Source organism: Podarcis vaucheri, assembly GCF_965113315.1.
Source record: "Podarcis vaucheri genome assembly, chromosome: 6".
NCBI classification, from domain to species: domain Eukaryota; kingdom Metazoa; phylum Chordata; class Lepidosauria; order Squamata; family Lacertidae; genus Podarcis; species Podarcis vaucheri.
Window position 1 is genome coordinate 87950296 of NC_138764.1, and position 123957 is coordinate 88074252.

General features: G+C 45.1%; 2 protein-coding genes across 4 annotated transcripts; both read right to left on the reverse strand.

The window, feature by feature from the left end:
• Positions 1–52149: 52149 nt before the first annotated feature.
• LOC309534323 (ubiquitin-conjugating enzyme E2 variant 1) lies at positions 52150–70414 on the reverse strand. 3 transcript variants are annotated; one of them, XM_082226585.1, is made up of 5 exons: positions 70267–70340; positions 65871–66135; positions 56439–56587; positions 53449–53574; positions 52150–52650 (listed from the first exon to the last, which is right to left on the reverse strand). In XM_082226585.1, exons 2-5 carry the CDS (start codon positions 65911–65913, stop codon positions 52504–52506), a joined length of 465 nt encoding a protein of 154 aa, XP_082082711.1. In that variant the 5' UTR covers positions 65914–66135; positions 70267–70340; the 3' UTR covers positions 52150–52503. The 3 variants fall into 3 exon arrangements, with proteins under 3 accessions (XP_082082711.1, XP_082082713.1, XP_082082712.1); XM_082226587.1 differs by lacking the exon at positions 65871–66135 and adding an exon at positions 63272–63386 and having other exon boundaries at positions 70267–70281; XM_082226586.1 differs by lacking the exon at positions 65871–66135 and having other exon boundaries at positions 70267–70414.
• Positions 70415–78853: 8439 nt separating this feature from the next.
• On the reverse strand, positions 78854–114527 carry LOC309534239 (plasmanylethanolamine desaturase 1-like). The gene is made up of 6 exons (XM_082226408.1): positions 114206–114527; positions 103374–103493; positions 86336–86427; positions 84419–84563; positions 82891–83103; positions 78854–79989 (listed from the first exon to the last, which is right to left on the reverse strand). Exons 1-6 carry the CDS (start codon positions 114510–114512, stop codon positions 79868–79870), a joined length of 999 nt encoding a protein of 332 aa, XP_082082534.1. The 5' UTR covers positions 114513–114527; the 3' UTR covers positions 78854–79867.
• Between the last annotated feature and the right edge of the window lie 9430 nt (positions 114528–123957).

Consider the following 123957-nt stretch of genomic DNA (forward strand, 5'->3'; position numbering starts at 1 on the left):
GTCTTTGAACCTCTTTGCACGTGTGAAAAGGGACATCCCTGCCACTTTTGCACGACTCAATTCACAACCCCATTCCATCCTAGTTCTCAGGCTGCAGTCTTAAGGCATGGGGTGGGAAGACCAAATACAGTTAAACTATCATATCCAAAGGCTGGTTGAGGTCAGGCCAGATGGGCAGACATGAGCTAGCCATGGACAGGGTGAGGCGATTGTTTCTCTTCCTCTTTCTGATAGCTTTTTTCTCTCTCCTTCTTCCTCTCCACCTGCAGGGTTGCTGGGAAAGGAACATACTGCTGTTGCCAAAAACCTGAATGATCCCTTTCGGAGGTTTTGGAGACTGAGGCCTTGTGAAATTAGACGGTAGCAGCCCATGTACTGTCTGGTCATGTTGTGCAGACGCCTGATTATCGTCTTCCAAAGCAACTACTCTGTTCCAAACTTAAAAATGGAAAGCGTAATGCTGGTGGTCAACAAAAGAGGTTCAAAGACTCTCTCAAGGCAAATCTTTAAAAATGTAGTATAAACACCGACAACTGGGAAGCACTGGCCTGCGAGCGCTCCAGTTGGAGAACAGCCTTTACCAAAGGTGTCATGGGCTTTGAAGATGCTCAAACTCAGGACAAAAGGTGCTAAGAGGAAGGCAAACCCTCACTGTGATCACTCATGTGTCCGATCTCACCTCTACCTTGTCCTGCTCAGACTTGTTCATGTCAACTGTGACTTTGGTGTTGGAGAGCTGCTCCACAGTGTCACCACACTGTACAGGCTGCTGCTGAAATTAGACTGAAGAAAACGGCAACAACACCTTTAGTGTCTGTCAGGGAACTGACATCAGAGGGAAAGGAGGTGATAGGGCTCCCAGAGACTGGGAGAGACTCAACAGCCAAAGCAGGGACCAGCAGGGGGAGCGCGGGGTCTCTGGAGGAGGATCTCAGGGATACTGAGAGAGATGCAGCAGCGCAGGCAGGAAGCAGGGGGGAGAAAGGGGTGAGAGACACGTCCAGTGAAAATAGTGGGGAGGTGTCAGAAGCAATTGCAGGGAGACCCATGCTTCGTCGGAAGCTGTCACGTCGTGAGTCCAGGAGACGTGTTTCCGTTAAGGAACTTCTTTGTTGGAGGCGTTTCCGCAAACAGCCACTGTCGGACTCTAACAGTGACTAGAGCAGACATGTCTGAGGAGCTCTGTCACACACAGAGGTTTGTGGGGCCGCACAAACTCTGAAGGGGCACCATTTTAAGCACAAGCAGCTAATCATCCCCTGATAGCAGTCCGACAGTCTCTGTACGCTGCCTGTGCAGGAGAAAGCATCATGAGCGACCCAGCCGGAGCCGGAGGAGCAGGGGGAGGAGCTGATCCAAGCTTGGAAGAAAGATGCCGAGCATTGGAGGTCCAACTGGCGCTGCAGACGGCGAGGCTCGAGGAGAGGAGGGCTCAAGATGCAGACAAGAAGGGGAGAACCACTCAGTTCCCCAGAAAGGTACCAGGATTGGTGCAGAAGTTTGGGGGGGACCCCAAGGATTACCATGCCTTTAGGACTGAAATGCAATATGCCCTGAATGTCCAGTTTGATGAGTTCCCTGATGAGGAATCTCGAGTTGCTTTTGTAATTGGGCATCTTGAGAAGGGCGCGCGAGACTGGGTTCGACCCCTGATGGCAACACACAACGATATCCTAAAGGACACTATGAAATTTTTTCGTGCAATGGATATCATGTTTTCCAGTGACATTGAGGAAGGGGTGGTGCGCAGACAGTTAATGGCTTGCAAGCAGGGAAGCAGATCTGTCCGTGAGTACTGGACTGAATTTACCATGCTGATTCACAGATTGGGGTGGGATTTATCGGCAGCACCCATTCAGATGCTATTTGAAGAAGGTCTTTCTTCAGCTGTGAAAGACGAGCTGGCCAGGAGCCCCAGGGCGGTGTCTATGGATCAGCTGACCAAATCTGCGCTGACCATTGGAGCGCGCCAGGAGGCAAGAGCCTTGGAGAGGCGGGAAGGGAGAGGGGAACGTTGGAAGGAGTTACGCATTCCAGACATTCCTGAGCCAGCTTTCCCGCCGGCAGAGCCGATGGAAATCGGAACAGCCCGCGCGCGCGCAGTTTCAAAGCCCAGTGAGGGGGCGAAGAAGGAGGGAAAGGGAGCCCGGAAATGCTATCTCTGCCAACAGCCAGGCCACTTTGCCAGAGTCTGCCCCCAGAGGAAGGAATGGCAAGGAATGGTGGGGGCTGTTGAGGGGGAAGAGCAGGGAGAAACGGAGCAGGTAAAAGCCAACGCCTGGTTGCCATCAGGGCACTGCAGCCAGGCCAAAGAGCAGTGAAAGTGCCCCTTCCCCAAGTGCCAGTGCCAGAAGCTCCTCGACCGGCTCTAGTGATTGAAGTGTCGCTAGAGCTGCAAAATGGACACCCCCTAAAAATAAAGGCACTGTTGGACTCAGGCAGCTCCTGCAATTTTATGAGCAAGGAGTTTGCTGCTGAACACCAGATACAGACTATCCCTTTAAGCAACCCCCTGCAGGTGACCACGATCGATGGCAGGGAACTGTTGGGAGGAGGAGTCAGCTTGCAGACCATCCCAATGATAATGAGGGTGGCAAGGCACACAGAACTGATAGCGTTTAATGTGGCCACCTTGGGAGGTGCTCCCATTATTTTGGGAATGAGCTGGCTAGCCCTACATGATCCGCTGGTGGGCTGGCATCAAAGAGTGGTTTCCTTCGGTTCCGCACATTGCTTAGAACACTGCAGGGGGGAAAAGGGGTCAGCAGGGGCCCAAGCCACCCTGGCAGGGACTGAAGTAGTGGAGAAGGGGAAGGTGCCACCACAGTATGCTGATCTCAGCGACGTGTTCAGCGAGAAGGAAGCTGACCAACTACCTCCGCATAGACCCTTTGATTGCCAGATCAATTTACTCCCTGGAGCACAGCTTCCTGTAGGCAAGTTGTATGCCATGTCAGACAGGGAAATGCAGGAGTTGCGAGCGTTCATTGACAAGAACCTGAAGAGGGGCTTCATCAGAGAGTCCAAGGCAGCGGGGGGTAGCCCAGTGTTTTTTGTGGACAAAAAAAACACGGACAAGCCGAGGCTGGTATGTGACTTTCGGGCCCTAAATGCAGTGACAGAGCCGGCGGCTTTTCCTATGCCCAGGATTGATGATATTTTGACCAGGGTGCGGAAGGGAAAGATTTTTACAAAGCTGGACCTAAGGGGGGCGTACAACCTGATACGTATAAGGAAAGGGGATGAATGGAAGACCACCATGTTCACCCCTTTGGGGGCATTTGAATACTTAGTTATGCCTTTTGGATTACAAACAGGCTCCGCGTGTTTTCAAGCTTTCATGAACCACGTACTGGGGCCTTTGCTCTACAAGAATTGCGTGGCCTTCTTAGATGACGTGTTGGTGTATTCGGAGAATGAGGAGCAACATGTGAGAGACGTCAGAGAAGTGTTGAGCAGGCTGCAAGCCAACAGACTGTGGGTGAAACTGGAGAAGTGTCAGTTTCATACCAAGGAGGTGGAATTCCTGGGGTACCGCTTGTCAGATAAGGGGTTGGCCATGGACCCCGGCAAGGTTCAAGCGGTGCTGGAATGGAAAACACCCAAGACCAAGAAGGATGTGCAGAGGTTCCTAGGGTTTGGAAACTTTTATCGTAAGTTCATCCGCAACTTCGCCCACCTGACGGCGCCCATCACGGACTGTCTCAGCAGCAAAAAGAAGTTTGTTTGGACGGGGGAGGCGGAGCGAGCGTTTGAGGAACTGAAAAGGGCCTTCGCCTCTGACGAACAACTTCTACATGTGGATTTACAAAAAAAGCTGAGGGTCGAAACAGACGCGTCGGACAGAGCCATAGGGGCGGTGCTTCTTCTGCAGCCGGGGAAGGAGGGGTCTGAGTGGCGACCGTGTGCCTTCTTTTCGCGGAAGCTGAACAAGTCTGAGAGGAACTACACGGTGTACGACCGGGAACTTCTTGCAATTTATGAGGCCTTCCGGAGATGGAGGCACCTACTAATTGGTGCACAACAGAAGGTGCAAGTGTGCACGGACCATAAGAATCTAGAGTATTGGAGAACTGCGCGAGTGCTCAACCAACGGCAGTTGAGATGGGCCCAGGAGTTCTCCAAATTTAACTTTGAGATTTGTTACGTACCAGGCCCGGAGAACGTTAGGGCGGACGCTCTCTCACGCAAACCTGAATATTTGGAGGGAGAGGGTGTACCCGAAGAGACCCATGTCATTCCCGAGGACCGCTGGGTGTGTGGGGCGGCATTGGTGGGGCAAAGGGAACTGGTAGAGGGAACGGGGCAGGATGAATACGCCCAGGACAAACTCAGGAGTCTTAGGAGGGAGGGAGACAAACCCGGGGGTTTTGAGGAGAGAAATGGGGCGTTGTACTACAAGGGAGCGTTATACATACCTGAAGGGGAATTGAGGGAAAAGGTACTCAAGCAACTGCACGATAACCCCACAGCAGGGCATTTTGGGCAACACAAAACCATGTGGCTGGTTACCAGGGAATTCTGGTGGCCCAAGGTCAGGGAAGATGTGCGTGAATATGTGAGAGGGTGTGACCGATGCCAACGAGCCAAGGGGGAGAGGCGGGCACCGGCAGGTTTATTAGAACCACTACCCACGCCGGAAAGACCGTGGGAGGCAGTGGCAATAGATTTTATGACTGATCTGCCCAGGTCCAAAGGGAAAACAGCCATTATGGTGGTGGTAGATCTGTTAACCAAGATGGCCCACTTTATAGCCTGCTCACATGCGGTCACAGCAGAAGAAACCGCCAAATTGTTTGTGGAAAATGTGTTTAGGTTGCATGGCGCCCCCTTGAGGGTGGTTTCGGACCGAGGGAAACAATTTACTTCCAGGTTCTGGAGGAAGCTCATGAGCTTACTGCATGTAGAGGTTAATTTCTCTACTGCCCGTCATCCAGAAACCAACGGGCAGGCGGAAAGAGCTAATGGTGTCCTCCAGCAATATTTGAGGTGTTATGTTAATGACAGAGAGAATGATTGGGTGGAGAAGCTGGCGTTGGCAGAATTTGCTTACAACAATGCAGAGAACGTGTCCACGGGGATGAGCCCTTTTTTGGCCAATCACGGGTGTCATCCCCGAGCCTTCCCAGGGGGGGAGGGGGAGAACTGGAGCGTTCCAGCAGCAGAACAGTTCGTTGAAGAAATGGAAGCGATCCATCGCCAACTCCAACTTAATTTAAACCGGGCGAAGGAGGAATATAAGAGGCAGGCAGACAAAACCAGAAGGGAAGGGGAAAGCATTAGGGTGGGAGACCAGGTGTGGCTGTCCACCCAAGGGTTACCATTTAAAGGAGGTTGTAAGAAGTTAAGACCCAAAAGACTGGGCCCATTTGAAGTCACGCAACAGGTCAACCCAGTGGCTTTCAGACTCCGGTTACCGAACCACATGAAGTTGCACCCAGTGTTCCACAGATCGTTGCTGTCACCGTATATAGGGGACAGAGAGGGGAGGGTCAATAGGGGACCAGCGATGGAGGAAAAAGAACACAGCTACCATGCAGCGGAGATCCTAGATTCCAGGTGGAAAGGAGAGCAAGTAGAGTATTTGGTAATGTGGGAAGGGGAACCGGAGTCGGAAAACACCTGGGTCAGGGCAGAGGATGTAGATGACGAGGTTCTAATTGAAACTTTTCATCAGAGATTCCCTCGAAAACCCCAGCCAGTGGCGAGGTTCCGGAGGGAATACTTCGCCACCACAGACGAAGAAGAGGAGTTGGAGGGGTTCTCTAATTCCGAGGTGGAGGAGGATTCAGCGAGTCGGAACAAAGACCGATGGAGGGAGATGTTCGAGACGTCGGAAGATGAAGAGGATTCGTTTCGGGGTTTCAGCTCCTCACCGCCCAGAGGAGAGGGAGGGGGCGGGGGGGAAGGGGGCCCTGGAGGGGAGGTGGATGTCAGGGAACTGACATCAGAGGGAAAGGAGGTGATAGGGCTCCCAGAGACTGGGAGAGACTCAACAGCCAAAGCAGGGACCAGCAGGGGGAGCGCGGGGTCTCTGGAGGAGGATCTCAGGGATACTGAGAGAGATGCAGCAGCGCAGGCAGGAAGCAGGGGGGAGAAAGGGGTGAGAGACACGTCCAGTGAAAATAGTGGGGAGGTGTCAGAAGCAATTGCAGGGAGACCCATGCTTCGTCGGAAGCTGTCACGTCGTGAGTCCAGGAGACGTGTTTCCGTTAAGGAATTTCTTTGTTGGAGGCGTTTCCGCAAACAGCCACTGTCGGACTCTAACAGTGACTAGAGCAGACATGTCTGAGGAGCTCTGTCACACACAGAGGTTTGTGGGGCCGCACAAACTCTGAAGGGGCACCATTTTAAGCACAAGCAGCTAATCATCCCCTGATAGTGTCCTGCACACAAACACCTGCACAGTGAAAGGAGCAGCCAAATGATCTTCGGATCTCTTGCTCCCCTGCCGTTTCGTCTTTTCAACAGAGGAAGGCTTTGTGGAAGGAACCTGAGGGGGCAATTTCACAATCGGCTGTGGCCGTGAACTAAGAGTCTGTGAGCAAGCATTAGCTGAATGTTAGAGGCATAGGAAGAAAGCAAAGCATTTTCAGAGATTAGATTCTTCCCATTCCACTGATCCAGAGGAATCCTTTTAAATGCTCGTTTATAAGGACCATACGCAACCGCATTCCTCCGCGCATAGATGCTTGCAGATGCTTGCCGAAATATGCTTGCCTTGAAGAAGGTTCCTGAGGAGAATTGGGCTTAGGAAATAGCATGCTTAGCTGAGTCAAGGGCAGTCTTGTGGTAGAGAGAAACAGTATGCTGAACTGGGATGTTTAAAGTTGCAGGTTTTTCCTTCAGACTTTAGAATCTTCTTCTTCTTCTTCTTCTTCTTCTTCTTCTTCTTCTTCTTCTTCTTCTTTTGCACACTGCCACAAAGAAATGAGAAAAAAGAAGGGAGACAACAGTCTGTGATGAGAGCTTAAAACTTTTTGCAATTTTTTTTAAAAAAACCCACCACCCAATATTTACAGTAGGTTGTCCTTGTTCTCCGATAAGAACATTTCAAAATTCTCAGGAATGAAACACAGGAAGTTATCTTAGGCCTAATTCTCTCTGAGGTGATAAACCTTTGCTAGGCTATGCAAGTTTAGACTGTAGGTGAAGCTCAAGTGATTGGAAGAGTTTTTGCATACAAAAACATGTCTAACCTTTGGTAAACTAGCAGAGATGGGGAAAGATTGTGCTAGAAACATCCTTTAAGGCATCTTCCCCTGTTTGGAAAGAAGACATACAAATTTCCTCCTCGGTGAGAACTGGGCCTTAGTTCAAGGACTGGAAAACCTATGGGCCTTTAGACTCCAACTCCCATCAGTCCCATCCAGTCAGAGGTTATGGGAGTTGTAAGAGACGCGGGTGGCGCTGTGGGTTAAACCACAGAGCCTAGGACTTGCCGATTAGAAGGTCGGCAGTTTGAATCTCTGCGACGGGGTGAGCTCCCGTGGCCCGGTCCCTGCTCCTGCCAACCTAGCAGTTCGAAAGCACGTCAAAGTGCAAGTAGATAAATAGGTACCACTCTGGCGGGAAGGTAAACGGCGTTTCTGTGCACTGCTCTGTTTTGCCAGAAGCGGCTTAGTCATGCTGGCCACATGACCCGAAAGCTGTACGCAAGCTCCCTTGGCCAATAAAGCCAGTGCTAGCTGCCGCATGTGGCGTCGGCTTGAGCCACCACACATGTGGGCAGGGGCAAGACCCAGCAATGTGCCTTTTTGCCACCTCCCTCAGGGATGGCACCCAGGTCAGACTGCCCCCACTTTCTACGCCCCTGCTTACAGGCATGCCAAGAGAATAAATTTTTAAGAGGTACTGTATTTTTTGTTCTATAAGACTCACTTTTTCCCTCCTAAAAAGTAAGGGGAAATGCGTGTGCGTCTTATGGAGCGAATGCAGGCTGCGCAGCTATCCCAGAAGCCAGAACAGCAAGAGGGATCGCTGCTTTCGCTGCGCAGCGATCCCTCTTGTTGTTCTGGCTTCTGATATTCAGAATATTTTTTTTCTTGTTTTCCTCATCCAAAAACTAGGTGTGTCTTGTGGTCTGGTGCGTCTTATAGAGCGAAAAATACGGCATATAGTCATAATAATGATAAATAAAGCAAACATAGATAACACCTTTATATACCAAACTGAGCTCTTTGGAGGAAAAGGTTACCAGTTTGAGATTGTCTAAGAGACAGTCTCAGATTGCAACATTCTTCTTCATGTTGTTGTGGGGAGTCCGGGCACCCCACGTTATGCCAGACCGCATGGGGAGCAGAGTGTGAAATCTACCTCCATTGTGTTGTTGTCATCATCACTGATTCCAGAAGGGTCTGAATTTAACCTCAGAAGCTGAAGATAAACATTGCACACAGGTCGGTGCATTTGAATCGCCACTTCATCCTTCACACCTGATTGCAGTGACCTTGTCTGAGTCCCAGATGAGAAGATGGAAAACTATGTTTTGTGGACAAGCCAATCAAATGGTTAAGTGCACTTTAAACAAAGCTCTCTCTGCTCACGACTTTAGGAAAGCTTCTCCAGTGAGTCAGGGGCACCAAAACTCTTTCTTCTAATGCAGCTTTATCTTATCTAGTGTGGGATAAAGTCGTTGGATGGGAAATCTTATTGGCCTGCCTAAGCGTATTGCAAAACTCAAGGGACCATTAAAAGGCATTGCGATCACGCAGCTGGGAGCAGGTCGACATGTCCTCACAAATGGGTTGTACAAAGGGATGGAAAGGGCTGTTTATATGTCAGCTGGCAAGGTTATTCCATTGTGGCTTGGTCCCTGTTCTGTAGGGACTCTCGAATATTCTACATCGAAATCGTATGCTTGTAAATCTCCGTAGGAACCCCATAGATACGTGTGTAAATAAGCCTGCTTACACAGGACATAAGAATAGTATTTCCTGGATCAGGCCAGCATCCTACTCTCACAGTGCCCAGCCCAATGCCTGTGGGAAACCAGCACGTAATAGTCTGCACCAAATGCATGTCTGAATTCAGGATCAGGACCCTGGAGGCTTAAAGCACGTAGTTCAAACAAAGTGATCAAACAAAGCACAATTGTATAAACTGGCTGATGTTGCACTTTCATTTTTATTGCAATATTTGGGGTATTGTAGAATTTAGAATATTTTGACTGAGTTAGGAAAGGGCAGAGAAAGAGGAAGGTTCCGTGTGTGTGTGTGTGTGTGTGTGTGTGTGTGTGTTTAGTAAGAGTGGCAATGTCTAATGAACTTCTGATAACTGAAGTATTTTCTTCTGAATTAAAGTCAGAGGCCAAAAATCTGACACATTAAAGTTTTTCTTCTCGATTATGAAAACCCGCTCTTTAAAGCAGAATTGGAGCAAATGGCAGTCTGTGGAAAACCTGAATAGCTGTTTGCTGTGATTCAGCTTTAAAGAGCAGGTTTTTGCGGGGGAAGCTCTGGAGCAAACTTGTGCTCAAATCATCTGAAGGCATATAGAACCAAAGTGCTGGAAGGGACCTTGTATGTCACAGTGCTTCATCACTGTATGATGCAGCAAATATTCTAAAAGCAAAATGGGTCTGGTGCCTAGGCCCAGTGCTTAGATGGTAGACTGCCCAGATGCCACTCCTTTGTACTCCACCTTTAATTCCTTGGAAGAATGGCAAGATATAAATGTCATTAGTACTTCCACAAACATCAGGGCTGACTAACCAAACCATTTTTTTAATACCTATCATGTGACTGGGTAGTTATGTGAAATGACTGACATAGCTTCCCTGTCACAAGAGGCCAGACACAGCTATCAGCTGATGAGCTGAATTGCCATATTAATGCCCTCTTGATTAATGTATATGAACTGGTTCTTAGATCAGTGGAAGGGTTCACTCAGCTGCCCTAGGCAAATCACACTATCTCAACCTTTGATCCCCCACCCGATCAATGGGAATGACTATTTATTTCGTGGAGTTATGAGGAGAATTCTTGAGATGTGGATTCTAACGCACTTTATCTACTCACCTTGCCCTGGACCTAGACGATTTCTCATCTACAGCCAATGAGGCCACCAGCAACATTTTATGTGGATATTCTTGTAGATTAACTACTGAAGCTGTCTGAGCGGGAGCTGATTCCTAAGGAGAAATTGGGGAATGTGAATGTGCCTTTTCCAGGTCATTTTGGATTTGGCTGAAATCCCTCCCTCGTCCTCATTGCAGGAGGATGACCACTGCCTCCCCCCACACATAGAATCATAGATATGTAGAGTTGGAAGGGACACTGAAGGTCATCTAGTCCAACCCCCTGCAGTGCTGCAACCTTTTGCCCAACCTGAGGCTCGAACCCACGACCCTTACAATTAAGTTCTGCCTGGACGCTGGGCGGTTCCCTCACTGCGAGAAGCCAAGTTACAGAGAACCAGGCAGAGGGCCTTCTCGGTAGTGGCACCCGCCCTGTGGAAAGCCTTCCCATCAGATGTCAAAGAGATAAACAACTACCTGACATTTAGAAGACATCTGAAGGCAGCCCTGTTCAGGGAAGTTTTTAGTGTGTGACATTTTAATGTATATTTAATTTTTGTTGGAAGCCGCCCAGGGTGGCTGGGGAAACCCAGCCAGATGGGCGGGGTACAAATAAATTCATCATCATCATCCTTTTATTCGACCGTCAGTCAGAAAAAGTACATTTGTCAATACACAGTTAAAACATCCAAGAAGATTTTAGAACTTAGCCAACACTAAAATGGGCTAAACAGATAGCCCCATATCAATACAGTCAGTCATAGTCTTGCGGCGCTTAAAGGCTAAAAAAAGAAATTTGGCCACCAGGGAAGGTATAGCTCTGGCGAAATTGTTCAGCAAGTGTAAAACCTGGTTTTCTCCAGGTAGGGAGCTAAATTGACATAAGAGTGGGTCTATAAAATTTTGTCTAAGCTCTGCATAAGAAGGGCAAGTCAAGAGAATGTGTTCAGTGGACTCAACCACACCCATGGCACAATGACAGGTTCTCTGGGCGTATGGTACTCCCCTGTACCTTCCCCACAATATCGCAGAGTCAAGGACATTTAATCTAGCCGCTGTAAGAAGTCTGCGGTATTCCACATAGTGGATTTCTGCAAGGTAGGGGGCTGGTATGGTCCGATAGATCTGGTCCCCTAGGAACATCCCTGGTTTTACCTGGGCTATGTCCTCTTGTCTGGCAATGTCACTCAGTCTCCGGGAGATCACAGCTCTAGCTTGATTGTACGTCATAGACTCAAAGTAAAGGTGAGACAATCCGCAGGATTGAACCTCGTTAGTGACCTCCCTTTCCCACGATGATTGGAAATCGTCCCTCAATATCATGGGGGCAATACCCACTGGTTTAAAACAAAGCTTGAGCCATAGCCAGAGCTTTGTCTTCAAGGCCACATACCGTAGAGCTTGCCAGCCGACCTCTAATCTCATAACCGCACCCGCTACCGAGGGGGGAATCCTAAGGATGGCTCTAAGGAATTGCGTTTGGATAGAATCCAGTTTCAAAAAGTCCCTACGGGAGCCTAAAGAGATGCCCACCAAAAGAAGGGGGAGGACTTTCATTTGAAAGAGTCTCAAAGCTATCTTCACTGACTGAGCCTGATTCTTAGCATATAGAGATCTAATCTGGATGGCTGCTTTAGATGCATTAGTTGTTATATAGTCTCTATGGGCCAGAAAAGACCTATTTGACCGTATTACTTGTCCCAGATATTTAAAGCAGTTAACCTGCTCTAAATAATACTAAATTATTAGTATTAGTATTAGTATTAGTATTAGTATTAGTATTAGTATTATTATTAGTATTAGTATTAGTATTAGTATTAGTATTATTGAGTCTCCTGCTCTACCGACTGAGCTATCCCACAGTTAAGGTGGAGAAGGAGGCAGGGAGGGAGAGATTAGCTGAGACCCACCACCTTCATGCATTTAACACTCTGCACAGAACTGCAGCTGAACAGGACGTTCCAACCTCAGTGATATTGGACGAGAGATGTTTAAACAGGAAACACGTGCGAGAAGGAGGGATGACACTTTAATGGAATAAAAGGGCTCTGCGGATTGCATCACCGGGGCAGATGGAAAGTTTCCCCAGCTGCAGAAAGGAGGGTCTTTTCCAAACTACTGCTCTTAAGGTGCGTCTCAGTCATTGGGGAGGGGGATGAGCCAGGTATCTGAGAAAGAGGCCACAGACCTTCTAGTTGAGACACACTCGAAAAGGTTCTGAAAGCTGGGGAACAGTGCTATGCTCAGACTGTATATGTGTGTAAATAAACCATCTATGGCAAAGCTATGGCACAATCCAACTGCCCTAACTCATTGCAGTAGATTGTGGGGCAAGATAATTGGGACTTTCCCCTCCACCAGCACCAGGCTGGCACAGAGAGTGGCCCAGGCACTCATAGGCCTATATTCTCCCCCAGCTTGCTGATACGTCTTTCTGGACAGCCTGTGCTAGTCAGCATATGATATCCAGCTAGATGGACCTGCTCAAACTGACTCAGTTTAAGATGTAGAGACCAGCTCAGGATCCAGTGACTCCTAGAATAGCTCAGCCTCGTCTAAGCTAGTGTGTGTGTGTGTGTGTGTGTGTGTGTGAGAGAGAGAGAGAGAGAGAGAGAGAGAGAGAGAGAGAGAGAGAGAGGTTTACATCAGCATCACAGTTGGGGACCACAGGATTAAACCCCCATCCCCTCCTTGCTGCGAGTCCCCCACATTTTTAGACATTATTATTATTATTATTATTATTATTATTATTACTACTACTACTACAGTGGTACCTCTGGTTGTGATTGGGATCCGTTCCAGAGGCCTGTTCACAACCTGAAAAGAACGCAGCCTGCGTCTGTGCACGCATGGATTGCGATTCGCCGCTTCTGCGCATGTGTGTGATGTCATTTTGCGCATCTGCGCATGCGCGAGAGGCAAAACCCGGAAGTAACCATTTCCAGTACTTCTGGGTCGCCGCGGGACGCAACCTGGAAACGCGCAACCTGAAGCAAACGTAACATGAGATGTGACTGTATTATTATTATTGATTAAGCTTATGCACAAACCATCACCTTACATCTTTATATCTCAGCACCTACAAATATATGTATAAACACAAATGTGCTGGTGAAGATAGGAACCTTAATGAACAATGAGACACATAATTAATCGGGAGGTTGGAAACACAGGGGCTATTGCAACAGGCGTAACAGGTGAACGACCATCAGTGTAGAAATAAATGTCACAGACTATCCTATAAAGATGGAATGAATCATTTGAAAAATTATTCCTGAATAGTTTTATCTCGGTGCTTACCTGCTTCCAAGTGATATGTTCAGCACAATGGTGGCTCTTGCCCACTAGGACTTAAAGGGCAGAAAGACATCTCACCACAGTGACGGAAACCGCCCAGGTGTCTGCTCAGTGTGCTGTCCAGCGGCCAAGACTTGATGGGCAACTCTGCTCTCCACCCTTAATTTCTCTTTATCTTTAAACCAGGCCTGGACCAGGCAGCCATTCAAATAGAGGACTGCTCCCTGTAATGTAGTACATAAGCCCTAGGGGGGTGTAAACCGTAGTCTCTACTGATTCCAAGGAAATTGACCCCTCTATAAGTGCTGGCCCCCTGCAGTCTCTCTCTCTGCTCAGACATAGGGGCTCATGCAACAGTATTTGGTCTATTAGCATGGGATCCTGCAGGCATGGCTTTTCTTCTAAAATATGTCAAGCTCACGAAATTTTAGGTGCTACTTTACACGAAGATGTCGATGAAACTTGTAGGTTCTTCGTAAGATCTTTTTGACTTTTTAATGGTTTTGTCATACGGCCTTATGTTCTTACCGCTTTGATGTATTCTTTTATGATAAAAAAGCAGTATACAAATAATTTTTTACAAATAAATAAGACGAGGAAAAAGAAGGACGTGACAATGTATTAGGTGCTCTGCTAAGATGAGGAGGGTGAGGATTTGCCACCCTGATAGCTGCAGTGTCTTGTGTGAGGAGCATGCAAAGTCACGCTTTCCTTGCCCAGATTTAGAAATGTGCTAAGCGGAAGAGGTTAAAACTGCTCAAGACCATGGCAAAAGAGCCAGAAAGTGCTGCCTTTTCCTTTGCACTCCATTCATTCAGTTTCTCCCTCCTTGTGTGTGCCTGTCTGCTTTCCCTTTCCCCAAAAGACACACTCTTGCAGACAGCCCAGAATTGCTTCCCCCACTTCTCCCCCCCACCTTTTGCTTTTGGAGGAATTCCTCTAAAACAATAATAGTGACATTGTTCCTCACTTTGCTGGCGGTTTTATGGGGCTTGCTTTGGAGAAAGGTGACTGTGGATGCCTCTTGGCCCACATGTGTTTACATAAGGAAATGCATGTGGGTTTTGGGGTGGCGCCTGGTGTCAGCAGCCGCTCTCTGTACTCCTGACCCTGACAGAGCTGCTTTCTTGCTTCTGGGTACGTTTACTGCACTCCAGATGTGCGCTGGCTCCAGCGTGGCTGCGGAGCGTCAGGGATCTGGCATCCCCCGGCTCATCGGTCTGTGGGGTAGAATGCCATGGTGGTTGTTTTAAAAGCTGTAATGTTTCTTGGTAACACATCATGATTTATTCAGCCCTTGTTTGACAGAGCTGCTTTATCAAAAGCTCATGTTGGGGGGGGGGGGGAGCCGCGAGTGGCCAAAGGAAAGGAGGGGAGAGCAGGCAAGTTCTCGATTGCACTCAATGCTTCTTATGTGCTGCTGAAATCCATTTCATCTGTGCACAGCAGAGGAGGAGAGTTGAAGCAGGTTCCTTTGCGTGGCACAGACCTGCACTTTGCTTCTGCCTTTTGAAATGTCTGGCTGGTGTATCTGGATGGGGGGCCCACCCTGTAATCAAGGCCTATCATAATAAGGATTTAATAATAATTTATTATTTATACCCCACCCATCTGGCTGGGTATCCCCAGTCACTCCAGGCAGCTCCCAACAGAATTATTATTATTATTATTATTATTATTATTATTATTATTATTAATCAATAAAAGATCAAACATTACAAACCTCTGTAAACAGGGCTGCCTTCAGATGTCTTCTAAAAGTCAGATACAGTCATACCGTATGCTTCAGGTTGCGCGTTTTCGAGTTGCGCACCGCACTAAACCCAGAAGTACCGGAACGGGTTACTTCTGGGTTTCGGCGGTCGTGCATGCGCAGAACAACTGAATTGTGCTTTGTGCATGCGCAGAAGCACCGAATCGTGACCCATGCGTGTGCAGATGCGGTGCTGCGGGTTGCAAATGCTGCAGCTTGCAAACGTGCCTCCTGCACGGATCATGTTCGCAACCCGACCGTCCACTGTAGTTCTTTGTTTCCTTGACATCTGGTGGGAGGGTGTTCCACAGGGCAGGCACCACTACCGAGAAGGCCCTCTGCCTGGTTCCCTGTAACCTCACTTCTTGCTGTAAGGGAATTGGATTGGCTCTTAATGATAATATAACAGGAAAGCAGCTTAGGGTGGGCAGTGATGCTGCTGGGAGAAGTGAAACAGAGCAGCTGACAAATCTGTGGGAGATGGTCTTCCATAGCCGCAATAGCTAAATGCAAGGGTGGCTCAAGCTGTGGTCCTCTAGAGATGTTTCTGGGCTCCAGTTCCCATCAATCCCTGCCAGCATGACCAATGGTCAAAGATGATGTGAGCTGGGAGTCCAACGACTTTTGGAAAGCCACAGATTCCCTATGCCTGTCACAGGGTGGATTGACCCCATACCTATAAAACACATTAAATGTACATGGGTTCCCCCCAAGAATCCTGGGAACTGTAGTTTAAGAGCTCTGGGAGCTGTAGCTCTGTGGTAGTGAAACTACAATTCCCAACATCCTTTGGAGAAAGTCATGTGCTTTAAATGTGCACTAATGTACTTTAAATGTTTGGTGTGGATCAGCCATTAATGGAGACTGGAGTCTTCAGATACCATAACAGACCCCTGAGTACAGCTGAAGTTTGCAACCATCATAGTCTGTTGGGGTGGGGTGGGGGGTCGTCCCAGGAAGTATTTGGATGTCCTCTATTGGAAGCAGGATGCTAAGCTAGGGAGGTCTGATCCAGCAAAACTCTTCATAGTATTCTTGTTTGTGAACAGCTAATATGAGAGTGGCAAATATAGAGTGGAAACTATGTCTTGACTAGGGTTGCTACCTTTTTGCTCATTGTGCACCTGTAGAGTTGCCATAATCAACGCTGGAGAAAAGTTGTTATTATTCTTGATGTTATTAGCGACAACAAGTTGACATCCGTCTTCTTGAGGTACTTGATTTCCACATGCAGTGAGCTGTTGGCATGGGGCAACATTCAAACATGCCTGCATTCTGAAATGTTGCCCTGCTTGGAGGACATAAAAGTCTGGATTGGCTCTTAGAGATAATATAACAGGAAAGCAACAGTATCTCATAGCACAGTTCTAGTTTCGGGTTTGAATGTGCCTTTTCAGCATATTCAGTGCCTGCAATCCAGGAGTGCAGGATGCTGTTGGCCAAGGATGTCCACTGGTCAAGCAGCTGATAGGAACCATCCCATGTTGTCGCTTGTGTTTCAGTCTGCCCGGCTATGAGCTGGTGCAGCTATCACCCGGATCGGCCCCTGGGGCCTGCTCCGAAATAGCAACTTGTAACTAAGGGACGATCTCCTGACTGATTCTCCTGACCGCATCCACATCAAAAGCATTTGTGCGAGTGACTCATCCGCACAACTCGCTCACATGAAGACAGGAGCGGCAGCTCTCCAAAACCCATCTGCAGCTCACAAGACGATCATATGGATAAGACATTCACATGACCTGGCCACGAGAAACAGCTCCAAGCGGCATTCTGCAGCTGCAAAAGCTTGAAAGCAATAATTAAATATTAGCAATAATCTCGTATTCCACAGGAAACCATTGCAGAGCCTGCTGGGGGGTTAGGCCTTTCTCTTCTTGCCCTGCGTGGGGCACCATGATGGCTAAGGCATAGTCCCATCTCCTGATGAACAGGCTTGCCAGTTTACAACCTGGAGTTTCTCTTGGATTCATGTCCATTGAGGAATTAGCATGCAAGACTGTGGCAGCCTGTAGCTGCTTCCTCTTGTGTTATTCCAGCTCCCTCCCCCTCCTGCTTTGTCCATTTCTCCACCTGCTGAGAGGCACACCTGCTCTCTACCTGCAGGCAGAGGAGCAGGTGGACTGCAAGGGTGGGAGGGGATTGACAACAAAGCTCTATTACCTGCCAATTCAGCAATGGTTGTAAAGGTAGAGAGAAAACCTGTCAGTCCTGCTGATTGAAGTAAAACCTGGCAGGCTTTTGGGGTATTGATTAAATAGCTTCAACCTATATAAATCTGCATGTTGTGAATGCATGGAGCAAACACCTTTTTGCTTCTTTCTCATCAGCTGAGGGCTAGGAAAGATCGACGTGGCCTCTCTTGCACTGGTGCTCTGCTCTTTGCAGCTTTCTCAGACTTCAGAGCAGTGGCGTAGCTAGCCGCTTGGGTGCCCGGTGCAGCATGCGCATCCTGCAGCTGGGGGCGGGGCAAGCTGCCCATGGGGGCAGGGCGAGCCAAGGCAGGGCGCGCTGCGTGGAGCCTCTCTGCAGCCTCCCCCTCAGCTGTAGACAGACGTTTGTGGCGCCGGCACATAGACCAGCTTAGGCGCGGGGTTGGGGACTTGGACACTACGGTGCTGCCCCCAACTGCGCTCGTGGCTCCGGAACAGACACTTACAGATGGCGAGGCTCCACCTACACCTCTCTCACAAACTGCAGGCGCGGAGCCGAACCAAGCCGCTTCAGAGGGTCTGCCGGACTTCCCACAGACTCGGACCACTGCCGTGCCTGACATTCCGCCAACTCCACTCGCGGAGGTTCCACCCACAGCAGGGGATCTAGGGGACTTGGTTTCAACGCCACCTAGGGTCGCACCACAGCCTCAGCAAGAATCGGGCGGTCCCCCGGACTTGGGTACCGGTCCCTGGCGGTCTGGCAGAGTTTCCAAGCGCCCAACTTATTTAAAGGACTATGTTGTTGGACATGTAACACTGTTTGTCTAATGGAAGTATGTGAAATGTAACCGATATGCTTTTGTGCCTAATTGAACCATTACGTGTAGTGCTGTATATAAGGAAACCATTCCGATTGTAACTAACGCCTTATCTCGGTGGGGAGGGGTGTTATGTACTGAAGTTCTCACCCTGGGTCAGCAGGGGGATACTGTAGATAGTTTTCACTCAGGTCCACATATGCAAATAAGGGATTGAAAGTGACATTCAGTGATTGGATAGTTACAGAAAGTTGTTACAGTTGCATTGTACTGGAGCTCTATATAAGCAGGCTGGCTGAACCCTTCAGTTCAGTTCTGTTCTGGCCTGTGAATAAACAAGAGCTGTTTGAAGAATCGCTGTGTCGTCTGAAATGTTCACCCACAACTTAACTATTATTATTATTGTTATTATTATTATTATTATTATTATTATTCCCTACCCATCTGACTGGGTTGCCCCAGCCACACTGCGTGGCTTCCAACATATATAACCACATAAAAAAACATTTTTTAAAACTTCCCAATACAGGGCTGCCTTCAGATGTCTTCTAAAGGTCGTATAGTTACTTATCTTCTTGGCTTGCGGGTCACATAACTCCATACCCTCCAACATTTCCCCTACTGAAAATAGGGACATCCTAAGGAAAAAGTGGGACATTCTGGAATCAAATCAGAAACTGGGATGGCTTTTGTAAATCTGGGACGTTCCCAGGAAAATAGGGACACTCGAGACAATTATACTTCTATAAAACCATAAATTGTGTAAGTTCATCCTTTAAAAATATATATTTCGTTCTTGGATTTCTTTCTTGGTGTAAAGGAAAAGGTGTTCCTTGCATGCTTAGAGGTTTCCCAGTTTCTAGAGTTGCCAGCTATTACACCAGACCTTGTTACTGTACCTTTAATAAATAGTACCTTAATCTGTGGTTATTGGCAGGTGATGATGGTGAGCTCCTGCTCTCAAAACAAAGCTTCCCTTGCTGGTTTTTGAACATCATACTGCTGGCGAATGGGACGCAGGTGGCGTTGTGGGTTAAACCACAGAGCCTAGGACTTGCCGATCAGAAGGTCGGTGGTTCGAATCCCCGCAACGGGGTGAGCTCCCATCGCTCGGTCCTTGCTCCTGCCCACCTAGCAGTTCGAAAGCACGTTAAAGTGCAAGCAGATAAATAGGTATCACTCCAGCGGGAAGGTAAACAGTGTTTCCATGAGCTGCTCTGGCTCGCCAGAAGCGGCTTAGTCATGCTGGCCACATGACCCGGAAGCTGTATGCCGGCTCCCTCGGCCAATAAAGCAAGATGAGTACCGCAACCCCAGAGTCGGCCACGACTGGACCTAATGGTCAGGGGTCCCTTTACCTTTACCTTTACCTTTACTACTGGCGAAAGGCACAAGAGCAGCCCAGGCTGTTATTTTCTCATCAGTTGGCAACTCTGCTCTGGCTTAAATGTATTTAGCCCAGAGCTGAAGAGCCCTGCACGGCATTCCCTGTGTACGTTTCTGATGTTATTTTCATTTCTAAGTTCAAGTGTTATTTCTCATGGGTGAGGGCAGATTCAGGAATCTTTAACCCTGGGATTAGAAACAAGCCTTCTGTAAGTTTTATCACAAGGGGTGAAAATGTTGAAACAGGAGATACAAAGGAAAAGGGGGTGGGGGCAGAAGAAATCCTATCTGTGTCAGGATCTCACACTAGCTAGTTCACTTCTCAGTTTAAGTAAATAATTCTCATCTCTTAAGTCTTCTGGGAGGGGGGTCACATAAATGTGGCTCTTTTTTCTTATTTGGAATGGGCTATTTGGATAGGAGCTGGGTGTCAGGAATCTGTAACTTTCCCAAACTATGGACGCTGAGAACTCTTACTTTAGTTTTCACAGGGAGATATAAAAGACTATCAATTAATCTAACTTTTATTGCACCTCTGGGGCATGAGGAAGATGTTATTTAAACAAATGGTTCCTATTACCTTCAATTATTTTGTAAAAAGCTTTTTTTGCACTGAATTATAGGCTTCTCTTAAATGGACAATATGCTTCTCTGCTCCTCGAGGGGGTGAAGAGTCAGCCAAAAGTTTGTACGGCATGGCTTTGCTTTGTTTTTTTGTTTGGTTGGCCGTTTCTTTCCCATGTGCGCAAGCGACATCGCTGGTTAATTAGGGTGAGAGGAAGGGCAGGGTGTTTGTGTGTGTGACTGAGTCAGAGAATGGTGGCCGCATACATTGGCTGCGATGATCCAGGTGGGCAGCTTGATTACATTAGAAGGAATCTTGCCACCAGCATGCTTATGATAAGGGACCCATAATACCCACCTGAGCTCTTGAATGGGTGAAGGGGTTCAACCATTTGCCAAGTGGCAATTGACCATTGGATGATTCCCACCTGCTTTCCGTTTAGGAGGAGTGAATACAGACAAACACTGGCAAATCAAGTGGATGGACTATGCTGAAAGGGCAAAACCAACTGGGAAGCTCAGGAATCAAGAAGACAAGAATTTTTTTAAAAAAGAAAAGAATGGGGAATTGAAATATATTTGGAGTCTAGAGTGGATTTCATGCTCTTTATTCAGCTCATAATGATGAGGAGGAATGGAAGTTCTGCTTTATATACATTATTTACACAATGGGCCCCACGTGATTGGCTAATTCCAGGATTCACCTGTAGGCCAATCAGGTTGCGGATTCACTTCCACCTGGAGCTGGATTGGGTGACTCCTGTGGACCAATCAGACTGCTGCATTCTGGACCCTATTGTTCTAGGACCAATCAGACTGCTGCCTTTTGGATACTATCCAGCTCAGTACATAACAGAAATGTTTATAACGTATATACAAAATCCTTGTAAGCAGGTCAAAACATTAGCAGGATTTTAAATACACTTGTAAGGTAACAGAATGTATAGATAACTTAGGAAGGTGAAAAAATGGAGAAGAATTGATATGCAGTTGAAAGCAGAATCAAAAGGACCCATGGAAGGGATGGGGGGGGGAGTCAGGAGATTCAGAGCAATCTCAGTATTTTGAATTGTTTTATGTCGTATGTTTATATTTTGGAAAATCAATAAAAAAGATTATAAAAAAAAGAATACAGACAAACACAGAAGCTCATGAAGTAGTTAACTAATAGGTCTATATTTTTTATTTTATGGTACCTAAATTCATCCCAACCACATATATTAATCACTATAAAAAAATATGAGTGTGAAGAGACAAAAGTATTTCTGACGCATCACAAGCCAATAAATGTGCTTCCGTCAAACAGTTAGCATTTTGTATTGCATAGCAGCAAATCCCTTTTAGCGGTTGTTTTATATCCTTGCTACTTCCTTTTCTCTTCCACTGTACCATGATAGATGGTAATTTCTGTCATATTCATGTAAATCCATGATGGCAACAGGACCGCCAAAAGAAACTAAGGTCACATCCACACGACACATTTAAAACTTTACCCAAAGTATCCTGGCAACTGAATCCTAACAGAGCTACAATTCTGAGCACCCTTAACAAACTACAATTCCCAGGCTGAAGCCATGTGCTTTAAATATGTCATGTGGATGTGACTGTGTGTTGTTGGCAGGTATGTGTTTCATCGTTCACCCCAACCCAACTTTTGTGTGCCCATCGATTGGGTTGTAGATAGTGGATGTGAGTTGAGAGCCCTTAGTCCCAGCATTGATGTGACAAGGTGCTGAGAGTGTGACCCTGTTGATTCTCCTTGACTTTTGATGCCATCAGCCATGTTTTTCCCCTGGACCAAGCTGTCTGAACAGTGACTGGGTGGCACAATGGCTGCAGTCTTATTTGGATGGCTGCTTTCAGAGAGTGGGCCTCTTTGCATCTGTGGTCCCTTCAACATAAGGTTCCACAGTGGTCAGTCATAACCCCCCCACCCTTGTTTAGCATCTATATGAAACCACTGAACGGGGTTACCTGGAGATTTGGGGGGCACTGTCATCAACATGCTGATGACACACAACTCTGCTTCTCCTTTACACCCCGGATGTGCTGGCTTGGTGTCTAGCTTCGGTAATGGACTGGATGAGAGCCAAGGAACTGAAACTCAACCCCGGTAAGAGTGAGGCACTTGTTACTTGAGGGGTTCTTTTAAGGTCAGATTTACATATAAGCTAAACAAGCTATAGCTTTGGGCCCCACTCTCTTGGGGGCCCCCGAAAAATTTAAAGGGAAAAATAACTGGATGTACATTTCCAAAATATAAGATAAAAAAACAAATAAATTGAAATCTACATACAGCAACAGTGTTTTGTGCTGTGTAGGCTCCTATGATGTAAGTAATGGGCCCTGCCTCCTAGCCTTCTTCCTAAAATATCACTGGTTTGCTCATTTCTATATATGTGGTGCCTACATTCTGCATGGACTGGTTGCATGGCAACATGTACAAATATCTATAGATACCTATTAGGTCCATAAATTACCATATAGCATATATTCAACACAAAAAACAGTGACAATTTGTTGTTGACAAAGGACAGCTGGACATATAAAGGGCCCCATTACCTTCAGTAGCTGAGGGCCTCATCTAGCCTAAATCTGGCCCTGGTTCCTTAGAATGGATGGGCAGGGTTCTACCTGTTGTGGAAGGTGTTTTGCTCCTCGTAAAGGAGCAGGTGTGCAGCTTGGTACTTCTGGACCGACTTCTGTTACTGAAGGCGCAAGAGGCTTTGTTGGTGTGGAGTGCCTTCCATCAGCTTTGGCTGGTGGTCCAGCTGCAGCCCTATCTGCGCACAGCCTAGCTACAGTTGCCTGTTATTGCCCCAAAACTTTTGCAGACACAGACAGTGTTAAAAGCAGGATTGCTTCATTGCAAATCAGTTGGTTTTTTTAAAGGTGGAATTTATACTTTTTAGCTCATTTTCATTTTTAATTATTTTGCTTCCTAATCTTTAGAGGGTGCTTTACTATGGATTTTCCTTGCATTTTTTGCAGCTGATTTTTATGTGGCAATATTTATTTTGATACTGACAAGGATGCTCTATTTAGTTAAGTTTTATAGAACGCAGAAATTCTCTCCTTTTTGTTTTGGTATTTGCTGTTTGTTTAAGATGTTTTATAACCACCCCCAAACCATAGTGAGCACAAATAATCATGAATGCACCATAAAATCTGGAGGGGCCACAAGTTTGAACTTCCTGGACCTACATATTTTTCCATTCTCTCTCTTAGTGGGAAAGCAATGAGATACAAGCTTATTTATTATTGTTTTTGTAAGTCTGATCCACCAACTATTACAGTACATAGAATCATAGAATCATCTTGGCTAATACACTGAAGTGCCCAGAAATTCAATTTCTTCTGGTGTTATTAATTTGTCTGGGATTCCCTGGGATATAGGGAATTTTCTTCCTGCATTTATATATATAGAGAGAGAAAGATACATTATTGTTTTTTGACTTGAATGGCTTTTTGCTTGACTCAATACACTTCTTGAGGACAAGAACTGCTTATTGAATTTGACATGGATGATCCATCTAAAGGCATGAAGGGTAAACCTCAGGATCTGGAAGGAGGAGGTAGACCTCATACTATCCAAATATTACATTGTGGGAAAGGGACCTGTTGCCTTTTCTCACTTCTCACAATCCTAGTAAGATCTACAGGCATCTCAGATATAGGGGTGAGACCAACTCAACCATTGAAAAAGGCAAGCAGGAATTATTAAAGAGGGGGGCTTGCATTTGCATCTGTACCGAAAGGTCTTTCATGGCTTTATGACCAAATATTTACCTTTCCTCTTCTGCAGAGGTTTGCCAGCTGACCGGAAACACATTGTCTTGGGTGGGCTTACTTAACAGTAAGCTCAGCCTCTGGAAGAAATCATTGGGTGGTAGTTAACTTGAGTTTCACTCAGAATAGACCTGTTGAAATGAATGGAACCAACTTGGTCGTGTTCATTAATTTCAGTGGGTCTACTCTGAATACTCCCCGCTGTGTTCGTGATCATCGTCGGATCAAGCAGCTCTTTAAGGGGACAATTTACAGGGCTGAATTTTAAAAGATGGCAGTTGGAACCACAGATAGATTTGCTTCGGCCAATAGAGGGAGGGAGGGAGAAAGAGAGACAGCATTGCGTTCTTCTTTCCCATCTAGCACAACTCCATAACCAGTCACCTGTCAAAGAGAATACAGTGGTACCTCGGGTTAAGAACTTAATTCGTTCTGGAGGTCTGTTCTTAACCTGAAACTGTTCTTAACCTGAGGTACCACTTTAGCTAATGGGGCCTCCTGCTGCTGCCGTGCCACCGCCGTGAGATTTTTGTTCTCATCCTGAAGCAAAGTACTTAACCCGAGGTACTATTTCTGGGTTAGCGGAGTATGTAACCTGAAGCGTCTGTAACCCGAGGTACCACTGTACCTGTTTCTAAACTGTTGTTTCAGCTATTTCATACCCTCCAAGTGTCCCTATTTTCCAGGGACAGCCCTGGAATTACGAAAGCCATCCTGGCTTCTGATTTGATCCCAGAATGTCCCTATTTCCTGTTACGATATAGAAGCAATGTGGCCGCGAGCTGCTGCTAGCTTGGGAGCAAAACATAATGGGAATGTTGGGATTGTTCCGTGGGAAACAAAGGGAAAGTCTTTTCACAGTGCGAAGCACCGGAATTAGCTCACAGTGTAATATGAGCTGTACAGGAAGTACAGGAGGAGTTTGTCTCTCTGCTGTTGGAGTTTGAAGAGAGCAGACATGTTTCTCTGTAATGCTGCAAAGACAGAAATAAAGGCATGTAAATACGTTTCTGTCTATCTCCTTCCCCTGCCCCTGGGGGGGGGGGCAGGGAAGAGTGGTGTGTTCTCCTCATGCTGGGGGGGATCGCCGATTGCGACCTTGCCTGGATCTTGCCGGGAATGCAGACAGGGAGGTCAACCAGGAGATCAAGCCGGGTGCCTGGAGAGTGGCCAGTTTCTCCTGATAATGGCTTGAATCCTGACATTTTCCCCATCAGTACCATTGCCGTTGAGCTTGGGGATGAACCGGTGCTTGCCCTGAGTGATGGTGGTGGCAGCAGTGGCAGCTGCGAGGGAGCATCCTGTTGCCTCTCCATGGCCACGGCTGCTGGCCTTGGGCAGCTCATAGCGGCTGCTGGAGAGCGGGCAAGGAGGAGGAGAAGCTGCTGATGGCAAGGCCCAGCTTGTTTGATACACTGGTTCTGAGGTGCAGGCAGAGAGCTGGGTGGTGGAAATGTTCTGCAGAGAGCAGGAGGGGTCAAAAAATGGAGGGGGGGGTTTCAAGGAGGGTCAGTTGGTTGGGAGTGAGAAACGTCCCTATTTCCATCTGAGGAATGTTGGATGGTATGCTATTCTAAAACAAGGCCAAGCAGATTCTTTGTCGTTGGTCGTTATATTGCACTGTATGTTGCAAGTTATTCCAAACTGAGGTTTAAACCACTCAGTAGATAAGGTTTAAAAAGAATGGGGTTGCTTCAAAAATTATCTGAATAAATACGGTTCCAATAACAACACTTGGTTGTGTTTAGATTAATTTCACAGAAAAGGGGGGGGGAATCCTATTGTTTGGACAAACAATCAAACACAGATTATTTAATTATAATAGTTGGGTCGAAACCACAAAGAGATAGTCGGAAGTCAGCAAATTTATAAGGGACTCAAACCAGTATGAAGGACTTGGTGTACAGAATATTTAAGTATGGGTTTGAACTTCCTAATTAATGCTTGACTTTGAAAAGCATGGGTTTTTTGTATTTTTTAGCTTTTTTCGTTTTGTTTTGGTTTTTTCTCTTTTCTCTTTCTTTTTTCAATGATATTCTGTTTATTTAGATCTTTCAACATTTCTATTATGTACTTTGTGACATTTATTGTTATCTGAGAATATGTAGTTGAGGATCAATTTATTCTTTTTATTCTTTCTTTGTAAAATTTGAAAATGTAATAAAGGTTTTTTTAAAAAACAACTGTGGTTTAAAAATGTTGTTTTGTAAAAAAAAAAAAAGTACTGTAATTTGCATTGGTTTTTCAAGAACAAGCGAATACAAGCAATACAATTGCATTACATCATCATACTTCCTCACTCAGCAAACAAACATACACGGAACCACTATAACAAATAAACAAACTGACATAAGAACTGACATCAAGTCAATGGCCCATATAGTTCAGCATCCTGTTCCCATAGGAGCCAACCTGATGTTAGTGGGAGGCCAGCAGGCAGGATTAAACCACAAGAATACTCTGCCCTCCTGTGGTTTCCATCAACGGTGTCAGGGAACTGCCATCAGAACAGGGGCGGGAAACAGAGGGGCAGTTGTGTTACAGGCAGTGGCGTAGCGTGGGTTGTCAGCACCCGGGGCAAGGCAAGTAATTTGCGCCCCCTAACCCATGGATTTGCGCCCCCTAACCCTAACCCCCAGATGTTGCGCCCGGTGCGGCCGGCCCCCCCTGCACCCCCCACACTACGCCACTGGTTACAGGGAGCCTCTGAAAATCTTGCAAAGCAGTTCCTCTTCGGATGATGAGGGAAACCCCACCTCCAGTGGTAAAGGTAAAGGGACCCCTGACCGTTAGGTCCAGTTGCGGACGACTCTGGGGTTGCGGCGCTCATCTCGCTTTATTGGCCGAGGGAGCTGGCGTACAGCTTCCGGGTCATGTGGCCAGCATGACTAAGTCACTTCTGGCGAACCAGAGCAGCGCACGGAAATGCCATTTACTTTCCCGCCGGAGCGGTACCTATTTATCTACTTGCACTTTGACGTGCTTTCGAACTGCTAGGTTGGCAGGAGCAGGGACCTGAGCAACGGGAGCTCACCCCGTCACGGGGATTCAAACCGCCGACCTTCTGATCTGCAAGTCCAAGCAGTTCGAAAGCACATCAAAGTGCAAGTAGATAAATAGGTACCACTCTGGCGGGAAGGTAAATGGCATTTCCGTGCACTGCTCTGGTTCGCCAGAATAAAGCGAGATGAGCACCGCAACCCCAAAGTCGGTCACGACTGGACCTAATGGTCAGGGGTCCCTTTACCCTCCCTTTATTTCCACGACATCTGCATGTGTTAATGTAAATGTCGGGGGGGGGATTTAGAAACAATTACTGTACTATAATACATTTTACCCTAGTGGGAAAAGCTGTTACTGGGTGATTTGTGTTCTAGCTCTGTCTGCTGATGGGCAGCTTCGAGGCTCCTGCTGTCCTTCCTTCAAGGAACTGCCCCTTCCTTGTTATGGCTCTTTCTCTTTAATGTGGTCATGGACCACCAGACAGCCCTTCAGACAAAGCAGGGCTTTTCAACTCTGGCTCCACAAACCTCCCACCATCTCTAGTCATCTGAAAACCCAGTTATCAGGAACTATGGGAGTTGAAGTCCAATAATATATGAGGGCTCAGGGTTGAAGAAAACCAAAACAGAACCTTCAACTAGAGAACTATCCTCTGTAATAGATAGGTAGCCGTGTTGGTCTGCCATAGTCAAAATAAAAAAATTCCTTCCAGTAGCACCTTAAAGACCAACTAAGTTAGTTATCTGAAGAAGTGTGCAACTAACTTAGTTGGTCTTTAAGGTGCTATTGGAAGGAATTTTTTTATTTATCCTCTGTAATGTAGGACTTGTGGCTAGGAAAGGTGCCATTGTGCCTGACAGACAGACTTGAGTTGCATCCAAATGCATAGTTTTTGCTAAATTGGTGCTAGGGGGGGGGGCGGACGTTTTCTTCTTCCCATGCAGAGCTGTAACCTTGCCAGATTATTTTGAAGGTGAGAGGATGAGATTGTATAGCAGGAAGGGGATCGCTTGAAAGAGACAGCGATGAGGACGGGCTGAGAACACTTATCTTGCCCCAAGGTCACATCGGGACTTGGCTGCTGGAGCAGTGACCTCGGACTGCTGTTCCATCCCGAAACCTCATTCATCTCCCATGCCAGCACGATTGCCTGTTAACCCTCAGTGCTAGCCATGATGACAGACAAGACAGCAATTAAGTGTTTGCCGCTCCAGCTCACTTGAGGCTGTCTACATTTCAAATGGCTTTGAAGAGTGGCGCCTGTTAAACAGGTTTCCTCGTTTTGGGAGAGAGCTTTGCTTTTATTGTAGCAACATGGGAGCTACATGTAATAAGTGGTGAGCTGCTTTAACACTGATGTTCAGCCTGGCCTTTGGAAAGTCTCCGTTTCCACTTTTCAAGGTTTCTAGTCCATATGTTTGCTGGCAAAGGCCTAGGGCTCCTGCAAACGACCTGCTTATTGGGCGTTCGCCCTGATTTGCCATCCTGATAAAGCTTACACTTCCCTGTTATGGTGAGCAGATCGTTCTTAATATTTCTAAAAGTGTTTGCACATTTTTATGCTAATCTGTGCTCTCCTTTTTTGGTAATGCAGCTGGAAAAGTAGATTGCCGTTCTCTCACCATTGGCTTTCTATCATGGAATTTGTTGGCATGAGATTAAGAAGGATCAAGTGATACGTAAGCAGACGCCTTTCTCAAAGCTCTGTGAACGTGCTCTGATATCACTTTTTCACACATTTGTGATTGTAGCAGGGCCGGCCCTATCATTAGGCAGGGTGAGGCAATGGCCTTGGGTGGCGGCCACTGGAAAGCAGCACAGACAGCCCCGCCTGCTGTTCCTATCAAACCTCTGCCATTCCCCTTGGTTGGAGATCAGACTTCTATGGGGCACACACCCTAGACTAGCCTGCTGTTCTGCTATGTTATAGCTACTTGGTTTTGCTGCTACTGCTGCCTCCTCTTCCTCTTGGGAAGTGAAGCACCCTGCAGCCACTCTCCTGAGTCAGGAAAGAACCCAGGAAATCCACATGGTTTGATGCTTTGGCCAGGAGACATTTTTTCCCCTCTGCAAGCCTATGCACTAGAAACTTTGCATTCTTCTAAAAGCAGAAACAAGAAGCTTTTGGAATGCCCAGTTGCTCTGTTCATATAAGCAGCCCTCAGCACATCAAATTTAGTTCCCAGATGATGGCAGTAAAGGGAAAGTCCCTTTCAAAAGTAGCAAACTGCAGAAGGCTCATAATTAAGCAGGCAACGTGCTTCAAGACGACTTGCAGTACCTTGAGCCTCTTTTGGAGATGCCTCCTTTTTGGCCCATTCCGTGATTACACCGAACGTCACCAGATTGTTTAAAATGGGAAAGCATCTGACGTGTGCACCAGAGGAAGGAAATAGTAGGAATGGGTATCTATAACGAAGTCATTGTGTTCATGGAATGACTTTAGCTCATGCAACCGAACTTCCCCTCCTCTTCCCATTGCATGACTCACACACACCCCACCAAAAACTCCTCTGGGTTTTCCTCCAGATCTGATTTGGGGGGCACAAGAGGAAGAGGAGGAGGAGGAGGAGGGAAAGTTCAGTTGCACAAGTGAAAGTTATGAGTGCAGTTATTTCCTTGGGTACAGCATTGTATCTCCATAAAGGTGGGATATACCTGAGACACTGCCATTATCAGCATTAAGAGAGATGGGCCTTCTCCAGAAGAGAGACCTCCATTCATGACGTTTTTCCTGATCCAAGCCTACTTATGCGTAGACCGCAAGCTTAACATGAGTCAACATGTGTGATGCAGAGATTTTTTTTTTTAAAGTGCTAGTGCTATCCTAGGCTGCATCAAAAGAAACATAGTGTCCAGATCAAGGAAAGTAATCACCGCAGCACCCTAAAATAGTATCCGAAAACCTTTGCAAAAAGCCACAAAGGATCATAGAATCATAGGATTGTAGAGTTAGAAAGGACCACTAAGGGAATAAAACTAGATGATCAGACTGTAGTGGGTAAAGATACCCTCTAATTAAAAAGGAAAAGTTACGAGGCCAAAATGGATCCCCTGAAATCATGTAATGCCTTTGTCTTAAACCCTCAAACCACATATCCCACCAAAATAAATAACCTAATCAAATTCGTTCACATCCATTCTTTTGTTATCTATGAGATTCGTTTCCTCCCCTGCCTTCTATTATCTTATCTTCTGTTAGTGATTGGGTTCTCCTTGGGGCAGAGACCTATCTCCCTCTCTCTCTCTCTCTCTCTTTGCTTACACTGTGGATGACTATGCGTCCTGTGCTCTGATAGCGTTACATAGATTAAACAATCATAGTAATTTGTGCCCCAAGGGAAAAGTGAGCAAAGACATAGACTTTCTGGTTCCTCACAAATATAGCCTAGCCAAGCTGCACTGATAATCTTCACTGCATCAGATAACGCGGACTCCAGTCCATGGAGCATCTTCTTGCTGCAATACATTTGGAAACCTTTGAGGTGCCATAAGCATGACTCTTCATTGCTGCAAAAACCACCACCCCAAAGTCTTGTTTGTCTGATGGTCCAAGACCCAAAGTGCATTTGCAGGTGCAGCAGATCAGCTGATGGGCCGTGCATGCAAACCCCTTTCTGGCCCAGCTGTTACCTGCCCCACACCTGACATCATATATGGCACCAGATGTTAGGCAGGTGGGCCTGGCTTGGCCAAAATGGGAAAGCATGGTCTGCAGACAGGCGGTTTGGATTAAAGCAACTGCAACCCCTCTGGAACTTATGCAATTGATGGTTCATGCTGCATCTGAAGCTGTGGGTCAGAACTGCTGCCTGGCGGCATCTATCTATGCAATTTCAAAATGAATACAAAGATTCTTTTAAACAGGCTCATGACACCCATTGATTCAAATGGAGCATTTCTGTTTTGGGTGGTTGTTGATGTCCAGGCTACGTTCACAAAGGGACTTAAAGAAAAAACATTCTTCCTAGTGCTTCTTTTTCTCCTCCTTCCAAGGAGCTGCTGCTAATCTTGGGATCTGGATGAAAGACACTTTGTCCTTTAATTTGCTGGAAGGTCTCTGACCCTTACACCCGCACAGTGGGAAGCCAGGAGACTGGCTCCTGCGGACCAGACCTTTCGCACTGTTTAAAACCTGCTTGCAAAATCGGTCCCACAGCAAGGAGCTAATTCATTCATGAGGGTGGGAGGTGGGGTCTTGCAATGCTTACCTTTCGGGAGGCTCAATGCTTTTTTGCAAAAATAATAATAATACACCCCTCCAGTTGGAGTTTAAAAAGTCAGCTCTGATACCAGCTCTCTGGAATGCCTATGTACCTAAAACAGTAGCAAATGTAAGGACAAAGGACAGTGGAAACAAGGCATCACAAGTCGTCACCCAAACATCACCTCCTGTCACAGACAGCTGAACTTTGGGGGTCTCTTTCAAGACCACGATGGTAGCCAGGACTATCAACATTGCAAAGAACCACATAATTGAAAGAGACTTTAAAGTCTGATTCAATCCTAGGCTGCATCAACAGAAGTATGATAAAGGGAAGCAATGATCCCACTCTATTTTGAATTACGGTGCTGGAGGAGACTCTTGAGAGTCCCATGGACTGCAAGATCAAACCTCTCCATTCTGAAGGAAATCAGCCCTGAGTGCTCACTGGAAGGACAGATCCTGAAGCTGAGGCTCCAATACTTTGGCCACCTCATAGGAAGAGAAGACTCCCTGGAAAAGACCCTGATGTTGGGAAAGATGGAGAGCACAAGGAGAAGGGGATGACAGAGGACGAGATGGTTGGATTGTGTTCTCGAAGCTACCAGCATGAGTTTGACCAAACTGCGGGAGGCAGTGGAAGACAGGAGTGGTTGGCGTGCTCTGGTCCATGGGGTCACAAAGAGTTGGACACGACTGAATGACTAAACAACAACAACAACAACAACAACAGCAAAATAATTATGCCTTGGTCAGGCCACACCTGGAGTACTGTGTCCAGTTCTGGGCACCACAATTTAAGAAGGGTGTTGACAAGCTGGAACGTGTACAGAGGAGGCCAACCAAGGTGATCAAGGAGGTTCTGGCTAAGCATAGAAGTTTCTGGCAGCAAATGCTGTTCAACAGTGGAATGAACTACCTTGGAAGGTGGTGGACTCATTGGAGGTTTTAAAAAAGAGGTTGGATGGCCAGGGATTCCTTAACTGTGATCCCTGAATTCCAGGGGGGTGGACTTGATGGCCCTTGGAGTGACTTCCTTGTCTACAGTTCGAATCATAGAATCATAGAATCATAGAGTTGGAAGAGACCACAAGGGCCATCGAGTCCAACCCCCTGCCAAGCAGGAAACACCATCAGAGCACTCCTGACATATGGTTGTCAAGCCTCTGCTTAAAGACCTCCAAAGTAGGAGACTCCACCACACTCCTTGGCAGCAAATTCCACTGTCGAACAGCTCTTACTGTCAGGAAGTTCTTCCCAATGTTTAGGTGGAATCTTCTTTCTTGTAGTTTGGATCCATTGCTCTGTGATTCTATAAAAAGGTCATCTTTTTTTCAAATTTTATTAATCTAGATTTTCAAGATAGCCTGCACAAAACAAATATAAAACAGATCAAAAACATCAGAAACAACTGTGGAGCTGAGAGGCAGCGTGTTCTGGCCTCTGCCATTGGCAAGGGGGGTGGAGGTCCGTTCTTAACCTGAAACTGTTCTTAACCTGAGGTACCACTTTAGCTAATGGGGCCTCCCGCTGCCGCTGCACCACCACCGTGCAATTTCTGTTCTCATCCTGAAGCAAAGTTCTTAACCTGAGGTACTATTTCTGGGTTAGCAGTGTCTGTAACCTGAAGTGTCTGTAATCCGAGGTACCACTGTACAGTCTTTCTATGGCACCCCTGTGGGGCTCAGGAGCCCAGTTATGTCACCCCTTGCTTGTGGAGCTGGCAGCCCCTCACCCCTTTTCGAACACCTTGTGGAGTGTTCCCTCAGCCTCCTCTCTTCTACCCTCTCCTTGGGAGTCCTCTGGGCAGCGGTAGCTGCTGCCTCTGGTCTCTGAGCTGCCCCACTGCCCCAAAGAGAGGTGCCTCCTCACGCTGCCCCACAGGGGCCTGGGAAGCACCCCCTGGCCAGCCCCAGAGGCACCCTTCACCTGGGGAGCTTGTAGCCAGGGCTGCTGCGACAAACAGCTGTGCAAGCCTTTGGGAGTCAGAGACGCAAGAGGGTATCAGACGAGGGAGGGAAGGAAAGAGGGACAGTGTTGCCTGCAGCACCTCTGACCATCATTCAAGGCACCCCAGGGTGCCACGACACTGGCTTGAAAAGCACTGCCATAGATAAACAGACAAACAGACAGACACCCTAGCAATACAAAAAGTAATCTTGCACCTCTTCACTTTCACATGATTTACACCCAACTGTCTCATGACAGAAAGGCCACAGATCTGTGATAGAACATCTGCTTTGCATACAAAAGGTCCCCGTTCGATCCTCAGCATTTCCAGGTAAAGCTGGGGATTTCCCCAGACTGAATCCCCTAAGAACTGCTGTGTGTCTATGTGGACAGTACTGAGCTACTTGGACCAGTGGTGTAAGGCAGCTTCCTGTGGCTTGTATCCAATGTAATGCCGTGTAACAAAAGGACAGGTCTCTGTTCCAATGATCTCACAATGTAAACACTGATAGAGGAGAGGGTAGAGAGAGGAGAGGCAAGGACGAGGAGAAGAAAGCCCTCAAACGCAGTTGCACATTTCCTTTCCAAAGGGCAGTGTTCCAAGGAACTCCCTCAAGGGGATTCCTAAATGAGATCAGCAGCGGTGGCCAATTTTCTTTGAAATACACTGCCCTCTAGCTACCTCTGCCTCCTGCAAGGTGGTGAATTGTCTCGCTGTGTGCTGGGCAACTGCGTCTGCTCAATCAGCCTGGCCAGCTGGCAGCACCCATCTTGAACCGAGTGTGCCAAATAATAATAATAGTTATTATTGTTCTTTTTTGCCCATCTGACTGGGTCGCCCCAGCCACTCTGGTTGGCTTCCAGCAAAAATATAAAAACATCATAAAACATTAAACATTTAAAAAGCTTCCCAGTACAGGGCTGCCTTCAGGTGTCTTCTAAAAGTCAAACAATTATTTATTTCCCTGACATCTGATGGGAGGGCGTTCCACAGGGCAGGTGCCAGTACCAAGAAGGCCCTCTGCTCCCGCAAACTAGAAAGGGTTTGCTGAAGTCTGACAGCAACTGCAGTAAGGAGGCTTTAAACCAAAGATCTCAGACTTGGGGGAGATGCCAACATACACACACTCTGAACAGTAGAGTCAGAAAAGATGTCAGAAAAAATATTCAAATTTGTTTTGAGCCACACCCTTTGAACCCTTGATAATTAACACAGGGCAGTTGAATCTGCTTAACTTCTCAGGATTGATGGCCAGTATATGATTAAGCAAAGGCAGCAAACCCGCTCAAACCTACTGTAAAATGACTGAGGCAGCCTGACCTCTGAAATATATTGGTGCCTTTTATTAATCAAATATTGCTTATTGCTTTCAGACTGAATGATATTCGCTGGCTTGGACAGAATATCTCACTTTGGAGCTATTGGTTTCCAGGATCCCTATGCAAAAGTAACATTCCCGCGATGAGAAGCAGGCCTCACATTTCTGTGAATCTACCCTGGGGAGCAAAATGTCTCTTCAACTCAAGGAACTAGCCTGCCTAGGATCCGCTGAGGGAAATCCAAGTGGTTGTTTGCCTTGGCAAATGAGTAAGCTCTTTCCAGCTTGCTGAGAGTAGTTGCTAACATACTTACTTAATTACTTACTTAATTGCTAAATTAAAGCCTCTTGTTCAAGTAATTCTGATTCTCCAGTTCAAGTAATCCTAACCCTTAGTTCAAAGAGTTGCTTTGCTTCAGACATGCCAGATGAACCACCAAACCTAAGGCTAAAAAAGACCTTTTCTAGCTGTCAGCCTTTCCCCTCTAATTCAGGGGTATGGAACCAGTGGCCTCAATGTTACTGGATTCCAACTCCCATCACCCCTGAATATTATCCATGTTGGTAGGGGCTGATAAGAGTGGGATCCCAAGAACACCAGAGGCTCACTGGTTCTCCATTCTTGCCTGAGAAACCAATATAACTCAGAAACACCCTATAGGAAATGACAACAGGACAATACCCGCTATGACACGTGTGCAAGAGGAAGTTTGGAAGTGTGGCTGAAGGTTTGTTGGTGTCAGAGGATTGAGGAATGGGCTAGGAGGAAAGGGGAAAAGTTACAGCGAGAGAGGGCTTTCCCCCACCACTTGCCCTACTCCTTTCCCTCAGGGAAGCCCAATCTTTAGCGCTGAATTGGAACAAAGAGCAAGAGGTTTTTCTGTGGGTTGCTGTTTGTTCCGACTTAGTGATAAAGAGTGGGTTTTCTGGGGGGGGGGACTACTCGGACCCATGTTTTCTAGGCATGGGACTCATGGAAGGGTGAACAAGCCCTAGGAGGCGTTACAAACAGTGCTTAGAGAGTTGTCTGATTAAGCAACCTACAAATCTTTCTTTCTCTCTGTGTTTTAGGAAGCAAACGTTATTCCACACTTTTCCTGTGCAATTCCCCATGACTTTCTTCATTGCAAAAAGTCTGATTGGGGATGGTGAGGGGGATTATTGCACAAAATCCCCAAATGGCTAAAAAAATAATAATGGGGGAAAGCATTTCTCCTACTATACTGTAACAGTTGAAAACATTTGGTCCATAGTAACTATGATTAAGTTAACATTACAAAAGAATACATCTAAAGCAGCCTAATGGGCTTATGGAAAAATTGGTAGTATTTGTAATGTCTTTTGAACAACAGGTTCAATGATAATGCCCAACTTTCTGCTGCTTTCAACCTGCCTTAACAGTATTGCTATTTATCTTTGGTTCATTTTGTTAGTAAATAGATAATCATGATAATCACGAATAAAAGCACCATATCAGCTGCACAGCCTGAGTTTGTTATGGGATTGGACCCCTCCTCTAAATTGCAACAGTCTTGGACGTGCCCCGAGATCCCAACCAGGACGCACTGGGAATTGTGACCACTTCATATCCTCCAACATTTCTCTGATGAAAATTGAGACATCTGCTTGTGCCTCTTACTGAAAGTTAACATGAAACAGCCAGAGTCTATCTCCAACACTGATGGTTCTGGTTGACATCCCTTTCCCATTTATTTACGGTCTCTCCATTTTGAAATCCATATGAGATTAGTCCCTTAACACTTCCTCTTCCCTTCCCCACACAGGCTCTTTTAAGTGTTTCACTTAGCTAAACCAATAATATTATGTCTTCAGACTACCACCTTGCTTCTTGTTTGCCTTCACTCATGTTGGGGCTGGAAGACAAGAATAGAGCGGTTCTGGCCCCTGAAAACGGGAGTCAGGCACTCTACAAAGGGGAGTCTTGTCTCAAGAAGTTGGCAGAGAGTCAAGGCAATGAAACACTAGCTATCTGGACCTGTGTTTTCACAGAGGCAATATCAAAATCCTATTTCTCTGGAGCAGGAGATAGTCTTCATCGCGTTTCCCCCCTGATTTGAGGGGATTTCTTCTTTTCTTCTTTGCTGCGAAGCTTTAACCCCCCCCCCCAAAAAAAAGAAATGATTTCATCATGTCCCAGGGTTTGCTATTTATTATTACAAACAAGGGTGTCAGGACCATTAAAAATAATTTGGAAAGCCAACCAGGGGGTATGAGGAGAGGGGCTGATTGAAAACATGCGGCTGAGCATCCACTGCAGAGATCTCAGGTGTGGAATCCATGGTCTGTGGTGAAAGTCAGGAAAAGAGTGGGAGGTGGGGGGGGGGGTTGAAATATTTGCTGGTGCAGAGAAGTCACTGGCAAAACTCCCACTGATTTGGATGGAGGGGTATCACTTGGGACCACTCCTATCGCCAAGCCCTGTCAAAACAGCTGCTACCAGTGGCTTTTGAAGGAGGCCTTGCTGGGTCAGGCACAGGTAGCTGCATGCTCTTCATCAGGGGTCAGCAAGGTTTATCTTGCTTGGGCCAGATCGGTCCCACAGAGATCCCTCCGTGGGCCGGATCGCACCCACCCGCGATTTTCAGCGTCTGCGCGGATGCGATTTCCGGCCCCGCGGAGTCCCTATGCTCTGCCAGTTTAGCACAGTGTGTGAGCTGGCAACTCAGTTCAGGGGCGGCTCGGGGGCGAGTCAGTTGACCTCCACGGGCCACTTCCGGCCCATGGGCCTTAGGTTGCTGACCCCTGCTCTTCATGCTCGGTTAGGTCTCCAAAGCACTTAGATTAGATAGACCTTTGCTCTGATGCTTCATCAGATTGATTTTATTTTATTGTTTCATTTATTTCATTCCATTTCATTTTTATCCCACCGTTTGGTCCACAGAGCTCAAGGTGGACATGGTTCTCCAACACACACACTCCTCAATTAATCCCCACAACCCTGTGAAGTAGGTTAGGCTGAGAGGCAAGGGCTGGCCCAAGGTCACCCAGCAAATGCCATGGCTGAGCGGGGATTGGAACTCTGATCTCCCAAGTCCAACACCCTAACCCAGTGGTTCTCAAATGGTGTGGCAGAAAGAGGAAAGGGGAATCAAATAAGCATTTGAACATTTCAGGCTCGTTTATAATTATATTTTGGGAATGATTCCTGTTCTCATATAGCTGAATAGCTTTATACTTTCTGGATGTCCCACGGTCATTTTCCAAAATAGTCGGGTTCTTTGTTATAAATCAGACACTGCTTCTTTTTGTTTTCCAATGTATTTCTTATCAATTAAAAAACCGGTGTGGCCCAAGTGAATTTTTTGTGCGTGGGCCAAAGAAAAGAGTCTGAGAACTGCTGCTCTAACCGCTATTATGCAACGGCTTTGTATTTTTAGTTTTATTCTTTGTATATCGTATTGTTGTTTTATTGCTATGGCCGATGGCTGACACAAATAAAGATTCATTCATTCATTCATTTGTATTTTACATCTTGCAAACATCCGCCTTCTCTTGACCTGCCTTACTGGGCTTTTGTAGGGAATGAATGATATAAAATGTGTGCATCATGTGTTGGGACACTTTAAAACCTTTGACTAGAGCAGGGCTTTTACTCTTCTCTCGTGCCTTTTGCAGTTGATCCTCCCTTTACCTTTGGATAATGCTAGTAGAGTGGTACCTTGGTACTCAAAACACATTGGCTCCCGAACAAATCGGCTCCTGAACGCCACAAACCCGAAAGTAAGAGTTCTGGTTTGCAAACGTTTTTCATAAGCCGAACGTCTGACGCGGCTTCCGTTTGAGTGCAGGAAGCTCCTGCAGCCAATTGGAAGCCGCCCCTTTGTTTTCAAATGGTTTCGGGAGTCGGACAGACTCCCGGAACAGATTAAGTTTGAGAACCAAGGGAGCACTGTAATTTCAAGGCTTTAGGGACTGCTATCCTGCAACCTCCTCCTGGACTTGGCAGCCTTAGTGGTTCCATTGAGATTTCCTTGCTGTTGTACTGCAGCATCTGGGCAAATATGCTTGTGGCTTCCCCCAGTTCAGGCAGGCCGAAGACAAATGCTCAACGAGTTTAACTACAGCCAAGTGTTAGGATTTCCCCCAACGACATGCCACGTGTCTTCTTCCCAGACAGGGACAGTCGATGCAGCTTTATTCCTCTCCGAATGCCCCGTGGGATTTCAAGGAACACCAGAAATAACTTTCCAAGGCTTTCTGTTTTTCTTATTTTTTACCACCCCCACCCCCCGCCCTTCATTTTTGCATTCTATCACTGCAGGAGGGCCACAGCTCTGAGATGGAGGGTGGCTAATCAAGACAAGAGGTTTGTGTGTAAGATTACAGAGAATGTTGGGGGAAGGGGGAGGAACAGTGAAAGAATGAAGCGCAGAATTCCTGTATGCAACTGCAATCAATTAACACTAATATAACCACAGGAGCTCCAGAAATGGAGCCTTGGCAAACACACAGAGCCACATGCTGGTCCTGGTATGAAAATGGCTAGGAGTGTTCCATGTGGTAAATGGGGAAAAAAGGGGGGGGGAGATTTTTCTGAAAATGAGCAGGGCGGATATTGAGTTGATATATACGCACACCAGATCCTGATATCAGTTATCCTTCACTTCAATATTTGTATTACCTCAAGAGGGCCACATTGCTCTGTCAACTGGGGGAAAGCACTTTGCTTCCATTCTCATGTTTTTTTAACCCATTCTGTTAATACCCCCCTTCCCACACACACCCTCTGTGTGCTCACTTGTTTGTTACACATTCATGATGATTCGCACACAGGATGGTATCAGGGCAGTTAGATGCAATCACTTTCAACACCGTTTGCACCGGCAAAGGTTTCAAGGCTCCTTAGGTTTCAATCGGGGTGCAGCCCATAACTTCCTGGTGAAATCCTGTTGGAGTGGTCATGTTGTTTGGATGCCTGACTACCGCCTTCCAAAGCAACTACTCTATTCCCAGGTTAAGAATGGAAAGCAACATGCCAATGGACGACAAAAGAGATTTAAAGACGCTCTGAAGGCAAATCTTTAAAAATGCAGTATAAGCACAGAAAATTGGGAAACACTGGCCTGCAAGCGCTCCAACTGGAAAATAGCTTTTACCAAAGGTGTTGTGGACTTTGAAGAAGCACAAACTCAGGACGAAAGGGAGAAAGGTGCTAAGAGGAAAGCACGTTCGGCAAACCCTCACCGTGATCAACTCCTGCTCGGAAACCTATGGCCCCACTGCTGAAGGTTGTGTGGATCCAGAACTGGTCTCTGCAGTCACTTACGGACTCACCGTTAAGACCATATTAATGGAAGACAATCTTCCTCAGCTATGAGTGATCGCCAAAGGTTAAATCCTGCAACTTCTTATAATACAAATGTTCCGGGGGGGGGGTAGGGGAAGGAATGCCTTACTTTATTGCACTACAATGCAAGAATGCCCATCCAGAGAGCCATAATGTGGTGATGATGATAATTTATTATTTGTACCCCGCCCATCTGGCTGAGTCTCCCCAGCCACTCTGGGCGGCTTCTAACAAAGATTAAAAATACATTAACATGTCACACATCAAAAACTTCCCTGAACAGGGCTGCCTTCAGATGTCTTCTAAATGTCAGGTAGTTGTTTATCTCTTTGACATCTGAAGGAAGGGCGTTCTACAGGGCGGGCGCCACTACCAAGAAGGCCCTCTGCCTGGTTCCCTGTAGCTTTGCTTCTCGCAGTGAGGGAACCGCCAGAAGGCCCTCGGCGCTGGACCTCAGCATCCGGGCAGAACGATGGGGGTGGAGACGTTCCTTCAGGTATACTGGACCGAGGCCATTTAGGGCTTTAAAGGTCAGCACCAACACTTTGAATTGTGCTCGGAAACGTACTGGAAGCCAGTGTAGGTCTTTGAAAACGGGTGTTATATTGTCTTGGCGGCCGCTCCCAGTCACCAGTCTAGTTGCCGCATTCTGGGCCACCTTCAAAGGTAGCCCCACATAGAGCGCATTGCAGTAGTTCAAGCAAGGAGATAACTAGAGCATGCACCACTCTGGCGAGACAGTCCGTGGGCAGGTAGGGTCTCAGCCTGCGTACCAGGTGGAGCTGGTAGACAGCTGCCCTGGATACAGAATTGACCTGCACCTCCATGGACAGCTGTGAGTCCAAAATGACTCCCAGGCTGCGCATTGGGGAACACTGGGGAACACATTGCAGAACAACTAATAATGCAAATAGACGTGTGGCTGATCTAGTATAAATCTACCACAAATGCTCTATTATTATGTTGATAGCATGTTGCAGAATCAACCCATTAAAAAAAAATTCCCCCTCTCTGCACTGCCACAGGACTCTCTGAACCCTGCTATGACAATCCTTCATCTTTCTTCTCTATGCTCCACAAAGCGCTTTCTCTCTCTCTCTCTGACACACGCAAACATATACCATATTTTTTGCTCTATAAGACTCACTTTTTCCCTCCTAAAAAGTAAGGGGAAATGTGTGTGCGTCTTATGGAGCAAATGCAGGCTGCGCAGCTATCCCAGAAGCCAGAACAGCAAGAGGGATTGCTGCTTTCACTGCGCAGCGATCCCTCTTGCTGTTCTGGCTTCTGAGATTCAGAATATTTTTTTTCTTGTTTTCCTCCCCCCAAAACTAGGTGCGTCTTGTGGTCTGGTATGTCTTATAGAGCGAAAAATACGGTAGTTCCCTCCTCTCATACTTGTACTTTATTCACTGACTTTCAAATGGGGCATCTCTATCTGACATCATTGACAAATCATTGCCCTCTGAGCGTTTCCCACCTGCTTCTTCCACCTTTTGTTAGGCTGCAGAAAACGCAACTTTTCCAGAAAGAACAAAATAGTTATTTGCACATGACAAGCTTAGAACATCATCCACCCCTGGTTCTCTCGTAACATATTCAAGAGAAATCACATTTCATTATTTGGTCATGTTGGATGTGCAAACACACAGATCCATGAACCCAGTGACTCCATTCACTTTTATTGCAGTATCGCAACCATAACATTAAAGGAAAAGAAAGAAAATATTTGTAAGGGCAAATGATGAACACGGCGGAGAGCAAAATGAGCTAATGAAAGCCTAGCATACAAACACAACCCTTTCTGTATACAAAAAAGATTTAAGTAAAGCCTTCATTTGCTAGCACTTCAGTTCATAAAGTATGGCTCCACTTTATAATCCCGCAACAGACAGGAAGGAATTCTATATTATTTACTTCATTTCAGAAAGAGCACTGGAGCGCACATTTTTCAAATAGCGTTTTGATGGTAGTTTTGTTTTTTCGGCTCTGTAAACAGAGATCATTGTTTCAATGTTGGTATTTCAACGGAGTGAACTACAACCTTAGTAGTAATGCGTCTTAAGAATTCCCTTTTCTCTAGACCCCCCCTCTCCTCCCCCCTTCAAGTATTTATGGTTTAACAGGAAATGTTCACCCGTGTAAAAATGTCACAGGGCTATCAAGCTGATGGATTCAATCTGCAGATCAAGCACAGACTATGTAAACAAGCTAAAAAAAAAAAAAATCCCATAGCAACATTGCAAAATTATATCCTATCCCCAAGAAGGGGATCATAAAAACGGAGACCACTTAATAGCAAAACTAATTGAAGGGACGCCTACCTAAGGGAAGCAGATTTCATTAATTAAAATCACCCATTCAGTACCCCACCACACACAGAGTAATAGTAGCAACAGTCAGGTGAAGCTTTTACAAAAGGGTGTGTGGGAAGAACAGCCTATTGTGGGTCCTTGGTGTTGCTCCTCTCTGCAGAGTTTGCATAGGGGTAGGGAGCCTTTGTCAGCCCAGGGGCCACATTCCTTTATATGCAACCTTCTGAGGGCCACCTCCCAGGTGGGCGGGGCCAGAGGCAAAACTAGGCGGAGCTACAAATGTAAAAATGTCTCTAACCTTCACCCTGACTGGCAGGGACAATTTGGGGACACATTCCAGCCTGGTAAAAACACTTGGGGAGGGTGGCCTGTAGAGAGTTCCAGGGGCCAAATAGAGATGCCTGAAGGGTTTGTTTGGCCCCCAGGCCTGAGGTACCCCATCCCTTGTTCCTATGGGGTGGCAACATTCGGATGGAGATGAATGTGCCAGTAGTTTACTCTTGAGGCAAACGATGGGAACTCCCTCCCATCAGATGTCAATGAGAGAAATGCCAGTCCTACTCAGAGTAGACCCACAGACGTTAATGGGCACGGCTCACTTTTTTAAAGTGCCTCATCTTGGACCCTTGTTAAGTGAGGCCTTGTTAGTGTCATCTCCATTAGGGGCTGTCAGTTGACAGGGTTTCTTCGGTGGCAGGTCCCTGTTTGTGGAAGCCCGTCTCTGATGAGGTGCATCTTTCTCCTTCATTTGACTTTCAGGAGAAATTTAAAAACTTTCCTGTTTACCCAGGCATTTGGTGGCTGAAGGACACTGTTCATTGCAATCCTGAAATCACTGTTTTTATATTGTCTCTAATGGTTTTGGGAATTGTTAATGTGTTTCCCACCCTGGGCTGCTTCAGGAGGAAAGATAGGACACACAACAGCAAGAACTCATGTTCCTTTATTTCAATGGATCTACTCTGAGTACTACATAGTTGGCTATAACCCAGTGGGACATAAGAGTCATAGAATTGTAGAATTGGAAGGGACCCTGAGGAACATCCAGCCCCCTGAAATGAAGGAATATGCGGCTGTCACCTCCGGGGATAGAACCTGCAGCTATCCAACCATGCTCGAAAGTAAATTGGTTCAGGATTAAGGCAAAGGAAAGTGAGGAGTCCATCGATTAGGAAAGTCCCTCACATAAACAAACACATATCAAGCTAAATAAATTTTGACCCTGAATGACTGAATCTGTGATATGGAAAACAGGAACCCGAACAACAACAAAAAAGTCCAAACTGACACTTGCTTCTGCTGCTTCTTTCTCGTTATCTTTTCATCTTAATTACACTTTGATTTGACATCATTATCTGAAGAGAGAGAAAATATGTTATTCCCAGACACCCACCATGTGTTCCTTGCCTGCTCTTTTCCATCACACGCAACACCACCAGCACAGATCTCGTTTTTACAACTTTTTGCTGAAGCATATAAAATCTGCTTAAGCAACAAAAACAGGAAAAGGGGGGGGGGAGAGAGAAAAGCCCCACGCCGCATTAAGTTTGATCATATCCTCCTTTTTTAAAAAAATTAAATTAAAATTAAAGTTGAACTTTGTGCAAAATTGGCTTTAACCAGTTGAAAGGAGCCTAGGTGCAGCTTTTCTTTTTAAAAGGCTTTTAAAAAAATAGGGGGGGGGATATTTTGCGGTGGGTTGGTGGGGAAGGCCTCGTTTGCTGGGAAGCATGACGACATCTAACGGACTGAGAGAGCGCTATAAGCCTTCTGGCCTAAATTATCTGCTAACACAAATAATCAAATTCCAGGGACCACACGGCTCTGGCGCCACTAGAGCAAGGGGGTGGGGGGGGGCTTGGCCCCAGCATTGAATTAGCAGGTGGCAGCTCAGGCTCGAACCACACAAGATATTCGAGCTACGTACGTACAATTCTGGACGGGTCTCTAAGGAAGGCGGCATCCCTTCGCAGCATCGTGGGAAGTTTTTAATGGCTTGCTGAAGGCTAGGCCTCTGCGATGTTTATATTAATACTTGCTTGCCTGGGTCGCCACTCATTTGGCTCTCAGCTGGGATTCTGCCAAGCAGCTGAGATGCATCTGGCCATTAACCTTAGACAACATCTAATCTGGTAGCCCAGGATCGGAGCGCTCTCCCGAGGGAATGAAGTTTGGCAACTTCCCGGCTGCCGGGACCACATCACACCGGTCCTAAAGGATCTACATGGGCTCCCAGTACGTTTCTGAGCACAATTTAAAGTGTTGGTGCTGGCCTTTAAAGCCCTAAACGGCCTCGGCCCTGTATACCTGAAGGAGCGTCTCTACACCCATTGTTCAGCCCGGAAACTGAGGTCCAGCTCTGAGAGCCTTCTGGCGATTCCCTCACTGTGAGAAGTGAGGTTACAGGGAACCAGGCAGAGGGCCTTTTTGGTGGTGGCGCCTGCCCTGTGGAACATCCTCCCATGAGATGTCAAACAGACAAACAATGAAAAGATCTCCACCTGCAGTGTTATGGGGAGGGTAAGGATAGTTTAGTTGGTAGAACATGAGACTCTTAATCTGTAGGTTGCGGGTTCGAGTCCCATGTTGGGTCAAAGTATTCCTTCATTGCAGAGGGTTGGACTAGATGATCCTCGTGGTCCCTTCCAACTCTGCAGTTCTATGATTCGATGAAGGAGGTGCATGGTGGTTGTTTTTGGAAGCAGAAATGATTCAGCATCATTATTAGATCTGACTAAATAAAAAGCAGGGCATTGTTTTTGGTATTTTCGCTCTCTGCTCTAACCTTATGCATGGGAAACTACTTTTAAAACTTTCAGAAAGCAGCTTGTGATGAACCATGAGAGGCAAACAAAAGATGGCCAACTAATATATAAGCCCTCAGGTGTAATGAAACGAGTTCCCTGGCTGGGAGCCAGTAGACTTAATGAAAATTAAAGTGCTACAAGAACTGTCAGCAGATTAAAGTTATGTTAACTGTAAGCTTCTCAGTAGCTTCGGTGATGAATTGGTTGAGAGCAATCCGTCACCTTGTTCTTAACCTATTCGTTTTATAATCTATTAAAACAGTTCCAGTTAGCACGCTCGATGCTGAAGATTGAACTAAATGACTCAAGACAAAATCTTGGAGCACCGAAGAACCTAATAGATGTGTGCTCACAATTTGTTACAACTCCCATCACTACTGGAATCCTCTCATTAGTACATGACAGTCAAATCTCTCTCTCTCTCTCTCTCTCTCTCTCTCTCTCTCTCTCTCTCTCACACACACACACACACACACACAGAGAGAGAGAGAGAGAGAGAGAGAGCGCATGTATCTTACAAGAGGGTCCTAGGTTCAATCCTCAGTTATATCCAAATGAGACTGGGAAACACTTCTGAAACCATGGAGACAGCCAGTGTTTAAAATCCTGAGCTAGATGGACCAATGGGTCTGACTCAGTAGAAGACAGCTGTGTCCTTACAAGTGCTACACTGAATTTGATAACCAAAAGGACAGCTTTAGGCCTATGGGTAAATTCGATTTGGAAGAAGTGGGACAGAAAAAAGCCAGAAAAGGAGAAGTCGTCTTTTCTACTTAGGGTGGAAAAATAACATACATGCATGCATGCATGTGTACACACACATGCACACACAAGCACACACAACAGAGGGAGGGACAGAGATCTTTTATTCAGTCTGTGCACTAGAGAAAGACCTCTCCCCCCCCCTCTTTTTCTCCCGTGTACTGGCATAAATCAAGCGTAAGTGCAAAATGCACCAAGCCCCCACCCCAGAGATTATGCAGATTAAAGAAGTGAACATTAAGAATATAAAAAGCAATGATGCAGTATATAGGAGCCAGACTCATTACTAAGGCCAGCAGCACTTGACATGTCTGCTGAATAAGCAAGTTTTCCAAAGTTAAAGGATGGGGGTAGCGGGCGGAGGAGGAAGAGAGAAGATCCAACATGTTCCTTCTTTTGATTCCCTGCCCCACCCCCCTTTAAACTTAGCGGCAGGCAGCATTTCCTGCTCAGAATTTCAGATGGGATTTAGGCACTCTCTGCCTTGAAATTGTCTTTGGGAAAGTGAGAAAATCATTGCACGGCACCATCTCCCAACACCTGGATCTTTTATGACAGCTCATTTCAGGGATCATGCTACATTATTCAGTGTCAGGGGTGGTGGGGATGGGAAGAGACAAACTCAAACTGGTTTAATAGTTATTTCCTCTTGCCGGAGAACCCTGGGCCCAGAAGAGCAAATGCAAGCAATATGTGATTTGCTTTACAAGCAAATCCCAGCAGCCTACAGATCGTTCTACTTCAATTTGGGGACTGGGCTTTAAAAACGACAACCCCACACTCACCTAGAAAAACGCCAGCAGCAAAGCACAACAACAGATTCATAGAGTTGAAAGGGACCCACAAGGGTCCTCTAGTCCAATCCTCTGCAGTGCAGGATCTCTTTGCTGTGACCACTGCAAGGAAAGCCTCCAAGTTGTGGTTTTGCCAGATTAAGAACGTTAAGAGCCTGCTGGGTCAGTCCAGCATCCTATTCTTGCTTTGGCCAACCAGATCTCTGCAGGAAATCCAAAGAGCAGCACTTTCCCCTCTTCCAGCAACAGGTATTCAGCATTACTGTCTCAGACAGTAAATGGAACATAGTACCCATTGATACCCTTTAAATCTTCCCGCAGTTGTCCTCCTAGATGTTGCAGCCCTGCTTCTGAAGCTCCTCAGAAAATCCCAGATCTGCTCAGCATCTGGCAGAAGAGGGTCTCTTGCCCTTTCATGGCCAGCCAGCATCAGGGACTGGGCACAGGATGAAGGGCTTATGCAACACCTGGCGAGGATGGGAAACAATGCCAAGACCTGCAAACAAATAAATGCAGAATCCCCTTCCAAAATAACACAAGAAAGTTTGCATAATTTCACAAATGAACGTTTTGAGCTCTTCCCACAGCACTGGTTTCATTTAAATAAGGAAAGGGCGGCAGGGAGCGGTGCAAGAGATCCGAACTTTTCAGCTTGAAGGCGGTGTTCAAATCGCTGAACTTCTTATTAAATCAGAAAACGTTACATATTATTGCAGTGACAGAACATTGGCAGCCCTTGTGCTCAATTGCTGTACAGCTCACTTGCACCCTCTGCTGGCGAAGAGCTTAGGTGCCTGAAAGTTTGTAGGACGACACAGCTCTGCTTCGCTTACATGATTAGTTTCAACCATACATAGCGCAGAATTGTAGAGAAACCCCTGAGGGTTTTCTAGTTTAACCCCCTGAAATGCAGGAATATGCAGCTGTCCCTTACAGGGATCGAACCTGCAACCTTGGCATTATAGGCACCATGCTCTAACCAACTGAGCTATTTCAACATACGCATTCATGTTGGAAATGTATATCCAACCAAGCACTACTGCAGTTTCCTCTACTCATAGTGACCATGGCACCTGGGAAAGAATTGCCATAACCATTTTGCACTTCGCTGGCAAGATGAACTTTGCCTACTGATTGCTACTGGCATTCTACCACCGCCAATAGGGTTTGGTTTGTATCAAAATATGCCGCATCTGCACAAGTTGCAAGCCCTTGGGATTTGTTCCTTTGAGATACTGATAACCTTGCTTTCCTCTATAGAATCTGCACTCAAGAGTCACTTGGGTCTTGAAGGTTGTAAAGGCATTTTTGGAACAGCAGCGCCTACTGAGATCTCAAAAGCAGGAAGGACCACTGAATATGATTTCCAGTGCTCTACGCCACTCCCCATTAACAGCAAAGCCAAGACAGGTAAGTTGGTCTAAGACACTATTAAATATCTGCACGAAATGCTGCTTCAGTATGTTTTTGCAAACTTCAGCTGCATCTCTCTCTTCCCATTTAAGGTCCTTGCACATAAAACACCAAACATGAATATCAACAGGATTCGTTGCGAGGTTGATTACAATTGCAAAGGACTTATCAAGCAGGTTTGTACTGGAGTACTTCCCTGAAAAGCCAGGCTAGCATCCTTAGTTTGATGAATTGCCTATGCACATCAACCCTTGAGCATTTATATCTGAAAGGCAGGGTACGTTTTTAGAATAGGTTAGGATAACACACGGCACAAATGAAAGCATTTCAAATTGCAAAGTCCTTTGCGTGCTGCTTGTTCAAATTCGGGCGTCGGGCATTTTTAGCACATTCATGGAACATTCGCTGCCTTTGTGCTTGTGATTGTTTGGAAACGTGTCAGAGGGAACAGCACCTCACCATCGCAGTTCCATTATTTTGCAGAACGCTCCGGTAAAATTCTTCTGCATCTGAACAAGCTGTAAAGTCTTCAGGAGGATGCAATCAGGCAGCTTTTGAAAACAGCAGCTCAGGTTAAGAGGGCTGTTCCTGGACAATGCTTCCATCTCAAAATATTGCATTATATCAGGCATGTCCAAGAGGTAGATCACAATCTACTGGTAGATTGCGGGGTCTTCCCAGTAGATCCTGGTAGATCTCTGGCCCCTCAGCGATCCCCCCCCACCAACAACTTTGCCTCCATTGCAGTCCATTGGGAGTTGGATGTCCCTGCATGGCATTGCAGTTTAGGAAGACTGGGTTTCTAGCGTAGGTGGTAGACAAGGTACTCTAACTGAAAGGCTGTCTAATAGATCTACAGTCATACCTCGGGTTGAAGTAGCTTCAGGTTAAGCATTTTTGGGTTGCGCTCCCCGGCGACCCGGAAGTAACGGAGCATGTTTCTTCCGGGTTTTGCCACTCGTGCATGTGCTCAAAATGGCATCACACGGTTGCGCAGAAGCGGCAAACTGCGCACGCGCAGACGTGGGTTGCGTTCGCTTCAGGATGCGAATGGGGCTCCGGAACGGATCCCATTCCCATCCAGAGGTACCACTGTATAGTTTATCAGACCACTCACCTTCAGACAAATAATCCCTGGGAATCTAACCTCAGGCCCACAGATGAGGTCTTTAATGCAGAACAGCAAGCATCTGGAACAATATTGCAGCAACGAGTAAAGCAGACATCCTGCTAGCTGTTCATTTCTATCATCCCATCTACCCAGCCTCTGTTATATACAGTGGTGCCTCGCAAGACGAAAATAATCCGTTCCGCAGTCTCTTCGTCTAGCGGTTTTTCGTCTTGCGAAGCAACCCTATTAGCGGTTTAGCGGCTATTAAAGGCTTAGCGGCTAAAAGGCTATTAGCGGCTTAGAAAAGGGGGGGGGGAGCGGAAAAAATCGCAAGACGTTTTTGTCTTGCAAAGCAACCCCATAGGGAAATTCGTCTTGCGAAGCGCATCGAAAAACGGAAAACCCTTTCGTCTAGCGGGTTTTTCGTCTTGCGGGGCACCACTGTAAATGCACAGAATAAGGTTTGGTCTAGAGAAATTTAACTGACTGTAGAATAGGAAAAATGCTGTCTGCCCCCTCACCATCCATGAAGGAATGACTAGCAGGATCATCTTGCTTTGTTCAGGGATGGGAACGTGAGCCTCCCCCTCAGCCCAATGCTGTTGAGCTATGACTCCCATCATCCCTGTCCACTGGCCACGCCTGGCTGGGGCTGATGGGAACTGGAGTTCAACATCTGGAAGGGCACAGGCTCCTCATCTCTGGTGCAGTTAACAAATTCAGCCTTGTTTGGATGTTGCTAGACTTCATCATCCTCAGCCAGCACAGCCAATAGCCAAGGATGATGGGAGCTGTAGTCCAATATACCTGGAAGGCACCAGGTTTTGGAAGGCTGTACTAGTTTAAAGAACTGTAGAGTTGGAAGGGACCCCGACGGTTATCTAGTCCAACCCTCTGCAATGCAGGAATCTCAACTGGGGCCTGCCATCTAATTCGAAACCATTCTGCACCCTGCTTAGCTTTGCAACAAATGGGCTAGCTACACCACTAGGAGGCCTAAGTTTTTGTCAGTTTCCCTCCTAACTCAAGGCATTCATTTCAAGAAAATGGCCTGAAGATGCTTGATGCAGTTCAAACTCCAATCTGCACGGGGCTCACCAGTGCCTGGCTACCAAGGAACCTCTGCTAACAGTGCAAATCCTTTGCAAATTTACTGTGAAGGAAACCCCACTGAGTGCAATGGGACTTACTCTCAAGGAAGTTTGTTTGGGTTCACATCCCAAGGTAATCTGAGGGAAAGGTGGAATAGGCATGGAGCAAAAAAAGTAAACAAGAGGGGAAAGCTGCTAAATGAGAATGCCTCTCCAGCTGCTATTTTCTTACACTCGTCCAAGAAATCAAGTACAGTGGTACCTCGGGTTACATCTGCTACAGGTTACATACGCTTCAGGTTACAGACTCCGCTAACCCAGAAATATTGCTTCAGGTTAAGAACTTTGCTTCAGGATGAGAACAGAAATTGTGCTCCGGCAGCGCGGCAGCAGCAGGAGACCCCATTAGCTAAAGTGGTGCTTCAGGTTAAGAACAGTTTCAGGTTAAGTACGGACCTCCGGAATGAATTAAGTACTTAACCTGAGGTACCACTGTATGCCTTCAGGTTGTGCCTAAATAATGGATCTTCCTATTAAAAACATTTTCCGAAATCTAAGCAAGATTAAACAGCAGCAGACATGGATGAGACGGGAAATGCCTTGCTGCTAGCTCCAACGCAATCCACGGAAGCTGCTTAAGCAATTCCTCAGCTCTTATTACTTCGATGGGCCATGCATGGTGAGGGTCCCCTGCGCCAAACCCTCAGCAGGGATCTCCATTCTAAACATAAATACAATTACAGCACAGTAATATTAATGCACACTTTTTATTATATTAAAATCAGGCAATGGTCTGATACAATAAAAAGGCTGCTTATGGAATACTGTTATGTTAAATTTTTAATTACAGAGGATGTTAAATCCTTACAACTAATATTTTCCTCAAAAAGAGTTAATGGAAACATCAATTATTCGTTGACTTGATAAGCTTCTGCTTTTAAACGTGACTTTTTGTCGTTTTCTTTCTTTTTTCTTTTTACACAAACACGGCATTTTTATTCTGTAAAACTCAAAAAGAGAGGACACACTAGATTGTTTGCATTTTAAGCTTGCATCCATGTTTCAGCAGTCAGTGGTCCAAAACAAGAAGTCCGAAAAGGAAGTGATTTGCCAGGAAGCCTTGTCGATCACAGTCTCCCTAACCCACTCTGCATGGCATTGCCATCCCGTATTTTTTATTTAGGAAGGAGTCCTCCTCTCTGCAGTGTGCCAGGAGCAAATCTGCCCTGCACAGAGCAGACCTGTCCCTAAGATGTGTCACTCAACCGGAGGTAGTGACCTTCAGCTCAGGGAGCTGGAGTGTTTTGTTTCGAATTTCCTACATAAAAGATCATTCCACGATATCTGGCCATTCTGAACAGGCTTCAGCAATCCTGGTAAATTACTGCTCTTTTCACCATACCAAAAGCCTATCTAATAGCATCAGCCATGGCCAGCTTGGTGGTGTGGAAGCAGCGCCACAGGGCAGGAAGGGAAGGGGATACTTGCGGGCAAAAAAAAACAAAACAAAACCAGACACTCTTGTTTTCCCAGCTGGCGAAGACTAAAACCGATAGCCCAGCAGAAGTCGAAAGCACGAGGCAAAAATAATAATAATTATAATAATAAAATCAGGCAGTTTGCCAGCCACTTACCTCTTTTTTTGGCCAGGTGTAAAAGACAGCGTCACAGAAGGGGCAAATAGAAAGCAGCACCCCAACTATGAGAAAAGGGGAAAAGACTGAAAGACACCCCTCCGCCCCGGATCTATTGCCCCAAGGCCCACATTATGGGGGAAGGTGATGGTGCAGAAATACAATCTATGCCTTAGCCAAAGGTTATGGGGAGGAAGAGCCTCCTCTCACAGCCCCTTGCAAAATAAAAAAAAATACTATAGTATTATTTTTTTAAAAAAAACAGAAAATAAAGAAGAACCCCGAGACACACTCAGCATTTTACTAGAGCCTGCACAAAGGGAGGGATGACTGAGGATACCAACACATCCCATTAGTAGTCCAGATAACCCCAGCCTAGGACTGGGGATTAAAACCTTTGGGCACAGTCCTTTTGAGACATGGTCCTCAGCAAGCCTTACTGGAATGAATGAGATCTGAGCAGCGGCCTGGGACGACACTCTTGCGCAGCCTCGCTTCTTCTCAAAGGTCAAGGAGAACTTCCCCGCGGATTGTGCCCTTCGTGTCTACCCTAATAAATAGCCCTGAGCGTCAACCCTATTGCGGACAGACAAGTCAGACGGAAAGGGAAAGAGAAAGGGGGTGGAGGGAGATAAACCCAGGCCAAACACACAGCAATGTGATTGTGTGACGTTTGCTTTTTATGCTTTTTTCACAGTCGAGTTCAATGTGCCACACTGGTCTTGACAGTAATAAATTTAAATAGACTTTTTCTTGATACCAGAAGTTCAACTATGGACAGTGGTTACACATGACAGCATTATTTGTTATAGCACAACTTATTTTCAAATGGGGGGAAAAATTAGTATCATTTACAGTATCTCAAGATAGACTTTCCTTTGCAAGGGAACTTCCTTTCCAGTACTTTGGAGGTCTACAAGATGCATCTAGAAAATTTACTACTGTGGAAAATGGAGAGAGCTTAAATTGATGAAGGGGCATGATTTTTCTGTTGTTGTTGTTGTTTTTTCATTAATTACTGTAACATTGTCCTTCAGGTGGTTGAGGGAGTTTCATATTTTCTTTAGACATCATTAGACGCCGGAGCTCTTGCAGAACAACTTTGATACTATAAGAATTCTGCCATTTTGCTAGGACTGATATGGCTCTTGGATCCACCTAGAAACAAATAAAAGAACCACAGCCATGAGTTTTAAATTGCTTTGCATTCCCACTGCACCTGTAACACTGAAAATGACCACTGCCAGGATCTAAAGACTCACACAAGTACTATCACACGCTCAAGGTGACTTTTGAGTTGTACTTTTTAAAAGAAGAATACCCGCAATGTACGCAGTTCATCACTTTTACCAAACTGGATTTTCAAAACCCTCATGGTGGTGCGGAGTTTGCAGAATAAGTTTTTTTTAAACAAAACAAAACAAAAAACCCGATCACATTCACACAAAGTTAAACACATCTAAAGTACTTTGGATTCTGGCCTAAGGCTGCAAATTAATCAGTCAAAGATTTAGCAAATCTATCAGCAAAAGCCAATTTAAATTAGTAGGGCTGGAAGGTGAAAGGCTTATTTTTAGGCTATTTCGGTTCTGGTTACTGCCACAGGAAATTTACGGGGGGGGGGGACCTAAAGACCTCTTTTCGGTCACTCAGCAAGTTTTGTTTATTAACTGGTAAGTTATCATACTACCGTCAGTATCTGGAAAAGGCATCTACCTATACTGCAGTTTTGGTTATTACGCAAACTTGTTTAAATTGAACCAGTTAAAAGCTGGATGATGGAAGAACTGAAATTCTTCCAAACACATACAGCTGTAATGCAGACACTAACTTTGAAGGGAGATTTAACAAAGAAACAGCTATATGCTTAGATAGATGAATTAAACTGTTCCCAACTGAAAACTGGCAAACAAAACAGTACATGAAATACTGGGACACAAAGGATGTAACACTTACCACTCCGTTAGAACTATTTACTCCATTCATATTAATTTTTGTTACAAATCTTACAAATGGAGGTGCTTCTGGATATTTAGGCCCACATTCTATTTTAAGGCTGTATATTCTGTTTTCATAAATTGTCTGAGGGAGGGAAAAAATTGTGTCAGATGATCCATCAGCGAAGGAAGACCACATTCAGGTGATATACAGAGAGATAAGTTTCACATTAGCATAGATAACATTCCCGCTCTGCTGTGCCCTCATTGTTTGCATGAACTGATTTCATGATACAATAGGAAACGACTTTTCAATATGGATGGACATTCATGTCTAATGGAAGCGTCAAATGTGTCTTTGCATCTCCAAGATGTAACTGATCACACTCTCTCTTCTTTTTGACAAATCAGTGTACAGTGGTGCCCCGCAAGACTAAATTAATTCGTTCCGCAATTTTTGTCGTCTAGCGAATTTTTCGTCTTGCGAAGCACGAAATCCCATAGGAATGCATTGAAAATCAATTAATGCGTTCCTATGGTCAAAAAAAGTCCAAACAAAGCCAAATTTGGTACAACAACAGTTAATTAACTGCTCTTTAAAGGCACACATACTGTAAAGAGCAGTTCAAAAATTTAAGGGAAAATAAATTAACTTTATAAACAAAACATGTCTTTGTTTTTAGTCAAAGAAAAAAAGTCGCGAGACGTTTTCGTCTTGCGAAGCAAGTCCATAGGGGAAATTCGTCTTGCGAGGCAAATCGCGAACGGAAAAAACTTTCGTCTAGCGAGTTTTTTCTATTGCGAGGCATTCGTCTTGCGGGGCACCACTGTATCTATCACTCAAAACGCCACCCTCTTCTGAACAAACTTTGCCCATTTTGTGATGACTGGTTGTCAGGGTCTGCAAATAGTGGTGGGGGAGGAAGGAGCTGTAAACTTGCCCTCCACTAAATTAGGATTTCCCAAACTTTGGTCTACAGCTGCTGTTGGATTACAACTCCCATCATCCTTAGCTAGCAGGACCTGTGGTCAGGGATGATGGGAACTGTAGTCCAAAACCAGCTGGAGACCCAACTTTGGGAACCCTGCAGTAAATCATGGCTTGCTTGCAAGGATCCTCCAGCATGAGAAGGACCTTTGCTTCCATATATGGATGCCTGAGAGGGGTCACCAGTCCCTTATCACCTCCCCAGCCTGCTATGGGCAGCCTTCCCATAATTCAGAACCAGTTATGGGATGGGGAATGAAAGGCTTTAGATAGGTGGCACAGCTTGCTCAGTGGAACCTTTGGATCCAGTAAAAGAATGGGCCTGGGGCCGTATTCTGACTTAGCTTTCCCAGGAACCAAAAATTAAAAAAAAAAGACTGACAAGTAAAGAACAGCTGGCATTAGATGCACACTGTTCAATGTGACCCAGTGACTTGCAAATTCAGGATCCTATCCAATGCTTGCCTATGTGCTAGAGCAGCAGACTTCTGCTTATGGAATAGAATTTTCTTTTCCTTTCGTCTGCAGCAGCAACCCCCCCCCCAATCCACCATAGCTTCTCCAGAAGGTTGGAGCACCCTCTGAAACAGATTTGAGGGCATGCGGAAGGGAACCTGCATTGTGTTGAGTGGAACATCATGCACGCAGCATTGGATATGACCTAACTTTGTTAGTTTCATAACCTGACCTTCCTTCTAGGAGCTGAAAAGGATTTACACATGGATTCTGTAATAGCAATCTATAACTTACCAACTTGAGGCACAATATTTATTAGTTTGCAACTGCTTTGGTAAGAATAAATAAGGGGAGGAATTCATCACAGTGCTATGGACTGTATTTCAGCTTGCCATATGGAACAACCCCCCTTATCTTTTCTCCCGCTGTGTGTTCTGGGGACTCTCCCAACAACGCCCCACCACCACCACCAACTGGGGACATGGGAGGCACATGAAGGAGGAGAGCAGAGAAAGCCTGCTAGCCGAAGTCCTTATGAGGGCATCTGCTAGTGGGACTTGTTAGCTGAATTTGGCCCAAGGTATTTTATCAGAACAATTCATACTATCTTCACACTTTCTCGTTCTCCTAGCTACACTGTCTGTAGCTAAAAGAAAAGCAGAGAATGTCAAAAAAGAAAAGAAATAATTAAGAGGGGGGGGGGAAAGACTTGCAACTATCCAACCAAAGTAAGGAAAAGAAGAAGAGAAGAAAGCAGGCAGAAGAGGAGACTGCATTATTTTACCTGCCTGAGAATGGAGGTGAAAAGAGCACGTTTCCAAGGCATGTCCCCATGAATGTACTGTATTTTAAAACTTGTGTCCTGTGGATGGTTGTGTGTGCTTGTGTACATGGTATGATTAAGTACACCTAAGTACAGCTCAGAGATGCGTCTGTATGCATGCATCTACATGACAGCAAGTTAATGTTCCCATGAGTGAGGGTATGTCAGAATAAAGTGCTTTTTTAAAGGAAAGAAAGAGAGGCATCATAGAACATGGTTAACACCACCTACACAGGAAACTTCCCATTGATGGCTGTTATTGAACATTGGGTGGGGGCACTGTGTGACATTACCCCTTTTAGATAAACATGCTATTTTCTAGAAATGGTGTAAGAAAAGTCTGATATTTTACTGGTCTGCAAACTGTCTTTCAAGGGGTATGCAGGACTCCAGGGAATGAATACAAATTGTCTACCAGGCACAGAAAATCACAGCAACATTCCATAATGTTTTTAAAAAGCCAAACTGTGTTTTGCTGCTGCTGCAATCTAAAAATGGTTCATATATTCTCACAACATTTAGCATGGATAAAGACAGAAATACTGAACCTAGGTTAATTTATTCCCAAATTTGGGGAAACAAATCTTACTCCAAGTATTTAGCATGACGTGGTCCATACTGTCTACTACCTATATGACAAAAGCCACAAGCAGAAAAACCAGTGAACCCTGTCACACACTGGCAGAAACAGACATAGAAAAAGCAGGGATTTATAGGATATTGTGTTTAAATTTATGCTTACTCTTGGAGGCCCAATAATCATGCCTGTCCATCTTGTAAGTGTCATATCTTCATCATCTTCAAGACCCCAGCTAACTGTCCCATCTCCAACTCCTTTCTGACCTTCTTCAAGTTCTTCCAACAGTCGAAAATTACGAGGAACTTTTACACCTAAAAACAAATCAGGATGCAGTTTTGAGATGAGAACTTACGGTAATAAAATAAGGTAGCTGATGCTTTTCACCAGTATGCTGGACACTGTATTAATTAACAATGCAATCCTATGAATGTTTACTCAGAAGTAAGTCCTGCTGAATTCAATGGGGCTTCTCCCAAGGATATGGGCATAGGACTGCAGCCCCAAAAGTGAGAAATGGTGCAGTTAGTAAAGTTACAAGTAAGATAATACTAATGTAAGCAACAATGCACACCAATTTCAACAATATACAACATTTTAAGAAAACAACAACATGCATCTAAGGTTAGTTTCTGCAGAAGGTATCCCGTTTGGGCTTTACGGAGAAATTACAAAATCTTAGAACAATACCGAAGAGGAGCCTGGAGGAAAGAGAATCCGCAATGAAGTGGCAGAACCACCACATTATGCTACCAGACTTAAGAGGCTATTATGGCATGCCCAAGAGTTATATACTACTCTGGGCCGGCACAATGCAAGCAAATCTGCTAGCCAACTTCAGGTCCCCGAGAAAAATAATCACAGCTAACAATTATCTGTGGCCCTTTCTCATTTCTTTGGGAAGAGAGTAGAGCTGAAGGGGTGTGACAGAGAGAATGCCCATCAGAATATCTGCTTTGATTTGCCTTTCCCTAAATGCAGATACGCACTGTGGAGTTGGCAAGTTTCTGCAGAAAGTGGCAGCCAGCCAGCCACACTGCATGGTTTACCTGCATCCTTACTGTGTCAATTATGATCAATGAAAGTCTTGTGTGCTGGTTTTTATGATTTCAACAACAGGTGGCAGAGACAATCAGAAGGAAGGCTGGGGGGGGGGGCGACAGTGATGGAGTAATGGGTTTAAAAACCCACCAAGTTAAAACTGCAACAAAAATTCTGTTCTACGGGTAATGTAGCGATGCAGCCCTCTCAACTTTATAGAAATGAAGTAGTTGTTCCTAGTGATCTAAGCTGTGCTGTAGCATCCCTGTGAAACAGGACCCAAGTTCAAAGAATGGTATCCATTGACTGACTAAAGGTGTGGGAAACTAAACATAAGAAGGAAAGAAAAGAACTATGCAGAAATCCCAGTTTTCACCCATCCTGCACACATGTCAAAGGAACAAGCAGCCTCTCTCCATCAGGCCAATTACCCATTTGGTTCACCGTCTTGCTTCACATAATCAACAGTACAGTGGTGCCCCGCAAGACGAATGCCTCGCAAGACGAAAAACTTGCTAGACGAAAGAGTTTTCCGTTTTGGAGGTGCTTCGCAAAATGAATTTCCTATGGGCTTGCTTCGCAAGACGACAATGTCTTGCGAGTTCCTGCTGGTTTTTTCCTCCCCCCCCTTTTCTAAGCCGCTAAGCCGCTTATCAGCTGATCCAATCAGCAGATAAGCCGCTAAAAGCCGCTAATATCGCTAATCCGTCAATGGGCTTGCTTCGCAAGACGAAAAAACCGCTAGACGAAGAGAATCACAGAACGGATTCTTTTCGTCTTGCGAGGCACCACTGTACCAGCTGCTTTACTGTCTGCACCAGTGTCTTAGCTTGTGTCTAACAAACATTTATTTTTAATGCAAGGCTTGGGGGGATGCATGCTACTCCAGCAGATTACTACTAGTCAATCTACTGCATTTTTCGCTCTATAAAACGCACTTTCCCCCTCCTAAAAAGTAAGGGGAAATGTGTATGCATCTTATCAAGCAAATGCAGGCGGGAGGCTCTGCTCAACGCTCCCTTTAAAGAGCCGTGTGGAGCGTGTGTGCGGCACTTGGGGGCTTTTCCCCGAGGAAGGAGAAGGGCTGCCCTTCTCGCTCCTCGGGGGAAAGGCCCCAAGAGCCGCACACATGCCCCGCGCGCTCTTTAAAGGGAGCGCGGCTCTTGGGGGAGCCTTCCTCCCGCTGCCTGGGAGAGGCTTAGCTGCGCGAAGCCTCTTGAGGGCAGGAGGAGCCTTCATCCTGCTGCCCTGAGGCGGCTTCACACAGCTATCCCAGAAGCCAGAACAGCAAGAGGCTATACCAGAAGCCAGATCCCTCTTGCTGTTCTGGCTTCTGGGATTCAGATTTTTCTTCTTCTTGTTTTCCTCCTCCAAAAACTAGGCGCATCTTATGGACTGGTGCGTCTAATAGAGCAAAAATACGGTAATACTAATACTACTAATAATTTATTTGTATCCCACCCATCTGGCTGGGTTTCCCAGTTCAATGCATGAATTGCTTTTCCACTAAGGGTCTGATCCAAGTAAAAATATAATAGAAGCATAGCAGAACCTTACAGAGGCAAACCCCCTTGCCCAACAACTCAAAATACAATGAATTAAGTATACTAGTATATTCCAAATTAGCAGCCAAAAGGTTTTTCTCAAGAGAACAATAGCTATCCAACAGTGATGGAAAAACTCACTGGAACACATTTCAGTTACATTCCATGAAGGATGAGAAAGCTAAGAAACAAATATTTAGCTTATATTATTTAATAAGTCTGATGCAGGGGGGAAATGCAATATAAACTGTTTATAAGCAACATGAACTAAGCAGAAAACAATTCAGATCTGTTTAGCAGATACTATAAACCATCTAAGTGAACATACTACATTTTTTTCTTCAGTGAAACCATGACAAATATGAACTCTCCAGTTTCACAGTATCGGGCAAGTCAAAGCGTTTGACTGAAACTGTTTCGTATACAGTGGTACCTTGGGTTAAGAACTTAATTCGTTTTGGAGGTCTGTTCTTACCCTGGAACTGTTCTTAACCTGAAGCACCACTTTAGCTAATGGGGCCTGCTGCTGCCGCTGCTGCACGATTTCTGTTCTCATCCTGAAGCAAAGTTCTTAACCCGAGGTAATATTTATGGGTTAGCCGAGTCTGTAACCTGAAGCGTATGTAACCTGAAGCATAGGTAACCTGAGGTACCACTGTACATGTTATTTTCCTTATACCTTTAATTACATCTGATATACCAACTGCTCTCTTTTCTGTAAGAGCAAAAAACATCTTCTCTACCTCTTGTAACTCTAGTGTCTATTACTGTGCAACATGCTTTATACAGAAGGACTTTTTGAATACTCTAGTTAGTTAAAAAAAAAAAAGTACTTCCTGAGAGCAAGTGCCCACTTATTCACTTCTAGGTACAATTTAAAATAGGTTCAATGACTAATAATGCTTGCATGAGAATATATTACAGTTGAGAAGACACCTTCCAAGAAATGTGCTCCTCTTGCACACAGCTATCTGGATGCATACTTTGTCTGTACAGTGGTACCTCGGATTACATACGCTTCATATTACAGACTCCACTAACCCAGAAACATGACTTCGGGTTAAGAACTTTGCTTCAGGATGAGAACAGAAATCGTGCAGTAGCAGCACAGCAGCAGGAGGAGGCCCCATTAGCTAAAGTGGTGCTTAAGGTTAAGAACAGTTCCAGGTTAAGAACAGACCTCCAGAACAAATTAAGTTCTTAACCCAAGGTTACCACTGTATTTAATTGGCATAATATACCGGTAATCAACAAATTAGGAAACAAGGACAAACACAAAAGGGAATGCCTACTGATATGAACAGGAAAGACCCAAGTTGCTCCTCAAATACAAATTCAAATTATCTGTAGAGGTGGACAATTTTGGTCTCATCTGAATTGGTGTGTGTGTGTGTGTGTGTGTGTGTGTGTGGATTAACTGCTAAATAATGATCAAATGTGGATAAGCCCTTAGTCTATAGGGAAGACCTGCCAGAGTTGACCTTTTAGGTAGTAGAAGAAAACACTAGAAAAATTATTCATTTATTTAAGCAGAGGCTTGACAACCATATGTCAGGAGTGCTCTGATGGTGTTTCCTGCTTGGCAGGGGTTGGACTCGATGGCCCTTGTGGTCTCTTCCAACTCTATGATTCTATACCATTTGTTGTAGAGTATCAGGACAGTGTACAACATAAAAACATTTAAAACCAGTATTAACCAATCATTAATATGAGTGGCTACTCAAGGGACATTTTTGACAACAGCACAGATCTGTCACTATTATGGGTGTTCATCACCTATTATTAAGCACATATTAACATTATATTCCACCTAAACATTAGGAAGAACTTCCTGACAGTAAGAGCTGTTCGACAGTGGAATTTGCTGCCAAGGAGTGTGGTGGAGTCTCCTACTTTGGAGGTCTTTAAGCAGAGGCTTGACAACCATATGTCAGGAGTGCTCTGATGGTGTTTCCTGCTTGGCAGGGGGTTGGACTCGATGGCCCTTGTGGTCTCTTCCAACTCTATGATTCTATGATTATGTTACCCCTTCATATGCTTATGATGATATGACACAATAGTATGTTATGATTGTTTTAATCTTGCATTTGTATTATTTTATGGAATTAGTTAGCTGCACAGACTTCTACCTTTGGAAGGAAGATAAAGTGCACTGTTTAGGAATAACTATCACCCACAATAGATTTTACTTTGGCAAAGCTTTTCTGCTACAGCCATCCTAGAACCTTCGAAAGTCAAGGAATAAAATGAATGCTTGGTAAGATAATTGACACAGTGACAGGTTTCCTGAATATCCTGCTCTCTCCTATTATCACTTTTGTGCCAAGCAGAACTGATCATTTACTCAGTTGTTACTTTGCATCCTAAGGGGAACAATGACACCTACAGTAGTAAAAAAAACAACAAAAAAACAGAGAGGTTGATAGCAGCTTCAAGATATACATTAACTCAAATCAGGCAACAATAATTTCACTGTTTAAAAAGCCACCCTTAGTAGAAATTCTGATTTCTATGATTTAAATTCTACAATATTAGCATATGATCTGTCTGCCAAATCTGAATTGATGATCTAGAGGGGGCATTCCAGATCACTGCTGTACAATAATAATATATAATAATAAGTTATTATTTTTACCTCGCCCATCTGGCTGGGTTTCCCCAGCCACTCTGGACAGCTTCCAACTGAATATTAAAAACAATTGTCAAATGAACACATTTCTATGGAAACATCACTAAAAACCTCAAAATTTTAAGATGTCCTCTCTCTCCCCTGCAGCTCGGCACTGCAACTAGTTTATTTGAGGAGGCACCTGGCAAGGTAACCAGCAAATATTTGTTCGTGACATCAGCCATGCCCGCCTCCCAAGATGTCATGCTATGTTTGGGAGGCATTCCAAATTTCTTCAAGCCCCTGCAGTCTGGCTGGGCCGGGTTCCCGTTTCTTTCCCCACCTTCAAGATGGGGCGGAGGTCAGCATTCTTCCCTGTTGTGCTGAGTCTCAGAAAGCAGCTCTGGGGCTCTGGGGGAGATTCCGGGAGATTCCTCCCAACTATATTTTGGAGATCGCAAGCACAAGAAAGCTGCCACTTCAGCCAAAGCATGGCAACAAGCAACACACAACTTTTTTTGCCATGAACATGACCAAACATGTAATGGGAAGGGCACAGACATGAACATGGCAGAGCAAACGTCTGCCTCTGCACCAGAAGGTAGCCACCTAAGCGGCCTAAGGACTGAGCTAGTTTAGGCATCCTATTTTGACTGATGGCAGATTTATCAGGTTTACACAATTGTTTTACTGGAATAGTTCAGCAGGAAGAGAAAACAAGTTCTCAAGCTTGCACCTTGCATCTCTGTGGCATACTGCCAGTCTGAGATACAGGATTAGATTCAATATTAACCCAGAAAAGCACTTAAGTGTTTCACATTCTATTGCTTCCTGTCCAAAGCTTAATTAAAATATTAATCTGTCATATTAACCAGGCAGAATTTAATGTGGCAATGAAATGAAAACTGCTCCATCCTATTGGGATCTCATTATGCTTTAAACTGGGGTTTAAAACTCAAATGATTTCCCACCCCTTTGTCGAAATTAACATTTATCAGATCCTTTGATTCACAGCATCTTCTACTGTTCATTGTTACAATATTTTCCGAGAATTATCACCTGCTTTTGCTACCAATCTCTCCTTGTCACTTAAAACATCTATACTCTTTTATGCACCTAAGGAAACACCTAGGCATTGTAAGAGACACAGAGATTCTGCAATCCATGTCTCATTCTCCTGTTCTTAGAACATAATGCAACTGTCACTGAGCTGCAACTTTCCTTCCCCACTGGGGGAATAACAGCACATGCAACAACAAAAAATATTTAAGAGGATATTTTGTCTTAACAGAAGCCATAAAACGGATCAGACAAATTCATGTAAGGTACACTTATCAGAAGATATTTGCCATAATAGCTTTATATTCAAAGGCCTTGCACTTCTGCTAGGGCTCAATAAGGGGCAGCTATTTCCACCCTGCACTGCTCAAAAACTTCCCAGGGCAGCTCACTGGCCACAATTCGTTACCCAGCTGGGCCTTTGGTCTAAACTAGAAAGTCAGTTCTTACAATCTTATGTCAGAGGTTATTCAGAGTTCATGGGTAGATATTACTCACTGTAATCTATGAATACCATTCCATGCCGTTAATAGAAACGGCCAGGCAGCATTACCACAAACAAAATAACACCCACGAGATCACAGTGCTGATTCTTGTGATTTCGTAATAAAATTCATTATTTCTATAGAGAGCAGAATTCTTTTTTTAAAAAAAACACAAAACAGGTTTCTATGGATATTACACAGCTTTGTAAAAATAACATTTTGGAACATATGTTACAGCTAATCTATTTTAAATTAACCTACTTTTATCTATAATTCCATATAGTCACAAATCTTAAGTTTTCATAATTTTGATAGTTGATAGATCCTGGGGTGCACCCAATGGTACCCCTTGCTACTGATCAAGAGCCAACTCCATCTGAATCGGAAGCAGGGAGAGAAGGGAATGTTAAACATTTGGCAGAATGGTGACCCACAGACATTTTGCCCTTATTATGGTTTCATCCTACTCACAAAGAAGAGAATTGGTTTGGAACTGTCCTAAGTTTAAAACAACCCTTTCAAGATTTTTCGTACGCTGAATTCTCAATGAATCCTGTTGTTTCTACTTTTCACAGACTATTCTGAATGAACCTAAAACATAAATCTATTTGACATTTTGGACAATGCATTTTTATTTTCTTTGAACACATAATGCTAACTTCTAATTTACCTGCTAGAAAAGATGCTCCCTGTCAGTTTGAAAACAAAAAGAAATCCCTGATGTATGCATTTGAAATGGGACTTACTTTTCACCCAAAGAAACATTGCCTCTACAGCCTTTGCTCAAACTCACATAAACATAGAATACAGCATCGACTTTCCTTTCACCCACTGTTCAGATAGGCTATAAATTACTAACCTTTCTATTAAACTGTAAGAAATATCTCCCTTTCTGGACCACAGCATGGGTTTCTGGATATTACGTGTTCATTTTTTTCCAAACAAGTAGACCAAGATTTTCCACACAATTCTCTAGAGCTTTTAGGCATTTAGCCTTTCCGAGCTTAGGAACCCACCTTTAACCAGGGATCTATATTTTTTTGCACACCTTCTTAGGAAAGCCAAATAATATACTCAGCAGCTACAGGACCCTCTGCTCCCATCAAGCCCTCCTGGTATCTCTAGGTGGAAAGAGCAGACTGTTGGCTACCAGAGCCTGAATACACCACTGGACAATGCTTTCCCTGCCCACCCTTCCTGCTCTGGAGTGTGAAAAGCCTACAGGTGGGGCGTAGTGTTATTTTGGCCCTGCACAGCCAAGGTTCTTTGAGCGCCCTGGCTACACAGCCGTGAAACAATCCCTAGCCTTCCTCCAAACTTTGGCACTGGGCAGTTGGCAAGGATTATTGGTAGACAATCGGTAGACACCACTACAGCTTCATAGATAGAAAGGAAGGCTGCCAACTCATCATCACAGGTGCCCAAGACACAGGCATTTCCGGTTGATTTCAAGTAGTAAGACTAGAAAAGCCCCCCTTCCCACTCTGTTTGGAACCCTGGAGAGTTTCCGCCAGTCAGAACAGCCAGTGGTGTGGTGGGCCATTTGCCTCACAGCCTCATTTGTCCATATGCCATATATTGCTCACTGCTACTAGAGGAGCACATGTTTGCCAGCCGCAAAAACAGTCACAAGGCGGTTGCATTTCTTTACACGTTGTTACACCTGTGCTGAATCTTCATGCAATACAAAAGTAATGAGAGGAAAGCACAAGAAGAAATTAAGCATGACAAAGGACAAAAGCACAGTCCCACCCTAACCTGAATCACTGTCAGAAGTTTTGTAGAGTGACACTCTGCCCCAAAATGTATTAAGAACTGCCCAAACCCACGCTGCAGGCCAGGGGTAGCCAAGATGGTACCCTCAATATGTTGCTGCTGTTATTATTATTATTATTATTTATTAGTTGCTTACTTCAAAAAAGATTGTCTCAAAATCAATCTCTCTCTCTCTCTCACACACACACACACACACAAATCTATCTATCTATCTATCTATCTATCTATCTATCTACCGTATTTTTCGCTCTATAAGACGCACCAGACCACAAGACGCACCTAGTTTTTGGAGGAGGAAAACAAGGAGAAAAAAAATTCTGAATCTCAGAAGCCAGAACAGCAAGAGGGATCGCTGCGCAGTGAAAGCAGCAATCCCTCTTGCTGTTCTGGCTTCTGGGATAGCTGCACATCCTTCATTCGCTCCAAAAGATGCACACACATTTCCCCTTACTTTTTCGGAGGGAAAAAGTGAGCCTTATAGAGCAAAAAATACGGTATCTATCTCTCACACACAATGCTAAATTCAACATACATCAGAAGAATTTTTTCAAACATGCTGGCAAGGGCTGGTGGGAGTTGGAGTTCAACATCTGTAGGCCACACCTTCTGCCTTCAAGATATGACCAAACCCCATTATTTATTTTTCAAATTTAAGCAATAACTGCCAATACACATGTGTGTCCTTCCATGATCAAAATTGGAAGATACATCTCATTACTTTTAACTGTACAAGGTCAATCTTGCGGTAGAGACTGACAGGCAGGTACAAGAGCCCAGCCATCAGCTGTCTAGCAATATTATCTGAATGTGCATGGGCCCGGTACATTCTAAATTATTACCCAGCTATCCTGCTTTTTAAGGCATTTTATAAACCACTTACTCAATGAACCTCGCAGTGTACATAACACAGTTAAATTAATTCTCAGTAAAACACAGACAGTATTGACAGAATTTAAAAACAAATACACATGACTGAATTATGTGGCCAGAAAGGCTTGCTGAAATAAATAAATAAAAGCTTTTGGCAGTTGCCTAAAACTGTACAATGAAGGTGCCTGCCTAATGTTATGTGGAAGCCACTCACCCAAACTGTAAGTCTGTTTCTTTGAGAAATAGGAGAGTGGCATCTCTCAGTGAATGCTCTCAAAGCCATCCAGGAAAATAAAAGTCATTTGCCTTGTTCTTCTTCCAACCAAGTCTAAACTGCAAAGTCAGCAGCTGCAAAGGATTAAGAGACTGCAGGCTTGACAGGATGAAAGGACATGAGGTCCCCATGTCAGCATCACATTTTATACAAACAGCCCAGTGCTAGAACTTCCTGCAAGAGCAAACAGAGAATGTACCACCCACTGTTGTAGTGCAATGGCACAAAACATGGCATTAGGCTGGCACTGCAGTGATAGTACACCAAGCTAGTGCAAGTGCTGAGAACTGGGGTGCCAGCACTTCAAATCTGGTAGCTGAAACAGAACTCATTTATAGGAGGAATGAAAAACATCTCTGTAAAAATGTGAGCCTCAAGCAAGTTTAAGTAATTAACTGACATTTTGCAAAATACTGTTAACCATACTTCCGCCTCAAACTTCTAAAATGAAAACTGGTTCTAAAAGCAGCAGAGGTAGCTTTTCAATTCCTCATTCAAGAATTATTTCCTGTGTGGTAATGTATTTAAATAGGTCTCTATGCTAAAGTTTCAAGGCAGAACATGAAAACAAAACCAATGTTATAGTTCTATTCTGCACAGGCAAGGCAGAAAGTATCAGTTATGAGGAGTGAAGCAAACTTTAATCATTTCTCTGGTTCACAATTTTTGTGTTTTTACGATTTTGTATTTTTACTTTTTCCAACATCGTTGTTGTTGTTATTGTAAAAAAACACAACACACTTTAAAACTGAGAGTAGGCGTTTTTGTCCAACAAGTTCAGGAAACATATTTTTGTTCAACAGAACTTTGCCCGGAAGTAGGAGTGATAACAGAGTAGTATATTGCTTACAGCATCAGACTAGGGAGATGTGAAGCCTACTAGGCCATTTTTGGCCAGTCACACTGACTCAGGCTCACCCACCTCACAAAGCTGCTGTAAGGATAGAGTAACAAAGCCCCTATATAGAGTTATAGCCCCTATATAGATATATTCTATCCTAAGCTCTGGAAAGAAGGGTTTTGAGTATTAAATAATCACCTGACCATAGAAGCCTAGTATGCTATTTCTTTTGCCAATTTTCGCCTTCAAACATCTTGATCAGAGCCAAATTTGAAGCAACAGCCAGAAAAGAATTTGAGAAGATCAATGGTAAACCCTGAGAATAAAATTCCTTCATCAGTAAAATTAATAATAATAATAATAATAATAATAATAATAATAGTTCATACTCCACCCATCTGACTGGGTTACCCAAGGCACTCTGGGCTGCTTCCAACAAAATATAAAGCGACAAAACAAAACACCAAACATTAAAAGCTTCCTGAAACAGGACTGCCTTCAGGTGTCTGAAATGTCACATAATTGTTTAACTCTTTGACATCTGATGGGAGGGTGTTCCATAGACTGGGCGGGACTACCAAGAAGGTCCTCTGCCTGGTCTTGCATTGCGGGAACTGTCAGAAGACCCTTGGAGCTAATCCTCAGTATCTGGGCTCAACGTTGGGGGTGGAGAGACTCCTTCGTGTACACAGGGCCAAATCCATTTGGGGCTTTAAAGGTGAGCACCCAATTGTCATTTTATTAGCTACCAAGCCAAGTTGCTTTTAAATAGAGGTTAAAATACAAGATCACCAACATGAGTTTGACCAAACTGCGGGAGGGAGTGGAAGACAGGAGTGCCTGGCGTGCTCTGGTCCATGGGGTCACAAAGAGTTGGACACGACTAAACAACAAAAATAAAAGATCACTCTCACTCAAGAGATGGATACAATTCACACGTGAAAGAGCATTCCTGTAATTCTGCCCTGACTTTGTCTATCCTGAATCTCTTACCAATCAGTTTCATTGAACTACTTCCGAGTGTGCCTCTGGATGCCAGCTGCTGAGAATCACAATTGGGAGAATACAGTTGCACTCAGATCCTTCTTTTAGTCTTTCCACAGACATCTCGTTGGCCACTGTGAGAACAGTGGTGCTGGACCCTGGCCTGATCCAGAAGGCACTTCTTATGAATTCTGGTATTAAGAGAGTAACTCCCCTCTAATTACTTTGTCCACACTGCAGCAATCATGGCAGGTGCATCACAATTGCTCCCATTTTACAGGACAAGGATGTGGCCACGGAACTTCATGGTTTGCTAAAAGCCATGCAGTTTGTCCACAGCAAAGGTGGAGCTTGAACTCATTTTTCCCAGATCTAACTACGGTAGCTTTCTCACTATATACTGCACTGATTTTCCTAGAAGCCCACCCATTTCTTTACAGGTAAGAAATCTAGAAAAATTGTATACTACAAGAAGTAGTATACAACCATTCTGACTTATGCCTCATCCTCTTGTTACCAACACCAAAGGTTACTATCATTGACTCTACTACCTCCTGAAAACTGATCTCAGTTTTATGGACAGTAGCAGTTACAATGCTGAGCTTGAACATGGAGAGTGAGGTTCAAAACCCTGTTCAGCTATGATGCTTTCTGATCATCATTTGTAGACTAACCTGGTAAATACTTATTATGCATATAATGTTTTAGTATCCAAAACGCTTCACTTTACAATGGCAGCAGTCCTTAGGGTGGCCTGGTTAGGTGGTCCAGTATTGCCATGATAGGTGTGGGGACTGGGCTCAGGGATGGAAAAACCTCCAGCTTACCTAACAATTCCTTACTAGTGAGCTTATAGCACAGGCATGATTTGAATCAGACTTCCTGGTTCATGGTTTCCTGAACTATGCTGCCCTCCAGATATTTTGAAGTACAACTCCCATAAGTCTCAACCATTTGTCATGCTAACTGGGGCTACTAGCTGTTACTATGCTACACTAGTCAACCTCTTGGGGCTATTGTGTAGCAAGAGAAGCATTCTGGAGGATGAATGAGACAGTAATAATTAGACAGCAGCTTCCTTGCAAGACATCTATCTGTCTTCCTGTCTAGCCTGCCTCTTCTCTAAGTAGTGTCCTAGAAGTCACACCCCATCCTGTACTAAACAAATAGATTAACATATTTATATCCATTTTTTCTTCCATGCATTTTACAATAAATGGAGATCAATGTACAGCAGGGGTGGCCTACATGGTGCACTCCAGGACTACAAGTTCCATCACCTTTGAACACTGGCAATTTTAGCTGGGACTGATGGGAGTCATTGTCCAAAATACCTGGAGGCCTCCATGCTGACAAACCAACATACGTAATTCTTTTTTTAAGGCAGCAGTAGGGACTGAAAAATACACTGTGCTCCAAAAACCCCCAACAACCTTGAACACAGGGCACAGTCTGATGGCACAGGATGCAGCCACCTTGCTGAACCTAATCAGTGCTGGGGCTGATCAGCATCTGGAATGGAGCCCACCTGGGAGTCCCATGCATGTTGCCTTAAGTTCCAACGTAGAAGGCAGGCAGGATATAATCCAGGAAGAAAATAAAACCGCTGCTTATCATTCCAGGTCCGGATTCCTCAGTGACCACCCCAAATAAAACCGCAAGAGCCAGTGTGGCACGATGCTTTCAAGAGTGCTTGACCCTGGGAGACCAGGGTTCCAATCCTGACTCTGCCACGAAGCTCACTGGGTGACCTTGGGCCAGTCCCCGTCTTTTCCAGTGTTTCTCAAACTTGTAGCCCAACAACAGCTGGGGACCCAACTCCCATCATCCCTGAGCAATGGTTCTGCTAGCTAGGAGTGATGGGAGTTGCAGTCTGACAGCATCCAGGGCGGGGGATGCTACCTCGCAGAGTTGTTGAGAGGATGAAAGAGGAGGAGGAGAACCACGCGGGCCACCTTGAGCTCCTTGGAAAACAAAGGCGGCATGTAATTGTAATAAATAAGAGCAAAAAGAGCAACCCGTCAGGTCCTGCTTTCTTAGTGGCAGCCTGCCAGGGAATCGGACAAGGGAAGTTAGAAATGAGGAGGGAGGGCGCGAGGGCCGCCGCAGTCTTCGGAGGTGCAGTGCTTCTGAACATGGAGGCTCTACTTGGCTGCCCGCATGCGGTCCCATCAGCCTCCCGGACACGTTTCCTGCGGAGCCCACCGGCCCCCTCCCGCCCCCGCCAGCCTTCCAGCGCCACCCCGGCCCAGCCCCCTGGCCTCCCCGTGCCTCAGCCCCGCTCCGGCCCCACAGCACACCGGCCTCCCCGGCCACCGCCCCTCGGGCCCCAGACACACCCAGCCGCCGAGCCCCGGGTGGCTCCCGCCTGGCTGAGGGGGGAGGGTGAAGCGGGTCCCTCCCTCCTCCCGCCCCCGAGGACCCCCCCCGACCCCTCGCTGTCGGGGGAGGAGGCCCCGTGCCCTCCTCCCGCAGGCCAGGCCGGCCTCGGCTGCCGGGTCCCCCGCTCACCCGAGCCCGTGGTGGCCGCCATCTTGCGCCGCTTGTCGCTGCGAGCCCGGCCTCCCTGCCGCCCACGTCACCTCAACGCGGGAAGTGAGCTGCGGCGGCGGCAAGTGGCTCCGGGGGCGGGAGGGCGCGGGGCCCGGCGAACCAAAAGAACAAAAGCGCACGCAGACGCACACGCCTTCCGAGGGAGGTCCGGGCGGGACCAACAGCGTCTCGCCGCAGCTGGCCTGCCCGCAGCGCGCGGGTTTTCGTTTTGCTTTGAAACGTCTTTGCGGTGCACGTATTTCGCCGGGGAAAAGGAGGCGCTCGGGAGGGCGGGACGTCAGAACATAACAAAAGAGCCCGTGCGGGCCGACTAGGCCAGCATCCTGTTCTCACAGGGGCCAACCAGGTGCGGGGGAGCCACGGATTAGGACTGGACCACAAGGGCATTTCCCCCTCCCGTTGGTTTACAGCCACTGGTGTTCAAAAGCATATTCTCCATGCCCAATCTTCTTCTAAAGCCACCAGAGGGTAGTTCATGTTAGGTACAAGCCCCATAATTTGAAGGATCAATAACTCGGTTTGTGTGGGGCGCTGCAAAGCACTGGGTTTTTGCTGCAAAACAACTGCAAAAAACAACAACTTTGGCGCAGGTTTGCAGATGACATATTAGCTCTCTTGCAAAATAATAGCATTAATTTACAGGACAAGGTCAGCCCAAGACCATTTACTTCTTCAAGGCAGATGGCACCCCCACCAACCAACAAGTTTAGGAGCCCAAGGCCATCGAAGGTTTTGTTTTGTTTTGTTTCTTGTGCCAGTCCCTGGCAGTTAAAAAAAAACAAAACAATAAGTTAAGCATTTGCTATCTTAAAGCCAGCAGCCTGAGTCCCCAGCCTGAATGAATCCTAATGAATCCCTGGCCACAATTCATAAGTAGGAAGGGGGGAAAATATAATTTTGTGTCCATGGGCCAGTTTGTGAGTTTTGTGGTTGTTACCGGAAAAATCCGAGGGCTCCCTTGGACAAAAACAAAGACACCAACCAGGATAACCTGGAGCAAAACAGCAGCCTGTAGGCTTGGCCTTTATTGAACTGTTGCAACAGGGTATTCCCCTCACTTGCAAGAGAGAGGAAAGACCCAGAAAGATGGTATGCCAGACCTTATAAAAACTTTTGAAATTCCCCTCCTCTAGGTCAAGCCCACCCCCAGAAACATCATGCATACATTACAGAAAGGAGGGGTTGACATCATGCATACATTACAGAAGGGGTTGACATCATGCATACATTATAGAAAGGAGGGGTTGAGGGAGGAGTTGACATAGCAACTGGGCAGGGCTCCTGTGGATGTGCTGGTATGCTGAAGGGATTATGGCTGACCAGAACCAAGCCACCCCCCTTTGATAGTCCTTGTCACATGGAGTAAAATAAAATGGAACAGTGCAAATCCGATGTATGGTTGATTTTCTATGAATTTATAACAGAAATGTGGCGTGTGTAGTGTGTGAGTGTGAGTGTGTGTGAAGTTTGTGCAAACAGAATGATTGGGGTGGGGGGTTCCTGCTACATGGTGAAAATCCAGATCTTTAAGTAACTAGGGTGTTCAGCTGCACTTTTCATTACTGATTACACTTAGAAAAATGCTGTAAGGCTGCTAATTCCAAGCTCAGGTTGGGCTGGGAGCATGTTGTTCTGCCCATCCCACCTGATCTGCTGTACAGGGAGGACTCTGAGCCAGGGCTGTATAATCTGTGGCCCACATCATTCCTGAACACTGTCACTGACCATTTGGACTGAAGCCAATGATACCTGGAGTCCAACATAACCTGGAGGGCCAGATTCCTCATCCTTGTGTGAAGGGACTTTAATTGGGAACCCCTGCTTCTGAAATCCCGGTCTTGCTGTCTAGGGCTGATATGTGTTGTAGCCCAGCAATATCTACAAGGCCACATCCTTTCCACCTCTGGGTTAAAGGTAGGCAGATAGATTCCTATGGAGAAGAAAGGCTTCCTGAGATATGTCAGGCCCAGATCCTCAGGGTCTCCTGCTGTAACACAAAACCGCTCGTGCTGTCCTTTAAAAAACGAATGTGTGAGCAAAATTCATAGTTTTCGCTATGCACTGTGTTTCTCTCCTGAACCTTCATTGAGCTTCATTTCTAGTCTTCTGAGAGAGAGAGAAAAGCTTTTCTCTATCCACACACGGGACACAGGTGGCGGTGGGACGCGGGTGGCGCTGTGGGTTAAACCACAGAGCCTAGGACTTGCCGATCAGAAGGTCGGCGGTTCAAATCCCCGCGACGGGGTAGATAAATAGGTACCGCTCCGCCTGTAAGGTAAACGACATTTCCGTGCGCTGCTCTGGTTTGCCAGAAGCGGCTTAGTCATGCTGGCCACATGACCCAGAAGCTGTATGCCAGCTCCCTCGGCCAATAAAGCGAGATGAGCGCCGCAAGCCCAGAGTCGGTCACGACTGGACCAAATGGTCAGGGGTCCCTTTATCCACACACATGCATTTTATTTATATGCCACCTTTCCATAGTTCAAGCCATGCTCAAGGAGGCTTACATAATTACAAACATAACAAAAGTTGTTGTACACAATAAAACAGCAAAAAGTACCCATATCCTAGCTAAACAATTTCCAATGAAAACATAAGAAGCTCTAAAGTTGATGCAAAAAGTGAATAAGAGCAACAACATATATGCACCTAAATAACACCCCAGCCTAGGGGTCTGTTTAGCAGCCTCAGTCAGATCCCTGCAGAGTCAGTCAGGGCCCCAAACAGTCAGCCTCAAACTTTCTCAAGTCCTGGATAAATTGAGAGTTTAATAGTAGAATTCTACGCATATTTACTCAGAAATAGGATTCACTGTATTCAATTATTAGACTTACTCCCGGTTGCACTCTCAAGCCGCTGCCTAAGAATAAATCAAAGGTGCAAGTCAGGTAATATAATCAAATTAAAACTTTGTAGAGGGCTTTCCATTTACTCCAGTGATATAGATTGTACCTATGCAAATATATCTTGTTTGGTTATTTAAGTGCTCAGCAAACAAGCAACTGTGCTATTCAGGAAAAAGACTTGGGTCTTCCTGGTCTATATTCAACATTAACCGCTAAACCCCATTGCCTGTCAAGCTTGATGTGATGGTGAGACAGTGAGAAAAATGTGACTGCTTCAGAATTAAACCTCACCTGTCATAAAGCGTGTACTGTTCAGGTTTCTGTATTTGTCAAAGGAGCCAATTTCCTTGAATTTAAAAACACCGTTCCAGTTCATTTTAAAAACTTGATGTATGCAATATTCAGGCCTCTGTATCCAGACTTCAGGACTTGCTCCAAGCCTCACCTGTCACTGCCACTACTCCGTGGCCTCTTCAACTGCTTTCGCCTAGTTGGAATGTGTTCTTGGACTGCGATAATGTTTCTTGCCTGAATGGAGACATGAATGTGTAGAAACCTCTGACTTCTCCATGGCTGGAATGCACCCTGCTATACAGAGTCATGTGTTCTGCCCATGCACTAGCATGTGGCCCATGGAAAGGTATGCAGTTAAGGACAGAAGGTCCCAGGCCTTTCTTTCCAACTTCGCTGACAGTAAACTAAGATGATGGAGGGTACAATCCCAGGAGAAGCTCCCCTGCCAAACATCTTTAAACAAGCATGCTGTTGCACTGCTCTGCTGATTCCAATGGGGCTTTGGACAAGCAAACTTTCCAATGCACTGGGCTCAGAGTCTAGTTCTTTCTGCCATGTTTTCCTAAACTCTAATCCAGAGGCAATAGGATTCCATGGCCTACACACAGTGACACCCTGACCCTAAACACACACCTTGATATGCATGTAGTAGGGCCAAGCACCTGCAAGGTAAGAGCGTCTTGAGGATTTCCACCTTGAAAACATATGCATGAAGATCTTCATCTGGAAGATCTGTATCTAAAATGGTTGGTGTATATGAAAATATTGACAGACCAAAGTGAAGGTGAATGGTTTAAAATACCCAAATGTGGGAAGTGTTGAAGGCAGCGTTAGTTTAGAAACACTTCACACAGAAATTATTTCTCCCCCACTACATATTAAATGTTTTTTTTCACATCATGGGCATGATCCCAAAAGCTGCATAGCTACTTACATGCAGCAAGAGACTCTGGTTAGTACCTGACAAAATTATACTTGGATCAGAGCCATTACTTAATTTTAGCCATATTAGTCAGCAAATATCAGCAAAGGAGCACACTGCAGCAGTTTTATCCTTGCGAGCTGCTGCTAAGATGTCTTGCCCTGATGAAGGAATTTAATACCAAAATGTCTTAGGTACAACAATTTTTAAAGAACCTGCTCTGTTCCGCCTCCGCCTCCTCCCTTTTTTTTGGTGGGGGGAGGTTCCATTCTGAGCGTGACTTAGTTGGATACGATTGGGCTTCTATTTCTCAAACATTATTTGCACTGCAAACAACATTTGGAACTAAGGAGCCGAAAAAGGCACTCAATCTCTTTTTATACATGACCGCCACAGCTAGAGTTGTATATGCGAAGAAATGGAAAGAAAAAAAGAGGTACCCAGGAAAGAAATTTGGCAGAATAAAATGATAGAATACACAGAATTAGTAACTATGGCTGTGAAATTAAGAAATAAGGATGAGTCACAGATAAGAGATTAGTGGAAGTGTTTTGGAGAGTATCTTAAAGGGTGCAACTGTCAATATAACCTTCTGAGCAGCAGATAGCACTAAATAAAGGAATAATTGAGATGAAAAAGATTGGCATAATAGCATATGCAGCAGACAAGAGACTACCTAGAATGCCATGAAGAGATGGACTGGCAAGGCTGAGCAGAAGGGATAAATGATGGATACTGTATGATGTATATATAAATTGTAAAAACGCATAAACAAAAAAAAAAACAATGAAACTAAGGAGACTTTATGGGGCCATTTATGATATAGAGTGTGTAGGAGGAGAAAGAAAAAAGAATTCAAAGAGAAAGAGAAAACCCTACTCTTTCCTTTTGCACCTAGTTGGATACTTAACCTTTAATGTAGTCGTTGCAATATCCAACTGTGGCCGGCAGGAGTCTCTGTTCACCTAAGGAACGGTACGAAACAATGGCAAAATGTATCTATAGCATGACTGATGCCAAAGTTGCAGCTGTCCCAGATCTCTGATGTTAAGAACGATGAGATTGTGTTAAACGGCCAACAAGAAAAGCGATCCACTTTAAAAGCCATTTATCCCCTCGAAAGAGAGTTAAGAGGATGAAAACCAGACAGCAAGTTTGATATAAATCAAACTGATTTTCATTAAACGATTTCTAAAAGGGATACTGCATTCCCTCTCCTTTTGACAAAATAGAGTGCCTACCTCCACATTTATAATGCCATTTATAATGAACGTTCTCATTATGGTGGTAAGGTGTTTTATTCCTTTTACAGAGTTAGAGGAATAGGGTCTTTTTGGGGGGATGCTCCCAGATCCATCCTTGTCACTAGAAGTCCACATGGCTTCAGCAGCAAGGAGAACCTATTTTCAGGTCCATAACTGGTTCCCAAGTTATGGCTGTCTTTAATCATGATAGCTTGTCCACTTTTGCATGCAACAGGAACCTCCTGTCTTTGGTACTGAAATGCAGTCCACATGGGGCTACCCTGGAAGACAGCCCAGAAACTGCAGCTGGTGCAGAATGCTGTTGTCAGGGTCCATGTCTGGGACTTTTGATGCTGTGCCACATTGCACTCACTTCGTAGGATCACTGGCTGCTTCTATGCTACAGGGCTCGATTTAAGGTGTTTGACATACGAAAAGCCTCATCAACTTGGGACCTAAAAGGTGCCTTTCCTTGCATCAGCCAGCCAAGGTTCTGAGATTGACAGAGGGGACCCTCGTTGTCCTACTGGCAGGTACCACTCTGTGTGGGGATGTGAAATTCTTATAAGTGACCTTACAACTCTTTGTGGCACCATATTCATTTGCATATTTAAAGAAAGAGGGGGAAAAACTATCACGTTTTGGCCCTCCAGACTTAGCTGCCCTACTCTGGAATTCCCTCACCCCAGAGGCATGGATTTTCATTGTGTTTCTGTTGCTTAATTTAACATTTCTGTTCTCACAGGCTTTTTGAAGCTCTAGTTACATCTGCATTCGGTTATCTATATTTTTGCTGCTTCCTGATATTGTCTGTATTCCCTTTCTATTGTTGTCCTGTTTTTGTTGTTAACAATCACCTTGGGACTTACACCTCATGGTGAAAAGTTTATGAATTTAATAAATAAAAATGATTCCTACAAAAAAATGCAAATGGACAGAGACTTATAAACAAGTAGCTCAGTTTATTATCTTTTAATGGACTGCAGGGCACAGCTTATCCCCAGGCGGGTATATTAAGCCGGAATAAGCAGAGATTGAGAGGAGATACGATTGCCATCTTCAAATATCTAAAGAGCAATCACCTAGAAGATGGAGCAAGTTTCTTTTCTCTTGCTCTGGAGGGTAGGACCTAAACATTCAACGGCTTCTAAGTTACCAGAATGGAGATTCCAACTTAACATCACAAAGAACTTTCTGACAGCAAAAACTGTTTGACAGTGGAACTGTCTCCCTTGGGTGGTGGTGGACTCTCCTTCCTTGGAGGTTTCCAAGCAGAGGTTGGATGGCCATCTGCCATGGACGCTTTAGTTGAGATTCCTCCATTGCAGGGAGTTGGACCAGATGAGCCCCGGGAAACCTTCCAATTCTACAATTCCATAATGGTCACACACCCATCCAGGAACTGAACATCAACAGCTGCTTTATACTGAATCAGACCACTGGTCCATTTAACTCAGTACTGTCTACACCGTCACCGACTGACAGTGGTTCTCCTCAGTTTTAGGTTGAGGTCTCCCAGCCCTACCTGCTTCTGCATGCAAAGCAAATACTTCAATCCCTGAACTGTCCAGAACATACAGGACAAGTGTTGACAGCCATCAGCCATCTTTTTATTATTAAATAATTTTTATTGATTTTCCAATAAAGATAGCCAATCAATATATCCACATCATAATCTGATTTAAAAAGAAAAGACCAAATTGTAGTCCAAATTGTAATTATTGATTTTTCCGGGCTCCCCGTAGTCTGGACCTCTGAAGCATATCTCCAAATCTTCCATCCTACCTCCTCTCGTTGTTTTCATATTTTCCACATCCCGATCTTAACACTTTAAAGTTCTCTGTCCCTTGCTCCGTCCCTTGGAAACAGCAAGATAAGACTGGATAGAATTATGAACATTATTTGGACAGATTTCTGGATATTAACGCAGCAGCAAGATGATCTTCAGAACCTGAAATATGGGTCCCCTCAACAAAAATTTAAAATTTGGCTTTGCAATTCGGAATTTATGTGATGTGATTTGATTTGATTGGTCGGTTAATAAAAATTATTTTTTTTAAAAAAAGATTCTCAGTCATGTCAAAAATCATATATCCTTTCGTCCGTCAAATACAGCTTTATTTGTGTATATATATTTTTTCTCAAGTTTAATGACGCAGCGACTCCCAAGTTGTTAGAACATTCCAATCCGGGCTGTTGAATCAGTCATCTTAGAGACCCATCTGGCATTATCAGCTGATGGCAATGGTAAATAATGCCTTCCCTTTCGTTGGGTTATTTTATTTGCCTGGAAGGTGTGTTGATTATTGTGACAAGGTTTTGTAAATGTAAAAGTCCATGGTATTGTTTTAACTTAGCTCAGTTGGTAGAGCCTGAGATTCTTAATTTCAGGGTTGTGGATTCGAGTCCCACACTGGGCAATTTAGGGGGTTGGACTAGATGACCCTCGTGGCCCCTTGTAGCTCTATGATTCTATGAACTCACTGTTTTAAGGTTGAAGGGAGTTTGCTTTGTGAACTGCTTTGGGATTTTCTAACTTAAAAGTGTGGTTCATAAAGGAGCCCAATAGACAAATATTTAGAAGGTCACACCATTTCTAAAAAGAGAGCGAAAGATATCGTGGAACCTGTTAATAACAGCAAGATGGTTCAGAAGTGGTAAACTGTCCCAAGCCCTCCAGATGATACTGGCCTACAACTCCCAATGGCCATGACAATCTGTCATGTTGGTTGAGGTTGATGAGAACACTGGGAAGTCCTGAAGGCCAAAGGGTGATATAGGTAAAATAAAAATAAAGCACAAAAAATGTACACAGTGCCACAAAGGGATGGAAAGGCTTGGTTACAAGAATGAAACCATAAGCAATACCTCTATTTTATCTGTAAGTTAACCGTGTTTGGCCATCAGATTTATATTAAGAAATAAGTATTCAATGGAAAACTTGAGTTAAATCAACCCACTGCAGCACAAATATCTACATTTCTAATTGTTCTGTAGAGGCACAGATTTCCACAGATCTACCCTGATGGATTTATTTTCTAGAACACTGACTTTTCAACAGCATTCTGTACAAATCAAGAAATCCACTCACAGCTTCATGGGTTTTGTCAGGATCAGCATGACATATTAAATTGCTCTGTGATTTGTATTTGCCTGCTAGAGATGAGGTTACACCCTCAAACCACAATAAAAATAAAAATTGCAAGGAGACTGAACAAATGCAATTAGTATAATCGAACTGCTTTGTTATAAATATATTATATACATTCAGACCACATTAAAATATTAATCCATGTTACACCAAAAAGATTAAGGCTTTATAATATTTACATGAATGAGCAAGCACCTTTAAAAAATACACACCATTAACCTATCCCTTTCTAACATATAAATCATGTGCCCAATTTCCTAGAGCTACTTTGAACAATGATTATTGGAAGAGGAATCATACTGAAAGGAATCCCAACTGCTGAACGCTAAATGACCTAACACAAGCGTCTTTTATGTTTGGACACTTGCGCAGAACACGTTCTGCTCTTCTTCCCAGGTTGCTACCAAGTCAGTTGCAGGCTTATACAGCAACAGTCTGCTCAGATATCAAGGAAGTAAAAACACTTGTTTATTTCAGGAGACAGACGACAATAAGGATCCTTATCCACTAGCAGAACGAGACTCCCAAATGTTCTGTTGCACACCACATAGACTAAGACTGGACATGATAGCAAGATGAAGCAACTGGAAGGTGTACCAAACATTAAATGTATTGAAGTGGTGACAATTTCATAAACTTCCCTTCCCCTCTGGCTGTTGTTTTTTTTTCCATGCAGTTTGAACCTGCTCCTTAAAAACGCAGTGCTCGCCTGCTTATCTTCATTATTCCACATTGGTCTTAACCCTGTTTTCAAAGTGGTAATTCATGTTGATACAACACATTTTACTGTGCCAATGACATATCTTACTAGAAAATGGTGCATTGTCTTCTCCAACTAATGGCTTTTGAGACTCAAGGACGAAAATGGTCAACATCAGCAGATGTGGCTAACAGAAGGTGCTCCGTACAAATGGGAATTAGCCATTTGCATTTTCAAGTATTATTTTGAAGAGTGAGTCCTTTAACTGCAGTCTGTTAGCACTTTTTAAAAGCATTGTGCTTTAGTCCATTATTTCTTTACAAGTCTTTAATTTGGCTGATGGCTTTTTTCTTTTAAAAATATTGGCAACAAGTATAAGGACTGCAGAAGCCTGGCAAGAGTTTATTTTATTTTCTGGGCCCATTTCATGTCATCTGCTCTCGGTTTTTCTCCGGTCAGTCCTTGAATGATAATCTCGAGGAGCCTCCAAAATCTGATTTTCTCCAGCGGGTAGTTGAGCCAGCCTGGAAAACGATAGAAAGGGAGAATACAGTTGTAAATGAAGAAGTACAGTTGTAGATAATTGAATCAATTTGTTTTAAGATAGTCTAATAAAAAAAGTAAAATGCAAGGCAAATGATTATTTGGGTCATTCAACAGGAGTAGTGTGTACCCCCATCTTATGGAGGTTCAGGTAGAAGCAGGTCATCTGATGTCAATCCCATTAACTTCAATAGGCTTCAGGTAAGTGTAATAAACAATTGCACTCTAAAGCTTTCCACCTATATGGGAGCTTTATTTTTGAAACTAAAAGTGTTCAACACAGCACAAGTCTCATTAACCGCATTTTTAAGGGCTACTTTCAAACCATGCAAACTGTCAACCAAGTTTGATTTAGTACAGGTTTTCCATACGCCAACCAGCTTATTCAACTTTTACACACAGCTCCTGTTCAACTAGCATGCATTTGTAATTAGTTGCTACACGCCAATGAAAACTGGAATGCCAAGTCCAATTTTGAAGAGGTGATGCAAAAGCAGCAACTGATCCCCTTTAAAATAGGGAACATATTGCGGTAGCTGTGTCAAGGGGAAAGAGGTGATACTGATACACTTTGCTGCTCTCCCCTTGCAGGGAAAGTGAAGGACAGGAAATGTGGAAAGATAAACTTTGCAGTTAGTTGAGGGGACAGAGCTCTGGAGTCGCTCAACATCTCAAATCGGAATCTGGCCACAAAACAAATTTTAGTATGACAAAATTAAGAGTAATTTAGATTGGGCTGGAATGAGTGTTAGCTGTCAAAATACCAAATGCCACAAGCCATCAAATATAACAGTCCACTGAACATCAGGTGTTGAATATCACTGAATGCTAGCTATCAGATATAAACCCTGGAATCATGTGTTGTTGTCAAACATAGGAAGATCAAGTGTCGAAACAATGATACCCAATACCATTTATTTCATGTCAAAATTTTCAAAGGAATGGGCGGGGGGGGGGCGGAATGTTGGTTCCAATGATAAACCATTGTGGTTTGATTTGCAAGTCCCAGATTATGAATGTCTTAAGTGTAAAAGTATTGCTGTAAACAGTAATTAGGACTGTAACACAGATGTAATTTAATATATGTAGGGATTCCAAACTTTCATGGGTAGCGCTCTGCTCTGTGCAACCTCCCTCATTCCAGCACCAGCTCCCTGCACTTATTAAAAAGTTGACCCTCCAGACCCAGGCAAGGCGCTAGCTACCGCTGGATGAAAACATTAGCCTCACAGTTGTGTGTACTCAAAGAAGCACTTTCTGCTCACAAACATTTTTATATACAGTGATACCTCAGGTTATCACTGAGCGGGAAGGTAAACGGCGTAGCAGGAAGGTAAACGGCGTTTCCGTGTGCTGCGCTGGTGCTGGCTCGCCTTAGCAGCTATGTCACGCTGGCCATGTGACCCGGAAGTGTCTCCGGACAGCGCTGGCCCCCGGCCTCTGAAGTGAGATGGGCGCACAACCCTAGAGTCGGACACAACTGGCCCGTACGGGCAGGGGTACCTTTACCTTTACCTCAGGTTAAGTATTTAATTCGTTCCGGAGGTCTGTTCTTAGCCTGAAACTGTTCTTAACCTGAAGCACCATTTTAGCTAATGGGGCCTCCTGCTGTTGCCGCGCCACCGGAGCCCGATTTCTGTTCTTATCCTGAAGCAAAGTTCTTAACCTGAAGCACTATTTCTGGGTTAGCGGAGTCTGTAACCTGAAGCGTATGTAACCCGAAGCATATGTAACCTGAGGTACCACTGTACAGTCATACCTCGGGATAAATACGCTTCAGGTTGAGCGCATTCGGGTTGCACTCCGCAGTGACCCAGAAGTAACGGAGCACGTTACTTCCGGGTTTCACCGCTTGTGCATGCACAGACGGTCAAAATGATGTCACACGCATGCGTAGAAGCGGCGAAACGCGACCCGCGCAGACGCGCTACCATGTCTTATGTTATGTACAGGATGCGAATGGGGCTCCGGAACGGATCCCGTTCGCATCCCAAGGTACCACTGTATTTACTTCAATGTAATATATTCCAGGGTTGCTTACCAGATCATACATAACAATTTTTTAAAAATGGGATAGAATTGCAGTGTTAAAACAACCAGAAATGAAGAGCCTGGGGAAAAAAGGGTCCCCATTTGGTGCAACGGGAAGCTGATGTATATACTGAGTCAAACCACTGGGTCCATCTAGCTTAGCACTGTTTACATTACACTGGCTCTTGCTGGGCTCCGGGAGTTTTTGAATGCAGAGAGCATATGCACTTCCAGTGGGCAAAAGCGCCTCCTCACCATGGCAGGTGAACATCCCTGAAGAAGGGGAGCTCACAGGCAATGACAGTTCTCTCCGCAGTCGCTGCCTGCCTCATTCCAAAATGGTGTCGACACCCAGAAGAGGAGACTCGAAAAAGATCTAAATGTACAAGCAGGCTCGTGTTGGAATAGCAAGTTGCTAATGCACGTGTGGGATATATCCCCACTGATTGGTCCCAGTCAGCAGCTCTGGTTGCTGGCGTAGCTGCACAGGCGATGCATTACAGGCGACCGCCAAGAGTTTGGGTAACTGCATTGCAAGCTATACCTGTCCAAAAGGAGTCATAGCAGGTGCACCAGCCTTAGCTGGTGGAAGGCACAGTGTACCATGTGTGTGGGGGGGGGGCAGGAGTAACTGTGCTGACAAGCCTATGTGCTTGATTCCAGTAATGGTCACCAATACCTGGGGGCTGAGCACATTTGCCCTGTTCCTTGACTCTTAACATTTTCCCACATGTTGCACCTTGCTCCAGCTGGTGGGTTTCAGTTTTAGTTCTTTTTAAAAAGCAGAAAAAATAGAACCCATAAGCCTGAGGTCTACTCATCAATGAAAGAGAAGCTTCACTTCTATTTACCTGTAGTAATACAGAAATAAGTTTCATGAGGAGACACGTGATGGATCCGGTGGTGTTTGCGTGGCAGGATAACGTGCCAGTCTTGCAGGAAGATAACCCAGCGAGGAAGACCAAAGTAGGTGTGAGACCACTTGTGAATCTGGTTTGTCAAGGTTCCAAATATAGCCAGGGCAAAGACGTAACACTCCCAAGGGCACGATTGGTGTAATGCTTCTAGAAAGGGGGGGGGGAGAAAAGAGGGAGTAGGATCTACATGACTCTCACTGAAACAAGCTGGCAACAGAAGGTGCCTAGACACATAGGTCTCCCTCCTCCCCCCCCCCCAAAAAAAACCCAGAACTGTTTCTAAACGATGGTTACATTTAAGCAGTTCATTGTACAACACCAGAATGCTTCATCAGAGGGAACTCTGTCTGATTCAACAAGCCGATTATTGATAAGGACATGTGCTGTTTACCGCGCAAGACTATTGTTTTTCCATCCCACTTTGAGGCATTCGGCACTGTGAACATCAGGGTACATTTGCCATGCCAAGCGTGAACTGACCTTCAAGTTCAAACTGACAGGCACTTAAGTTCTACTTAACTACGCCAGAAACATTCTCTTGGGGTGCTTCCAGATGGGCGGTTCATGGTGGGATGGGTGCTCCCAATGCATGCAATTTTTTCAGTGTCTGCACAACATCTCTGGTGTCAGAGTATCGGCCCATATTCCAACCCCCATTTAATCTGGGGTTAAGCTTCCCAGGGAAACCCCAATAAACTAAAAACAAAAGCAAAACACTATTGCCCACAACCCATTTGTGCTAACTGATCAACCCGTTAACAATATCAAGCCCCATTCTGGAAGCACCCTTTCTCCATCCATGTTAAGCTACTCATAAAATAAAAGAATTGTGTTGGATGTTTAATTACAAGCTACATCCTCAGGGTGGCTCCAAATAGGCTTTGTTTCGCTTCCAAAGCGAAAAACGATCACAATATCTCAAGGTAGTTATCTTTCCCATTCTCCCTTTACTAGTCTAAGACTTGCTAGCAACTAGAGGGATGCTTTGGGCCACCACTTTTAGTATTTGGCTTGATTCACTCACCAGATGCATCTCTTAACATGGATGTACCTTACAGATTACCTTTGCTTCTACCACAGTACACACTAGGTGAAGTGGTTCCTATCTTCAAATATCAGGGTAAGACTAGGTTGATATAAACCTTGCAACTTATGGTTTAAATATTCTAGAAAAATATTTGAAATGGTGGCAAGTTAGTTCTCATGCCACTCTACTCCTTTACTAACCTGCAACTATTATTTCTTGCTCAGACACTATACTGCTCCACCCACAAATATTAAACCATTTTCGGGGTCCTTGCAGGGGCTGAAAGACAGTCTGTCTCACAAACACATTCAGCCTTCTCAGCTGTTCCCATATAAACAGCTACATTCTGCCTGTCTCTTCGGAGGTCAAAGGCCTATTCACTGTACACCGTGGAAGCTGCAAGTCCAGTTTACTCATGGATTTATAGTCACTTACCTGGTGATAAAGAAACCAGTTTGTAGGCCATGTTTGCCAATGGAACTACCGTCAACATGCAATTATCTCCATTGGTCTCTATGAAGTCATGTCTCGTAATTGCTGTTGGGTCAATGTGATGTTCTCTGAAAGGTCTGATAAAAGCCTTAAAAAGTAAATACAGAGGGTGAGGGGAGATGTCTGTCAGTCTTTGAAGTCCATAGCCTGCACAAATTTTTACTAGATACCCCTGCCCACAAATTACCTACGTAGTTAATTTAGGTCTCAAAAAGAGACCTACCAACCTGGCCTGTCACCTGGAGAGAATTCTCTCTTGCCACAAGCAGACAACTAGCTTATTTTCAAATTCTAGGCCACAGTGACTTGGTGGGCTTTCCTGAGGCTACGTTGGAAGTGCTGGGATGCAACACAGCTTGAACTAGAGGCTGATGTGTCTGCATAGGAAAGAATAGAGAGGAACCTCCCAGTTTCCTAGACTGTCCTTTCTGACCTAGCTTGTGCTGACCTTCTCCCAAGTGCTTCTCATATTCATAGGTTGCTGATCTCATTTCCTACTTGCTTCTTCACCCTCACCTTGGTAGAGGAGACCTCTTTTGTGTTTCGCTTGTTGCGATACAACAAGAATGGCTCGAGGCCTCTCCACCTGAGATAGACAGAACTAGCATCTTTCCTGTCAAGAATGCATTCCCTGTAATAGAACTTTCTTACTTTCCCAAACTTTGAGTCCCAGATTAAATCCAGGGTAGAGTGTGCTCTTCTGGCAGGAATAAGAGTACAGTGTTAAGGTGCAATTTCTGCTGGCTGTTGTAACTCCAAACGCGCTGTGAACTCATGGCAGAGGTGAGATTTGAATGCAGGGACTCACAGGTTACAGATAACTCTTAAGAATTGTTACTGGCCTGAATTCAAATGTTAGTGTCTGTATTTATAGGTACAATGTGATCACCATGCAAGCAAGTGACTAGGAGATAAATTGTTAGTGAAGTGGGAGCTGGCTTAGCCCCCCACACACTGTAATCTCAAAGTTAGCAACAGGGCATGTCACAGGGATGGCTATTCAATATATCCTGGCTCACTCAACCTAGGACCAGTTTAACCTAGGGTTACATGTCCTTTTTGCTGTTAAGTACACCAAGCTTATTAAGATGGGATAAAGTGGGGAGCAGGGAAGGAGAAAGCAAATGCCGTCTTTCATTAGTCTGATCAACAGAGAAGACACTTGCATTAGTCAGCATTAAGACAGCAAAGAGTGAAGTGAGGATGAACTGTTAGTACCAAAAGCAGATTGGTAGCTTAGGGGTGGGGGAGAAAGCACAAGCTGTGTGCTGCAGATCTCAGTAGCAACATCTGCTTTTTTCAATAACACTAAAAAGTCCCAAACCGGTCAGAAGACATTCTGCATGTGCTCCTGTAATCTTATTCCAAAAGAATGCACATCTGAGTAAGTTGTTTTGATTTACGTTGGCACATGACAATTTGAACTCTTTGCCATTACGCTTTAAGACGTCCGAAAGCATGAGGTCCTGCAACTTTGGCCAGATACAGATTCCAAACCCAGACTTTAGGATTGTGTTTTGGGCTCACGGGGTTCCTCCTCCCTTTGCGTGACTGGATTCCCTTCTTCCCTGGTTTGCAGTTAACTAAAGTTTGCCATGAAATCTGAATCTGGCCAACCATGGTTACCGCAAACTGAGAAGTGAAAGAGAGAGTTGGAGGGAGTGTGCAAGCCCAAAGCATATTCCCAACAGCCAAATAATAGTTTAGATGCAATGACTGCAGTGGATAATTCTGAAAAGGTGAAGCTCAGGATTCCCAAGCTCTGCACTCAAATTCTGCCTACTTAAGCGATAGTGTTTTGTTCTATTACTGCCTGAAGATTATTGAAGTTTATTATTTCCCAATAATAAAAAGACAAACCTTTCCAACTATTGGCAGATCGACAGATCCCCAGGTATCTGCTCCCCAGTGCACTAGACCAGAGGCAAAATCAGCAGTAATGATTCCTGCAACTTTAAAAGAGAAAGGGAGGAGGGGAGAGAGAAGAAAAGAGATTCGTGAGACATTCAGATCAATTTTTAGTATGTGTAAATGCTATTTTGACAGATACATAAACGCTGACATAGTGACTTCCCCCTCTCAAGACAATAAATCACTTCTGCGACCAACTCCCAAAACACAACAAAACTACTTACCTGCCACTGCTGCATCTATTCACTACCACCTCTGTCATATGCAACTTGTACACAAAACACCTATGCTTTTACAAGTACCAAAGGTAAGCTATGGCATGCCACTGCCCACAAACATCCATGGAATTTGAGGTCATTAGTCCAACTCCGTGTTCAGCACAGGATCTGTAGCGCACATGCAATGGCAGCATCCCTGGCAGATGCCCAGCATCCCTGGCAGATGCTCTGCTTCAATCCATCCAATGAAAGAGAGCAGACCACCTCCCCAAGCAGCCTCTTCTACTGTCAAACAGCTCTTACCATTGGGAAGCTTCTCTTGATGCTAAGCTTCCCTCCTATTTCTAGCCTAGTTCCCGCCCTCTGAAGCGAGAAAACAAAGATCTGCTCCATCTTCTGCATGCTAGCCCTTCAGGTAAATCCAAGTTTGGCATCACGCTCCCTCCCTCCAATCTTTTCCTCTCCAAGCTAAACGAGGTTAATTCTTTCAGCTGTTGCTCATATGACTTGGTTTCCAGACTCTTCACCATCCCAGCCACTCTCTCTCTCTGGACATACCATAGTTGGACAGTATCCTCCTTAAAATGCAACACCTAGAACAGCACATTCCAAATGCAGCCTGACTGACACAGAATAGAGCGGGACTACTACTTCTTGTGATTTGGACACTATGCTCCTATTAATGCAGCCTGCAATTGCACTAACCTTCTTAGCAGCTGCACTGCTGGCTCATGCCCTGCTTGAGATCAGCTAAGACACCTAGATCCTTTTCACATGTGTTACTGCTGACTTGGGTCTCTCTCCACACTGCATTTTCACCACTGAAATTTGGTAGTGAAATGCAAGACTTCACATTTATTTCTGTTGAATTTCATGTTGTTGGTTGTGGCCCAGCATTCTAACCCATCCAACTCAATCTTGACTCTGTCTTTTATGGTGTTTAGCCACCCCTTCCAACAGCTTCCCACGATCTGCAAATCTGTTAAGCATCCCCTCTCCTCCTTCATTGGAGCCATTTCTAAATATGCTGAGAAGCACAGGACCTAAGACAAAGTGGCATTCCACCCAAGCCCTCCCTCTAGGTTGACACAGGAGCCATTTGCTCATAATAAAGCACTTCTAAAAGTTCAAAAAGCTTCATGCATACTTTCTCAGTAATCCTTATGGTATCCTGTAAGCTGGGTCTGTACAGTGGTACCTCAGGTTAAGTACTTAATTCATTCTGGAGGTCCGTTCTTAACCTGAAACTGTTCTTAACCTGAAGCACCACTTTAGCTAATGGGGCCTCCCTCTGCCACTGCGCTGCCGGGGCACGATTTCTGTTCTCATCCTGAAGCACTATTTCTGGGTTAGCGGAGTCTGTAACCTGAAGCGTGTGTAACCTGAAGTGTGTGTAACCTGAAGTATATGTAACCTGAGGTACCACTGTACTACCACTACATTGCAGGGGCAGAACGAAAGCCAAGGGAGTATAGGGTCTGATAGAATCTTTATAGCAACAACAAGGTCTGAAGTAGGAGCTTCCCAATTCACAGTTCAGTTTTAACTGTGCTAAACTAGCTCACTGCACTGCAACTTTACAACACACACTGCTGAAGTGTTAAAGGCATTTCTACACCAGTGACTCATCTAACAGGGTAGGGCAGGGGCAAGAGAGAAAGATTAAATTACAGTGGTACCCCGCAAGACGAATGCCTCGCAAGACGGAAAACCCGCAAGACGAAAGGGTTTTCCATTTGCGAGTTGCTTCGCAAGACGAATTTCCCTATGGGCTTGCTTCGCAAGAAGAAAGCCCATAGGGAAATCTCCGGGGACCTCTTTTAAATGCTGGCGGTGGGGAGCAAAGCCTCCCCTCCCCTCCGGCCTTCAGAAGAGGTCCAGGAAGGCCGGCGGGGGCCAAAAGGCTTTGCTCCCCACCGCCAGCATTTTAAAAGCAGTCCGGGATAGCAGGGAAGCGCTTCCCGCTATCCTGGACGGCTTTTGAAGGCAGGCGGGGGGGGAGCAAAGACTTTCGCCCCCCCCCCCCGCCTTCAGAAGAGGTCCTGGACCTCTTCTGAAGGCTGGTGGGGGGCGAAAGTCTTTGTCCCCCCTGCCTGCCTTCCCAGAGGCTTTTAAATCGCCCCGGACAGCGGAGAAGTCCTCCGCTGTCCCGGGGCGATTTTAAAATGCCGCCCGCCAGCATTTTAAGATCGCCCCGGACAGCGGAGAAGTCCTCCGCTGTCCCGGGGTTTTTTAAAATGCTGGGGGTGGGAAGAAAAGCCCTTGTCCCCCCCCCCCCCGTCTTCAGAAGAGGTCGGGGGACAGACTGTCCCCGGACCTGGTCTGAAGGCGGTTTCCATATGAACGCATTGATTGATTTTCAATGCATTCCTATGGGAAACCGTGCTTCGCAAGACGAAAAACTCGCAAGAAGAAAAAACTTGCGGAACAAATTAATTTCGTCTTGCAAGGCACCACTGTAAGTCCACCTCTTGATCCCAACGTTAGCAACCTGACACAAAGTAAAGGTTCCAAAGTTTAGCTTCCAGTAACATTTGCTTGAGGCCTATATAAAGTACTAGTAAACCAGACTGCACAGTTTTCATTCACAAATAATGATAATGCAAGAGTGATTTGGGTACTTGAATGAGACTGCAACAAAGCAGAGGAGAAGGAGAGCTGCATTGCAATCAGATTACGAACAAGGCACTTTGATTTGACTAGCAAGGTGTGGCTTGTTTAATCATGGCACTCTGGAAATAGTCACAAAGAGCTCGCAAGCTACTGTGTTCAATAGCATGTTGCAAACAAGCAGCCTAGAAACCAAAAAGAGGCTCATCTTGCGGGCATGGATTTTGCACGTTTTGATTAGCTGGGACAAAGGGCTCGACTACACATGAGGTGCAGATTATATATACATATATTTGCCATGAAAGCTTCTCTTGGCCAGGACTATGTGTGGATTTGGCCCCTGACATGCTCCTGGTGAAAATCCCCTTTCCCAAAGCTGCTATCAGTCCTAGGTGGAAAGCTCCCATCAGAACCAGCTATAAGAGGCAGGAGAGTGGATGGATTTTCACCAGTAAGACTTAAGTCTACCCTCCCAATGCAACAGCCACTATCCTGCTTAGGGTGTCGCTCGGCAGCTATTTACACTCTTAAACTTATTCCTTTAATTCCTTTAATGCAATTAACATTAGGTGTAGCCTGGTCCCAATTCAATAGGCCAAGAAGGTGGTGTTGAGGGAGGCACTGGGTCCCAATATATCTTACCCTCTTAACAAGGGAACTCGTATGTATCATTTGCCCTGAGCCATGAGCAAATCTAAGCACGTGGCTCATTCAAATCATGGCTGGCGAGCCAAACTTCATCTTCCAATCAGGCCACTTAGATCAGCTCTCTTAGATCCCAGTTAACGGGATTTGGTTCAGAATTAGCAGGATTCCAGACAGCAGATAAGTGTAACAATCTGGAAGACAGGTCATTCACTTTTAGCAGCATGCCGCATTTTTCTCATCTATTTGCAGAAAGGAATTCTTTTCTACATTAATGCATAGCCGGGCAGGGGTTCACTTTGCTCAACACAGAGTGTACTACATCTCTAAAGCAACCATTTACATTCATAAAGGCTATCGGTCTCTTCACCTCCATCACAATATAAGCGTGCGTGATTTCAACTGAGCGCATATAATACTCCTGTGAAATCCTCCCAGGCAGAAATGCAAGCATGAGATGCCTAAACACTCTATTCCCACCAAATGCGGAACAGAGAACTCTCCTGAGAGTTAAAAGGGCATGGTAAACAAGGAAGAGCAGTGCTGAAGCAGGTCAGCTTGCACAAGACCTACAGGCACGAAGGATTTTATTACCCAGGCATTTTCTTAATTTGGCCTCTGATGCTTTCCACTGCTACCTTCATTGCTGGACCATTTCTTAAGCTTTTATGACTGGTGGCTTTGAGAGCTGCCTTGTACACATCATTGTGGAAATAGAGGATGGAAATGGAAGTATGGGGGGGGGACCCTGAAGTCAACCCTGATAAATGATGCTATACATCAAAGACCTTGCAGCTATATAAACCTTGAAAATAGATGTCACAGCCCAGGGCTTTTAAGACAGCCTTTGCCAAGCAGTCCAAAACAGCTAGAGGGCATCAGGTTGGCAAAGGCCATTTAAAGCAGATAAGTAGCAAATAGCACATCAGATTCTAAAAATAACAATGGACATCCAACACCAGATCAGTCTATGGAAGCCCCTGGGCAGGGCTAATTGCCCCAACTCTACCCAGTCTCACAAATCAGCCAAGAGCAGGCATGTCCAAAGTCGGCAAGGGCGAGGAGCTATGATTTGTCAAAGACTCATAAAATTGTAGAGTTGGAAGAAACTTCAAGGGTCATCTAACCCAACCCCCTGCAATGCAGGAATCTTTTAGCCAACATGGGTCTCGAACCCACAACCCTAAGATTAAGAGTCTCATGCTCTACCTCAGTGGCGTAGCGTGGAGGGTGCAGGGGGGGGCCGGCCGCACCGGGCGCAACATCTGGGGGTTAGGGTGCGCAAATCCACGGGTTAGGGGGCGCAAATCCATGGGTTAGGGGGCGCAAATTACTTGCCTTGCCCCGGGTGCTGACAACCCACGCTACGCCACTGCTCTACCTTCAGATGATGTTGGACTCTACACCAACACTCCAAACTTTGCCTAGTGAACTTCACCTGAAGAATCTTTTCTTGCGGCCTGCTGCCTGGAAGCACTGGCCATTGGGGGGAATTTGTGGTAAGCAATCACTTGTACTACAGTGATTGAATTTGTGGCTTGTGGTTTGCGATTCCTGATAAGCTACACAAAACGTTTCAGGAGAGGCTGTCAAGAATGCATTCCATCTCTAATGCACCTGGCCACACTAAGGCACTAGCAACACTAAGGACTATAAGATATGCAGAACGTTAGCAGAAGAATATAAATACTTCACATTACCAGTTCATGCTACCTTCTCTGTAACATTTTGCACCTAGTTGTATTATGTATTGGTATAAAGACCATGGTCCAACCCAAATCAGTCACTCTTAAGTCACATTAATATTAATAGGAGTTATTGGCATCCGTCTGTCTCAAGAGACAATGGAGTGCATTGGGTGGGGGGAGGAGTCAATCTGGTGTGTTAGCAGCACAAAAGTGACCTATCTGGGGCACAAGACTGGGCAGTGTATATGGAGGTCCTGGGTTGCCCAGGTTGACAAGACCCTCCCCCTTGGCCTCGCTGATGTGGTCCAATGGAAAGCAGAGCAATACATTTGGGAGTACATGCTTAATTATTATTTATCCCTAATTTCTAATCACAGAAGCTCAAAAGGCCTCTGATACTCATAAGATGCAAGAGTAAATATGAATGTGGCTCCAAATTATGTTCGCTTTGTCCAATAATCTCTCATCTCTCTTCAGGAAAAGAAACAGGACACTAATGTGACTTGTTAACCACTTACAAAGCAAGAAGAAGCTGCCGGCTGCTGGATAGAGAAGGATGAGAGCCACTCTCACCTAAATTGGGCACTTATTCTGCAGTACAGCAATAAGCACGGAGAGATTCATGATTCACAGGCCGAGTATGAGGAAGTCTAATGCAATTTAGCAGCAGCTCTTAACAGAATTTATGTACAGTATTCTGAAACTACTCAGGCAAAGAGCCTCAACAGGTTTCCTAGTGTTCTCAGCAGGGTGCGTAGCTGACCCTTATATGCTGAGTTTTGATGTGAAATATTCAATGAGTAGAATATCAGAACATAAATTCAGCAACACAGAAATTACATTTGGGGTTTCATAAGTGATCTGGCAGGAAATATATGCATGGATCACCTATAATAGGAATATGAAGGAGTTAAAAGTTGGAAACACTGTAGAGAGAAAGTGAAGTGAGCCCTTTAAAGTCAGGCTGGGATGCTGGCCAAGTGACTGATCAAACATTTAATCAAGAAGCTTTCATAATTTTTTTGTATGCCTTCCCCTACCCCTGTGTTTCTGTGAGCCCTGACCATTTAGCCTTTTAGTCATAGCTGCTAGCAGAATAGCTGGGCAGCTATTTTCTGCTCCTTGCTGCTGAGCAACTGGCTCTTAACACCTGTATCTTGGGGGAAGACAGCTTCATGGAGCTATGTAGGAGCTATGTATGGCACGTTATAAGAGCAGCCACTAAGGGAAGCTGTTCCTTTGAGGTTGTCAGGAGTTGGGACAAGGGCACCACCCTATTTGATTGCCATGAGCTGTGTTTTTTTTAATATTCATTGTGTAATGAAGTAGTGATCCTGTGAGCAAGTATCGCTGGGTGAGGCCCCTCAGGAAGGTTGTAACAACTAGTCCCCAAAGTGGGAGCATGTGATGGCGCTGGCTGGTTGCCAGCATTCCCCAGCCCCTATAAATCTTCGAGTTACCCTGCCGGGTGAGACATCTGAGCAAGTTAGTTAACTGGGTTGGTGTGCAGAAAATACTATTAGTGCCTGGTTCCTGCTACCTGCCTGCACTGTGATTTTTGTAATGCCAGGAGCGGTGTGTGATTGCAGAGGCGAGAGGGCTTGAAATATGTGCTTGTGAGGGAGGCATGGCTGGGGATGGAATGAGGCTTACAGAAGCCGACACACAAGCTGTCACCACAGTGACAAGAAGCCATAACTTCCCAGGAGACGCATATCAGATTTGCTGTGGAGGAAGACAGTCTCACAGTCACGGTCTGGCATGATATGGTGCAAAGATTCTGGGACAGAGCAGACTCTTGAGTCCAATGCTGCTCTCCAGAAATGCATGCTTTAAATTTGACAAAGCGTTGGCCCTACTTTAGTGTTAGCTTCATAAGTTTGCTAGCAGATTCTGTCTAGGAAGAGATCTGGTAACAAAGCCACAAGGCTACATACAGTGGAACCTCAGGTTGCGGACGTAATCCGTGATGGAGGCATGTCCGCAACTCGCAGCGTTCGTAACCTGCAGCACCGCGTCTGCACACATGCGTGATGCAATTTGGCACTTCTGTGCATAGCGCGATTTAGTGCTTCTGTGCGAGTGGCAAAACCCGGAAGTAACCCTTTCCGGTACTTCCGGGTTTCCCGCGGTCCACAACCTAAAAACACATAACCCGAAGTGTTTGTAACCCAAGGTACCACCGTATTAGTTTCTACCTTTACTTCTTCATGCAACAAACCTTCCCAAACCACCATCTTTTCTGCCATACTTTTACTTAGAAATTGCCATTTCATTTGACCTAATAGAAGTGATCCTTTACCACTGGTGAGGAAGACTCCCAAGCACTGTTAGAAACTCAGATATATATCAGATCCCTCTCTAAGTGACATTTTGCTTTCCCCAGTTGCCAACCTGGGATCCAGAGATCTCTTATGTCATCTCAATTGGACCCGAGCCAGTTGCAAAACATGCCTGGCGCCTGTTTTATTTCTAACACTGCTCCCAATGAACCGCAAACAGGTTCTCAGGTATGCTTTAGTCCAAATAAGAAACAGCAGGAATTCGTTCTGCTGATTCTTCTCCTATCCGAGTGTCTGCACAAGGGAGGGCAAGGCTGCCTCCCCTCCAGCCCTCTCTGGTTGCTAGTGGGCTCAATAAATTGGGAGCAAGGAGAAATATAAGCTTGCTGGTATGTCAAGCTGACCTAGGGAACGGGCCACAGCTCAGTGGAAGAGCATCTGCTCTGCATGCAGAAGGTTCTGAGTTCAATCCCTGGAATCTCCAGGCAGGACTTGGAAGGTTTCCTGTCTTGAAACCGTGAGAGTCACTGCCAATCAGTGTAAGCAACACTGGGCTGGATGGACCACTGGCCTCACTCTGCCCAAGGCAACTTCCTATGTTGTGGGCATTTGTGGACCCCTGCTTCAAGTCACAATCCACATTTGGAACTGAAAGTTCCTACTGAGACCTCCACAGAATTCATTCTGCCCCTTTTGTGAATGAAAAAGTCTTTTTATAATGAGACAGAATATTCTTTGTCAACGCGTCAATGCTCTGCCTTCAAGCTCAGTAATAGATTCACTGTTGCCTACAAACAATGGAGTATTCAGAGTTGAACTTCCCAATGTCACCTCATGTGCAAAATTAACAGGACTGCACAGTCTCATGGAAAATCCAGGGCCTCTTCTGAAGTACACCATGCCCAGGTGTATACCCAACAAGTGCTTCCCGTTCGCCAGAGTCAGTGTGTCATTCTCCCCTTATGCCTGTGCACACATGACTTCACTCCCTTCCAACTGCTGTTGCAATCCTACCAGTCCTAACACAACAAATACTCTCCGCCTCCCTTCCCTGATTATCACTGTCCACTCCTCTCCAAAACTAGTTTCAGCACGGCTTTAATTTTAGTTGCTGTCCATTTCCAGGATGATGCAACTGCTAACTTCTCCTTCCTGCTACCGGTTTCTGGCCAGGCTGTGATCCACAGCTGGAAGGACTCTCTGCATTCAAACTGTTGCCATTAGAGGCTCTCCTCTCAAAGGCCTTATGACTGCTCAAACACCCTAAATCTAGCCTCCCGCAACCTAGGGCTCTTCAGATGTTCTGGGCTACAACTGCCAGCATAGCTTTGCTGCCTTGCAATCCGAAACATCTGGAGGGCATCAGGTTGGGGAAAACTGCCCTAAATTTTCATGCTGTGGGCCATGGGTAGGCAAAAAGCAACACCTCACTTTCAACACCAGGCAAAAACATGGCTATTTATCTCAGCATTTGACTCAAGCGATGTCCCTTGCTTGGCTGCTAGTGTCGTTAGCAGATTGTCTTTTAATATTGTTGTATGCAAAAGATGCGGGTGGCGCTGTGGGTTAAACCACAGAGCCTAGGACTTGCTGATCAGAAGGTCGGTGGTTTGAACCCCTGCGACAGCGTGATCTCCTGTTGCTTGGTCCCTGCTCCTGCCAACCTAGCAGTTCGAAAGCAGGTCAAAGTGCAAGTAGATAAATAGGTAACGCTCCGGCGGGAAGGTAAACGGCATTTCCGTGTGCTGCTCTGGTTTGCCGGAAGTGACTTAGTCATGCTGGCCACATGACCCGGAAGCGGTACGCCGGCTCCCTCGGCCAATAAAGCGAGATGAGTGCCGCAACCCCAGTCGGCCACGACTGGACCTAATGGTCAGGGGTCCCTTTACCTTTCTATGCAAAAGAAATATTGTTTTAATAGAATCATAGAACTGTAGAATTGGAAGTTTAATGTTGATTATTAGTCTGAGATTACAGGAACAAGAAGAGTAGGATATGAATAATGCAAATAAATTAAATAAAAATAGACTCATCTTGTTAGATGGAACTCAAAGCATGCACGGCCTAGAGGAAACAGCCAACAGCAACAATGTAAACAATCTTCATATGGGACAGCTGCATATTGCTGCATCCTAGTGGGTGGAATAGATGATCCTCAGGGTCCCTTCCAACTCTACAATTCTATATTCCAGAAAGGGAGTATTTCATTGTTTACACTTAAACCAAATTGTTTAGGGAAGTTATTAAGGATTGATGTTTTTATTATGTTTTTAAGTCACCAAGAGTGGCTGAGGAAACCCAGGCAGATGGGCGGGTATATTATTATTATTATTATTATTATTATTATTATTATTATTATTATTAGCAGTTTTGTTGGCGCAAGGATTTCCTGCTGAGCAACAGAACTTGCCCCTCCTCCCACCTCACATCCACCTAATTCGGAGGGTTCTGCCAACCCTCTGGAGCAGATTTGGGAATGGTACACAAAGAGGGTGAAGAAGTTATGTTGTGCATATGGTAATTTTGCATTAACAGAACTAATTTGTTGGGTACCACCCCTGGTTTTTTTTTATTATTCCAATGTATCTGCTGACAAAAATAAACAAATAAACCCTCACCATCTTGTTCAAGGAGCACAGGGGGAAATGTTAAAAAGGCAAGCCAAGTTGCAATGCAAGAAACACTTCCAAGTGTAGGAACGCAAGTAATACTCAAGTATCAGATCCGAAAAGGATCCATGTGAGCACCCAGTGCTTTTTGTTTGAAACATCAAGGAAATGTCAGAAAGGACTAGGGCTGAAAAAAGGTACAGGAATGAAGAAATGCATCTAGTACAGAGTAAAAGGTCCTATTCTTTAAAAATAGTGATAACAGGACTCATGAGAATTTGTTTTCCTACCAAAGCAACCATGATAACAGTATCAGAGTGCCACAGCCTTCTCAAGCAACAGCTCCTTTTGGTTTTTCTGTTATAGAAGCCAAATACAGGAGACATATTCCAAGAGCAGGGGGCAGCAACCTTCTCCAGCCGTGGGCCAGTCCACTGTCCCTCAGACCTTGTGGGGGGCCGGACTATATTTGGGGGAAATATATCAACCGGAGCCAGGGCTTTTTCGGCTGTGGCTCCGATCTGGTGGAACGCTCTGTCACAAGAGACTAGGGCCCTGTGGGACTTGACATCTTTCCGCAGGGCCTGCCAGACAGAGCTGTTCCACCAGGCCTTTGGCCAGCCTGACTCCCTCCTTTGGCAATCTTCACAGAACTCTAGCCCAATGGTTGCCATCAATTTGATTTGAATTAATTTTATAATGAAATGATTTTAGAACGTTGTATTATTTTATTGTTGTTAGCCGCCCTGAGCCCAGCTTTGGCTGGGGAGGGCGGGATATAAATAAAAAAATGTTATTATTATTATATGAACAAATTCCTATACCCCACAAATAACCCTGAGGTGCATTTTAAATAAAAGGACACATTCTACTCATGTAAAAACATGCTGATTCCCGTATGTGGGCCGGATTGCGAAGGCGATTGGGCCGCATCCGCCCCCAGGCCTTAGGTTGCCTACCCCTGTCCAAGAGTATTGGTCCAGACTTATATTGCAGAGGCAGCTGTGTTAAACAATGAAACAGTATTGAGGCACATCAATGATGATATTGTGACAAAGGCTTTTTTGGGCTAGGAAGCTGCTTCATCAAATGCACAAACGGGGGGGGGGGGACACACACAGAATGAAACCAACCATTTCGCTTCAACCAAAGGTAAAACCAGGTAGCTATATTGAGTGGAATACGTCCTCTTCTAAAATGCTTGATTAAACCATTCAAAAGACATCTTGCTTGAGAAGAGGGGAGATGCCCAAGGGTCAGGTGTTTCAAAGTAGTTGAAACTCGCAACACTTGACATCCATTGCTTGGCACTCAAGTTCCCAAGTTTCCTAGTAAATATTTTCAAATTGACAGAACCACTTGAGTAACAGCTTGCCTGCCTTTAGAGAGGAGCTTCAGCAGATCTCCAAGTGCCTTCTCATCAGAAGCACACTACGCAACAATAAAGGCAGCTACAGTGGTGCCCCGCAAGACGGAAAACTCGCTAGACGCAAGAGTTTTCCGTTTTGGAGGTGCTTCGCAAAACGAATCTCCTATGGGCTTGCTTCGCAAGACGAAAATGTCTTGCGAGTTCCTGCGGGTTTCCCCCCCCTTTTTCTAAGCCGCTAAGCCGCTTATCAGCTGATCCGATAAGCCGCTAAAAGCCGCTAAAAGCCGCTAATAGAATGGATTCTTTTCGTCTTGCGAGGCACCACTGTATTTCGGTGGTGGCGATTCTTGGTTACAGAAAACCCAACACCTGGCACCTACATTACCATTTCCCCCAGACACCTTAAGTTCCATAACGACATAGGTTGGTGTTATGCTTTTAGCTTCTGCCTCTTACTATTGTTAATGTTACAGTTTTATTGTATGTTTTAGGGCAATGTGCCCTGCAGATGTTTTGGGACTGCAATTCTGACTCGCGATTTTAGCCAAGTGTACTGTGTGTGCTTTTAAATTACTGGCTTTGTTTTATATTTTAAACCTGACACCCACCAGGTGTTTTGAACTACAGTTCCCAGTTTCTTTTCTGAAACTGCTTAAGAGGTTTTCTTTACAATCAAGCGGTACATAAATTTTACAAAATAAACAACTGCAGTTAATCACTCATTTCTGCTAATTGGGGCTGATGGGAGTTCTAGTTCAAAATGTCTGGAGGTTGCCAAGTTGGTGAAATCAGCTCTATGATCTGCAGTGTTTCTCTAGTCAATGAGCAAAATACAGACAAGAAACTATTTGCTTTTTTAAAAGAGAAAGGAGAAGCAAGTGTACAGCCTTCCAGCGCCCACATCTCATCCAGATACAATGTGTAGTGAAATGGGGAGAATCAAACACTTGCATTCTCAAACCTGTACACATGTTAGGATTCCTAGTGCCTGAGCTTATCTGAGGAGCAAGACAGCTCTACCCCTGCAAAACTGTGATAGGAGCAACAAAACTGTGAAGCATCTGTTTCAAAATCTAAATCATGTTCCACTAAAAAGCGAACAGCTTGCTTATTATCCTCCTGTAAATTCATTTCTGACATTAGGACAAATGTCAGTTTAAAGTGCATGAAATTTCACCCCATCATATTCAGCCTTGTTGGAAAATTGCCGGCATGTTATTGCAAAACAACCCACAGATCAAGGGCCCAGTTCTTGAACTTTGCTAAAGGGGGGGGAGGGGTAGCTGCCTTGCTAAGGTACATACAGTACCTTAGATCATAAGACTGGTAATCTAGCGTGCACACATTTGCACTAAGTTCCTCTTTTCCAGTCAAAGCCACAGGGCTTAAAACAACAGGCATTAAAAGCGCTCCCCATCTGATACCAAAATAAGAATTGGAAGAAACATTAGGTTGCTCTTGCACACAATCTTGTCAACGAGCCGCTCTGCTGCAGGCTATAATTCGACATCTACTTCTCTACAGCCCATTAATGCAAGACAACAAAGCTCTGTGGCAATATCACAGCTACTCAGTGGAAGAGGTTTTGAGATGTGCAGGTTAGATATCATTTGCTAGAAAGGGAATGAACAAGTCCTAAGGACTAGAACCTACAAGTCAGGACGTCTATGTTTGATTCATGCAAGAATCCAGTATTCTTGGGCTTCCATCAACAGCACAGTACAACAGCAGCAGCAACCCCTTTATTGCTGTTTAAGTTAACAACGGGTGCCTAATGTCCTGAACAATTACTAACCTCGTAATGCAGTTTTAATTTGCTCAATAGTTTATGGAGCGCCCTCTGAGTAAATGAATGTAAGCCTACAGAACACACAGCTATACTGTTTAGTAGCCCTGTTTAAGGGCTCCTGGCAAATAGAAATTCAGCTTGTCACATGACATTGGAGGAATTCCTCAAATGTAAGCAACTGGCTGCTTTTTTGGATCTAGACCACAGATAACATTTTTTTTAAAAAAGGAGTGCCAGTGGCTGCCAGGAAGCTCTTCTTACACTGAATCACAACTCCACTATTTTAATAATTCACTACTATCTAAATAATATTATCAGTTAAGTTGTCAACCTTATCAATTAGTAGCTGAACTGACAACAGATTAGGGATCTTATCACCATAGATGTGAGAAGTACCTGCTATCAATTAACCTGAACGAACTAAAAGCAGCAGGTGAATCTTCCATATATATTTCTACAAGCAAGACTGAGCCAAGTTTTGTTATGTTTTTTTAAAAAAAGAATTCCCCTGAAAAGAAAGAGGTGGTGGCAGCGGCGGCACTTGCTTAGCTGCTCAATGCCCATTGAATGGGAATTGATACATATTCATCCCCAAACAAGCTATAAAAACCCTTCCACTCAAGAACAGCCATGAGTGGCGTTGCTGAAACCAAGGATGATATTCAAGGAAGTTTTACTCAGAGAAGACTCACTGAAATTAGTCGTGTTCATTACCACATTTACTCAAATGTAATGCACACCTTTTGGGGCCAAATCGTGTCGCAAAAATTAGGGTGCGTATTAGATTTGATGGCGCCAGCAAATGGTTTTAAGGCATGCATGTCCAAAGTCCGTTTCGGGGGCCTAATCTGGTCCGCCAGTCGGTGGCAGTTTATTTCCTGGGGTAAAATCCAATAAAAAGCTCAACTTCAATAAAAAAAAAGGTTCACTTCATCAAATCTGGCCCCTTTGAAAACAGTTTGGACACCCCTGGAATTGAGATGCACATTAGATTCAATGCTGCATTAGATTCGCGCAAATACGGTAATTTTTATGGATCTACTCTGAGTATAACTTCATTTAACACCATCCTTGATTAATATATTTCAGCAAAACGAATTTATTATCACTTGAGTTTTCATTGACCAGTGGCCACTTCATGAGCTGCATAAAGCCAGAGCAGTTTCTTGTTTTATGGTTGCAATCATTTTATTTGTTTTATAATTGTTTATTTTATTATTGTAACCCGTCCTGGACAGGTAAGAAATCCACTGAATCAGAATTTTAAAAAATTATCTTCAGCAGATATGTACAATGACCAGAAGGGAAAACTGCGAATGATTGGGTTAAATTGTAATAAAATGCAAAAAAAAGAACAATTTATATGTGAAGGCAATAAACATATTTTTAAAAAAGAATGCAACAGCAGCTGCAAGGAAATTTAAGCAGCCTCTAGATGGTGGGTGGGTGGAACAGAAGTTTCTCTCTGTCATAGTCCCTGCCAAATCTAACTCTCTGAAGCTGCTCTGTGAAAGCGGCCCTTGAGATGCAAGTAGCAGCTCCAGAGAGGTTGTTTTTGTGAAGCTTCCCCACATTTGAGGCTGCTCCAGTTTCCCCCACAGCTGCTGTTTGCATTTAGACACAGGACATTAACAGAATCCCAAACCAGAACCAGATCCCAAAGCCAGAGAGAACAAGCCACAAACTGCTGCTCCTGGGTGACCTTTATTAAGATGAATGGGTTTCACACAAGCACTCTCATAAAGCACACCACCATACGCAGCATTAATTGCAGCAATATTTCTCTGAAAGTCAACAAATACATTTTATGAATGACAACACCAAAGTATACATCCCTGATATTCCAAACTAAGCCAAGGTGGAGGAACTGTCTGGCCTGCAACGCAGAGCTCGGATACAGAACTTCTAAGAACCACAGTTCAATCTCCCTACACAGGAGCCCTTAAGTACCACTCATTAACTATTTCCCTGAACAGGAAATATTGACAATTTACACTCAAGTGCCGAGGAATCAGTCAAATAAAGTTATTGCAAATGTATCAGGTGTCAGAATGATATCTTTGTATTCATTTAAGTATTTATAAACCACACTTTCATGTAAAATATCACAAGGCAGTATACAACCTAACAGCACAGTATTGCAATAAAAACAGCTGTAAACACGTCAAACACATCAGTAAAGCTAGTTGGCAAAGCATCTCAGGTTTGAAAGGCCTGTCTGAGTATTAGCTCTTAAAGGTAAAGGGACACCGACCATTAGGTCCAGTCGTGGCCGACTCTGGGGTTGCGGTGCTCATCTCACATTACTGGCCGAGGGAGCCGGCATACAGCTTCCGGGTCATGTGGCCAGCAGCACGAACCAAAGCAGCGCACAGAAACACCGTTTACCTTCCTGCCAGAGCAGTACCTATTTATCTACTTGCACTTTGACGTGCTTTCGAACTGCTAGGTTGGCAGGAGCAGGGACCGAGCAACGGGAGCTCACCCCATCACGGGGATTCGAACCACCGACCTTCTGATCAGCAAGCCCTAGGCTCTGTGGTTTAACCCACAGCGCCACCCGCGTCCCTAGCTTTTAGAAGACATCTAAAAGCAAATGATAGTGGCTCCTACTGAACTGCTTATAGGCAACGCATTCCACAGGGTAGGCCTATGCTCGGGAAGGGCTAGCCAAACCTCAGGGTTTCTTGGGCCAGGTGCTGGTATGGTAGCAAGTTACTGGACAGCACAAGTCAGGGCAGAACTTTAAATGCTGCTAGCCCAAAAAGCACAGCATCTTCAATAGAAGTCAGTGAAGTCACTTTGAATCCTCTTTTGCTGGGGTCAGCACACAGCAGCCACTCTCACAATGGAAGGTTCCAATGAAACCAGCATTTCAAATGACTGAAGTGGCATTAATATGGCTAAGGGAACATTTTCTCTTTCGGATTTCTCAGTTAACCCGAAGGTAGGCTGTGTATTACACAGCTCCTATTTGCCAAGCTGACTTGTGCAAGCAGCAGCAACAAGTGCAAAAATGCAGGAAGCAGGAAGCTCAGCTATATACCAGGTGACTACTTGGTTCATCGTTTCTGAGAAGCCAAATGTGGTTTGGTAATACAACGAAAATATACCCCCTCACGGCATCCGACTGGTAGCACTTCTACCAGACGGCTCAAAGGATATGGGTACTAAACTTGAAGACGTTTACAAAAACCAATTCTTTTGCAGATTTTACTTAGCCAAATCCACCACACCAAATCTTATTGCTCTCAACTTATAAGCCACCTTCAAGAGCCCAAGATTTATGAGTATAGAGAGGAGGCAGGAACACACATATTATCCTTGTCCCCAACATCCCCATCCCCACAGGAAGAAACTTCGAGCCTCTGCTCACTTGGCATGAAATTCTGATGAAAATTCTATATTTACCCAACTGAACAAGCTTAGAAACCTCCGTGTGAATGGGAACATTGCATTATCAAGGTTCTCAGTCACAGGGAATATTCTAAGCATGCTCAGCTGAACACACTTAGAATCCTACTTCAGACTTTGTGTTCAGTGTGTGAGGATCATAAGTGAAGGCAACAGGCATCGGCTTGTGTGTGTTGCTCTACTCATTTTAAGCCCTCACCTATTCTACAGTACACCTGAATAGAATAGATGCTGCAGATAATAACATACTTCCCTTAATTAGGGTGCTAAGGGTTGAGCTATAAGCATTTATGATGGCATCTTTGTTTCCACTGTGCACTTCTGCAATTCGCCTACTGTATTATATAATCAGTTCATACTTACATATCCCAAAAATAATTGAGAAGGCATGTTCCAGTCTCAAGCAGAAGAGAAGATGGTAGAAGTTGAAAGACATCAGAGAAAAACATAGGATGACACTAATCCATTCCTGCAGTCTCTTCCCTGTTTAACCAAAAAAAAAAAGCATTTTTTTATTTAACAGGTAGATTGAACAGTGAACACACACACAGCTTATTTTTTAAATTCTACAATAGTGAACATAAGAAAAACACTGCTGGATCAGTTCAAAAGTCTTTCTGGTCCAGCATCCCATTTCCCACAATGGCCTAGCACAAGCAGTGACAGGTGGATGGGCAAGTTCCTAGCAGTGTTCAAAACTCCCATTGTTCTAGGCGCATTTTGTGGCAGGGGAGTTCATTAGTGCAAGCAATTTCTCAGCTCTGGGCGCAGTACTGTGCCTACGATTTCAGATTAAAACTGCAGAGTGGAAGGAAGACCTTTTTCTGCCTCTGCACTTCCAGCCACTCCCTGAAGACTGGAGCAGAGACCCTCTTAAGAATATTATGGGGGTGGGGTGGACAGGGGAAGGAACAGACCATGTGAAAAATGAACGTAAAATTTTAGCTGCAGTTCCTTCATTTTCAGCTTTGTATTCTTGTTATAAAAAAAGTGTGCCTAGACATTCCGTTGTTGTGCCCACAATCTAGGTTTAGCTCCTAGTTTTCATATCTCAGTTCCTAACACTGGTTCATTGTAGTCTATGAGTAGTAAGAGGAAGCTACTGGCAGTAGCAAAATAGCAAACTTATCCGCTATAGGCTACTATCAGGAGCAAAATGGTATAAACAACATTCTTTTCGCAGCATACTCTCTCCATTATTTTGCATTGCTGAATTGGGCTCCTCAGCTGCGATCAGCTTTTGCACACTTGTGAAAGTTGCAAAGAGATTGCACAAATTAATGCCACTAGATTATTCCAACGCAGGGGCGAAACCAGGCTTTATTTTGCCTGGGTCAAAGACCCAGTTTGGCACACACACCCCATGCACATTTGCACACACACACAGGCTGGGAGCCTCAATGGTGCCCCTCTGGAGGCTTCACCTAGGGCAAAAAACCCCCAGCAAGCCCCCCTACCCCATAGCTATGGCTCTGCCCAAGGGTCTTACTTGTGGTAGCATTACCCTTGCATATAGGACTGGGCAGCGCTGCAAGTGTATTGCTTAGAAATTAATGGGTGCAATTCAACATTGTGCTATTACAAATGTTACATCTACCCAATAATTGCAGGTTGCCAGATCGAATGATTGCCCCCACTCTTCCCCCACCTCCACTGTTCTAGTAGCTCTTCTGACTCCCCTCCCCACCAATTCTTGGAGGCCACAGGGAGAGGCGAGGGAGGAAAGCCCCATTGTGCAAGCAGAAGTCCTTGCACAGGGCTGAATCCCAGCCAATATTTCTTGTACAAGTAAATATTGCATCTCATCAGAGACACACATGAAATCATAGAATTGTAGAATTGGGAGGGACCACGAGGGCCATGTGGTGCAACCCCCTGAAATGCAGGAATCTTTTGCCCGATGTGGGGCTCGAACCCACAACCCTGAGATTAAGAGACTCATGCTCTTTAATGTGCCAAATTGAAGAGAAGACTCCCTGGAAAAGACCCTGATGTTGGGAAAGATTGAGGGCACAAGGAGAAGGGGACAACAGAGGACAAGATGGTTGGACAAGAAGAAGAAGAAGAGTTTGGATTTGATATCCCGCCTTTCACTCCCCTTCAGGAGTCTCAAAGCGGCTAACATTCTCCTTTCCCTTCCTCCCCCACAACAAACACTCTGTGAGGTGAGTGGGGCTGAGAGACTTCACAGAAGTGTGACTGGCCCAAGGTCACCCAGCAGCTGCATGTGGAGGAGCGGAGACACGAACCCGGTTTCCCAGATTACGTGACTACCGCTCTTAACCACTACACCACACTGGCTCTCAAGGCTACTAATGATCTAGTAATGTTCTCAAGGCTACTAATATGAGTTTGACCAAACTGCAGGAGGCAGTGGAAGACAGGAGTGCCTGGCGTGCTCTGGTCCATGGGGTCACGAAGAGTCGGACACGACTAAACAACAATCTTGCATTATTCCCCTCCCCAACACAAACACAAGAAATGATTCTCTGAGGTCTCTGCTGGCTTACTATACATACTGTGCTAAGTTTGAGAAGCAAAGCTATTACATCTCGTAGGGTGTGTTGTCATCTGAATGAAACTAAAAGGTTATCTAGATCATTTGAAATGTAACCATTACAGCCCACGTTTAGAGGCTGCAGTCAGATATAAAGCTAATTATGGCTCAGCATTACAAGAACAAGCCTAGCCCTCCCTCCAAGCTAAAATGTTCCCCAACCAGCATGGCCACAAAGATACGATTAGAAGCTTCCACTCCCATTGAAAAATTAACTGCAGTTCATCATCTACACCCTGACTTGTGGTATGGAACTGGCATGCTTCTATTATCAGACATCTAGCATTAACCAGGTGATCCGTATCAGTGCTCAGACATATCAAGGTCCACCTATAAGGCAGTGGGAAAGATAACTGCATGGATGAACATAAATTTGCATAGAGCACACAGTTCACAATGCCCTCTCTCTGCATGATGGTGAGGATAAGCTCCCTCCTCCACTATGCAAAGCAAATGCATGAAGCAGGGAAGGATGAAATGTACCTAAGTGAAGTATGCATAGCATGCCCACACCCACACAAAGACTGGCCCTGTCTCAAATGAACCAAGCAAACCAGAAATGTAGCTTTAGGTCAGGCATAGGCAAACTCAGCCCTCTAGATGTTTTGGGACTACAACTCTCATCATCCCTGACCACTGGTTCTGTTAGCTAGGGATGATGGGAGTTGTAGTCCCAAAACATCTGGAGGGCCGAGTTTGCCTATGCCTGCTTTAGGTGATACAAGAGAAACTGCATGAAGTCAGTGCAGTTTGCACAAACCCATAGATGTCACAGGTAGAACAAGACAGAATACAAAACCGACTGCATGTTTTCAGACATGGGTATGATCACAACATGGGTATTATTCTAAGTCAGCCTCTATGGCATCCAAGTTAATTAATACCCACATTCTGAAGAGGAGCAACTGCACCCTAAATAGAAGAGCTAAATGCCCAAATCCACAAGGAACAATTAACATGTGGGAAACTTCATGGCGCTTTCATGCATCTCCCAAGGGAAACCATGTGCAAGCTGCTTGTGAAGACAACCTGCCATTTCAAGTCAAAGCTGAGGATTTTGCAGAATTGGTGGACCGAGAAGTCACCCCATATGCATGTATCCACATGGAATCCAAATCTGTCCATACAGTATGGCCAAAAATGAACTTAACTGTAAAGGGCCTAGATTAAGGTAGACAGCAAGTGTTGATAGCGTTGTGGAGCCTTCAGTGACAAATAGCAAAACGCCACTTAGATTGCAGCAATGAATTTTAAAGTGAATCACCATCTATAGCAACACACTGTAAAGGTTTCAAGAACTGGTGGCCCAGGAGACAGCTTTCTCTGTGGCAGCCTGAAAACTGCAAATCCCTCCTTTATAGAGGTGCATCCAGCATAATTATTTGCCTTTTGTCACATGCTGAAGACACACCCTGGCCTTTGACAGCTGTAAAGTATTTTGGGTGATTTACCTGGAAATTGCTAATAAATGTATGACTGTTGTTGTAATTGTGATTGGGTTCTATGTGGTTTTAAATTCTGTTATTTGAGCCACTGTAACCCATCCTGGGAATTTAGAATGAAGGGCAGGTAGCAAGCCTTAATAACAATGATTATCATTTGTATTTGTACAGCTGCCAGCTTTGTGACTCCTGAAGGGGAGCTTCAGGATTTTTTAACTGTGCAAACAAATTTAATCCATTTAGTGCATTCATGATTTATGCCAGGCTTTTGGATCCACAAAGTTAACTACAGTCCACCAGCAGCTTGAGAAAACTCCCTTTTTTGCCAACTGCCTGAGAAAAGGCTTGTCAAGCACCTGGCAAACCACAATTCATGGCTGCTTGGTGGGTCATACAGTGTGCAAGTCTGGTGAACACACATTTGCATCCACCAAGATTAGCAGATTCCCTTAAAGTACAGGGCTTAAATTGCTCACCAATTTTCACACACAAGAGACAGTGGTGCCTGCTTTGAGGACTGAAACACTTCCCACAAATAGCCACGTTCATCTAACACAGAACACATTCTAAAGCAAGAGTATTACAGCATCTTCTCTGAACAAATTTAATAAATACAAAATACAGATTTAAAAAAATGATGATGACCATAAACATTCAGATACTGGAACAGGCAGATTTGAAGTGTTGACAAGCTGCTCACTGTTTCAACCTCAGCGGCAAACAGGTAAACTGTTCAGCTGGCATAGGCTGTGCTAAATAGCACAGGAAACTGGAGAACTGAAAATCCGCAATCCACATATAGTGCACACTCTTATATTTAAACCTGCCTGCTAAGGTGTTTTAGCCCAAAAGCAGTTTAGGGTTTTTCTGTTGAAAGCAGCAAAAATGGTCACAGCTACTAAATGCTGCAATACATTTTATTCACTTGAATGATTTAGGTTGAGCGAAGGGAAAAGTCTGCTGGCAATGTGCCAAAGACACCTGCAATTATCCTGCAACAGCGGTAGAAAATTTTCCGTCATGTGAAATTTAGAAGTTATTTTACCCATTACTGTAACAGTGTACAGTGGTACCCCGCAAGACAAACGCCTCGCGAGACGAAAAACTCGCAAAACGAAAGTTTTTTTTGTTTTCGAGTTGCCTCGCAAGACGAATTTCCCTATGGGCTTGCCTCTTTTGAAGCAAGGGGCGGCGGGGAGAAGCGATCTTCTCCCCGCAGCCCCAGGTCCGGGGACAGCGGGAAGCGCTTCCCGCTGCCCCCGGACCTCTTTTGAAGCAAGGGGCGGCAGGGAGAAGCGATCTTCTCCCCGCAGCCCCAGGTTCGGGGACAGCGGGAAGTGCAGCGCGTCTTCCCCGCTGTCTCCAGACCTCTTTTGAAGCAAGGGGCGGCGGGGAGAAGCTGTCCAGGACCTCTTCTGAAGGCGGGCGGGGGGCAAAAGTCTTTGTCCCCCCCTGCCTGCCTTCCCAGGGGCTTTTACATCGCCCCGGACAGCGGAGAAGTCCTCCGCTGTCCCGGGCGATTTTAAAATGCCGCCCACCAGCATTTTAAGATTGCCCCGGACAGCGGAGAAAAGCCCTTGTCCCCCCCCCCAGCCTTCAGAAGAGGTCGGGGGACAGACTGTCCCCGGACCTGGTCTGAAGGCGGTTTCCATAGGAACGCATTAATTGATTTTCAATGCATTCCTATGGGAAACCGTGCATCGCAAGACGAAAAACTCGCAAGAAGAAAAAACTTGCGGAACGAATTAATTTCGTCTTGCGAGGCAAATGAACTGTCACTCCACATCCATAAGGGGTGGTATCCTGGTCTCCCTTTTCTGATGGAAGGCATCTCTCAGCAGAATGTGGAGAGAAGCAAATTTCCAATGATACCACCTTATCCACACACACACACACCCTCCCAAACCTTCAAGTGTCCTTGAAACCTATAGAACAAATTTTAGGAGGATGTAGGGAGAGGGAAAATTGCTGAAACTGACATGTGCCTTTCATCAGAGATGTAGGAATAACTTATACAACCCAAAGTTTCTGAACAGGCGGGTGCACTAAGAGCATTTTGAAATCACCTGCAAATTTAAAACCAAGCATGAAAATCTATGTTGCTAAAAAAGTGTGGAAGAGACCCAGAGTAGCTAAGAAGAAATGTATATTAAATCCAAATGCCATGGTCTAATACATGTACTGAAGTTCTCCATGCTGTCATTTACACTGATACATAGCCACATAGAAGTAAGTCAGGGCAAAGTGAATGATATACTCACAGTAAAACTGCAAGTTGCACAAAGGAAACACGGAATCATGTCTGCTGCCAACCTACATAATCCCAGTGACATTTAAAACAGATGTAATTCAATGTCACTGTACCCAGTTATTTTTCTTTCGAAGCAACTGTCAGTGGAGTGAAGCAGGAGTGGAATGCTCAGTGCCATGACAGCACATATAGATCTAGCTTAATTGTTATGAGAGAGATAATGTCCATACAGTCCACTTTACATGTGGTTTACAGCCCCTGCAGAGCCATGCTTGTGATCATGGCTCTTGGGACAAGTTAAGTCACCCTCTTGGAGAATGTAAGCTTCCTGTTTCATGGAATCATAGAACTGGAGAGCTGGGAGGGGACCACAAGGATCATCTAGTCCAACCCTCTGCAATACAGGAATCTTTTGCCCAATGTGGTGCTCAAATCCACAACCCTGGGATTAAGAGTCCATCCTCTACCAACAGAGTTAACCCAGTTTGGCTTGCATCGAACTTTAAAAACTCTGGTTTCTTTTCTCAATTTAGGCTACTTTCTGCACCATCCTCTGGTGAGCACCAGTGATCCACAGATTTACATTCAGTGAACTTTTTGTACTGCATTCAATTTTGGCAAGAACTTGGGTAGCAATCATTAGACTCCTAGAAAAAAATAGGATACCCTGCACCCTTTTAAAGCCACACATGTACAAACATAACAAAGAACCTGCCTTTTCTTAACTTCTTCAGAAATCACCTTAAAAAGAAAAGAAATGCCACTGGAAATCAAAGGTGTATCAATGAGACAGTCCACTGCCAGAGTACAATGAACTGACTCAAGTTCCCTCCACCACACCCTAATAAGCACATGGACTAAATCATAATTGCAGGCTTAGATTCTGAATAGAAACCAATTTCCAGCATTACTCACACAAGTTGCCTATTTTCATTTACACATTATGAGTAGTGCGGTATTTAATATCCAAGCACTTTAATAGGTTGCTACTCTTCCAGTTTCAGATATTCAGATTGGGATGTGTGCTGGGTCACACATGGCTAAGAAGAAATCTGAAGTGAGAATCCGTTGAGCCAAGTCCAACATTTTATTTTTTAGGCAACAACGGTAGTTAGAAACAATGGAAGTGCAGGGCTTCAGATCTAGAAACATAGGAAAAGCTTTTCCAACAGCTTCCTTTTAAGCTTGTTCAGTAACTAGACTTCTTAGGCATCTGTTCTGTGAATGGGTTAAGGCATGAAGGACTGGTAAGTCCTATTACCACTGATGCCATCCCCTTCATAATACACACGTCTTTCCTCTGGATTGGCAAAACGTGGGTCAGGCAGTACCCCCTCAGAGGACCTGATTAAAGTGGAGAGCCTTTAGCTGCAGATTCCTATTTTAAGCCTCTTCCAAACCTTAAAAAGTTCTGATTAAGGAAGCAAACTCCTTTAGGAACACAAAGGGTTCCTATTTGTCCTGTAACCTTGAACAAGACATATTTGCTGTTCCTACAACAATTGCAAAATAGGGACACTGCCAGCTCTTGCGTGTGCTAGATTTCTGGAACAAAATCAATATAGCCAGACACGTTCTCAGACGACTGGATTTCAGACTCCCCAAACATCTTTAAAAATGTTTGGAATCGCCCATGAAGGAGACTTAAATGTGGGGTTAATCAGTTGATTTTGCTACGAACAGGAGCTTGCTCTAAAGCAGACTTGTAAATAGCCACTCGCTCAAGCAGAGTACCAAGTCACCTGCTGGTGACTAAGACAGTGAAGCTTTTGTAAATTTCAGTAGCTGGATCTTCTGTGGCACACTGATGTGCCATGAATAACACAGACAGGTTAAGTGGGGCGGACTAGTAACTCACAGGCTTATTTGCATGCTTGTCTCAAAAAGCCCAACACAGAATCCTAAGCCTTTCCAAATGCAATTAAGACTGCAAACAGGTAAAAAAAAAACCAACCTTAAACACTTTCTTATACCCTGAAGAGATGTCAGCTCCTATCAGCAGTGGCAAGATGACAGGCTGACAAAACAGAATTAAATCAAGGAGATCAGTTTGCACTGCAACTGCATCCACTAAGGGCTGGCATCTGCAGGCTTCATTCACTGGAGCCTGGGATGGGTGGGGTTTTGTCTTTCAGTACAGCAAGAAAGTGACCTAAAAAGCACACTTATAAGCCTTAGTCACATGAGGCAGGAAAGTTACCGAAGGAAGTACGTGCTGTTTCCTGAACGAAGGCGGGACTTAGATTCTCACAGTGTTCGGCTGGCCAAGACAAAATGTCTTGTGCTGAACTGAAGGAGGAGGACCCAAGTTTCTGAATGCCATGGATATCTAAGTTACCAGCGAGTTTTAAATATACCTGACCTAGAGATGTCCGAAAGATTCCCAAGTATATACAAATGTTTGGGACTACAGGATCCGTAAGCCTTGCTCTTTCTTTTATGTTCCCCAAGCTTGCTGCTTATTATTTCTTAAATGGTGTTCTATGAAGGGCAAGGGAAGTAGGAAATCCTGCGAAGGTCTCTGACTTTTCTCCAGATTCCTGTTCCAGCTGCCAGTCGGCACTTATCACATGGCACTTACTAAAAAAGGAAACAATATTTATGATGGGTCACAAAATGGATTTCAAATGACTAGCATGCACTGGATTTCTGGCAACACCTCTGACCCTTATGCCCTCTGTTAGGGATGCATACCAACAGTGAACAGGGCCACCCAACCCTCTCTCCCTGCCACTCCCATTTCTGTTTCTGACACCTTTCTCTCACCCTCCCCACCCAGATGGCAACTGGGGAAAAGGCAGATCATTCTTAACAGAGTCCTGAACCAATCACTTGCAGTGGGTTTCTGTCACTGCATCTATTTCACTACATCTTTCTCCTCTCACAAAATGGGGCTGAGGGCTGCCCACTCCAGCTCAAAATGTTCTATCCGCCATGTAGCAGCTACCTATGAGGCTGAGATAACAAATATCTGATCAAATCACACTGGCTGGGCCAACAGAATGGTCTGCCCAAAATTATCAGTCTCTGGGTTTCAAGGGAAAGGCCAACCAGTCAGGGCCTGCCCTCACGGCTGGGTAAATTTTAAGTAGGGTTTCAGCCAGATGCCCGGTAGGGAAACTGAACTTAGAAACTATAAAAAATGAAACTTTATTGCATGCCCATTTTTCTGTTCACCACACCCAAAGCTGGAAACACAAGAATTACCTGCTTGCTTGCTTACCCTCACACCACCTAAAATAGTAAACTAATGCTAGAGCTGAAAGGGGCACCCTCCAGACAGACTTCCACTCCCATCAGCCCCTACCAGCAAGTCTAACTGCCAGGATAATGGGAATTGTAGTCCGAAATATGGAGGGCCACAGGTTCCCCCCATTACAGGACTGCAGAAAGGGTTCAAAGAGCTCCTTCATATGATACAGTATATACTACCAACATAGTAACTAATTTCAGGGAAAAACTGAAATGACCATGGGGCCTTTGTAACACTACTTTTGGAGAAGAAAGAAGTTTGAAAAGCATCAGGAAAAAAGTAAGGAGGCAGCCAGAATGGAGAGAAAAAGACCATCTGAAGACAGCACTCTAATATGAGCATAGCATCCTAACCCCAAAACAGAAAATGGGCAACTACTCAAACACACTATTTCATAAAACGAATAATCATAACTATTAGGATGAAATGCAGATTTTTCTTAAAATTCATATGCAGTGGGAATACTAAAGCACATGTGAATATGTAAGATCACACCACTGTCCTCACTGTAAAATGATAGATAAGACTAGTTTTTTGGCCTTGTAGCCTAAACTTGCCACAAAATATATTACCTGCCCCAACCACCCAAAGCCACTATGAATAAACACATCCAACATCACTTCTGTTAATATACACAGCCTCAGGCTTTTAGCAAATCTCCTGGGAAATAATCTCCCAGTGGAGAATGTTAAGGACATGGCTACTTTATAGTAGTTATTCAACTGTAAAAAAATAGTCAGGTTTGCCAGTGTGAGCTTTTGCAACATACCTGGCTCTATGCCTCCAGAAAGTCATCTCACACATTACATGGCAACAACCACACATTTGCCACTCAACAGAGATTTGCAGCTAATCACAGGTGCCAAGGATACTTGCAACATATATGTTTGTTGACTTTACAGGACAAGTTCACAGTCCAATTACTTTTACTACAAAATCACTACACTGAAAAAATCATCAATTGAAAAAAATAGTAGTTAATCAACAATATTCTGCCGACTAAATCTGAACTTCAAGTATGCATGCCCACATGCCAGCTGGCCTCAAAACCTTCTCTTCCACTTAACATCCGCAAGTATTGCCACTTTTAGGATGGACCTGCATATGTCAAAGGACCAACCGGAACAATATTTGTTGGACTGATTCGATAAATCCTTTTGTTTAGTTAATAAAGGGAGCCAAGGAGTCATCAAGTAGAATATATGTAATGAGAGATTAACTGATTAGGCCGATTATAATTATTATTATTTTCAACCAACTAACCTACCCAATTAGCTAAGCAATAAAATCTAGTCACAACTTGCAGAAAGAAAAGTTGGTTAGAGCACGGTGCCGATTTCCCTTCTCTAGCAGCAGAATATTCCCACGGACTCCCTTTCCAGGGGAGTCACTTCACACGCCCGGCTGCCATTCCTCAAGTGCGCAACAATCCCGAGTAGACGAGTAAAGGAGATGTTCCTTGCAGGTGCGAACCAGGCCACGCTTTCCACTAGGGGCGAGGTGTGTGCGGGCGTGTGCGGGGAAGGCTTCAGAGGTTCCAGGCGCCCGCCAGAAGACAAATATCGGGCGTCACGTGTGAACAGAACCCTTGACCTGCGTCAGACCCGGAGTCCCACCCGCGCCACGTTTTAACCCAGCGGCGAAAGAAAGAACCCCTTCTCCCCCCCCCCGCCCCGCTCACGCCGGCCTCACCGGGGGAGTAGAGCTCGGCCAGCTCGCGGGCTCCGGCGTGCTGGGCTCCCCAGCGGGGACAGGCGCCGTCGGGGTCCCCTTGGACAGCTGACGCAGGGGCCTCCGCCTCGGACACCGCCCTGCTGGCCCCGGCCGCCCGGCCCCGGGCGCACTCGGCCGTGGCCCCGCCGCGGCCTCGCTCCCCGCCATCGTCCTGCTGCTCGCGGAGGCCGGCCTCGTCCTGGAGCTCCGGCCCCGCCATGGCTCGCGCTCCAGCGCCCGGGGCGCCTCCCGGCAGAAGCGACGAGGGCGGCGGCGGCAGCAGCATCGCGAGGCAACCCGCCCAAAGGCCAGCCGCCGCGCGCGACTCGCCGCCTCTTTCTCGCCCTGCAGGAGGGAGGGGGCACGGAGGGACGGGGCGGGCCTACAGGCCCGGGCCACGCCCCTCCGAGGAGGAGGGCCCGGCCAATCAGAGGAGCTCCGCGCGCCGCAGCCGGCCAATGGCGCCCGAGCTGGCGAGTGGGAGGGAGGGGCGACCGCCTGGGGGGGGGACGGCGGGTTCAGGTCCCCGCCCAGTCCTCTTGAGGGAGGCGCTGGAGGGAACGCCCCTTTTCCCTCGCCGATCGCTCTCTTTTCTGCCTCGCCCGCAGGCGGCGTTACGGAGGGGGAGGGGCGGGGCAACCCATGTGGCAGCCTTGTCGCCGCGCGCGCGCTAAAGGAAAAGGGGCTCGTCCCCCCTGCAAATTCCGAACTGCGCCTTGGACTTTAGGGCGGAGCAATGCAAATTGGGGGGGGGCTGCTTCTGTAGCATCAAAGAAGAAGAAGAAGAAGAAGAAGAAGAAGAAGAAGAAGAAGAAGAAGAAGAAGAAGAAGAAGAAGAAGAAGAAGTTGTTATTATTATTTATACCCCGCCCATCTGGCTCACTTTCCCCAGCCACTCTGGGGGCCTAGTATAGGGTGTTTGATGTATGGAAGTGAGAGCTGGAGCATAAAGAAGGCTGGTCGCCAAAGAATTGATGCTTTTGAATTATGGTGCTGGAGCATAAAGAAGGCTGATCGCAGAAGAATTGATGCTTTTGAATTATGGTGCTGGAGGAGACTCTTGAGAGTCCCATGGACTGCAAGAAAATCAAACCTCTCCATTCTGAAGGAAATCAGCCCTGAGTGCTCACTGGAAGGACAGATCCTGAAGCTGAGGCTCCAATACTTTGGCCACCTCATGAGAAGAGAAGACTCCCTGGAAGAGACCCTGATGTTGGGAAAGATGGAGGGCACAAGGAGACGGGGACGACAGAGGACGAGATGATTGGATAGTGTTCTCGAAGCTACCAACATGAGTTTGACCAAACTGCGGGAGGCAGTGAAGACAGGAGTGCCTGGAATGCTCTGGTCCATGGGGTCATGAAGAGTCGGACACGACTAAACGACTAAACAACAACAATATAGGGTGTTTAAATTACGTAAATGTTCAGGTATTTTTCAGAAGGGTGTGTTCTGTCGCTCTTGGCTGTTGCAGCAAAAGCAGAGTGTTTGTTGGTGGCATCATAAAAGGGTAATGGAAGTTTATTAGGGCGTCAGCTTTCTTAGGCTACAGCTCACTTCACCAGATGCATGAAGTGTTCTGCAGTACTGAGTTACAGGTGTGCACAAACACTCAAACACACACACAGCTTGCTGCAAAGAAAGGGAGATTGCAAATGGGTCAGAAAAATCCAGAACATCGCGTTTCAAATGTGAGGTTGCGTTTAAATAATCGTTGAATGGCTGTTGTAGAAGTTGCTTTGGCACCAGCCGTGGGAAAGCGACATATAAATCAAGGCAGCTTTTGCCCTCAAAAGGTGGTCTTTAAAAACAAAATAACTTGTATAGATAAATGAAGCCCGAGTTGCCTCGTTCAGAAGTAATGGCAGCGCCGGCCCACCCATGAGGCAAGGTCTGGTGATGGTCTCAAGAAGCAGGGTCTCTTGAGCTCCTGGGAGCTGGACTGATTCCCAAATAAGTGTGCTAGGAGAGCAAAGCTGTTAGAAAACCTTCAAGTTCAGAGACATGGGAACATAGGAAGCTGCCTTATAGGGAGCTGGACCATTGATCTATGATCTAGCTCAGTATTTTCAACAATACTTCAGCTGTCCAGGACTTCAGATGGGTCTCCTCACTCTACCTGAAGATGCTGAGGATTGAACCCGGAGCCTTCTGCACAAAAAGCAGGTGCTCTACCACTGAGCCACAATATACTTTTGGGGACAAATTAATAATAATTGAGGAATATTGTGGTCTTTATGCCATTCTTCTGGTCTTTCTGGAGGCATCTGATAGACCAGTTCTGGAAAGAGAAGAAAGCTGGGTTGACGTCATTCTATTTTGACAATGTCCCCTATTTTCCATTCGTTCCTGTGCTTTTTATACCCTGGTCCTATGCATATTTACTTGGAAACGTATCTTACTTGAGTTTGATCCTAAGCATAAGTGTACATGGGACGTAAAGAATGCCTTTATCGCTATTATGGCACATCTAGTGATGATAACCATTGTAACCATAGTAGCATCGACTCATAATGTTATGCCATGACCATGTCATGGATTGGTTAGCAACACTAGCATAGTATTATAGGCATGACGTTGCACTGATGCAACTGTCCTGGAGCCTTGCTTTATTTGCCAATATTTGTATCTTACAAGACTAGGCCCAAATGACTCACTGCTCATTCATTATGTCACAAGCAACCAGAGGGAAGCGATGGAACATACAAGTGTGAATGTGAAGTGGATAACCAGTGGGTGCCAGAGAAGTCGAAATCTTACTGGTTGATTTATTTGACAATTTTTGGGTAATAATTTCTTATTGAAATTTTCAAAAAATTGACATATACTTCAATATATACTTAAATTTATATTTTCTCAACTTCCCGTCCCATTTTTCAGGGTGTTTTACTTCTGCCCCCCCCTTGCTGCACAATACCCTCTATTTCATATATTAACACAACAATACTGTATGCTCTAATTCCTTCTGTTGCTTATATTTCAAACCCTGCTTGTGAGTTCATCAAACTATAATATTTCTTTAAATAGTTCAAAAAAAAGCTTCCATTCTTCCACAAAGCTCTCATTGTTAGATTCTTCTATTTTGGCTGTTAACTTTGCCAATTCTGCATAGTCCATTACCTTGCTTATCCATTCTTCTTTGGTGGGAATTTCATCTTCCTTTTATTTGCCAAGATTTATATACTGTACCTCTTAATTGACAAAAGTCTTTAAGCAGCTTACATGAAACTGCATAAAATATTAATTAAAAGTATGAGCCAGATTTTGTACTATTTTGGTTGATATTACCCTGCTGTGGATTTTGGATTCTTTGCCCAATAGCCAACTTTAGCACAGGATGTGAAAAAGAGTTGCTCAGCCAACCTCAGTGTGATATCAGAATATATGGCCAATGGCACTGCTTTTGTGACAACTGGACAAAAATGATCACCTAGACCAGGAGTGAGGACCAGCTGTTGTTGGACTACAACTCCCATAATCCCTGATCATCAGCCACAAGAGCTGGGGGTGATGGGAGTTGTTGTCCAACAACAACTCTAGAGCCACAGGTTCCCCACCCCTGGCATAGACTGTAGTGATTTCTAGAGGGCTAGCCATGTTAGTTTCTAGCAGCAAAATTTACCTAATAATAATAATAATAATTTATTATTTGTACCCCGCCCATCTGGCTGGGCTTCCCCAGCCACTCTGGGCGGCTTCCAAAAAAATATTAAAATACAATAATATATCAAACATTAAAAGCTTCCCTAAACAGGGCTGCCTTCAGGTGTCTTCTAAAAGTCTGGTAGTTGTTGTTCTCTTTGACATCTGGTGGGAGGGCATTCTACAGGGAAGGCGCCACTACCGAGAAGGCCCTCTGCCTGGTTCCCTGTAACTTGGCTTCTCGCAGTGAGGGAACCGCCAGAAGGCCCTCGGTGCTGGACCTCAGTGTCCGGGTAGAACAATCTGTCAAAGTCAACAAAACATGCCCCAATTAATATTGTACCTATTTTTTTTTAAGTGCCGCAAGAATCTTTGGTTGTTTTAGATCGTGATGAGACAGTAAAAGTACCTGGACCCCAATAAAAAGACAGAAAAGAACAGCAGCACATCCAAAGCAATTTCTTTTGGCTGCCTATTGTGGAACACGGGAAGCCTTGTTGCTTTCTTTTGTGCAGGAAACGGAACAGTGCATCTGAAGAAGCAGCTCTGCCGGGATGCATTATTAAATAGAGAAGGTAAAAGCCAATCTGGAGTAATTTCCAAGTTGTAGCATGCCAGGTTTGGGAATGTAGAAAAGGAGTGAGAGCACATAACCCTCGTTTCCGGAAGGGACCCTAAGGAGGTCTCCCCCACTTCACTTGCTTCTGCTTGAGAAAGGCCTGTGCTCCCTAAGGGGAGCTAGGGTGCAGGCTGTGGTCAGGGACTTATAAAGGGACCGTTAGTCAGCCCTACAGAGAGAACTCTGTAGTCCTATATACCATTTTTGCAGCATTTGTTTAAAAAAAATGGTTAAATGAATGTATTATTATTATTATTATTATTATTATTATTATTATTATTATTATTATTATTTGAATTTATATACCGCCCTATACCCGGAGGAATGAATGAATGAATGAATGAATGAATGGCTGCATAACAAATGCAGAAACCAAAGACCACTAGGTGTCAAATACAAATTTAAAAACAACTGTGGAGTATTTGCCAAATATTTGAACATGCAGAAAACAGTTGGGTGGATCTTCTTTTCCAAAGCCTGCTTTTTAAACGTGAAATCTTGCTGCTTATGTAGTCTTAAAACACTAGGCTGCGTACACACCATACGTTTAAAGCACATTGTTTACCCCACAGAATCCTGAGAGCTGTGTGTTTACCTCCCACAGAACTACAATTCCCAGCACCCTTAAGAAACTACAGTTCCCAGGATTCTTTGGGGGAAGTCATGTGTTTTAAAGGTATGGTGTGCACCCAGTCCAAGAGACCTTTTCATTCCTCTGGGCACATGGAAACCTGCTTCACATCCAGACACTCTGAACGCAGCTGTGCATATCAGACTGACCTGACTGTAATCATTAACCTATTTCTGAAAACAGATAAGTTGAATAATTAGAGAAAGATGAGTCTATTGAGCAAATGGTTGGCTAATATTCTCTCTGTTTTTCCTGGATTTACTGGGCAAAGTCTCTTTAATCAAGTCCCATAGCAAGTCCCATAGCAACTAACAGTGTGAATCTCCATAATTCAAGTTGCAGAGAAATGCTTTCAAATTTTATCTTTTTTTTTTAGTGGTACCCAACAAGCTACCGTATTTTTTGGCCCATAGGGCGCACCGGCCCATAGGACGCACCTAGTTTTTTTTGGGGGGGGGGAATAAAGAAAAAACTATTTATTTCCCCTCCAGGCGCGGGGCTGGGGCAGGGGAAGCCCGAGCTTCCCCCGACCCCAGCCCCCAGAACAGGCAGCTCTCCACAAGCCGTGGGAGAGCTGCGTGACTTCGCGCAGCCCCCCCCCACGGCTTGCGGAGAGCTGCGTGAAGCCTGGAGTGCGAGAGGGGTTGGTGCGCACCGACCCCTCTCACTCTCCAGGCTTCAGCGAAAGCCTGCATTCGCCCCATAGGACGCACACACATTTCCCCCTTCATTTTTGGAGGGGGAAAAGTGCGTCCTATAGGGCGAAAAATACAGTAGTTGCCCAGAAGCTGGTTTTACTCAACCTAAGTACCTTACTTCATGTCTGCCTTTTAATCTGAACAATATTTATGCCCTGCTTGGTGCTAGATACTAAAAACTAAAACATTTGGAGAATATTCTACAAATATTCATACATCCAGAGGACATCTAGAGGAACAAAATGCAAGGGAGAATGTTGAAGTACAAATTCATTTCAGCTCTGCCTGAACTCCTAGCACACAGTGGCCTTGCTAAGTATGCTCTTATTACTCTGAGCTGCTGATTTAATTAAATAATTAGTTAAAATGGTGGTCTGGCAGCATCTTTCCAGGTTTTCAAGCAGGGGTCTGTCCCTTCGCTACCAGGAAATGCGAGGGTTTACACTTAAAACCTTCTGCGTGCAATCTACCACTGATTGATGGCCCTTTCAGCAGCAGGCTGACCGGGAAAGGTAAAAATCTCCCGATTAAAGAGTATTCTTGGATGGATTACTCCTGGGGCCATTCTGTATCTTGCTTCAGTTGAGGTCCACAGAAATTTCTGGGTTAGCCAAATTCTGATCCCAAGAAAGATAATGTGTCTGTAGAGGTTACACAGTAGACAGTGTCTGCTTCACAGACAGGGGGTCTCAGTTTCTTTTCTTTTTTTTAAAAAAAATATTTTATTAAGTACAAATTAGAAAACATACATGTTTACAACAAAAAAAATACAAAAGAAAAAGAAGATACATATAACTAAGTAATAAAAAAAGAAAAGTGTGGGAAAATGATTGCTTGTACATGAGAGCATGAGCAAAGTTCTTATTGTTGCAGGGTGATTTCATAGCTAGAAGCATCCTTGGAGCATGAACAGCGCGTGAACAGCTCGTGCTGTCCTATATGATTGGTTAACGTAGCATGGCCTGATGCTCGCATGAAGGTCCTTATCTGCTGGCTAGAACAAATTGCTTGGCTTGTATTTTGTATCTTTCTGATTTCACACAATAAAAGCTGTGCTGCATTAGCCCTAGGAGCAGCGATATTTCGGAACCTATCATGGTGTGAGACTGATTTTTCTTTGGATGCCGAGCTGCAACTCGACAATTGGTGCCCCGTGTGACTGCCTTTGGACTTCACGTTGTTTTTCATTATTCAGCACTCACCAACACGTCGTTCATCCACGTAGTGGATCCCTGGTGAGTGCTCCCGTGTGATTTCTTTCGGACTTCATGCTGTTTTACAACGTTCAGCCTCACCTCGCCTGGCAAGGGCTGCAGACGCGTCGTTCATCCACGTAGTGGATCCCTGGTGAGAGCTCCCGTGTAAATGTGATTCTGGACTACGTTACGGACTTATCAGCACTTACTTCCGCCCGGACAGGGCAAAAAGGCGCCTTCTCATCCTCATTTGGATCCCTCCGGTAAGTGCTCCCTGCTCTTTTTGCAACTCTTGCAATCATGGGAAAGTCTCTCTCTGCACCACAGAAAAAAATTTTTAAAGACCTTAAATTCCTTTTGGCCAGTAACAACCTTGCTGTTCGGAAAGCTGACCTTAAGTCCCTTATAAAAGCCCTGGACACTCACTGCCCCTGGTTCCCCCAGGACGGAAATTGGGAGTTAGACGATTGGAAAAAAATTGGACACTTCTTTCAAAATCATCCTCAGATTGATGTCAAGGTTTTGCATGCCTGGAGTAACGTCTACAAAGCTATGTCGTGTTTAACTCCTTCAAACATTCTTCTGGCTGCTGCAACAGCTTCTTCGCCCGCCCTCCCGGCTCCCGCTTTGCCTGCCTCAAACCTACCTCCTAAACCGCCGGACATTTTCCCTTCGGCTCCTCCTGTCACTCCCCTGCATTCTTCAAATTCTGCAGCACCCCCCGCTCTTCTACCTCCTCCACCCAAGGCATTTGGCACCGCTCCTACAATTCCTCTTCAAAGATCTCTCTGTGCCACCGCTCCGTTGCTGCCTTTTGATTCTGATACTCCAAATCTCTTTCCTGTGATTGCTCCTGCACCCTCAGCCCCCGTCATGCTGAGCCAAACCGATGTTCTCGATGGGCTGACGGGAGGAGGAAATTTTCTTCCTATTGCCCAACAGTTGGCCCTTGATCCTATGTATTGGGCAGCCACCACAGCCTCAGCCCAAGAGGCTCTGGCCTCTGTCCCTGATGACAAGAATGAGCGCAATGGCCGGTGGGGGAGCGTCAGACAGGGCCCTGCAAAGCTCTATGGACAATTTGTTGATCGCTTGTATAATACCTTCAAGCGGCAAGTTCAGGACCTGGCAGCACAAGAACCGATTGTACGCCAGCTTGTGTTTGATAATGCAAATGAGCACTGTACGCAAGAGCTGCACCTTCTAATGGCAACATCAAATATAGCCATTGCTGATATGCTTAAAGCCTGCCAGAATATTTTGTCTCTTTTCATATTTACAGTTATTTATACCTCTAATATGCTATTCACAATAAAGGAGTGAAATGAAAGATAAGATGTCAGAAAAAAGAACAAAGAAAAAAGAAAGAAGTAAAAGAAAAAGATCATAGGTGAAAATTTTTAAAAGTAGATAAGTACTCACAATACATAGCCATTTCCCATCTATATTTATATTCAATTGTATAATTTCATCTTGTCCTTATCTACCTTAAATAAAGTGTTGTTGTGTTTGTTTGTTTTTTTAAAAAAGACTTCCACCGTTTACCTCACACGTTTTTAATAACCCGTTCGTCAGATCCTCTGTTCTTCATATTTTCCCAGGGGGTCTCAGTTTCATTTCCCTGCATTTCAGCCTTTTAGGGTAAGGTTACCAGATTTCCCCCAAAGAATCCAAGGACACTTTAAAAAGAGAGAGGGAGGGGAGAGGAGTTATTTTTTAAAAAAGTTTTTTTTAAAAAATAAAAATAAAAAATTAAGAAGTAATATCTTCTCTTCTGTGGTCTCCTCTGTCACACAGACTTCCAGGGGGCCCCAGCCTGCTCTCTTGGAGCGCTAGCTGCTGTGGAGTAGGCTCGGGCATGTGTCCTTGCCCTCCTGGTGCTCTCCTACCCCTCCTCCTCAGCAGCAGAGGCAGCAGCAAGGTCAGGGCTCCCCTCTGTTTTCTCCTTCCTCTTTCTTTCACTTTCTCCTCCTCCTTCTCCTTCTTCTCTCCTCCTTCTCCCTGCATCAGCTCCAGGGTTTTCTTGGCCCTGGAGCGCTTCTGGAAAGTCAGCCGGGTGGTCAGGCGCTCTCGCTTCCAGCTCCCATTTGGGTCATGGGTCAGAGGTTCCCCCAGTTGACGCGCCCCCAGTACCCTCTCGGCAGTGGCGGCGGCAGTCCCAGCAACCTGGAATCAGCCTGGCAGTGCAGATGGCTCTGGCTGGCTTCAGGAGCTGCCCACTGCCATGGTGCCCGCCATTTTGCCTCGCTGGAAGTCCCCATGTGATGTGTCTCGTGCAGTTGAACCAATCACACAAAATTCATTCCATACTAATAAATCCACAACACCATATTTTAGGGTCTCAGTAGTGGAGCTAGATCCGGGGGGTCTCTCCAAATACTTGAAAAGCTGCTGTCAGCCAGAGTAGAGAATATTGGGTGAGGTGGAACATTGGTCCAATTATATATGGCTACAGATTATTGGGGGGGGGATCTGTACTTCTGTGCTGCTTTATAAAGCTAAAGGGACCCCTGACCATTAGGTCCAGTCGTGGCCAACTCTGGGGTTGAGGTGCTCATCTCGCTTTACTGGCCAAGGGAGCCGACGTACAGCTTCCGGGTCATGTGGCCAGCATGACTAAGCCGCTTCTGGCAAACCAGAGCAATGCACGGAAACGCCGTTTACCTTCCCTCTGGAGCGGTACCTATTTATCTACTTGCACTTTGACGTGCTTTTGAACTGCTAGGTGGGCAGGAGCAGGGACCGAGCAATGGGAGCTCACCCCGTTGCGGGGATTCGAATCTCTGACTTTCTGATCAGCAAGCCCTAGGCTCTGTGGTTTAACCCACAGCGCCACCCGCATCCCCTGTGCTGCTTTATAACCAGGATTATTTGAGTGGCTTACATTTTTAAAATTAAACATGCGATGCAAAGGCAGCCCTGTTTAGGGAAGCTTTTAATGTTTA

What these genes read in the sequence shown, in the direction of transcription:
- LOC309534323 (XM_082226585.1), bottom strand. Translation starts at nt 65,913, where the DNA reads ATGCCACTCTCCTATTTCTCAAAGAAACAGACTTACAGTTTGG. An exon ending in GAAACAGACTTACAGTTTGG is followed by an intron (nt 56,588 to 65,870) that starts GTGAGTGGCTTC and finishes ATTTGTTTTTAG; the next exon opens with GTGTAAAAGTTCCTCGTAAT. An exon ending in TAAATAGTTCTAACGGAGTG is followed by an intron (nt 52,651 to 53,448) that starts GTAAGTGTTACA and finishes ATTTGTTTCTAG; the next exon opens with GTGGATCCAAGAGCCATATC.
- LOC309534239 (XM_082226408.1), bottom strand. Translation starts at nt 114,512, where the DNA reads ATGCTGCTGCCGCCGCCGCCCTCGTCGCTTCTGCCGGGAGGCGCCCCG. An exon ending in CTCAATTATTTTTGGGATAT is followed by an intron (nt 86,428 to 103,373) that starts GTAAGTATGAAC and finishes TCTCTTTTAAAG; the next exon opens with TTGCAGGAATCATTACTGCT. An exon ending in ACTGGTTTCTTTATCACCAG is followed by an intron (nt 83,104 to 84,418) that starts GTAAGTGACTAT and finishes CCCCCTTTCTAG; the next exon opens with AAGCATTACACCAATCGTGC.